Source organism: Coregonus clupeaformis, chromosome 13, assembly GCF_020615455.1.
Source record: "Coregonus clupeaformis isolate EN_2021a chromosome 13, ASM2061545v1, whole genome shotgun sequence".
In the NCBI taxonomy this organism is placed as follows: domain Eukaryota; kingdom Metazoa; phylum Chordata; class Actinopteri; order Salmoniformes; family Salmonidae; genus Coregonus; species Coregonus clupeaformis.
Window position 1 is genome coordinate 35,718,173 of NC_059204.1, and position 144,179 is coordinate 35,862,351.

The window sequence follows — 144,179 nt, forward strand, 5'->3', positions numbered from 1 at the left end:
CTTTTGGACCTAGACTCCCAGTCCTTGCTGCTGAAAAACATCCCCACAGCATGATGCTGCCACCACCATGCTTCACTGTAGGGATGGTGCCAGGTTTCCTCCAGATGTGATGTTTGGCATTCAGGCCAAATAGTTCAATCTTGGTTTCATCAGACCAGAGAATCTTGTTTCTCATCGTCTGAGAGTCTCTAGGCGCCTTTTGGCAAACTCCAAGCGGGCTGTCATGTGCCTTTTACTGAGAAGTGGCTTCCGTCTGGCCACTCTACCATAAAGGCCTGATTGGTGGAGTGCTGCAGAGATGGTTGTCCTTCTGGAAGGTTCTCCCATCTCCACAGAGGAACTCTAGAGCTCTGTCAGAGTGACCATCGGGTTCTTGGTCACCTCCCTGACCAAGGCTTTTCTCCCCCGATTGCTCAGTTTGGCCGTGCGGCCAGCTCTAGGAAGAGTATTGGTGGTTCCAAACTTCTTCCATTTAAGATTGATGGAGGCACTGTGTTCCTGGGGACCATCAATGCTGTCTCTGAGCTCTACAGACTATTCCTTCGTCCTCGTGTCTTGGTTTTTGCTCTGACATGCACTGTCAACTGTGGGATCTTATATAGACAGGTGTGTGCCTTTCCAAATCATGTCCAATCAATTGAATTTACCATAGGTGGACTCCAATCAAGTTTTAGAAACATCTCAAGGATGATCAATGGAAACAGGATGCACCTGAGCTCAATTTCGAGTCTCATAGCAAAGGTTCTGAATACTTACGTAAATAAGGTATTTCTGTTTTTCATTTTTAATAAATTTGAAAACATTTCAAAAAACTTGTTTTTGCCGTATCATTATGGGGTATTGTGTGTAGACTGCTGAGGATTTTTTAAAAATGTAATCCATTTTAGAATAAGGCTGTAATGTAACAAAATGTGGGAAAAGTCAAAGGGTCTGAATACTTTCCGAAGGCAATGTAACTGTGTGTTAGTGCGCGTTTTCAGTGAATTAATGTAAACCACAAAGCTCATCTGCATTTCTTGCAGCGCAGGAAAATTCTCAGAAACAACAGAGCGATCAAATTAAGATGCTACACCTGTATTTGATCTTTAAAAGTGTCATAGCTTGCTAATCGTAACAGGTGCTGGAGGGTTGAGTATGTGTTTCCTAGAGCCTCAGGCTCTCTGCAGGGGAAAACTCCCAAGAACAAGCTTTTTGAGGTTTGTTTTACTTCATGGAATAAGTGTGGGATATTTAGCTACTGTACATAATTCCTCCCAAACCAGTGAGAAGCCTTTTAATTGATACCAAATGTTAGTTTGTAGAGAGGAATTTATTGAAATTGTGAGGTTTATTGAGCAGCTTGGCTCTTTGGCCTGGGAATGTCAGAGGTCAAGTCTAATTGTCTGCAGATGTAGTCTTGATGCAGGGTTCATAACCAAAAACCAACTTAATGCCCTTGCTTTTTAGTTGCATTAAAATAATCTAACACTGCAGAGAAAGAGAGAGCAGAGAGAGAGAGAGAGAGAGAGAGAGAGAGAGAGAGAGAGAGAGAGAGAGAGAGAGAGAGAGAGAGAGAGAGAGAGAGAGAGAGAAACTGCGGTGTTAGTTGTTTATGTGTGAACCCTAGAGGGAAACATTTGTGGTTTATTTAGGGTCATTCAAGGTTTATTATCTTCTCAAACACTCACACATTCAGCATGTAGGACTGTATAATGTAAGACCACACCTTAGCTAAAGGCTTGAATAAACACTACTTGTATTTCTCATTGTCTGGTTGACTCACAGAAAAAGCATACTGTTAGGAGTAAATTGCCATTTGTTTAAATATTCTGAATAACATGACAGTCAGCACTCTTGGCAGCGTTGATTTGATTTCTCAGGATGTGTACTTTATTGTCAGGGGATTTATATTGTACCATAAACACTGCTGTTCCACTGTCGTCTGCAAAGGACCTCCCATCTGCAAGTATCTTTAACACTAGTATTTAAGTTATGAATACAGTACATGGAGATTACTCAGAGCAGAGATTAATGGGATGTGGGACAGCCTTGCTTTCTCTTTCCAACATGAATATTTACTTTATCTTCATTTTCAGACAGAGTGGAGATGATCCTGATGCTATCCTGACAGGGCTGCATATGGCTATTGTTGTTTTCAAGTTTCAAGTTTCAAACTGTATTAGTCGTATGTACGGGATACATGTGGTATAGATCGTCCAATGAAATGCTTACTTGCAGGTTCCTTCTTGACAATGCAGCAACAATAATATATAAAATAAGAATACGAACATAAAGTAAATGGCAGTAGAATAGAATAATACATTTTAGCATAAGTATAATACAGTATAGTCCAAAATTGTACATGTGTATTGGGGAAGGTGGGGATGGGGGGCAAGTGTATAAATTGAGCAGTATAATAAGAAACTGGTATTTTGGGTATTTTATTAGGATCCCCATTAGCTGTTGCAAAAGCAGCAGCTACTCTTCCTGGGGTCCACACAAAACATTAAACATGACATAATACAGAACATTAATAGACAAGAACAGCTCAAGGACACACGTAGCCTACATATCAATACATTCACACAAACTATCCAGGTCAAATAGGGGAGAGGTGTTGTGCAGTAAGTTGTTGCTTTATCTGCTTTTTGAAACTAGGTTTGTTGTTAATTTGAGCAATATGAGAGGGAATGGAGTTCCATGCAATAATGGCTCTATATATTACTGTATGCTTTCTTGAATTTGTTCTGGATTTGGGGACTGTGAAAAGACCCCTGGTGGCATGTCTGGTGGGGTAAGTGTGTGTCAACACATTAATGTTTTTTATAAAGAGAAGAAGTGATGCAGTCAGTCTCTCCTCAACTCTTAGCCAAGAGAGACTGGCATGTATAGAATTTAGAGCTCTGGAAAAAATTAAGAGACCACTCAAAATATAAGTTTATCTGGTTTTACTGTTTATAGGTATGTGTTTGGGTGAAATTAACATTTTTGTTTTATTCTATAAACTACTGACAACATTTCTCCCAAATTCCAAATAGAAATATTGTCATTTAGAGCATTTATTTGTAGAAAATGAAAACTGGTTAAAATAACAAAAAAGATGCAGTGTTGTCAGACCTCGAATAATGCAAAGAAAATAAGTTCATGTTCATTTTTAAACAACACAATACTAATGTTTTAACTTAGGAAGAGTTCAGAAATCAATATTTGGTGGAATAACCCTGATTTTCAATCACAGCTTTCATGCGTCTTGGCATGCTCTCCACCAGTCTTTCACATTGATGTTGGGTGACTTTATGCCACTCCTAGCGCAAAAATTAAAGCAGCTCGGCTTTGTTTGATGGCTTGTGACCATCCATCTTCCTCTTGATCACATTCCAGAAGTTTTCAATGGGTTTCAGGTCTGGAGATTGGGCTGGCCATGACAGGGTCTTGATCTGGTGGTCCTCCATCCACACCTTGATTGACCTGGCTGTGTGGCATGGCGCATTGTCCTGCTGGAAAAACCAATCCTCAGAGTTGGGGAACAATGTCAGAGCAAAAGGAAGCAAGTTTTCTTCCAGGACAACCTTGTACGTGGCTTGATTCATGCGTCCTTCACAAAGACAAATCTGCCCGATTCCAGCCTTGCTGAAGCACCCCCAGATCATCACCGATCCTCCACCAAATTTCACAGTAGGTGCGAGACACTGTGGCTTGTAGGCCTCTCCAGGTCTCCGTCTAACCATTAGACGACCAGGTGTTGGGCAAAGCTGAAAATTGGACTCATCAGAGAAGATGACCTTACTCCAGTCCTATACGGTCCAATCCTTATGGTCTTTTGCAAACCTCAGCCTGGCTTTTCTTTGCTTCTCATTGATGAAGGGCTTTTTTCTAGCTTTGCACGACTTCAGCCCTGCCCCTAGGAGCCTGTTTCGAACCGTCCTCGCCGTGCACTTCACCCCAACTGCCGTTTGCCAATCTTTTGTAGGTCACTTGATGTCATCCTACGGTTGTTGAGTGACATTCGAATGAGTTGGCGGTCATCCCGGTCAGTAGAGAGTTGTTTTCGCCCTCTGCCGGTCTGTAGCTTTGTTGTCCTCAATGTCCGCTGCTTGACCTTGTTCTTATGAACCGGAGTCTTTGAAATTTTAAGGATGGAAGCAACCTGACGCTCACTTTATCCCTCTGCCAGTAAAGCCAGAATTGAACCCTTCTTTTCCTCACTCAAAACTTTCCTTTTCAACTCTTTTGGCATGGTCAATAGTTCTTTTTTTATTAATATTACTTTTGAGGTACTATTAGCACTGTTTTTGCCATCCAGCTGGTCCTATTGCAAGAGGATAGTGATGACCACAGCAGTGGTTTTTATACTTTTCCTGGTTAAATAAGATTTGGTTCAGGTGATCACCTAATCAGTACCTAATTCAGTAGAATGAGGTGTGCCTGTGTTGGAATTCAACAGACACTGGAATGGAATGGCTGTCATACATGTAGAGATGCTGATTTAAGAAAAAATTGCAGTGGTCTCTTAATTTTTTCCAGAGCTGTATATCAGCCCTCTGATTACAATGAAGAGCAAGACGTGCCACTCTGTTCTTGGCCAGCTGCAGCTTAACTCTCTTCTTGCAGCACTCGACCACACGACTGGACAATAATCAAGAAAAATCTAGAGCCTGCAAGACTTGCTTTTTGGAGTGTGGTGTCAAAAAAGCAGAGCATCTCTTTATTACAGACAGACCTCTCCCCATCTTTACAACCATTTAATCTATATGTTTGACCATGACAGTTTACAATCCAAGGTAACGCCAAGTAATTTAGTCTCCTCAACTTGTTCAACAGCCACACCATTCATTACCAGATTCAGCTGAGGTCTAGAACATAGGGAATGATTTGTATCAACTACAATGCTCTTAGTTTTAGAGATGTTCAGGACCAGTTTATTACTGGCCACCCATTCCAAAACAGACTACAAATATTTGTTAAGGGTTTCAGTGACTTCATTAGCTGTGGTTGCTGATGCGTATATGGTTGAATCATCAGCATACATGGACACACATGCTTTGTTTAATGCCAGTGGTAGGTCATTGGTAAAAATAGAAAAGAGTAGAGGACCTAGAGAGCTGCCCTGTGGTACACCACAGTTTACATGTTTGACATTAGAGAAGCTTCCATTAAAGAAAACCCTTCTATTAGATAGATAGCTCTGAATCCACGATATGGCAGAGGTTAAAAAGCTATAACACATAAGGTTTTTCAACAACAGGTTATGGTCAATAATATCAAAGGCTGCACTGAAATCTAACAGTACAGCTCCCACAGTCTTCTTATTATCCATTTATTTCAACCAATCATCAATCATTTGTGTCAGTGCAGTACATGTTGAGTGCCCTTCTCTATAAGCATGCTGAAAGTCTGTTGTTAATTTGTTTACAGAGAAATAGCATTGTATTTGGTCAAACACCATTTTTTCCAACAGTTTGCTAAGAGCTGGCAGCAAGATGACAGGTCTGCTGTTAGAACTAGTAAAGGCTGCTTTACCACTTTTGGGTAGCGGAATTACTTTGGCTTCCCTCCAGGCTCAGATTAAAGATACAGTTGAAGTCGGAAATGTACATACACTTAGGTTGGAGTCATTAAAACTTGTTAGGACATCTACTTTGTGCATGACACAAGTCATCTTTCCAACAATTGTTTAAAGACAGATTATTTCACTTATAATTCACTGTATCACAATTCCAGTTGGTCAGAAGTTTACATACACTAAGTTGACTGTGCCTTTAAACAGCTTGGAACATTCCAGAAAATGATGTCATGGCTTTAGAAGCTTCGGATAGGCTAATTGACATCATTTGAGTCAATTGGAGGTGTACCTGTGGATGTATTTCAAGGCCTACCTTCAAACTCAGTGCCTCTTTGCTTGACATCATGAGAGAATCCAAAGAAATCAGCCAAGGCCTCAGAAAAAAAACAGTAGACCTCCACAAGTCTGGTTCATCCTTGGGAGCAATTTCCAAACGCCTGAAGGGACCACGTTCATCTGTACAAACAATAGTACGTAAGTATAAACACCATGGGACCACGCAGCCGTCATACCGCTCAGGAAGGAGACGCATTCTGTCTCCTAGAGATGAATGTACTTTGGTGCGAAAAGTGCAAATCAATCCCAGAACAACAGCAAAGGACTGTGTGAAGATGCTGGAGGAAACAGGTACAATAGTATCTATATCCACAGTAAAATGAGTCCTATATCGACATAACCTGAAAGGCCGCTCAGCAAGGAAGAAGCCACTGCTCCAAAACCGCCATAAAAAAGCCATACTACGGTTTGCAACTGCACATGGGGACAAAGATCGTACTTTTGGAGAAATGTCCTCTGGTCTGATGAAACAAAAATAGAACTGTTTGGCCATAATGACCATCGTTATGTTTGGAGGAAAAAGGGGGAAGCTTGCAAGCTGAATGAAGAACACCATCCCAACCTTGAAGCATGGGGGTGGCAGCATCATGCTGTGGGGGTGCTTTGCTGCAGGAGGGACTGGTGCACTTCACAAAATAGATGGCATCATGAGGAAGGAAAATTATCTGGATATATTGAAGCAACATCAGTCAGGAAGTTAAAGCTTGGTTACAAATGGGTCTTCCAAATGGACAATGACCCCAAGCATTTTTTTTTTTTTCACCTTTATTTAACCAGGTAAGCCAGTTGAGAACAGGTTCTCATTTACAACTGCGACCTGGCCAAGATAAAGCATAGTAGTGCAATAACAAACAAAAAAAACAACACAGAGTTACATATGGGGTAAAAAAACATAAAGTCAGAAATACAACAGAAAATATATATACAGTGTGTGCAAATGTAGCAAGTTATGGAGGTAAGGCAGTAAATAGGCTATAGTGCAGAATAATTACAATAGTATTAACACTGGAATGCTAGATGTGCAAGAGATTATGTGCAAATAGAGATACTGGGGTGCAAAATAGCAAAATAAATAACAATATAGGGATGAGGTAGTTGGGTGGGCTAATTTCAGATGGGCTGTGTACAGGTGCAGTGATCGGTAAGGTGCTCTGACAACTGATGCTTAAAGTTATTGAGGGAGATAAGAGTCTCCAGCTTCAGAGATTTTTGCAATTCGTTCCAGTCATTGGCAGCAGAGAACTGGAAGGAATGGCGGCCAAAGGAGGTGTTGGCTTTGGGAATGACCAGTGAGATATACCTGCTGGAGCGCAGACTACGGGTGGGTGCTGCTATGGTGACCAATGAGCTAAGATAAGGCGGGGATTTGCCTAGCAGTGATTTATAGATGGCCTGGAGCCAGTGGGTTTGACGACGAACATGTAGTGAGGACCAGCCAACAAGAGCGTACAGGTCACAGTGGTGGGTAGTGTATGGGGGGCTTTGGAGACAAAACGGATGGCACTGTGATAGACTACATCCAATTTGCTGAGTAGAGTGTTGGAGGCTATTTTGTAAATGACATCGCCGAAGTCAAGGATCGGTAGGATAGTCAGTTTTACGAGGGCATGTTTGGCAGCATGAGTGAAGGAGGCTTTGTTGCGAAATAGGAAGCCGATTCTAGATTTAACTTTGGATTGGAGATTCTTTATGTGAGTCTGGAAGTTGAGTTTACAGTCTAACCAGACACCTAGGTATTTGTAGTTGTCCACATACTCTAGGTCAGACCCGTCGAGAGTGGTGATTCTAGTCGGGTGGGCGGGTGCCAGCAGCGTTCGATTGAAAAGCATGCATTTAGTTTTACTAGTGTTTAAGAGCAGTTGGAGGCTACTGAAGGATTGTTGTATGGCATTGAAGCTCGTTTGGAGGTTTGTTAACACAGTGTCCAATGAAGGGCCAGATGTATACAAAATGGTGTCGTCTGCGTAGAGGTGGATCTGAGAGTCACCAGCAGCAAGAGCGACATCATTGATATATACGGAGAAAAGTGTCGGCCCAAGAATTGAACCCTGTGGCACCCCCATAGAGACTGCCATAGGTCCAGACAACAGGCCCTCCGATTTGACACACTGAACTCTATCTGAGAAGTAGTTGGTGAACCAGGCGAGGCAGTCATTTGAGAAACCAAGGCTATTTAGTCTGCCAATAAGAATGCGGTGGTTGACAGAGTCGAAAGCCTTGGCCAGGTCGATGAAGACGGCTGCACAATACTGTCTATTATCAATCACAGTACTGTCTATTTGTCACGCTCTGGCTCCGGGACTTTGTATGTTGAGCCAGGGTGTGTTCGTTTCGTGGTGTTCTGTTTGGTTGGGTTGTTCTATGTGGTTGTATTTCTTTGTTTGGATGAGTGACTCCCAATCAGAGGTAACGAGTGTCAGCTGTTGGCTCGTTGTCTCTGATTGGGAGCCATATTTAAACTGTCTGTTTTCACCTTGTGTTTGTGGGTTTTTGTTCCGTGTCGGTATGTTTTACCGTGGACTTCACGAGTCGTGTTTTGTTTTGGTTTTCGTGCTTTAATTAAATAAAGTCATGTTTATTTCACACGCTGCGCGACGATCGTGACAGAAAAACCCACCGTAAAAGGACCAAGCAGCGTGTCCAGGAGCAGGCAGACTGGACAAGAGAGGAGCAGCGGCGTCAGCAGTGCCATCGTCGGACGGACGAGAGGCACCCCCAAGAATTTTTTAGGGGGGGGCACACGGCATGGGCGACTGGGCAGCAGGAGGCTGCCACAGGGCGTATTGGGCGATTTGGAGAGGAGGCCACCAGGTTAAGGGGGCTACTGGCGAAGAGGGAGCAGGAGTTAATGTTGCAGAGGATGGAGCTATTAGAGGCGATTAGGGAAAGGGTGAGAAATGAGGCACGGCGAGAGGAACTCGGTAGGCAGCTGAGGGAGCGGAGGGTTATGATGAAACCCAGTCCCGCTCCTCACACCAAGCAAGTGGTGTGCGTCACCAGTCCGGTCCGGCCCGTTCCTGCTTCCCGCACTAAGTGTACGGTGCACGTCGCCAGCCCGGCCCGGCTCGTTCCTGCTTCCCGCACTAAGTGTACGGTGCGCATCGCCAGCCCAGCCCGGCCTGTTCCTGCCTCTCGCATCAAGTCTACGGTGTGCGTCGCCAGCCCAGCCCGGCCTGTTCCTGCTCCACGCACCAAGCCTACGGGGTGCGTCGCCAGCCCAGCCCGGCCTGTCCCTGCTCCACGCACCAAGCCTACGGGGTGCGTCGTCAGCCCAGCCCGGCCTGTCCCTGCTCCACGCACCAAACCTACGGTGTGCGTCGCCAGCCCAGCCCGGCCTGTTCCTGCTCCACGCATCAGGCCTACGGTGTGCGTCGTCAGCCCAGCCCGGCCTGTTCCTGCTCCACGCACCAAACCTACGGTGTGCGTCGCCAGCCCAGCCCGGCCTGTCCCTGCTCCACGCACCAAGCCTACGGGGTGCGTCGCCAGCCCGGCCTGTCCCTGCTCCACGCACCAAGCCTACGGGGTGCGTCGTCAGCCCAGCCCGGCCTGTCCCTGCTCCACGCACCAAACCTACGGTGTGCGTCACCAGCCCAGCCCGGCCTGTCCCTGCTCCACGCACCAAGCCTACGGGGTGCGTCGCCAGCCCAGCCCGGCCTGTCCCTGCTCCACGCACCAAACCTACAGTGTGCGTCGCCAGCCCAGCCCGGCCTGTCCCTGCTCCACGCACCAAACTTACGGTGTGCGTCGCCAGCCCAGCCCGGCCTGTCCCTGCTCCACGCACTAAGCCTACGGGGTGCGTCGCCAGCCCAGCCCGGCCTGTCCCTGCTCCACGCACCAAGCCAGGGGTGCGAGTCGTCAGCCTGGTCCAGCCCGTTCCTGCCACTCGCACCAAGCCAGGGGTGCGAGTCGTCAGCCTGGTTCAGCCCGTTCCTGCTACTCGCACCAAGCCCGGGGTGCGAGTCGTCAGCCTGGTAAGACCGGTCAGCTGCTCCACAACGGAGCGTAAGCAATCCGCTCCGTCAATGTCCAGTCCAGATCCAGCCAGCGGGGTCAGACCGGACCAGGGGCGCTACGGGGGTATTATGGAGGGGTGGTGGTCAAGGCCGGAGCCGGAGCCGCCTCCGAGGAGGAATGCCCACCCAGCCCTCCCCTGTTTGGGGTTTTGTTAAGACGCGGTCGCAGTCCGCGCCTTTAGGGGGGGGTACTGTCACACCCTGGCTCTGGGACTCTATATGTTGAGCCAGGGTGTGTGCATTCTATGTGTTCATTTTCTATGTTGGGTGTTCTAGGTTGTCTATGTCTATGTTTGCATGTGTGACTCCCAATCAGAGGCAACGAGTGTCAGCTGTCGGCTGGTTGTCTCTGATTGGGAGCCATATTTAAACTGTGTGTTTTCTCTTGGGTGTTGTGGGTTTTTGTTCCGTGTCGGTATGTTAACCGTTGGACTTCACGAGTCGTGTTTTGTTTGTATTTAGAAACTTTTATTAAATAAAGTCATGTTTCTTTCACACGCTGCGCCTTGGTCTACTTCGCTACAAGACGATCGTGACACTATTATCAATTATTTAGAAGCATACTTCTAAAGTTGTGGCAAAATGGCTTAAGGACAACAAAGTGAAGGTATTGGAGTGGCCATCATAAAGGCCTGACCTCAATCCCATAGAAAATGTGTGGGCAGAACTGAAAAAGCGTGTGCGAGCAAGGAGGCCTACAAACCTGACTCAGTTACACCAGCTGTGTCAGGAGGAATGGGCCAAAATTCACCCAATTTATTGTGGGAAGCTTGTGCAAGGCTACCCGAAACGTTTGACCCAAGTTAAACAATTTAAAGGCAATGCTACCAATTACTAATTGAGTGTATGTAAACTTCTGACCCATTGGGAATGTGATGAAAGAAATAAAAGCTGAAATAAATCATTCTCTCTACTATTATTCTGACATTTCACATTCTTAAAATAAAGTGGTGATCCTAACTGACCTAAAACAGGGAATTTTTACTAGGATTAAATGTCAGGAATTGTGAAAAACTGAGTTTAAATGTATTTGGCAAAGATGTACGTAAACTTACGACTTCAACTGTATGACAGATAGGAGTGGCTATAGTCAGCTACCATCCTCAGTAGCTTTCCAGCTAAGTTGTCAATGCCAGGAGGTTTGTCATTATTGATCGATAGCAATAATTGTTCCACCTCTCCCACACTAAGTTTACAAAATTCAGACTTACAATGTTTTTCTTTCATTATTAGTTTTTTGTGCATGAATACGATGGCTCACTGTTTGTTGTTGGCATTTTCTGCCTAAGTTTGCCCACTTTGCCAATTAAGTCATCATTAAAATATTTGGCAACATCAAATGGTTTTGTGATGAATAAGCCATCTGATTCGATGGAAGATGGAGTTGAATTTGTCTTTCTGCTCAAAATTTCATTTAAAGTACTCCAAAGTTTTTTTTTCTCCATCATTCTTTATATTATTGGTCTTGGATTCAAAATACAGTTTCTTATTCTTTTTGTGGAGTTTAGTCACATCATTTCTCAATTTGCAGTAAGTCAGCCAGTCAGATGTGCAGCCAGACTTATTAGCCACTCATTTTACCCCATCTCTTTCAACCATCCAGTTTTTTAATTCCTCATCAATACATGAAGCCTTGACAATTCTTAAAAGGTGCATGTTTATCAATAGTCATCAATAGTTATCAAAGTGCAACGTATGGATGCTCCTTATTTATCACATCAGACCAACAAATATTTTTAACATCATCCACATAAGAGTCACATATCACTATATTGTGATCACTGCATCCAATGGGTACGGATACAGCTTTAGAACAAAGTTCTACAGTATTAGTAAAGTTGATTAATAACCTGAACCAAATTACAGGCACTGGATACAGTGAGAGGCTTCCTCTTGAGCGGACAGCTTGATGAAAACCAGTCAATATTCAGGTCCCCAAGAAAGTAGACCTCACTGTTTACATCACATACACTATCAAGTATTTCACACATGCTATTTAGATACTGACTGTTAGCACTTGGTGGCATATAGCAACACCCTAAAAGAAAAGGCTTTAGATGTGCCAGGTGAACCTGCAACCACAACACTTCAATGACACTTGACAGGGATATTGCTCTGAATGTATACAGCAACACCATAAGCATTTATATCTCTTCTATAGATGTTATATCATTGTATTGCTACTGCTGTATCATCAAATGAATTATCTAAGTGAGTCTCAGAAATGGTTAATATATTAATCTTATCGGATGTTAGCAAGTTATTGATTTCATGAACCTTATTTCTAAGGCTACATATATTAATATGGGCTATTTTCAGCCCTTTCCTGGGTAGCTTATAAGAGATAGACATAATATGGAAAAGAGCAAACAAAGCAAGAGAAAAATTATATATACATACATTCAGCAGTCCAGTAATCAATTGGTGTGTGTGTGTGTGTGTGTGTGTGTGTGTGTGTGTGTGTGCTGCGGGGTTGAAGCTACGATCCCATAGGCTCTCTCATCCCTTCCAGGCTTCTGGGAGGGAGGGTGGACAATGAGCCTGTCATAGCGGATGTAAGCAATGTCCCCACGTGCTCTGGCAGCTTTCATGGCTGGGATAAGTTCTTTCCTCTTCTGGCGCACAGCTTCAGGATAGTCCTTGTTGAGGAAGATATACGTTCCTCTCAAGTCCTTGAGCCTCAGGAACTTGACCACTATCGGCCTGGGCCTGTCACCTGGGCCGGTGGTCGGATTTCCAGTCCTGTGGGCGCACTCCACCTCAATCTTCCTCTGGTCCAGCTTCAATTTCTCAGAGATCATTTCCCTCACTTTGTCCTCAGACTCCATCCAGGTCTCATGTGGAGATTCTGCAATTCCGTTCACAACCATGTTGTTCCGTCTTGATTGTCTATAGAGATAGTCTGATTTCTCCGTCATTGTTATCATGGATTCACACACAGAACTGATGTCCTCTCTCAATGACTTACAGATTGCTGTCATCTTGCCATTCTCCTGTTTCAACTCATCGAGCTGACCCTGGGAGAACTGCAAACTGTTCTTCAGGTCCTGGACCTCTCTGCACAGGTCGTCCATTCTTTTATTAGTTGAATCCACCAGTATTTGGACAAAACACTTGAAGCTGTTGTTGTAAGAACTTGTAGAACTATTTTTGTTCGTTTAAAAGATCCTTCACCTGTGATAGAGAGACACCACTGTGCTCAACGGTACTCCCGCCAGCTTTAGTCTTTGTCATGGTAGCTAGCAACGTAGGTTATGCTGTTTCTCCTCGCAGTTCTAGACAGGGCAGATCACAGGGAAGATTGAAAACAACAACAAACAGCAGGGATCTAGACAGCCACAAACCCAGGACAATCCGCGGTCCCAGCCACAATGGCTAACCGTATCGCGGGCTGTGTTCAAGCCCTCAAGAAACCCCCGCTAGCTTGATAGGCAGCTAGCTAACAGCTAGGCTAGCTTCTACGCCAAATATCTCCTCAGACCCGGCCTTGGTCGGCAGGATCATTAGACAGAGAGTAGCAGTCCCAGCAACTGATGCCAACTGCGTCGCGGGATCCAAACTCAAAAGTTAGCTAGCTACTAAGAAACTTTCCAATACACTTTCAAAACAACAAACTTTCCAAAACAGCAAACCGAGCTCTCCCCTCATAGCAGCAGTTGTGATGTGTGTGTAGCATGAATGTACTGTATATGTGTGTGTATATCTGTGTGGGTGTGTTTAAGAGTGAGTGTATGCGTGCAAGGAATCAGAGCAGGTGGTCAGTCCAGTTCAAGTGTTCAGCAGTCTGATGGCTTGTAGATAGAAACTGTCTCTGAGCCTGTTGGTATCAGACCTCATGCTCCGATACCATCTGCCCAACGATAAGGGAGAGAACAAATTGTGGCTGGGGTGTGTGGGGTCCTTGATGATGCTGCATGCTTTCTTCAGGCACCGTTTCGAGTAGATGTCCTGGATGGGTGGGAGCACGGTCCCAGTGATGTTCTGGGCCATCTTCACCACCCGTGAAGGGCCTTGCGGTCATGGACAGAGCAATTCCTGTACCAGACCGTGATGCAACCGGTCAGGACGCTCTCGATGGTGCAGCAGTAGTATTTGGAGAGGAGCCGTGGCGGCATGCTGAATTTCTTTAGCCACCTTAGGAAGTAGAGACGCTGTTGCGCCCTCTTGCCAAGAGTTGTGGTGTTGCTGGTCCATGACAAGTCCTTGGTGATGTGGACGCAGAGGAACTTAAAACTCATGACTCTCTCTACTGCAGTTCCGTTGATGTGGATAAGGGTTTGTTCCCTCCTCTGCTTCTTGAAGTCAGCAATCAACTCCTTTGTTTTGCTGACGTTGAGGGAGAAGTTGCTTGATAGGAAACAAATTGTTTCACAGAAAGTATTACAGTATATAAAGTCCATCTTTACTCCCTCCCTCAATGCCAAGCAAGACAATTACAAATATATATTTTTAACAACAATTTACTGTACACCTTGTTGTACAAAAAATACACTGTACTACTGATGGGGAACAGGTCACAAACACATGCTGTATGCTTTTCACATTGCTATGGTCTTTGATCAGACCGTGACATTTTGTGTATGACTAATACAGCTATATTAAGAGTCATAGAGGCCCCTTGCTCTGGCTCTGGGGTAGAGGCACCGTTGAATGGGCATCGGTCCAGGTCCTAAAGCCATGACTGTGCCTGATATTCAAATTACCAGTTCCCTCTGCTCTCTCTTAAGATTGTAGGATAGCATTGCTTGGCCTTAACCAAATCAACCCGCCTCCCTTCACAAAAAAGCACATGTACAAAATCCCTGACTAAATGAATCCATTCCTAGCGTAGAAAACATCCCAAAAGTAGATCCCAAATGTAGATAATAACATACTAAAGCCAGAGAATGGATTCTTTCTCTTTCTGCACAGAGACACTTACATCAGAAGCAATGATTCAAACCACAGGAAAATAAACCTCTAGAGTAAGATGGACATGTCTGTGGTTTCCACTCATTGTCCTCTTAGCTACGTATTTCTAAATGCAAAAGGTGTCACAATAGACTAAATAGTGTACCTTTTCCATTTAGACCTTCTGTGATGCCCGTCAGGGAATGTTGCCTTTGTGGCAGTGTGTGGGACTGCTGTAGGTTGGTAGTGTTTAGATGGTATTACAGTCTCCTTCACCCCCTCCGTCTGCATATGGCTCCTAGATTTAGGTCATGTCTCAGATGGAGGGGCTGCCGCTCTGCACTTTTCACATGACACAATTGATAGTGAATGAACTGAACTGTACACTATGTACGAGGGTGAGTGGATTTCGGGAACAGTTATGCACTGCTCAGTCTATGAAGCATAACAAGACCCCATCAATGGCTTTTTATGCATTTGGCAATGTTTTCCTTCAAACTTTACAACAGATAAAATATTGCAGTAGATATTGACATAGCATATAAACACATACATGTATATGCATTGCTTTTAAAAATGATGGGCATATTTTATATCGGACCACTGCACTTAAGTGTTACCCAATGATTGACTCACAATTACAAAAATAATGCAATAAATAGGCCTACAGTGAAATATGGAGAATCATGTAATCATTGGGATCATGAGACTAGCAGTTTAAATAATTTATGAAGTGCAATTTGAGATCATGGGACAGGGATTAGAGCACATGTTTGTCCTTGTTGTCCTCAAAATACATTAAATATGTATTTTTTTAGTTATATATCTTTAATCCTGCACCGTCATGAAGTAATCTAATGTGCAAAACTATTAAACCATCACAATTAAATGTTTTATTTTATTGGAGTATTCAGTATGTTTTATTTCAGTATCGGCTGTGTTTTGGCTTGTATTGGTATGCTGGTGGAATTCCAGACATCCCGTTATTAAGGTAATTGCGTAAAACAAACCACAACCTGTCTTCATCTCCACACTCATAAAAACAATTCTGTGGCTGTTCCAAACACATATTTCAGCCAGCCTGTCATGTACCCAGTTATCAGATAGCCAGAGGAGATACATGTAGCCAGCAAAGATTTGAAACTGGCAGAAAAATGTAATGTTCTCAGCCTTGCATCTGAGTAAATGCCTGATAATTTCCCAGGTTGTAGGAAAATTAGCTACCCCTGCTTTACATATTTAGCAGTTTAATCTGCACCACCATATGAATCTTTAACATGAGCATCTCCTGTGTTGGTTGGTGTTCAGCCCATGCAATGACATTGTGTGTTAGGATCTGGTCCAGTGCATTGCCCTAAATGTGGATTGGTCTGTTGAGGCTGTTTCCAGGGGAAATGAGCTCATCCAGAGCAGTGTAGCCTCAGATTTGCCTCCAATTGGTTATCTCACCTGTGATGTTACTGGATTCACATTACTCGTCAGTAAATTACAGTAACTACATTCATTACGGCATCCTGTCCTGTGTATCTTAGATATCTGTATATCACAAGTATCCAGCACATGAAAAGGTTATATCAACACTTGAAATGTATTGATGTATTAAATAATTGAAATGTTGGTTTAACTGGCATAAAATGGCAGTAATGCCAATATATAAGTGTTTATGAATCTCAAAGTACAATGTAATAGGGGTAAATGAGACTAATTTCCTAGTGGCATCTCCATCAGTAAATTAAATGTATTTATTAAACCAGAAATTATTCATCATGACTGCATCTCTTTATGTAAAGACTCCTCGGTTTGCTGTGTAGGAGCATGTGCTAAGATCACCCCTAGCATAGACATTGCTGAGTGATGTCATGAGAGGGTGAAGGTCGAGAGTCTGCCCTTTTCATGTCACAGAAAGTGGTTTATTTTTCGTTCCAGTTGCAGCACAAACATTCATGATATGCATGCGAATTCACAGTGATGGGGAGATCAAACACTCTGTCGTGCAGGAGAGAGGCGAACTACTTTTCCTCATGACAGTATGATGCACTGCAGAGTGTCTGCAACATAAACATGGCCCAGAAAAGTAATTTCACTCTGAATTTGAGCACCGGTCTGACAGCACAAGCCAGATAACCAGAATTTGTGGGCAGCGTGTTATCTCTGCAGGCAGTGTCAGGAAATTTACTGCTGAAAACGTTCAACGGTAATCCATTTGTTGCTTACGGTCATTCCTAAAAGAGTGTTTCTCCCACCTCACTGACCTCACTGACCAGATCTCTGTCTCTCCTCTTTGGCTTGATGCTCTCATCAAAGATGAAGAGAGAAATGTAATCTACGCTATATATTACAGACATGATACAAAATCATGAATGCATGGCTTGCAAGGTGAAAAGTTCAAGGTGAACTGTATATGAAAGTAATAATGTTTCGATTTCATTATTAAAGCTCTACTGTTAAAATAATCAATTACTTCTACCGTCTCCATGATGTTAGTTGGGTTGCTTATTGATTGTGCCATATAAACGTTTGTACTTTTTCCTCTACCATGTTCAGATTGGAACACCACGTTGGTATTCCTGTGATTTTTTTAAATAGTAAAATCAGACCTGTAATCTCGCAAATGCAAGATAATGCGTGGCCCTCCTGAGAGGGAACAGCCTTGGTGTTTTATGAACACATAGATCTCTGTATTCTAACTCTCACATGGAAGTGAGGGGTAAGGACAGGTGGAACCCTTTATCTAATGGGAAGCCTGCTGCCTTACTGGGTCACATGGCCCAGTACTGCTTTCTAGTTCTGCTGTTCTGTTCCAAGAGGAACAAATTAAAGTTGCAGGAAAGAGAGGAAAGTTTCCAAAGTTAGCAGCGTTAGCATTCACTTTTCTCTTGAAGGCGGTGCATGTAATTATTTTTTCCCTCTAGACAGTTTTCTTTCACTCCATGAAGCAAATATGGAAAAGTGTATTTTTTAATATTCATGATAAGATATTTGCTGACAGTGGCTCTTATGAAACTTTTTGGGAAGTCAAAGAAATATGTGCTGAATTTTCTTTCACAAACTGAGTGTCTGAAAAAGTTGAGGATGAAACATGTATTGGGGAGTGCCTGGAACATCTGTTTAAGAACCGATTCAATGCCTTTTACAAACATTTAGCAAACCGTGAGAGAGACAGGATACTTTCAATTAATACCATCAAAAACATGTTTGATTGGACTTCTGTTTGAAGTGAAGACACCTAAGAGCTTGCTGTGGTTGTGTTTGAGATTAAAATAATCAGCCATATCTAAATAAATTATCACTTTGGAGAGTTGAGTTTCTAGAAATGCTGGAGGACTTCAGGGAGCTAATAGGGATCACTGCAACAACACATGATTTGTTAATTTGGATCAATTGCCAGTTTGGATGTCAAAAAGCCAGGATGCCAAACGCCAGGATGACTCAGCAGCAGAGATATCCACAGTAAGAGATCAACATGCAAATACACATTTATTATAATACCTCCTGCACTAGCTCCAGCATGAGAGCAACATTTGCTCATTAGATGTGTACTGTGAGCTGAGGCTCAGGACAAATGTATAGCATCAACAAAAGTCAATGGAGAGGAAATGTACAATAAAACACCCAGGTTTCTCTCGCTCTCACTCTCTCTAAATTAGTGGATTCGACTATTTCAGCCACACCCATTGCTGACAGGTGTATAAAATCGAGCATAGACAAACATTGGCAGTAGAATGGCCTTACTGAAGAGCTCAGTGACTTTCAACGTGGCACCATCATAGGATGCCACCTTTCCAACAAGTCAGTTTGTCAAGGTTCTGCCGTGCTAGAGCTGCCCCGGTCAACTGTAAGTGCTGTTATTGTGTAGTGGAAACGTCTAGGAGCAACAACGGCTCAGCCGCGAAGTGGTAGGCCACACAAGCTCACTGAATGGGACCGGCCAAGTGCTGAAGCGCAAGTTCCAAACTGCCTCTGGAAGCAACATCAGCACAAGAACTGTTCGTCGGGAGCTTCATGAAATGGGTTTTCATGGCCGAGCAGTCGAACAATAGCCTAAGTTCACCATGGTTGATAATGGTTCGGGCTAGGCCCATTAGTTCCAGTGAAGGGAAATCTTAACGTTACAGCATACAATGACATTCTCGACGATTCTGTGCTTCCACCTTTGTGGCAACAGTTTGGGGAAGGCTCTTTCTTGTTTCAGCATGACAATGGCCCCGTGCACAAAGCGAGGTCCATACAGAAATGATTTGTCAAGATTGGTGTGGAAGAACTTGACTGGCCTGCACAGAGCCCTGACCTCAACCCCATCGAACACATTTGGGATGAATTGGAACGCCGACTGCGAACCAGGCCTAATCACCCAACATCAGTGCCTGACCTCATTAATGCTCTTGTGGCTGAATGGAAGCAAGTCCCCGCAGCAATGTTCCAACATCTATTGGAAAGCATTCCCAGAAGAGTAGAGGCTGTTACAGCAGCAAAGGGGGACCAACTCCATATTTATGCCCATAATTTTGGAATGAGATGTTCGACGAGCAGGTGTCCACATACTTTGGTCATGTAGTGTAGCTATACCACCACATTTATTTTGTTCAGCTAAGAAATGTGGCTGTCAAGATATACACTCTGAATTGCTTTTCAATAAAACCCATATCAGTGGTGCCTTGCGTAAGTCACATTCTACTATGCATGGTTCAATGCACCATCTGCTTGCTATACATTTGGAAATAAAAGACAACACCAGATAAATTCCATAGGAAAAATTTATTTATCAATATGCAATATCAGGATTTCAAACTTGGCTCATGGAACTTCTATTCCATAGTAACTGGTTATGTTGAACACGGGTTGAAGCTGCGTGTGAATGGAAGGCAAAATATGAACATGGAGTAGATACAAAAAGACAAATGCACTGGGATTGCATACATGTACATTGAAAATAATACTGTATCATGAACAGAAATAAAACAATGACAATAATGACTTACTGAGAGCAGGGAAAGTGAGCAACCAGTCAAACTGAACAAGCCAGTACTGTTTAAACTGTGTTGAGCAGGAAAACCAAACCACTATATTCCTCTTTACTCCAATAGCATGGAGTTTTTTAAGTTCATATACTGTACTTCCTCTATCATGTCGCTAAGCACTGCTGGAATATTTTTCCTTTGTGAGCGGCCTGGTCACCACACACAGCACAGCAGTCTGGCTGAACTTGGCTATGTGGCTGATAGCTGAAGAAATGTCTGGGGCTTGAGCTGCTTTATCATTAGAGCGAGCCAGAGATAATATTGTGATAATCTGCGGAGGTCAAGAGAGCGTCTCCATTTCACCTTGAGGGCTGACGAAGGAGTGCGATAGAGCCATGTACGCTGGCCTTATTTATTTCCTAAAGTCGCAAGCTCAGCAGAGCTCCGAGCACGCTGCTCCCCCTTGGACTCTCACGACTAGAGATGGAATGACTGTATCCCTGGTCTGTGAGAACATACAGAGTTTAGGTAAACTTGATCAGCATAATATACTGCCAAACAGATGCCCGGAATAATGTTCTGCCCATCTGACTATTTTAAATCAGCATGGGTTTATTATTTATCTATGGAGTATTTTATTATACTCAGACTCATCTTGATCAAAACATCAAGGCATCAGGTATTTAACTGGTTGCTCACCCTCCCCTGTTTTAAGTTCACTAACAGTTGCATTGATTTCAAGGGGTGACTGTCACAGAGAAAATCAATGACATGTACAGTGGGGAAAAAAAGTATTTAGTCAGCCACCAATTGTGCAAGTTCTCCCACTTAAAAAGATGAGAGAGGCCTGTAATTTTCATCATAGGTACACGTCAACTATGACAGACAAAATGAGATTTTTTTTCTCCAGAAAATCACATTGTAGGATTTTTTATGAATTTATTTGCAAATTATGGTGGAAAATAAGTATTTGGTCAATAACAAAAGTTTCTCAATACTTTGCTATATACCCTTTGTTGGCAATGACACAGGTCAGACGTTTTCTGTAAGTCTTCACAAGGTTTTCACACACTGTTGCTGGTATTTTGGCCCATTCCTCCATGCAGATCTCCTCTAGAGCAGTGATGTTTTGGGGCTGTCGCTGGGCAACACAGACTTTCAACTCCCTCCAAAGATTTTCTATGGGGTTGAGATCTGGAGACTGGCTAGGCCACTCCAGGACCTTGAAATGCTTCTTACAAAGCCACTCCTTCGTTGCCCGGGCGGTGTGTTTGGGATCATTGTCATGCTGAAAGACCCAGCCACGTTTCATCTTCAATGCCCTTGCTGATGGAAGGTTTTCACTCAAAATCTCATGATACATGGCCCCATTCATTCTTTCCTTTACACGGATCAGTCGTCCTGGTCCCTTTGCAGAAAAAACAGCCCCAAAGCATGATGTTTCCACCCCCATGCTTCACAGTAGGTATGGTGTTCTTTGGATGCAACTCAGCGTTCTTTGTCCTCCAAACACGACGAGTTGAGTTTTTACCAAAAAGTTCTATTTTGGTTTCATCTGACCATATGACATTCTCCCAATCCTCTTCTGGATCATCCAAATGCACTCTAGCAAACTTCAGACGGGCCTGGACATGTACTGGCTTAAGCAGGGGGGACACGTCTGGCACTGCAGGATTTGAGTCCCCTGGCGGCGTAGTGTGTTACTGATGGTAGGCTTTGTTACTTTGGTCCCAGCTCTCTGCAGGTCATTCACTAGGTCCCCCGTGTGGTTCTGGGATTTTTGCTCACCGATTCTTGTGATCATTTTGACCCCACAGGGTGAGATCTTGCGTGGAGCCCCAGATCGAGGGAGATTATCAGTGGTCTTGTATGTCTTCCATTTCCTAATAATTGCTCCCACAGTTGATTTCTTCAAACCAAGCTGCTTACCTATTGCAGATTCAGTCTTCCCAGCCTGGTGCAGGTCTACAATTTTGTTTCTGGTGTCCTTTGACAGCTCTTTGGTCTTGGCCATAGTGGAGTTTGGAGTGTGACTGTTTGAGGTTGTGGACAGGTGTCTTTTATACTGATAACAAGTTCAAACAGGTGCCATTAATACAGGTAACGAGTGGAGGACAGAGGAGCCTCTTAAAGAAGAAGTTACAGGTCTGTGAGAGCCAGAAATCTTGCTTGTTTGTAGGTGACCAAATACTTATTTTCCACCATAATTTGCAAATAAATTCATAAAAAATCCTACAATGTGATTTTCTGGAAAAAAAATTATCATTTTGTCTGTCATAGTTGACGTGTACCTATGATGAAAATTACAGGCCTCTCTCATCTTTTTAAGTGGGAGAACTTGCACAATTGGTGGCTGACTAAATACTTTTTTCCCCCACTGTATAGTAGTGTCTAGCTCTTCTCTAGGTTCCCAATCCAGCACCCACAAACAAACAGTCTGGGACAGCTAGAATGAAACTGAGGGGGGGGGAAATCTCTAATGCTGAATGTATGTAGTCAACCATGATACGATTTTCTACTCTCCTTGCAATGCCTGGTACTTAAACACCGGCTCTAAGAGATTTGTGTCATCTATTATTGTCTATAAAAAAAATCAAGATTTATACAAAATGTATTTCCAAAAAGACACCTATTTACAAAATTCTGCATTAAAAAAAAGAATTATACGTTCATAAATGGGGCTCTATTAAATGTAACTTTTAAATTGCATTTTTTTCACATATTTACATTATCTTAGGCCACTGAACTAACCAAACAATAATAAACAAGCAGTAAAGGGCTGTCACTTCTAGGACCACAGGGTGTTGTGCTAGTGTTAATTGAAGACCATACAGTGGTGGAGACATTATCCTTCAACATTGTGAAGATTATCTTTGTGTATTCAACAATACCTTTACCCAATGACAAACCACACACAACAATAACACAATGTTTGTTCAATATCTAAAGAATTTGTATTCTGTTTTTCACTGACTTCATTTGAGGTTTATTTTTTCAACACTTATTGAGTTGCGCCCTCGATAAAACGTAGCTACAGTATTGTACAAAATATTTATTTTTTAATGTAATGCCAAATCATGGTTACAGTCATTTTTGCATATGTTGTAGACATATATTTTTGCAATGTATGTGACAATGTACAAGACACTGGGAAGGCAATCGTACATTTTTTCTAGGCCCTTTTTAAGCCAAACAAATGTGAATGTATCAACATAAATTCAGACTGGGGAAAAAATATGTTTTTGTTATACAGCCCTCAAAGCAAACAAATATGTCTGTCTACAGCACAGGAGGTTGGTGGCACCTTAATTGGGGAGGACAGGCTCGTGGTAATGGCTGGAGCGGGATAGTGGAATGGTATCAAATACACATGGTTTCCATGTGTTTGATGCCATTCCATTTGCTCCCTTCCAGCCATTATTATGAGCTGTCCTCCCCTCAGCAGCCACCGCTGGTCTACAGTCACACCCGTCTAAATGACAGTGAATCTGCTCTCTCTTATATGAAACAATGCAAACAAACTGGTGGCACATGTCCTGCTCTTGCTGCTAAACTTCTTAATAATTTAAAATAATCTCAATGTTATCAACATGAAAAATATGCCAGAGTAACCTCTACTGTAAATACATGACAGTATCTATCTTCTTTCAAAATAAACACACACGACTAAACAATGGGACCAACTTCAGAACATGGAGATAAGATATTGAAACAGAAAATACTGTATGTGTAAAGATTCATGTTGAAAACTATTTGGTACTGGTGTAATCTTCCCTGTTCTTTGAGGTTGCCATGTGATAGGAATTGTAAGTCATTAGTCGTCCTCCTGAAGACACCAGAGATATTTAAGCGCTACCCCGTTGCGATGGTAACAATGGTAAAACTCTTAAGGAATTAAAAAAGCCTTTTCATGTATTCACTGTATTGCAATTACGTTTGTACAACAATTTGTAATGTCGAATCATCAGTTACTTTAAGTGTCTACTCTGTGCCTAAGTGATTTTGAAAGGTTTGGTTTTCCCATCATCACACAGCTGAGGAGAATAGGGACTGGAGCCAAACTCTTGCCATTATCATTTATTCTCCTGAAACTAGCTTTTATGGAGATGCACAACACACATGATTGACATTACCTGCACTCACTTCTCATTCTGAGCACATGACTGATCCAGGCACCATGTCTACAGTATGTGACTATGAATGAATTCAGACTCAAAAGTGAATGTGGCAAACATTAAAATGATCCTTAGCAACATCCCTATCCATTCCATTGTCTCCGGTGCAGAACTAACACTACAAATGTCAAACCATTCGGTGAACACAAATCATTCCCTCCGAAGCCATCCAATTCTTCTGAGAGCATGACCTTTAGGTGGGAGCGAAAGGTTTGATAACATCTTAATTGCGCCCACACTTTTTTCTGCTCATACAAATTTGATCTTGTTATTCTTTTTCACTGAAGGGAAAACTCAGGTCTAATTTAAGAAGAGTGAAAAGCCTCGAGGCTGTTCAGACACAGAAGTGACCTGTCAATTTGAAACAACCTTTATGTTTTCTTTAAATTGATTTCAGTCATGACGGCCTCTCACCATGATAGAGTATGAGCTATTTGTCTTTCATTAATTTATATCCAGGGTGAGGCAAGTTCGTTGCTCGTTCCCCCCACAGTTGCATACCTGACTTTGCCTGTTCAGACACGCTTAGAGAAGTAGAAGAGGAGATACTTATTTAACACAATTATGTCACCTAGATTGATAAATGTAAGTATTTTTTATATATATATATAAGAGAAAGAGTGGACAACCTCAAAATAGCCATGAACGACACAGATCCCCCTACATGTGGCAAAGTATCAGTAAAGGACATGAAAAATATTAATATTTACCATAATATAGTATCTAGACATTCAGTAGAAAAGAAACACAACGTTGAAGGAGCAGGCATTGGTGAAAAGGGAGCTGCTGTAGGTGACTCATAGAAAAGAATAGTGCAGGTAAAACATTTTGTGAAAGGGAAGTGTGTTATGCTATATCATCACACTGTGCCTTTTTCTGTCTCTGAGCAAACCATGGAGGCTTCATTACAGGAATGGAGCCCATGAGTGACAGCCCTATTGCAGGGTCCTTTGTTTGTGTAGTATACCCTGTTTGCAACTAGTCTCCATTGTCAATGCAAAGGCTTCTCTACTCCATAGGCTTGACCATCTTACAGTCCTCTCAGACACACAGTATAGCAAAATTCAAATGTCAAATTTCTAGCAAGAAGCAGGAAGAGAAGAAGACGACACAAACCTGGCCTATCCGGAAACATACAAAATTATTCAACTACCGTGTCCATGAACATCAAAAGTGTTTTTGAACATCAGATGGACAAGGTAGTAAAAGGTAGGCCAGAATTCTCCCCTACAAGCAAACATCCTAAAGATAGTCTTTGCCTTAGACCTTGTAGTAGATGTTGGCTGGGCTTTGCGGGGGCATCTCCTGGACTATATAAACTGGATGGCCGTAGTCCCCGCTCACCTTCTCGTAATGGGGGCAGTAGTTGTTTTCTGTAGTCCGTAGCGGGATGATGATGTCACTGGGTTCCGAGCCAGCGTTCCCAGAGCACTTGGGGCTGGCCAGCGTGCTGAGTGACAGAGCGGTGGTCCGCTGCTGGGTGTGCTTGCGGTTCCTCTTCCTCAGCTTGATCAGCAGGACGATGAGGATGATGATGATCAGCAAGAAGATGACGCATCCCGCCCCGATGGCAGCAAACAGCGCTGGCTTGGAGGCAAAAATACCCTCTGCTGAGTTGGACTTGTTGTCCTGGTTCATGGTGTCTGTGGATGGAAAAATAAAGGAATCAGTTAACAGCAGGGAATGAACGAGCGGTGGTCTGCTTGGCAGCCAAGTCAGATAAAGCTGTACTGTTGCTGATCAGGATAGAGGTGGAACCCTGCGAGGGTGCAAATGGGTTCTCAATTAGAAAAAGGCTCCTTCCATTATTCTTCTGAATTGACTGAGTAGCTAGGGGCTTCCTGACTGTGTGGCCTTTGTGAGCGTGTGGGGGTGTCAGTTTTCCACAGATGATAGCTAATTTCTTCTTGGCATGCATCCTGAGAGCGAGGGGCGGATTAAACTGTGTATGTTTAGCCATATGTTTAAACTCCACATGAGGGGGTAAAGGAAGAGAAACTGTTTAAACGTATATAACTGGCTGTGAGGGAAAAGAAAACAACACCAGTCCCTTATCAGACACAGAGGATGAGAACTGAGTCCAATTAGAGTGGCATGCCTATTTCCTGTGTGGTCCTGAAGCCTCCCTCCCTTCACTATGTATAATCCAATGCATCCCAGCGCTGCCTGCCTGGGAGCACAGCTTCCACCGCTATCTGACTGCCTGCCCATTGCTGCTGCTGCATTGTCAACCCAGAGGCTGCTAGCTGCGTTTACACTGGGGGTAGAGGAATGGATTCCACAGTGACCCCTAATATTACCAAATCACCACAGGAATTATTCTCAGCTCTTATTATTATTTTCTTTCATTTTGCAGGGTAAGATGACCCTGATGAAAGGGGAACAAAAACCCATTTCAAAGTTGACAAATGGAAAACAGTTGACTATTGATCTTACATGAGACCATAGAGCCCAATGTGTGTTGAAGGCAATGGAGCTGATCAGTGTCTGTCAGTCCCTTTTATTTTCCAGCTTGTCAAGAATACAGTGAGGGAAAAAAGTATTTGATCCCCTGCTGATTTTGTACGTTTGCCCACTGACAAAGAAATGATCAGTCTATAATTTTAATGGTAGGTTTATTTGAACAGTGAGAGACAGAATAACAACAACAAAATCCAACAAAATCCATGTCAAAAATGTTATACATTGATTTGCATTTTAATGAGGGAAATAAGTATTTGACGCCCTCTCAATCAGAAAGATTTCTGGCTCCCAGGTGTCTTTTATACAGGTAACGAGCTGAGATTAGGAGCACACTCTTAAAGGGAGTGCTCCTAATCTCAGATTGTTACCTGTATAAAAGACACCTGTCCACAGAAGCAATCAATCAATCAGATTCCAAACTCTCCACCATGGCCAAGACCAAAGAGCGCTTCAAGGATGTCAGGGACAAGATTGTAGACCTACACAAGGCTGGAATGGGCTACAAGACCATCGCCAAGCAGCTAGGTGAGAAGGTGACTATAGTTGGTGCGATTATTCGCAAATGGAAGAAACACAAAATAACTGTCAATCTTCCTCGGCCTAGGGCTCGTGGAGTTGCAATGATCATGAGAACGGTGAGGAATCAGCCCAGAACTACACGGGAGGATCTTGTCAATGATCTCAAGGCAGCTGGGACCATAGTCACCAAGAAAACAATTGGTAACACACTACGCCGTGAAGGACTGAAATCCTGCAGCGCCCGCAAGGTCCCCCTGCTCAAGAAAGCACATATACAGGGCCGTCTGAAGTTTGCCAATGAACATCGGAATGATTCAGAGGAGAACTGGGTGAAAGTGTTGTGGTCAGATGAGACCAAAATCGAGCTCTTTGGCATCAACTCAACTCGCCGTGTTTGGAGGAGGAGGAATGCTGCCTATGACCCCAAGAACACCATCCCCACCGTCAAGCATGGAGGTGGAAACATTATGTTTTGGGGGTGTTTTTCTACTAAGGGGATAGGACAAATTCACCGCATCAAAGGGACGATGGACGGGGCCATGTACCGTCAAATCTCTTCCCTCAGCCAGGGCATTGAAAATGGGTCGTGGATGGGTATTCCAGCATGACAATGACCCAAAACACACGGCCAAGGCAACAAAGGAGTGGCTCAAGAAGAAGCACAAGGTCCTGGAGTGGCCTAGCCAGTCTCCAGACCTTAATCCCATAGAAAATCTGTGGAGGGAGCTGAAGGTTCGAGTTGCCAAACGTCAGCCTCGAAATCTGCAAAGAGGAGTGGAACAAAATCCCTCCTGAGATGTGTGCAAACCTGGTGGCCAACTTCAAGAAACGTCTGACCTCTGTGATTGTCAACAAGGGTTTTGCCACCAAGTACTAAGTCATGTTTTGCAGAGGGGTCAAATACTTATTTCCCTCATTAAAATGCAAATCAATTTATAACATTTTTGACATGCGTTTTTCTGGATTGTTTTGTTGTTATTCTGTCTCTCACTGTTCAAATAAACCTACCATTAAAATTATAGACTGATCATGTCTTTGTCAGTGGGCAAACGTACAAAATCAGCAGGGGATCAAATACTTTTTTCCCCTCACTGTATGTGTGAAAAAAAACTAGTTTGTTCTCGCTCATATTAATGAAGTCAAGACTTCCTGTCGGTTAATGAGCGAGAGGACGTTATCGTGACACAGAACATTATCTTTCCTCAAGATCACCTGAACGATTCTGAAACACTAGAATTATTCAAATGACTTCTAGGTGAACTAATTTTCACATTTGCACCTAACTGTAGACCCATGCCAACACTTCAGAATGTTCTGAATAATTTATAGAAATCTATTCTGGCTATCTCTCTACCCAGTTTAATTTAGATGCTGAGCATGAATGACTGTACGTGTTATTATAATGTGCTTTCCTCACACCTTTTCTGCTTCCAAAGACCTCAGGAAAAAATGTGCATACAAATTAAAAAGAGGTATTACCTCTTTGTATTACAGAGGCAAAACAACATTGTATCTTTCCATCGATTGAATGATTGGCAGAAGAAGCAGCTTGATAAAAGCTCTCAAGAAAGATGACTGCCAAACCTTCACATTGAAAGAAAACCCTACTATGTGAGACCTGGCAGCTTTCCAGGACGAGAGGGAAGGCCATTTTATTTGTCCTGCAGCAGAGCCAGAACTCTAGGGCCCAAATCACTTTCTAAACCTATGTAAACTTCAGCATTTTCTGCCTCCCTGTGAAAAAATACTGTTCTGGTGACTGAAACCATAGCAAAACAAATACAAATGGATACAGTGCCTTGCAAAAGTATTCATCCCCCTTGGCGTTTTCCCTATTTTGTTGCATTACAACCTGTAATTTAAATGGATTTTTATTTGGATTTCATGTAATAGACATACACAAAATAGTCCAAATTGGTGAAGTGAAATGAAAAAAATTACTTGTAATTTTCTTTAATAAAAAATTAATGGAAAAGTGGTGCGTGCATATGTATTCACCCCCTTTGCTATGAAGACCCTAAATAAGATCTGGTGCAACCAATTCCCTTCAGAAGTGACATAATTAGTTAAATAAAGTCCACCTGTGTGCAATCTAAGTGTCACATGATCTGTCACATGATCTCAGTATATATACACCTGTTCTGAAAGGCCGCAGAGTCTGCAACACCACTAAGCAAGGGGCACCACCAAGCAAGTGGCACCGTGAAGACCATGGAGCTCTCCAAACAGGTCAGGGACAAAGTTGTGAAGAAGTACAGATCAGGGTTGGGTTGTAAAAAAATATACGAAACTTTGAACATCACACGGAGCACCATATGGCACCACAACAAACCTGCCAAGAGAGGGCCGCCCACCAAAACTCACGGACCAGGCAAGGAGGGCATTAATCAGAGAGGCAACAAAGAGACCAAAGATAACCCTAAAGGAGCTGCAAAGCTCCACAGCGGAGATTGGAGTATCTGTCCATAGGACCACTTTAAGCCGTACACTCCACAGAGCTAGGCTTTACGGAAGAGTGGCCAGAAAAAAGCCATTGCTTAAAGAAATAAATAAGCAAACACAGCTTTTTGTCCATCAAGGAAAACGCTATGTCTGGCGCAAACCAAACACCTCTCATCACCCCGAGAATACCATCCCCACAGTGAAGCATGGTGGTGGCAGCATCATGCTGTGGGGATGTTTTTCATCGGCAGGGACTGGGAAACTGGTCAGAATTGAAGGAATGATGGATGGCGCTAAATACAGGGAAATTCTTGAGGGAAACCTGTTTCAATCTTCCAGAGATTTGAGACTGGGACGGAGATTCACCTTCCAGCAGGACAATGTTTTGTTTGTCTTATTTCTTGTTTGTTTCACAAGAAAAAAAATGTATCTTCAAAGTGGTAGGCATGTTGTGTAAATCAAATGATACAAACCCCCAAAAAATCCATTTTAATTCCAGGTTGTAAGGCAAAAAAATAGGAAAAATGCCAAGGGGGTGAATACTTTCACAAGCCACTGTATATCTAATGTGCAGAAACCCTGCTGATGGATTTAATAGTCCCTGATAATCTTATCTGCGGCTAGATCTCAGCCGAGCAGATATGGTTTTAATTTTTCATTTCCACACTTGAACACTGTGTCTATCTATCCACAATACTACTCAGCATAATTAAAAAGTATCTCAAACCAAAATGGAAAAATGTAATACTTTTGTGTGTGTTTGTGCATGCGTGCGAAACTGAGGCTGGTGGGTGGAGCTATAGGAGGACAGGCTTATTGTAATGGCTTGAATGGAATAAATGGAGCGGTCAAATGTGGTTTCCATATGTTTGATGTGTTTGGTACTGTTCCATTTATTAGTTTCCTGTCTTTACAATACGTTTGTCCTCCTAACACCATAGTGCCCTCAAAGCTCATCACTAAGCTACGCACCCTGGGACTAAACACCTCCCTCTGCAACTGGATCCTGGACTTCCTGACGGGCCGCCCCCATGTGATAAGGGTAAGTAACAACACATCTGCCACGCTGATCCTCAACACGGGGGCCCCTCAGGGGTGCGTGCTCAGTCCCCTCCTGTACTCCCTGTTCACCCATGACTGCATGGCCAGGCACGAGTCCAACACCATCATTAAGTTTGCCGACAACACAATAGTGGTAGGCCTGATCACCGACAACGATGAGACAGCCTATAGGGAGGAGGTCAGAGACCTGGCCATGTGGTGCCAGGATAACAACCTCTCCCTCAACGTGATCAAGACAATGGAGATAATTGTGGACTACAGGAAAAGGAGGACCGTAGTGGAGCAGGTTGAGAGCTTCAAGTTCCTTGGTGTCCACATCACCAACAAACTATCATGGTCTAAACACACCAAGACAGTCGTGAAGAGGGCACGACAAAGCCTATTTCTCCTCAAGAGACTGAAAAGATTTGGCATGGGTCCTCAGATCCTCAAAAAGTTATTCAGCTGCACCATTGAGGGCATCCTGACTGGTTGCATCACTGCCTGTTATGGCAACTGCTCGGCCTCCGACTGCAATTTACTACAGAGGGTAGTGTGTACGGCCCAGTACATCACTGGGGCCAAGCTTCCTGCCATCCAGGACCTCTATACCAGGCGGTGTCAGAGGAAGGCCCTAATAATTGTCAAAGACTCCAGCCACCCTAGTCATAAACTGTTCTCTCTGCTACCGCACGCCAAGCGGTTCCGGAGCACCAAGTCTAGGTCCAAAAGGCTTCTTAAAAGCTTCTACCCCCAAGCCATAAGACTCCTGAACAGCTAATCAAATGGCTACCCGGACTATGCATTGCATTGCCTCTTTTACACTGCTGCTACTCTATGTTTATTATCTATGCATAGTCACTTTAACTCTACCTACATATTAACTCAATTACCTCGACTAACCTGTGCCCCCACATTGACTCTGTACCGGTACCCCCTGTATATAGCCTCGCTACTGTTATTTTACTGCTGCTCTTTAATAATTATTATGAAATAATTATTATTTATTTTTTACTGATCAATTTTTTACTTAACACTTATTTTTCTTAAAACTGCATTGTTGGTTAAGGGCTTGTAAGTAAGCATTTCACTGTAAGGTCTACACCTGTTGTATTCGGCGCATGTGACAAATAACATTTGGTTGGATTCGATTTGATTTATTACTCCTCCCACCAGCCTCCTCTGGACTGTGAGAGAGTGTGTGTGTGTGTGTGTGTGGCGGACGTGGGGAAGCATTGTACTTAGAAAATCCACTAACAAAGGTTTCAAGTGTGGGATACAGTATTAGAAGCAAAACCATGACCTTTTGGCATTGAAGGGTTACAGTCCAATCTTGAACACTCATAATGAGGACTAGAACACAAAACAGGGAAACAGGGGTCATACTGAGGCAAATATTCCTTTTCCCATAAGTCTGAGCATCCTCACCTTTGTTGCCTGGCTCCACGGCCCCACCACTGCCCCCCTTCTTCTTATTTGGGCTGGTGGTTGTCTCCTTCACAGTGTTGTCATGCTCTTGGCTTGGCTTGTCTGTTATCACTGGGTCCGGTACAACTGTGTTCGGGTCTGCAATTTGGATGAAGAAAGTCAACAGAGTTAGATTCCAACGTGTAAACCTTTTAGTATCATTTTCCAATAAAGATTTGAAATGGAGTTTGGAATGGGAGCCATAGTTATCAGTTCCTTTGACCCCAATTTCATCAAAGTAGTCGTTGGCACACTTTTCATATTAAATACGGACAAGTCATGATGTCATAATTAGAGCCAACGAATATAAATTTTGAGGCATACATGACAGTATATGCTATACCTTGCCAAATTAAGCTATAAGAAATAATGTAACTTGTCTCCTGCCAAAAATGTATTAGTCACTTTTTTCATGGTTCCCCTGAGTCCCATCAATGCCATGCAGAAGTGGATACACTGGCATTAAGGGAGATTTAATTGATTGGAATATCATTGAAGTGTGCATATGAGGTTTTACTGCCCCTCCTCCCAAGAGAACTTTGAGATCTTGGAATTATTTTACTTTAATAGTTTGTAGAAAATATTCTAAATGTCCAATTGTTCTATTGTTAGAATGGCATTTTTAAGAGCCCTAATGGAGGTCTATGACCGGAATGCTGTGTGTCTCTTTGGTTGTTAACACAGTATTTATAAAAGCATAGCTACTGATATTCATTATTTTAAACCAGCTCATATTGCTGCTACAGTGTGCTATGTATAACCTAAACTGCACCCTCAATTTGTCTGTTTGATTACAGTTAAGACAACTACTGTTCCAGACGTGTTGGTGGTGTGGTGTCTGCTACTGCTGAGTGCTGGTTTCTAATGTGCAGCACAACAAATGGGTCTGTAAACAACCACTAAAGAATCTCCATCCCAAAGACAATATCACACATTTTAACATGACAGCTTGTTTTCTAAAAGACATTTCACACCCCATATTAATATAAACGTGGTCAATTCAGCTGAGTTTCAAACATCCACAGGCCTTGCTCTTGCTCATTATACTAACATTGTAAAAGCTTTGGCTGCAGATAAGAGAGAGGCCATCAAAGCCATCAGCCTCCATTTAAACTAACCAGCATACGGTGCCACACCATCTCATTTCATGGGTGAATAGTCATCTTATAATTGCATAAAATTCAATGTTCATATACAAATCAATAAATTAAATATCAGTGTGTAGTAATACAAGAGTGACTCAGTATGAGGAAGTGCATCAGCAGATTGACACAGTCTGTTGTTACATATCCAGATATTGGTCATATGATCGTCTCCAATCATTGCCATTTTTGTTAACAAAGGCAGTTCTCTCCATGAAAAATATAGGAATGTTACATTTTTTAAAACAAAACAGTACATAGCTTACTGTATTATCCTCTTCTAATAATATAATGTTTGTTCATGTTACTTTGTGTGTTGTTTACAATCAGACTTTAGTGACCGTTGCCCTGGATGAGTCGGTGTAATAAAAACAAAGAGACGATACTGTTTCCTCCTTACTTTATTGTTTGTAAACCGTTTCTCGGTGTCTACAATATTTGTGGCAACAGAGTTGCTATGACTCAGTGGCTGAAAATAAGACCCAATCCTTCAGCAAACACGCAGATGAATGTACTATGACCTAGGGTCGGTAACGTCATTGCTCCAAATCCTAAAGAAATAAACTGTTGAATTCCAACCGTAACTACCTACACAAGACAGCAAAGTTAATGACATCTATAATCTTTTTACTGTTTCCTAGCTCCTAACATAGTGGGTATCCTGTGTATTAAACACAGCTTTACGCAAACAAGTCTTGAGAAAGACAAAAGGAATGTCAAGCCAACTATGATAATTATTATCTAAGGTCAGCTATACAAATAATCCCTAGCCTATGCGGTAACAGCCCCTATCTGTAGAATAAGACTCTTATCGGCAGACCCTCCCTTTGTGGTTTGTTTGTTTTGGATGTGTGGACTAGGGCAGTGATTAAGACTGACCCTGCCACTCCTAGCATGACGCCAGGCCAAGCAAAGGTCTCTTTAGAGACCTAGCTACACTCTTCGAAAAAAAGGTGCTATCTAGAACCTAAAAGGGTTATTTGGCTGTCCCCATAGCAGAACACTTTAAATAACCTATTTTGGTTCCAAGCAGAACTCGTTTGGGTTCCATGTAGAACCTTTTCCTAATTTGGATAACAATATCAACACTTATTTGAGTTTGTGACACTGTGAGAGACAAAGTTTACATTTAAGAGAGTGACAGTGAGAAACCTGGGCTCTTCAGGCAAAGCAATCTCATTCATGCTAGACCAACAGACAGTCTAAGTAACAGGACAACAGGTAGTCTGTAGCATGCTCTATGGAATGTCCTCAATGTTTTCCACAGCTTTTATTTTCTTATTGTGTGAGTGAGTTCTTTTGGTATGTGTGAGAAAGTGTTTCAGTGTGTCTCTGTCTGTATTTGCACAATAGCTTTTCTTTGTTTCATCTTTCCCTTCTCAAAAAAGAAAAGTAAAGAATGGAGTGAAATGTGATGTCTGAGGCCCTTATTTTATGAGCGATGAAGTCACTGGGCGACTCGCCACACACTGTGAGCAGCGGAGTGGAGTATCCCACTGTAAAAACCCACGCCCGGGGTGTCTGGCTTTATGAACAATAGCTCATGAAACGCTCCTCTTGCACTGCAGTCATGACAGTCCCCATACAAAGCTTTCATTATCAATCATCCATAGTTATATCCTGCCTGGCTCTATTGTGACTGCCTTTTACTGCTTTTCTGGCATTCCTGCCAGCCCGCATCGAGACGCTTACTTACCCTGGCCCACTTTCATGACGATCTTCATGGAGAGGGTGTTGCAGACACCTCCTTCCCTGTTCTCTAGACCCTCCAGGGTCCCATTGGACGTGGCTGTGATGAGACAGGAAACAGCGTTGGAACATAAATAATAATTACAGCCACTCAGAATTAATGTACGGCTTGATTGTTCATTCATGAGAAATATATATTTGCTTCATAAGATACCATCTAACCACTTGTGCTGAGAAAATACTTTTTTTAACTCCAAGCTGTATATATTGCTTACAACAGGTTCATTTTCTAAACCGCACACTGGTCAGGTCCGCTCAGGCTGTAGCTGGAGCACCACATAAAAACAAGGCTCTATTATTTTTGTGTGTGCTGCTTATATCTGTACACAGGGAAGGAAATGGATGATGAAAAGTGGTCTCTCCTCCTACTAAGACATGGCTGTGATAGTAATCTGATCCCAAGGGAATGTGGTGGCTTTCAAAACACTGCTGAAATCATACATGTGGAGAGAGGGAGGTGTGCACGGTGCATAGTCCAAAAATTGTATATGTGATAATCACTTTTAGCCACCTCCCCCTCCTCCCTCTCTCCCCCTCCTCCTTAAAGAGGTTTTTGTTCATTTCTTTTTGCTGAAGAAATGTACCAAACATTTGGCAAGGCATGTTATGCCAGAAGCAATTATGGCAAGCTGCAAATGCCAGGGGCTTAGCTTTCTCTTTCGGCATGCCCTGTAATTAGAGACTGGGTGGCACAATGGCCTGCAGCCCTTATCTCTGAGGGGCTTTCTTTCAAATCAATATCCACTGAGGGGAGCGGAGGAGGCCGGGGGACATGGGAGGCCAATAGGATCTCTGGCTCCCTGTGTTGCTCCTGTCAGCTCCGCTTCACAAGGACTTAAGTCACAGAAACGGGGCGCAATTGGCACTCTCTATTCTAAGTTGGGACAGAAAAGACCAAGGAGTGTGAATATGGATCAGGTTCTCGATAATTCTTTCAGCCCATATATACGAGGGGGCGGTTTCCATGCCAGTGAAAGCTGGTGCCCCGCCCTGCCCTGTTTGATTATTTTCAGATCTGCTCCGTGGGTATTTTCACCTCCAGAAAATCTGCTCCATTCTCCCCCTCACAAGGCACTAAAGGGACGGCCTCCTTATTAACTGGTCCAGATTCCCCTCTCATTAAGAGTCATGAATGAGCTGCCATGTAGGAGAGTGTTTGACTAATAAGGTCCCTCTCCAGGAGAATCAAAGCCCCTCTCAGTGGAGCCCAGGCACAATGGCGGTGGGCCGGTGAGAATGGGGCGTGTGGCGCTGCTCCAGCAGAGGTATCCCACCACACCACTGGCTCAAATCACCAACCGCTCAACAACACAGAATGGGAGGCCTGTGAACCTGATTTCCCTCTTTCTTTCCCACATTCTGTTTTTCATTCTTCAAGGATGCAATTAGACGACACACACAAAACTGGGCTCATGACAAACATTTTGGATTAGCAATTCATTCTTATGGAGTAGCCAGATAGAATAAAAGGAGAATTTGAGTTATTTTGTTTTACAGGCAAAGCGTAAAGGAGCTTATATTGATGGCAATGCACTAATGAGACCCTGAATATATTGGCAGCTGTACAGTATGGCCAATCAATAGACATTATAAAGGAAACAGATTCATTACGGTAAGGAGCTTGAGAAGTACAGTGAGAAGGCAATCTCATTGACTATTGGCTGATGCAGGGATTAAACGTGGAACCTAGCCTCGTCTACCTACAAGCCTTGACCTTAGCTGATTAGATTACATGCCTGTCTCATTCACATTTCATGCTCTATCATGCAGGGTACTTTCTGTAACTCTCTTTTACTACTACTACCAAATGAGACTTCTCCGTTAGTCGAGAAAGGCCCCAGCAAACTAATGTTGGCTTTAAAGAAAAGTGACAAGCTAATCTTGAATGGTTTGATAGAGCAAGAGAAGCAAAACCCTAGACACAATTCATTAGTATTTTCTGATTGCATTAACCACCAAATAGACTTACCATGTTTCTCAAAAACCAACTGTCTCAGACATCCTATACATGTCTTGTATTCCACAAATAGAACCCCTCATTTGATAGATGACGTTTTAAACATTCTGTCATTGAACATGTGGGCTTGTCTTATTAGGTTTAGAGCACCCATGAAATGAGAAAGGATGTGAGAAAAACATGAGCAATCAATAGCTTACAGCACTTAACCCCAAGAACAAATTGCGTTTAAAAATGTTCAGAACGGTACTTAACACTCTGTTAGTGGAAGGTTGAGGCAGTGGGTGGGAGAGAGCCCTGCTGCCCTGAATGATGTCACAACTATTAAGATGCATGGGCCTGGGAGAGGTGTCAGGCTCCGACTGAGTCGTCATGCACAATGTGAGCATGCCACCGTGCCTGGGAGGGCCAGGGCAGAGATACAGACAGACAGACAGACAACTCTATCCAACATGGACTCCAAATATAGCCCACTCTGTTGCCCATCAGAGAAACGCTTAGATAGATTCTAGGAAAGGAAATCATGGCATCACTGAGAAAGGATAAATGAATCATATAACATGCATTGCAGTTGTCTGCTATTGTTGTAAACACTGTATAATTGTTTGTCACTGCAATGAGGAAACTCTTAGTTGGTTCCAGGACTGTCAAGGCCAACCTTTGAACTGGGAAAACATCATTTAACACAGGATGTGAAGCAGGGTGTGGGGACAGGGTCATCAGCAGTCCCATCTCTTCCACAGCTGCTGAAACTGACTTCTGTTTTCAAGGGAACTGGGGGTCACGTTTCACAACTCAGGGGGCTCTGAGATGTTGGAAAGATATCTTTACCTTGCAACAACACTGGTCTCTATCATTCAACTTCAACAAAGCTACTGCACTCGTTTCATGAAACTGAGTCTGGAAAATAGGTATTCCAATGTAAAGGTCTGAAATAATAGTCATAGAAGAAAAATTCAAGGACAATACTCAAACTATTCCGTTTGAGGGGTACTGGGAAATGTTCCTTTTTTGGTCCCCAACTGTACTGTAGTGTACCAAAAAACATCTGGAGGACATCTTGAGATTTGAACACAGCAGATTAGTTTAGGGACTGGGGACACTTTTTTTATGACAGCCTGTATCGACAAAAAGTTCCCTTCTTACCCAATAGATCAATGATTTAAGTTGATAAAAACACCTTTTGTCAGTTATATGTAAGAATACTAAACTATTGGTATTTTACCGCCTCAAATTATCAGGACAAATGTTTGTTTCTTTCTAAAGAATGTGGATCAAATAGTGCATAGTCCAGGTCTGAGAATTATAATTTGTTCAATTCTAGGTATGTTTATATGACTGAGATGGGACCCTTTGTTATTATACGGTGCTCAAAATATAAATAGCTAACAATTATAAAAATCCCCTTGAGAAAGTGGAGCCTTTCTGTTTGAATCATAGCATGGTTGTTTGGAGCCTTACCACTGGGGGTAGGGAGCCAACAGGCATTAGCACATAATTCATTTGCCAAGAATAAGCTCTATATGCTTTAGTGTGAGGCTCTGAGGGAGGCTTCTGTCATGACTGTAAAATAAATCTTGTGCCATTCTAGGTTTCTTCCTTTAGCACCTCTAATTAACTCCAACATGTTTCCTCTTGATTATGGTTTCTTTCTTTGCTCCGAGGACAAAAAGCATGGTTTACAGGCAATCATACTTGTATGCAACTGCAACAGCACGGATACTCTGAAGGGAGTCGTATTTACTCATTGTAAGACATTGTGGGTGAGGATATGAGCAAAACAGTTTGTTTTACAGTTTACATTCTCTGTGGTTTGTCCTCATTTAGCTGACAAACTAAATGCAGACAGTATTTCCAAATGTAACTGTCATTTCAGTTTGTAGGACGTTATGGATGTTCCTCTGAGTACAGCCAATACCACATCGTCACATACACACCAAGTTTAGAAGCAAACACGATTTGTCCAAAAATTACTATTCTCTGTACTTAGATCAAATTACAAAGACATTCTCCAAAAACAAAAAACCATGCGCATTCATTTTGAATTAATGTACTCTGTAGCATGCTTCTGTAGAATGCGTAGACAGCCCTTTGTACACAGTCCAGTACATGTGTTCACTGAGCAATAGCATGTACCTATGCATGCATGAATCAACATGTGACATACAAGGACCCTCTGTACTGTAATTATACATTAGCAAAATCTAGACAGTATACTCATTGTTCATAAATCAATTATCTTTTATTACATATTGATTTACCAGTATTACAGAACTCTCCAGTGTACAGTGCATCAGGCCCATAATGTTAATGCCACAGCTTCTGTATTCTTTCCTGTAACTTAGTGTAACGACTAGTGGCATCTTTGCCCAAAACACCATCTGACATGTCTGAGCTTTGCCCCGTCTGACAGAAACACACGTAATCTGTTTCAGTGGTGACAGAACTTTCGCTGACCCACCGCTTTAAAACCTTGGGACAAATGGTACGAAAAAGGCAAAGAGAAAACAAAGCAAAGCAAACAGTGAAAAGCACGTTTAAAAAGGCCTTGATGAGTGATAGACTTAGGGGGATAGAAAGGGTTGTTGTAAACTCAACTCACAGATGAGCACTGACAACAGTGTTCCAAGGACTGTGCCAGGCAGCCACCCTGACAGAAACTGGAGTGGGATTCAGCATTCTGAGACAAGAACATAGCTACTCTCTGACCCACATCATATAGACACAGGGGACACTGGAAACATTGACAGCTAGCTACTCTGTCCATAATAGAAGAAAATATAAAAGTATTGAAAAGTAAATGTTATGTTATGCAGATTTGAATTATAATTTGACAAAGTCAAGCGCTTGTGAAATATTGAGAACATTTTGGACTCAATATCTTTAGCGAGAAGCTGGGTTTGGGCTGTGTTTACGGTCAGTAAGATAATAAGATGCAAAATATTTGGGTTAGGAATGGAATTTAGGGATTCAAGGGAGAGTGGCTAAGTCCCAAGGCTGCCCCATCAGATCAGGCACAGTTGACCTACCTGCTGCCAAATTAAGCTGAAGGTCTGGAGTGGAGATTTCAGCGCTGCTGCGAGATTACAGCACACTCAGCTCCGCCAATGATATTAAGAGCGACCTTTAAATCCTGGGGGCCAGCTGCACCATGGGAGCTGAGAGTCCCAGACCAGGAGGGAGGGGGAGCTCAGCCCAGCCGCCACCACTGTCTCCTGCCTACCCGCCTCACATCAGAATGAGACCACAGGCTCACTACTCGACATCAGAACCAAAGCAGGGCTTTGACAAAAATGAAGGGAGACGCGTGAGGGTCCCCGTGGTTGCTAGGGTGGATGTACACTCACTGGACAGTCTATTAGGTACACCATCCCGTCTACAGACAGTGAGTCACGTGTCGACAGTGTCTAAGGTTTACCGAGAATGGTGTGACAAACAAAAAACATCCAGTCAGTGGCAGTCCTGTGGGTGAAAACAGCTCGTTGATGAGAGGTCGAAGGAGAATGGCAAGAATTGTGCAAGCTAACAGGAGGGCCATAAACAGACAAATAATGGAGCTGTACAACAGCGGTGTGCAGTACGGCATCTCGGAACGCACAACTCCTCGATCCTTGTCACGGATGGGCTATTGCAGCAGACGGTTCCACTCCTATCAGCTCGCAATCACCAACACTGGACAATTGAGGAGTGGAAAAACATAACAGTGAGTTCAGTTTACTTGAGTGGCCTCCACAGTCCCCAGAGCTCAACCCAATCGAGCATCTTTGGGATGAGATGGAACAGGCTGTTCGCAGTATGAATGTACCACCGTCTAATCTGCAGCAAATGCGTGACGCCATTGCGTCAGCATGGACTAAAATCCCTGTGGAACATTTCCGACACCTTGTAGAATGCTCCGAAGAATTCAGGCAGTTCTGGAGGCAAGGGGGGGGGGGTCCGACCCGGTACTAGATGGGTGTACCTAATAAACTGGCCGGTGAGTGTAGGCGCGTAGGGGGCACCTGAGAGGGTGCCTGTGGTTGAACAGACAATGAAATGTGGGTTATGAGTGGAGACACATGTGCTCAATATTTCCACAACAGGGTTCTGTAAACACTCCAGCGTGGTAGCAATAATGAAAAGCCCTCAGATGTGTGTTTTTACATTCTGACAGCAGTCAGATGTAAATTGAAAAGTCAACATTTAATTCAGTTCCATGTGACTTCATTCATGTATTGGGTTGGTTGCCTAAGCTTTACAGGGACCAGTGAATGACTAGTTTGACCCAAATCCCCAGTTTAATGGGCATAGCTGTAATTACACACAGAGCACAGATCAAAGCTGTAACCCATGTTTAAAGATGATGCACAGGCGCGGTAATTGTTTGTCTTTGGGGAGGCAGCGTTTCTGACAGAAATAGTGAGTTGGAGAGACCCCAGTCGACTCGTTCTGGGTCACTCTCTACCACCGTTCACTGAAACCGAAAACTCTGGTGCCGCAGAATGACAGAGGAGACGGTGTCTGGAAGGCTCTGCCGTGATCTTCCTGCAAGCTGGGAGGATCTGATTTCACTCGAAGGAAACTAGAGATAATATACAATCTTTCAAGAGACACCAGAAGGGTTTCATTGGAAAACTACTGAACTCAGGAAACAAACATTTGATACTGCTGAATACCGCTTTCAAAGATTCTTTATTCTCAAGGTCATACTAAAAGAGGGATTAACGAGGAATACAATGGTTGAGAGGGGATGTCATTTTTCATTCTTATTCAAACTAATTCACGTAGAGTGGGATCAAATAGAATAGGATCAAAAGAGTTTCAGAAAGCAATTCAAACAGAAAGCTTGACTTGAAGAGAAGGATGTAATGTTGACATGTTTATTTAACCTATTATTTTCTGTGCACATATTTATCTTTATGTTGCATACTTGCAATGAAATCCCTCAAATTAAAAATAAAACAACAGATTTTCAGATTTTTTTAAGTGGGCAGAATTTAGGTACTGTATGCACAAGAACCTCTACACAGTAAAATCATAAGAGTTAATGTAACACTATTTTGGGTTTTATAAGGTCCCACCCCCATTTTGTGTTAAAACCACACTAGTAATGGTGTTGATCTTTTTTGTTGTTGTTAAAACGACACTAAATGGAGTAAATATCCAACTCTCAGAGAGTTGCTTAAATTGAACTTCAATTACCATTATACTCTTCTCAGTATAATTTTTTATCAACTCCCTTGCCATTTTACACTTTTCTGTGTTAACAATCAACTACAGCATAGTACATTTTTCTTTCAGTTTACCTCTTTTGAGATATAAGGGTGTAAAGCCTTATTTGAATATTTCTTAATGTGTCACATTATGGTGGTTTGCAGGAAGATATCCAGCACTTTTACATCACTCACAATTTGCATTTAAAATGCCTGTCAGAGTAGGGAAGAAAATACAGTACATGAAGACTACGTACACCCTTCAATCTCAACTCTGGACCTCGAAGCCAGTTCCATCTGATTTTTTATTGTTCCCCTCTAATCAGGGACTTATTTAGACCTCGGACATCAGGTGTGTGCAATTCATTATCAGGTAGAACAGAAAACCAGCAGGCTCCGGACCTTGTAGTGTAAGAGTTGAATACCCCTGACCTACACCATGTAAACTGGAACAACTATCTCACTAACTAACGGTTGCTATAAATCCAACCACTTACAGATTGGATTAGTTTAGAAAAATGAACGTTTCTTATCTTTGTGTAGCATAAGATAAAAAAAAACGATACATGTAAATGTGAAAACACAGATATTGAAACAAACAATTAGAAAAATCTACATGCAACAGAGCATGCTGGGAAATATGACAATAAGGCCCCTCCCATATATGTGGATAACTTAATAGATTTAACTCCCCGTCTCTGTTTACTCTTAATGGAGTTAAATGTACTCCATCCCAATTAACCATAGTTATCAACACTAGGGAGCGTATCACTCTCTTAAGGGTTAAGATTACTCCCAGTAGAGTCCCATTTTTTAAGACTGTGATTTCAACTATCCTTGATTTACTGTGTAGGAACAAAGTTAGATAATTTTTCATTTTATTTTCCTGTAGAAATCTTGGCACAATGTAAGGATGGAAATTGCACATTACGAGAATGGTGTAGCCTCACATATCGCTTTTCTTCCAGAAGAGAGAAGCTTGCCAGCATTCCAACACTGGAGCTGAAGTGCTTTAGTGTCCATTCAGTCCCCCTACCATAGGCAGATGTGATATTTAGTATACTGCCAGCTGGATTTTATACTCTCTGAACTCTTTTTCCATGAGGACAACTGACATTTTTCACCCCCACATCCTATATACAGCATGATGGTAGCGCCATGCCTCACCACATCACATCCTGTGAACATACAGCAGTTCATCTTTAGTATACATAAGGGGTGATACAAACATAAAAAGGATCCAGATTTGTTTAGCTTTATCATATACCTATATTGCTTGGTACTAACTCAAACCCCTACAGTACTTCATCACACACACACACATTATCCACCGATATATGGGTTCTTCAAACATTTGAGTCCTTTCTCCTTATCGCCAGCTACTGTGCTGCAGAGTGTTTGTAATTTGATATTTGAACTTGAGCAAATTGTTTCTGATGGGAAACACAAAAAAGTGTAATGCGGTCCCCCACCCGGCAGGAGGTTCATTGAACCAATAGACTCCACTAATTTCTATAGACAGTAGGCGGAGGCGGAGACAGTACAGGTGCATCAAAGCTGGGACCGAGAGCCTGAAAAACAGCTTCTATCTCCAGGCCATCAGACTGTTAAATAGCCCCCACTAGCCGGCCTCCACCCAGTACCCTGCCCTGAAATTTTGTCACTGTCACTAGCCGCCTACCACCCTGTACTCAACCCTGCACCTTAGAGACTGCTGCCCTATGTACATAGTCATTGAACACTGGTCACTTTAATAATGTTTACATACTGTTTTACACAATTCATATGTATATACTGTATTCTAGACAAGACTCACCCTATATAACTACTGCTGTACATACCTTTTCTATTCATATACTGTCCATAATGTCTATACACACCATCATATACATACAATGAGTGTCTTTTCATGACAGACTGACCAGGTGAATCCAGGTGAAAGCTATTATCCCTTATTGATGTCACTTGTTAAATCCACTTCAAATCAGTGTAGATGAAGGATTTTTAAGCCTTGAGACAATGGAGACATTGATTGTGTATGTGTGCCATTCAGAGGGTGAATGGGCAAGACAAAATATTTAAGTGCCTTTGAACGGGGTATGGTAGTAGGTGCCAGGTGCACGGGTTTGAGTGCGTCAACAACTGCAACGCTGCTGGGTTTTTCACACTCAACAGTTTCCCGTGTGTATCAAGAATGGTCCACCACCCAAAGGACATCCAGCCAACTTGACACAACTGTTGGAAGCATTGGAGACAACATGGGCCAGCATCCCTGTGGAATGCTTTCGACACCTTGCAGACTCCCAGATGAATTGAGGCTGTTCTGAGGGTAAAAGGGGGTGCAACTCAATATTAGGAAGGTGATCCTAATGTTTTGTACATTCAGTGTATATATTTACAGTGGGGGGAAAAAGTATTTAGTCAGCCACCAATTGTGCAGGTTCTCCCACTTAAAAAGATAAGAGAGGCCTGTAATTTTCATCATAGGTACACGTCAACTATGACAGACAAAATGAGAATTTTTTTTCTCCAGAAAATCACATTGTAGGATTTTTAATGAATTTATTTGCAAATTATGGTGGAAAATAAGTATCTGGTCAATAACAAAAATGTCTCAATACTTTGTTATATACCCTGTTGGCAATGACACAGGTCAAACGTTTTCTGTAAGTCTTCACAAGGTTTTCACACACTGTTGCTGGTATTTTGGCCCATTCCTCCATGCAGATCTCCTCTAGAGCAGTGATGTTTTGGGGCTGTCGCTGGGCAACATGGACTTTCAACTCCCTCCAAAAATGTTCTATGGGGTTGAGATCTGGAGACTGGCTAGGCCACTCCAGGACCTTGAAATGCTTCTTACGAAGCCACTCCTTCGTTGCCCGGGCGGTGTGTTTGGGATCATTGTCATGCTGAAAGACCCAGCCATGTTTCATCTTCAATGCCCTTGCTGATGGAAGGAGGTTTTCACTCAAAATCTCACGATACATGGCCCCATTCATTCTTTCCTTTACACGGATCAGTCGTCCTGGTCCCTTTGCAGAAAAACAGCCCCAAAGCATGATGTTTCCACCCCCATGCTTGAGTTTTTACCAAAAAGTTATATTTTGGTTTCATCTGACCATATGACATTCTCCCGAATCATCCAAATGCACTCTAGCAAACTTCAGACGGGCCTGGACATGTACTGGCTTAAGCAGGGGGACACGTCTGGCACTGCAGGATTTGAGTCCCTGGCGGCGTAGTGTGTTACTGATGGTAGGCTTTGTTACTTTGGTCCCAGCTCTCTGCAGGTCATTCACTAGGTCCCCCCGTGTGGTTCTGGGATTTTTGCTCACCGTTCTTGTGATCATTTTGACCCCACGGGGTGAGATCTTGCGTGGAGCTGCTTACCTATTGCAGATTCAGTCTTCCCAGCTTGGTGCAGATCTACAATTTTGTTTCTGGTGTCCTTTGACAGCTCTTTGGTCTTGGCCATAGTGGAGTTTGGAGTGTGACTGTTTGAGGTTGTGGACAGGTGTATTTTATACTGATAACAAGTTCAAACAGGTGCCATTAATACAGGTAACGAGTGGAGGACAGAGGAGCCTCTTAAAGAAGAAGTTACAGGTCTGTGAGAGCCAGAAATCTTGCTTGTTTGTAGGTGACCAAATACTTATTTTCCACCATAATTTGCAAATAAATTCATAAAATATCCTAATGTGATTTTCTGGATTTTTTTTTCTCAATTTGTCTGTCATAGTTGCCGTGTACCTATGATGAAAATTACAGGCCTCTCTCATCTTTTTAAGTGGGAGAACTTGCACAATTGGTGGCTGACTAAATACTTTTTTTCCCCACTGTATATTCCGAACTCTGACATTGCTCGTTCTACTATTTCTTAATTTTTTTCTTTAAATGTTTTGGCTTTGCGTGTATTGTTTTGTCAGGTATTACTGCACTGTTGGAGGTAGGAACATAAGCATTTCGCTACACCCGCGATAACATCTACAAAATATGTGTACGCGACCAATACCATTTCACAGCCTCCCAGCACAGTGGTCCTGACTATCTCCTTATCTTTTATTTATGTTAAAGTGATGGATGTTTAAAGGAGAAAAACGGCATCTTAACTTGCTCCCTGTAAAGTCTCACCATCCATTCTGTACAGGATTGACAGCCCTGGGACTAAACAGCCTCCTAAAATCCAATAGATGCCAGGATAATTTATGGATCGGTGCAAACGGTGCAATGAGATAGCAGTGGGACACAGAGGCAGAGATTACAAACCTTATCAGGCCCTTATACACTGGACAAGATGGAGCTGCTCCCAAACTGGAATAGGAAATAAATACATGGTGTATATAACCTACATTACATTACTTGGTTGTGCGTATTGGGTGCATTTGTTGCATTTGTTGCATTTGTTACTTCTAGGTTAGACTACTGCAATGCTCTATTTTCCGGCTACCCGGATAAAGCACTAAATAAACTTCAGTTAGTGCTAAATACGGCTGCTAGAATCCTGACTAGAACCAAGAAATTTGATCATATTACTCCAGTGCTAGCTTCCCTACACTGGCTTCCTGTTAAGGCAAGGGCTGATTTCAAGGTTTTACTGTTAACCTATAAAGCGTTACATGGGCTTGCTCCTACCTATCTTTCCGAGTTGGTCCTGCCGTACATACCAATACGTACGCTACGGTCACAAGACGCAGGCCTCCTAATTGTCCCTAGAATTTCTAAGCAAACAGCGGGAGGCAGGGCTTTCTCCTATAGATCTCAATTTTTATGGAACAGTCTGCCTACCCATGTGAGAGACGCAGACTCGGTCTCAACCTTTAAGTCTTTACTGAAGACTTATCTCTTCAGTAGGTCATATGATTGAGTGTAGTCTGGCCCAGGAGTGTGAAGGTGAACGGAAAGGCTGGAGCAACGAACAGCCCTTGCTGTCTCTGCCGGGCCGGTTCCCCTCTCCACTGGGGTTCTCTGCCTCTAACCCTGTTGCAGGGGCTGAGTCACTGGCTTGCTGGTGCTCTTTCATGCCGTCCCTGGGAGGGGTGCGTCACTTGAGTGGGTTGAGTTACTGACGTGATCTTCCTGTCTGGGTTGGCGCCCCCCCTTGGTTTGTGCTGTGGTGGAGACCTCTGTGGGCTATACTCGGCCTTGTCTCAGGATTGTAAGTTGGTGGTTGGGGATATCCCTCTAGTGGTGCGGGGGCTGTGCTTTGGCGGAGTGGGTGGGGTTATATCCTTCCTGTTTGGCCCTGTCCGGGGTTTCTTCGGATGGGGCCAAAGTGTCTCCGGACCGCTCCTGTCTCAGCCTCCAGTATTTATGCTGCAGTAGTTTATGTGTCGGGGGCTGGGGTTAGTTGGTTATACCTGGAGTACTTCTCCTGTCTTATCCAGTGTCCTGTGTGAATTTAAGTATGCTCTCTCTAATTCTCTCGTTCTCTCTTTCTCTCTGAGAACCTGAGCCCTAGGACCATACGTCAGGACTACCGGGCATGATGACACCTTGCTGTCCCCAGTCCGCCTGGCCTTGCTGCTATTCCAGTTTCAACTGTTCTGCCTGCGGCTACGAAACCCCTACCTGTCCCAGACCTGCTGTTTTCAACTCTTTAATGATCGGCTATGAAAAGCCAACTGAGAGACCTGAGCCCTAGGACCATACGTCGGGACTACCGGCCGTGGTGACTCCTTGCTGTCCCCAGACCGCCTGGCCTTGCTGCTATTCCAGTTTCAACTGTTCTGCCTGCGGTTATGGAACCCCTACCTGTCCCAGACCTGCTGTTTTCAACTCTTAATGATCGGCTATGAAAAGCCAACTGAGATTTATTCCTGATTATTATTTGACCATGCTTGTCACTTATGAACATTTTTGAACATCTTGGCATGGTTCTGTTATAATCTCCACCCGGCACAGCCAGAAGAGGACTGGCCACCCCTCATAGCCTGGTTCCTCTCTAGGTTTCTTCCTAGGCTTTCGCCTTTCTAGGGAGTTTTTCCTAGCCACCGTGCTTCTACACCTGCATTACTAGCTGTTTGGGGTTTTAGGCTGGGTTTCTGTACAGCACTTCGAGATATTAGCTGATGTAAGAAGGGCTATATAAAATAAAATTGATTGATTGATTGATTGATTGGGTGGGCGTGATAGATATGATTTGTTTCTCTCATTCGTTTTTTCTAATTTAATCCATGTTTTCTATTTCTAATAAAACTAAGTGTCTTTTAAAGGACAAAGTAGCTGCTAGGGCTGACCCCATTTAGTAGACTGGTTGATTGTTTGGGCGATAGGCTGTTGGTCGACCGAGATTTCTTCAGTCGAGCAGTAGCAAAAAATATATATATCATGGTGTACAAGACACCTGTCTGATTCGCGCCTGTCTGAGTGAACTAATCCATTGTGGAGGCCGTGGGGATGGCAAAGTCCATCACTCTAATACATGAGCTACTAAAATTGTATATGGTTATATTACATAAAAACAATGGTGCAACACTAATACAAATAATATTATTTTTTAACAAATGCGCTTTCTCCCGCGTTGGATAGTGGTCGCTGTCTGCGGTTCTGAAACACATCAGTGCGCTGTTGAATTGGCACCTTTTCCTAGAACATGTTGCTATGTGCATAATAGCAAAGTTAACCAGCATATTGGTGTTGAGAACAATGCGGCGGAGGCAGCAGCAGAGTTAGGAGATGAGAAAACAGCCCTTGCCTTATTGTCTAAGAAAAGTGAGGAAACCTCAACTTAATTAGGTATATTATCAATAGCCTAACTGTTAAATGTGCCTGGCTTTATAAATCATCCATATACAGTGGGGGGGAAAAGTATTTAGTCAGCCACCAATTGTGCAAGTTCTCCCACTTAAAAAGATGAGAGAGGCCTGCAATTTTCATCATAGGTACACGTCAACTTTTGTTCCCACGGGGGGCCAGTATGAAAAAAATATATTTAAAAAATAATGAATGCACTCTCTAACTGTAAGTCGCTCTGGATAAGAGCGTCTGCTAAATGACTAAAATGTAAATATAAAATGTAACTATGACAGACAAATTGAGAAAAAATAATCCAGAAAATCACATTGTAGGATTTTTAATGAATTTATTTGCAAATTATGGTGGAAAATTAGTATTTGGTCACCTACAAACAAGCAAGATTTCTGGCTCTCACAGACCTGTAACTTCTTCTTTAAGAGGCTCCTCTGTCCTCCACTCGTTACCTGTATTAATGGCACCTGTTTGAACTTGTTATCAGTATAAAAGACACCTGTCCACAACCTCAAACAGTCACACTCCAAACTCCACTATGGCCAAGACCAAAGAGCTGTCAAAGGACACCAGAAACAAAATTGTAGACCTGCACCAGGCTGGGAAGACTGAATCTGCAATAGGTAAGCAGCTTGGTTTGAAGAAATCAACTGTGAGAGCAATTATTAGGAAATGGAAGACATACAAGACCACTGATAATCTCCCTCGATCTGGGGCTCCACGCAAGATCTCACCCCGTGGGGTCAAAATGATCACAAGAACGGTGAGCAAAAATCCCAGAACCACACGGGGGGACCTAGTGAATGACCTGCAGAGAGCTGGGACCAAAGTAACAAAGCCTACCATCAGTAACACACTACGCCGCCAGGGACTCAAATCCTGCAGTGCCAGACGTGTCCCCCTGCTTATGTCCAGGCCCGTCTGAAGTTTGCTAGAGTGCATTTGGATGATCCATAAGAGGATTGGGAGAATGTCATATGGTCAGATGAAACCAAAATAGAACTTTTTGGTAAAAACTCTACTCGTCGTGTTTTGAGGACAAAGAATGCTGCGTTGCATCCAAAGAACACCATACCTACTGTGAAGTATGGGGGTGGAAACATCATGCTTTGGGGCTGTTTTTCTGCAAAGGGACCAGGACGACTGATCCGTGTAAAGGAAAGAATGAATGGGGCCATGTATCGTGAGATTTTGAGTGAAAACCTCCTTCCATCACCAAGGGCATTGAAGATGAAACGTAGCTGGGTCTTTCAGCATGACAATGATCCCAAACAAACCGCCCGGGCAACGAAGGAGTGGCTTCGTAAGAAGCATTTCAAGGTCCTGGAGTGGCCTAGCCAGTCTCCAGATCTCAACCCCATAGAAAATCTTTGGAGGGAGTTGAAAGTCCGTGTTGCCCAGCGACAGCCCCAAAACATCACTGCTCTAGAGGAGATCTGAATGGAGGAATGGGCCAAAATGTGTGAAACCTTGTGAAGACTTACAGAAAACGTTTGATCTGTGTCATTGCCAACAAAGGGTATTTAACAAAGTATTGAGAAACTTTTGTTATTGACCAAATACTTATTTTCCACCATAATTTGCAAATAAATTCATAAAAAATCCTACAATGTGATTTTCTGGATTTTTTTTCCCTCATTTTGTCTGTCATAGTTGACGTGTACCTATGATGAAAATTACAGGCCTCTCTCATCTTTTTAAGTGGGAGAACTTGCACAATTGGTGGCTGACTAAATAATTTTTTTCCCCACTGTATATCTACAGAAATAAGACAGATCATGTTTCTGTTGCCTGTTTGAGTGTTTGTTTAATAGCCTACTGATTCAGTGAGAAGACATGTCAAGTAAACAATTTCATAAATTTGGCTGTTTTTAATCTTTGCTTTGCTGTAATAAAGGCTTTACACTTTTCTTTTCGTTAGAACAGCCTCTCTGGTAATAATTATAATTTATTTAGTGTTGTTTACACTGTTCAAAATTGTCAGAAAAATTATATTTATAATAATAATAATAATAATGCTCCTTTTTCGTGATCTCCTTCTTATTGTTATTATTACTATTATGATCATCATTATAATAATAAGTAATGTCATTATCATTAGTAGGCTTAGTATAGCAGCCTTGTTTTACCACCATTGAGCTGTTGGCCTAAGAGCGCATCCTCTTTAGTCTTAATACCGTAACTTACTTAGGCCTATATTTAAATACTTCTATAGGCTACTGTATCAATCAATCATTCATTCGTTCATGTCATCACACAGCATACGAGTCATTCATGAGTTGAAATGCAATCAAGCATTTTAGTTTTTAAATAAAATAAAGTGAGCCTTGAATAATTAGCTTAAACAATAAATAAACCGTTCCATTTCGTAAATTGCATTCACAACTGAATGTGACTGTTTTTAGTCTTTGCTGTAATAAAGGCTTGACAAAAAAACGTTACAACAGACTCTTCTGGTACACTTATAATGTATTTAGTGTTGTTTGCATTGTTCCAAACGGTCAGAAAATTATATTGTAATCTAAAAGCACCTGTTTGGCACACATAATATGTACGCATCACCTTACCTTAGTTTTCTTGATCTCCAGTATTCCACACATCTGACTTCCCCTTTACCTCATGAGCAACCAGTAGCCTAAACATTCCCCCCTTTTGAGTTTATTTGTCACGTCCTCTGCATCCATTTTGCTGTTACGGTGTTTTGAGTTTGTTATATAACCAATTTATTGATGTGATTATGATATGCTATAGGTCAGGCCCTACTGGTCACATGCATGCGATGTATACATGTGTCACGTAAAGAGAGCAAGGGTTGAGGAAATAGGCAATGGTTTTCCTAAACAAATTAGGGATTTCGGTAACACAACTTTTCAGTCAGAAATGGCTGTAATTATGTTGCAGCTTCAGCAACACGGACAACACGATGGAGGTCGCTGCAGCAGGGAGGAGAGAGAGAAAACGGGTGCTAGTCACACAGTCTCTCGCTGTCTTTGTAAAATATATACAGCGCAGCAAGTATACAATCAAATCAATTGATGGTCGGACTCCCTCTAGTCATTTGTGTGTCTTAATTATTTAATCAAACAGTGTGCTTAAAGCATCAGATAAGCTCAGTGAATATAGTTGATTTGATTAAAACACATAGGATGTGTCTACATATGGAAAAATACACTTAGAAAATGTAGACCAATTGCTTGCTCGAAAGAACAGACGACTCTTAGACGACCAACATTTTTTAAAGTCAGGGACAGCCCTAGTAGCTGCCACACAAGCGAGACTGTAAAAGCAGCTCAACGTGTATTCCCACAGCAGTCAGTACTAGGTCTCTGAGGGCTTCAGAAGTACCACTTAATATTGATTGTCTAACTGTGTGGGTTGTACACAATTCACTCCATATCATACAGCCTGAGCAGCCAGGAAACATGACATGGCGGGTTTTCTAACACACAGAACACAGAAGGAAATGCATGATGAGGCGTATTTTAACAATTATATCTAAGTTATTCTTGTCTGAGTGACTCTAAGGTCTAAGTAAACATATCTCAACTCTCTTCTCCAAGGACATGCTATCATCTACTCTACAGGGATATTAAACACTTTGAATTACTGTTCCAAAAGGGACTCCAGTATATTATGATAACATCAACAGAAACTCGACCTTAACACGTTTTTTTACTCATATCATTGACTTAGAAAACAAATCATGGCTCCTAGAAGCATGTCGTTTGTCATATTTCAGCAACATTTAAAAAATCTAAACAACTCAGAGAAACAGCTTAATAGGATGAAAGGCAAAATGGCCACTGTGTTTGCTTACAGATTTATCTCAGATGTAAGGAGAAAGGAAGACAACAGGAATATTTGTAAGGGCCTGTGGAGAGGCGTTGGACGTTTAAAATTCAGAGCGACTAGCAATATCTATATTAGCACATTTATTTGTTATAGAGCAACAATAGAGAGTTTGTTTATGAGCAACAAAAGTGTGGAGGAAAAACATCCTCCCAACGAACCTTCATCCCAGTCTCTGATGTCTCAGCAAAGACAAATGAGAGTAGATTGAGGTGTGCCCTGTTTTCCTCCCTTTACTCCCTGTCTATGACGGATCTGACAGTACCAACACTGACCTTTTCATAGTGCCCTTCTGATTTCATCAATTGAGGCATGGTTAAAGTCAACAGTGACTTATGAAACCCTACCACAACAACCGATCCTTTGGCCAGGACTGAGATGGATGGTTTACAAAGAGGGCTTTCACATCCAGCTAGAAATCCCATTAGCAGGAACACTTTTCTCTGATCTGATTATGATTGCTCTCATTTATCTTAATGATATACACTGAGTGTACAAAACATTAAAAACACCTTCCTAATATTGAGTTGCACCCCACCCTTTGCCATCAGAACAGCATCAATTCATTGTGGCATGGACTCTACAAGGTGTCAAAAGTGTTCCACAGGGATGCTGGCCCATGTTGACTCGAATTCACAGTTGTGTGAAGTTGGCTGGATGTCCTTTGGGTGGTGGACCACTCTTGACACACGTTAAACTTGAGCGTGAAAAACCCAGCAGCGTTGCAGTTCTTGACACAAACCGGTGCACCTGGTACCTACTACCATACCCCGTTCAAAGGCACTTAAATCTTTTGTCTTGCCCATTCACCCTCTGAATGGCACACATACTGTACACAATCCATGTCTCCATTGTCTCAAGGCTTAAAAATCATTATTTAACCTGTCTCCTCCCCTTCCTCTACACTTATTGAAGTGAATTTAACAAGTGACATAAATAAAGGATCATAGCTTCACCTGGATTCACCTGGTCAATTTGTCATGGAAAGAGCAGGTGTCCTTAATGTTTTGTACACTCAGTGTATAAGTGAACACAACTTCTACAGTCATTTTAAAATTTCTGATTAAAGTAGACTATTGTTCAAAATTAGATTATTCCAAAATAGTGCAGTGTAACCTACTATTTACAATGGTGGAGCGTGTTCTAAGACTAGTCCAAGCCATTTTATTTAAATGTAAAGAATCATGATACAGGATTGTAGAACAGTCCATTGGAACTGCAAGCTTGATCTTACACTGCAAGCTTTCTGAAAGAGAATCAACTTAACTACAATCTCTCCTCAGGGATGTGAGAAAGCCCCCTGAAAGCAGTAATTGGTGTTAAATTAGTCTTAGTTTCAGCTGTACGCACAGGGAGCGTACTCATTACCCTACATAACACACATCATCACTACGTCCCATCATGCCTCACTCTATGGCCCCCAAAGGTCAAGGTGACTACCTAAGAGATATTGCTATGGCAACAGGTGGAGGATCTGATCCATGTGGGGGCTCAGAGGGTTCAGTGTTTTGAATAAGCAGAGACTGACCAATGACTGAAAAAACAGCTACACTGAAGAGGCAATGGTCAACTTTAATCATCTCCACAACTCCCCACAGGACTCTCATAAAAAAGCTAAACAAACTAGTTCATTCTCATCTTCACCCCTACAGAAGAGAAAGGTGAGAAGTGATTCAAAGTATTTATCTAAAACAGTATTTAATCCTCTGAGAACTGATATACAGACTAGTAAGTCATATTGAAAGTAGTTTGTTGATTGAGCCTTTTGTAAGAAGTTAATAAAAAATGTAAATAAAATCATCTAAGATTGGATATTTACCATGAAACAAAATGTAATCTTGGCTTACGATCTCGACAGCACCAAAGTCATTTAAAAAAAAATCTAAAGCATATGCTTTGTCGGAACTCCAAAGCCTGCGATTAAATGTGTTGTCTGCAGAGCGAACAATAAATATGCTTCTTGTAACCTAAGCGCTCATTATGTTCACATCAAGGGAGTAAACAAGTCTACAAAAAACAGAAAATGCAGATACAGTAGCTATACAGTACATTGCTATTTAACACACTTTTAAAGTTTTCACACCATCTTTTATGGGACAACTAACTCCTTTACATTAAGGCGTTTCATGTGACTGACTCCTCTACGACTGATTTATATTTTCAGTTAAAGTTTCAAAAATACTTATTCACCACACACTGCATCTGTCAATAACTCAAGCCTTTGACACATTACATTTACGTCATTTAGCAGACGCTCTTATCCAGAGCGACTTACAGTTAGTGAGTGCATACATTATTTTATTTTTTATCCTGTCCCCCCGTGGGAAAGCACTGTGACACTGTGGGCAACACAGAGATTTAGGAGTTTAGTCACCACCTCACATCATTTGAATAAACCTCTGAATAGGATGTTCTTAACACTATACTAGCGACCACTGTGGAAAGCCCCTTGGTCCCCACCTCAGGGAAACGTGAACTCTCTGACATGGCAGCCACTATGAAACAAAAAATGAACCTGGTAATTCTCTTTTTTTTATCAGTGGCATATGAAAAATGTTGGCTCAGGCCGGCTCCAAAAGCTGTGGCTGCACTGCGGTACATCAAAGCCAGGGATATGTCCTCAAAATCCGAATCATATGTTCTTTATTCCAAAGTGACCGGCTATTCAACTTCCTTATGCATCCCAGTCAGCTCTGGAAGGGCTCCGATCTCACCCTCAAGGTGCAGTCTAGCGACGACTATCAATAAATAATCAGAGGCTCTTTTAGAATAAACCAGGCCCTAAATTAGCGTTTCCCAAACTACACAGCTGATGTGCAACACAATACACTTGATAGGCCTTACATTTTTCATTATGCCTTGTCAATTGAAAATGTGGATCTATTCCTGATTAAACAAACCATTAGGCATATCCAGGGACCAGTTGAACTAGTGATAAAAAGATAACCTTTCAACTGTACATTTCCTGATCTTCATTTTTCAGTATTTTCCAGATTTGTAATACTTCTCTAGAGAGGATGACATTAAAGTTTCCAGGATCATGCTTTTCACATCATCTTCTCTCTTAGACAACAGCATACCCTTTTTTTCTTTTTTCTTCATGCTCATGCACGTTTCTTTCCACATTTACGCTTTGAGAAATTCAAGGCAAAGCCAATTAATTTGACGCCAGATTCATTATGAGCCAAATCACGGTTATTACACTGTATGTGACCTGATACACAATCACAAGTTTCACAAAGAGACATGCATATTCTTCCATGGCCTTCAGTCTGCACTGTATGCATATGAAGAATACTGGCCCAGTTGTTTCTCTCTCGGTGCATCTCGACCCGTGTGCAATGAGAGACTGTAATTGGAAGGTCTTAAACCGACTCGTAGACGGTGGAGATGTCACAGTGTGTCAAAAGGTAAGATGGAGAGCGGCAGATGACATCATTCCTGGGGCTGTGCTGAAGATTAGAGAGTCAGCTGTCCGAGGGAGCCTCCATGACAAATCTTCCCATTCCCCTCCTGCATCCACTGTGCTCAGGGGGGAATGGTGCTATATCTGGCCCAATTACACTGCGATTCCATCCTCCTCAGTGACAAGGCTCCTGCAGCTCTCTGCCTGCTTCCTGATTAACCTGATATGAAGGAGACCTCCAGAGGGGGTTAACGCCGGGCATGGAAGGTAGCAGAGAAAAACCAAGAGGAATCAGGACAATAGAAGACAGGCAACATGGGGAATATACGATCGGACAGATCGGTGCAGTCTGTCATAAAGATGGAGTAATGCCTGAGCAGCTGTTTGGCTGTGTTTGTGTTTTACATCCGTTTGAATTTCTAGAGGAAGGCTTTTGAGTCAAGCTCAGTTAGCGAGCTCGACCAGTAACAGAGACCAGTTAACTGGATACACAAGTAACATGGCCTGGTGATAGAAACCAGTTCGCCAAGCAGCAAGCCACTGAGTCCAATTAACATGAGACTAGTCAGCGTGTTGAACCAATGACTATGCATCAGTGATGTTCCGCTTGAATAATGTAATTTTTGTGTAATGCATTCCAATGTTGCGAGTCCTATAATCAAGGTTCCCACTGTAACATTTTAGAGAAGTTATGTCAGTGACAGATGATGCTAGCGGAACACGATGAAAGAGTTTAATTGTTATCGGGCCCAGGATTGAAGATCTTCAAAGCGACAGTGAATTCTGCAGACACAGTGCTTTATGAGCTGAATCGAGCAGAGGGAGATTATGGGAAAAGCAAATGCACTACACATGGTGTGGGAGAGCCATGGAAGCAACAGCTCCTGAAAGACACTGCCTGCGAAGGCTTTGTTGTGTTTTGCTGTAACAGCAGGGGCCATATCAAATGACTCGGGAGACATAATGGGATAACTAGTCACATTTGAATGCTGATAAACATTAAAAACAGTTTGTTTGCTTGAAATGGTACTCATTATTTTATGTAATTTGTTCAAATCTACCGTTCTCTGAAAATCACGCTTATCTTTTCTTACCAGCACTGACTTTGTTGATAGCTACTTTGAGAATAAATGTACTTACTATGACTGTGATGTGTGGTTCTCATCTAGCCATTTTAAGATTTAAGATGAATGCACTTTAAATCGCTCTGGATTAGAGTGTCTGCTAAATGACTCAAATGTAATTTAAAATGTATGTATACTACACTGCCCTACAAAGGAAAATATTTGATCTGTTGTAATGGCCAGGTATATTATCGGATTAATGTGGTATTTAGTTTCCTGAGACAAGAACAAGCCAGTTGATCAGAATATATCAGAAATTACTGTCTGTCTAGACAGAAAAATACTTTGAAGTCAGATTTTGCAGTAACAATAATTACATAGTTACTGCGTTTTGCCTTTGTAGGACAGTACAGTTCAAAAAGGTATTGTTTCTATTATCTTGTAACATCTCCCTACTCAGCTTTTCTTGCACACATGTCCTCGTCTGCAATACACTGGATTATGGCCATTTCCAGCCAACAGCCCACCAGCCCACCCAACACACACACATACACACGTATGAACACACACATGCACACATACGCATGCAGACTCACATACAGTATGAAAATGTAAATGTGATCAAGCCCTCCAACCCCCACCCCCACACAAAGACAAACAACACCCCCCACACTCCAACTTCTCTTTCTCAAACACACTCATGGGCCCCCAATCCCTCGCCCCGCCCCACCTGGAGTGGAAGCTGTCACACAGCGTCACCATCAGGCATGGTGGGTTACAGGGAATCAGTGTGCAGCTGACAACCCAGCCAGACTCGTTTAGTGCAGGCTGCCTATATTAGAAAAAAGATTCCCAACAAATAACTTACTGTACATAGACATACACATCGTTCATAGCAGGGGATGTGTTGTCTTCTGAAAAGAGAACAAGATGATTAGCATGGAAGAACTCCATGCTAAGATGGATTTTCGTTTGGAGGATTGTTTTCTTCTCTGGAAGTATAATCACTCCAGTATGTCTGTTTCTTTCTCCTGCAGCTCTGTGGTCTGGCCCTGCTGCCAAATTGTGGTCAGGTTGGAGTTGACATCAGTGGGTTATTACTGACACCCCTCCTGCTGAGAATCGCTGACCCTCTTCACAGGCGCACATGGGAAAAGACCCACACCACAGGGGGGGACAGGGGGAGGGCGTAGGTGACCACCACAGGCCACCACAGTCACTCTGTTTACTGTGGGGCTGAACTATGCAGTGCAGCCAGCGCGAGAACTGACTCCCAACACACAACATGTGCACAAACTATACCAGTGTGCATACAGTCAACAAAGATAATCCTCTCCATGTCGGTGTAAACAACATGAGGGAACTATGCCAACAGGGCCGGCGGCAGAACGAATCAGTTGGATGGGCATTTGATTTCCATAGGCGGGCATGTTTTTTTTCACGGGACGTCCTACGTGTGCACGCGCTTGAACGTGTAAAGACCATAGACGGCGCGTAAGTTACAAGTTTGGGGAAGCTTATAATTGATCAATTTCTACTGATCTGCATGCCAGTTAGGAGTTTCATGTGTGCATTTTCGTGGAACAGTTTCATTTCATGAATAAAGTTTTTTTGGTTCTCAAAATCATGTCATGTGGTTAATCATAAAAATATGAATTAAAAATGATAAAAATTAAAAAAGGTAAAATTCAACTAATGGAGAGCACCAGCCTCTGCCATATGAACCCATTGATAAACCGTATCCATTGGCGGCTAAATAAATGAGCGCATGGAACTCAGAGATAGCCTACAGGCCAATAACTTCCATAGTCAAGTAAGTACAATACGTACAGTGCATTCAGAAAGTATTCAGACCCCTTGACTTATTCCACATTTTGTTACGTCACAGCCTTATTCTAAAATGGATTAAAACAAAAAAATCCTTATCAATCTACACACAATAACCCATAATTTATTACAAATAAAAAACGGAAATATCACGTTTACATAAGTATTCAGACCCTTTACTCAGTACTTTCTTGAAGCACCTTTGGCAGCGATTACAGCCTCGAGTCTTCCTAGGTATGACGCTACAAGCTTGGCACACTTGTATTTGGGGAGTTTCTCCCATTCTTCTCTGCAGATCCTCTCAAGCTCTGTCTGGTTGGAAAGGGAGCTTCGCTGCACAGCTATTTACAGGTCTCTCCAGAGATGTTCAATCAGGTTCAAGTCCGGGCTCTGGCTGGGCCACTCAAGGACCTTCAGAGACTTGTCCCGAAGCCACCCCCGCATTGTCTTGGCTGTGTGCTTAGGGTCGCTGTCCTGTTTGAAGGTGAACATTCGCCCCACTCTGAGGTCCTGAGCGCTCTGGAGCAGGTTTTCAACAAAGATCTCTCTGTACTTTGCTCCATTCATCTTTCCCTCGATCCTGACTAGTCTCCCAGTCCCTGCCGCTGAAAAACAAGATGGTTGTCCTTCTGGAAGGTTCTCCCATCTCCACAGAGGAACTCTGGAGCTTTGTCAGAGTGACCATCGGGTTCTTGGTAACCTTCCTGACCAAGGCCCTTCTCCCCCGATTGCTCAGTTTGGCTGGGCGGCTAGCTCTAGGAAGAGTCTTGGTGGTTCCAAACTTCTTCCATTTAAGAATGATGGAGGCCACTGTGTTGTTTGCTGAAGCACCTTTGGCAGTGATTACAGCCTCGAGTCTTCTTGGGACCTTCAATGCTGCAGAAATATTTTGGTAACCTTCCCCATATCTGTGCCTCGACACCATCCTGTCTCGGAGCTCTATGGACAATTCCAATCAAGTTGAAGAAACATCTCAAGGATGATTAACCTGAGCTCAATTTTGAGTCTCATAGCAAAGGGTTTGAATATTTATATAAATAAGGTATTTCAGTTTTTTCATACATTTGCAAACATTTCTAAAAACCTGTTTTTGCTTTGTCATTATGGGGTATTGTGTGTAGATTGATGAGGATTTTTATTTATTTAATCCATTTTAGAATAAGGCTAACGTAACAAAATGTGGAAAAAGGGAAAGGGTCTGAATACTTTCCGAATGCACTGTAGGCCTAAAGCCAACAAATAAAAACAGTAGAAAATATCCTGATGAAAATGCAGGTTCTTTCAATCGCATTCATCTCTCTACTCTGCCTGTCTGCCTCCCTTTTTATCTGTCTAAACTTGAGCTATCACTAGTAAAGTGCAACATTGTATCAAATCAACCAACTGGGTGTGGTTCGAAGCTGTAACATTGTATCAACTAGCCTATTCCGGGCCCTCAAGAGTTTCCAGCACCAGTGAGCTCGGGACAGAGAGCTATTTTTGCGCAAGGGAAAAAAAGTCAGGTACTTTATTTTATGGGCTTTCCAATAGATATATGGGATCATCAGATCATGATACTTTGCTCTTTCAAGCCGAGGCTTGGTGATTATCGAGGCCGGGAGAGTGTTGGAAAGATTTTCAAGTACTGTGAGGAACTATTATCATTCGCAACGGATGTTAAAAAACAGACTCCATTGACTTAGGCTACTGTGTGAGGTGAAGACAAAATGACTGAGAAGCTCAGCTTATTAGTGGTGGACGTGATGAGTTAAGACAATCAGAAGTCAGACATCCCCAAATTGTCATTTTCCTACATTTGTGAGCAGCAGGTCAGGTACTTCTATGCGTGCTCAGACGCGCACGCTCCCTCAACATTATCAGGACAGAGACACCAGACACATGCTCATTGCTCACATGGAGCATTCCAAACAAAAGACAATTAAAACATTTACTAAACTCGTAAATGATCATTATGAAATAAACCAAAACTTAATTCTCACAAGTGTAGCAGTTCATCCACCTCTGGCCTGCTGGCTCCCCTTCCTCTGCGGAAGCATAGCTCCCGCTCAGCCCAGTCAAAACTGTTCGCTGCTCTGGCACCCCAATGGTGGAACAAGCTCCCTCACGACGCCAGGACAGCGGAGTCACTCACCACCTTCCGGAGACATTTGAAACCCCACCTCTTTAAGGAATACCTGGGATAGGATAAAGTATTCCTTCTAACCCCCCCAAATTGTAAAGTGGTTATCCCACTGGCTATAGGGTGAACGCACCAATTTGTGAGTCGCTCTGGCTAAGAGCGTCTGCTAAATGACGTTAATGTGCCCTTGAGCAAGGCACTTAACCCTAATTGCTCCTGTAAGTCGCTCTGGATAAGAGCGTCTGCTAAATGACTAAAATGTAATGTAAATGTAGCAGGTTGTGAACTCTGTAAACAACATTTACAAAAGCCAAAGCCCCCGGATGGGTGAGCATAATATACAATAATTTTCTCAAAGCTGCTAATGAGAACCTTGACGACCTCTTACCTAGCTGATGGGAATTCCAGTGGAGTACCCCCACCCAGGTAGTGGCAGTGCTGGCAACACTGGCTGCAGGAACCCATGGGACGGGAGTCACACTCGGACAATCAGAGAGGGGGCATATTATCGTGGTCCTGGCGGCACAGAATAATCAGAGGTGCTTGGGAAGATGGGTGACCAGCATGTGTGGGTGTTGGGGGGAAGAGGGTATCTGAGCTCCATAAGCTAGGGCTAGATATTGGTCAATTTGGCATGCCTTCTTAAACAGCCAAACTGTGTACGCATTCACACATCAAGTCTTCTCTTAAATTGGGGATGAAACAACTGTTGAACATTTGAGCTTGTGGTTGTGTGTGCGTGTGTGTGTGTGTGCGTGTGTGTGTGTGTGTGTTTGGGAGGGGTGGGGTGAGTGAGTGAGTGAGAGTATGCATCCCATATCTGTTGACAAAAATGTAGAATTCCTACTGCCAACCCTTGTTATAGCTAACAATCCTTTGTAGAAGTGCCTATATTATTGCGCATAATATTAGTCAATTGTGGGAATAAATTAAGATTTTTTTTTTTATACCTAGATGCAGTACAACTGAGGCGAAGGAGTTCGAAATGATGTGCTCACGCTCTCCGTAGCCGATGTGAGCAAGAACTTTAAACAGGTCAACATTCACAAGGCCGCGGGCCAGACGGATTACCAGGACGTGTACTCAGAGCATGCGCGGACCAACTGGCAAGTGTCATAACTGACATTTTCAACCTCTCCCTGACCGAGTCTGTAATACCTACATGTTTCAAGCACCATAGTCCCTGTGCCCAAGAAAGTGAAGGTAACCTGCCTAAATGACTACTGCCTCGTAGCGCTCACTTCGGTAGCCATGAAGTGCTTTGAAAGGTTGGTCATGGCTCACATCAACACCATCATCCCGGAAACCCTAGACACACTCCAATTCGCATACCGTCCCAACAGAGCCACAGATGACGCACCTGGACAAAAGGAACACCTATGTGAGAATGCTGTTCATTGACTACAGCTCAGCGTTCAACACCATTGTGCCCACAAAGCTCATAAATAAGCTAAGGACCTTGGTATTAAACACCTGCCTCTGCAACTGGAACCTGGACTTCCTGACGGGCCGTCCCCAGGTGGTAAGGGTAGGCAACAACACATCTGCCATGCTGATCCGCAACACGGGGGCCCCTCAGGGGTGCGTGCGTAGTCCCCTCCTGTACTCCCTGTTCACCCACAACTGCGTGGCCAAGCACGACTCCAAAACCATAATTAAGTTTGCTGATAGCACAACAGTGGTAGGCCGGATCACCAACAACGATGAGACAGCCTATAGGGAGAAGGTCACAGACCTGGCGTGTCGAGAGTTTCAAGTTCCTTGGTGTCCACGTCACCAACAAACTATCATGGTCCAAACACACCAAGACAGTCGTAAAGAGGGCACGACAACCGACTACCTTTTCCTCCTCAGGAGACTGAAAAGATTTGGCATGGGTCCTCAGATCCTCAAAAAGTTCTGCAGCTGCACCATCGAGAGCATCCTGACCGGTTGCATCACCACCTGGTATGGCAACTGCTCGGCATCCCACTGTAAAGCGCTACAGAGGGTAGTGCGTATGGCCCAGTAAATCACTGGGGTCAAGCTTCATGCCATCCAGGACCTACAGTTGAAGTCGGAAGTTTACATACACTTAGGTTGGAGTCATTAAAACTCATTTTTCAACCACTCCACAAATTTCTTATTAACAAACTATAGTTTTGGCAAGTCGGTTAGGACATCTACTTTGTGCATGACACAAGTAATTTTTCCAACAATTGTTTACAGACAGATTATTTCACTTATAATTCACTGTATCACAATTCCAGTGGGTCAGAAGTTTCCATACACTAAGTTGACTGTGCCTTTAAACAGCTTGGAAAATTCCAGAAAATGATGTCATGGCTTTAGAAAATTCTGATAGGCTAATTGACATAATTTGAGTCAATTGGAGCTGTACCTGTGGATGTATTTCAAGGCCTACCTTCAAACTCAGTGCCTCTTTGCTTGACATCATGGGAAAATCAAAATAAAATCAGCCAAGACCTCAGACAAATAATTGTAGACCTCCACAAGTCTGGTTCATCCTTGGGAGCAATTTCCAAATGCCTGAAGCTACCACATTCATCTGTACAAACAATAGTATGCAAATATAAACACCATGGGACCACGCAGCCGTCATACCACTCAGGAAGGAGACGCTTTCTGTCTCCTAGAGATGAACGTACTTTGGTGTGAAAAGTGCAAATCAATCCCAGAACAACAGCAAAGGACCTTGTGAAGATGCTGGAGGAAACAGGTGCAAAGGTATTATATCCACAGTAAAACGAGTCCTATATCGACATAACCTGAAAGGCCGCTCAGCAAGGAAGAAGCCACTGCTCCAAAACCGCCATAAAAAAGCCAGACTACGGTTTGCAACTGCACATGAGGACAAAGATCGTACTTTTTGGAGAAATGTGCTCTGGTCTGATGAAACAAAAATAGAACTGTTTGGCCATAATGACCATCGTTATGTTTGGAGGAAAAAGGGTAGGCTTGCAAGCCGAAGTACACCATCCCAACCGTGAAGCACGGGGGTGGCAGCATTATGCTGTGGGGGTGCTTTGCTGCAGGAGGGACTGGTGCACTTCACAAAATAGATGGCATCATGAGGAAGGAAACGTATGTGGATATATTGAAGCAACATCTCAAAACATCAGTCAGGAAGTTAAAGCTTAATCGCAAATGGGTCTTCCAAATGGACAATGACCCCAAGCATACTTCCAAAGTTTTGGCAAAATGGCTTTAGGACAACAAAGTCAAGGTATTGGAGTGGCCATCACAAAACCCTGACCTCAATCCTATAGAACATTTGTGGGCAGAACTGAAAAAATGTGTGCGAGCAAGGAGGCCTACAAACCTGACTCAGTTACAAACAAACAAATAATTAAAGAGCAGCAGTAAAATAACAGTAGCAAGGCTATATATAGGGGGTACCGGTACAGAGTCAATGTGCAGTGGCACAGGTTATTCGAGGTAATTGAGGCAATATGTACATGTCGGTAGAGTTAAAGTGACTATGCATAGATAATAAACAGAGAGTAGCAGCAGCGGGGGAAACAATGCAAATAGTCCGGATAGCCATTTGATTAGCTGTTCAGGAGTCTTATGGCTTGGGGGTAGAAGCTGTTTAGAAGCCTTTTGGACCTAGACTTGGCGCTCTGGTAGCGCTTGCCAAGCAGTAGCAGAGAGATCAGTCTATGACTAGGGTGGCTGTAGTCTTTGACAATTATTAGGGCCTTCCTCTGACACCGCCTGGTATAGAGGTCCTGGATGGCAAGAAGCTTGGACCCAGTGATGTACTGGGCCGTACGCACTACCCTCTGTAGTGCCTTGCGGTCGGAGGCCAAGCAGTTGCCATACCAGGCAGTGATGCAACCAGTCAGGATGCTATCGATGGTGCAGCTGTATAACTTTTTGAGAATCTGAGGACCCATGCCAAATCTTTTCAGTCTCTTGAGGGGGAATAGGCTTTGTCGTGCACTCTTCACAACTGTCTTGGTGTGTTTGGACCATGATATTTTGTTGGTGATGTGGACATCAAGGAACTTGAAGCTCTCAACCTGCTCCACTACAGCCCCGTTGATGAGAATGGGGGCGTGCTCGGTTCTCTTTTTCCTGTAGTCCACAATCATCTCCTTTGTCTTGATCAACATTTCTAAAAACCTGTTTTTGCTTAGTCATTATGGGGTATTGTGTGTAGATTGATGAGGGGAAAAAAAAACAATTTAATCCAATTTAGAATAAGGCTGTAACGTAACAAAATGGGGAAACGGTCAAGGGGCCTGAATACTTTCCGAATGCACTGTACAGGCTCAATCAAGCTAGTCGTCTTGACTACTTTCTTATGTCATTTTCACTGGCACCAAAAGTTGAGAGTATTGATACGGGACAGAATAAGGTCGGACAATCAAATAATTGGTATACACATTACTCCACGAGGGCGAGGATATTAGAAATGTTATCAAAGCCTACTGGATGACAACTTGTTTTTAACCAAGACAGAAGAATTGATAACTGACTTTTTCCTACATAATATATGTACAGCAGATCCCCTTATTGTATGGGACACTTTTAAATGTGCCTTTAGAGAACATGCAATTAGGTCAAAAGAGTTCATCTTAAAAAAGGAAATAGAGGAACTAACAGTACAGATAGATTGCAATAAAAATGAACAGAGGCACAGAATAAGTTAGAGGAAAAACAAAAAGAAATTGAGGAACCTAATCAAGAAAGGTCAAGTGTAATATATTATAAAAAATTAAAAAATAAAGCGAACTGGATGAAATACATGGATGATACATTGGAGATAATATAAGACAAGCACTGAAAACAATAGAACACTATGAAAAATCTAGGAAACCAGGCATGGTATTCATAGCCGACTTTAAAAAGGCCTTTAATAAAGTATGAGTGGAATTTATATATAAATGCCTGGACTATTTTAATTTAGGAGAATCTCTTATAAAATGGGTTAAAGTTATGTATAGAAACCCCAGATGTATAGTAAATAATGGCTATTTCTCAGAAAGTATAAAATTGTCAAGAGGAGTAAAACAAGGTTGTCCACTATCAGCATACAGTGGGGGGAAAAGTATTTAGTCAGCCACCAATTGTGCAAGTTCTCCCACTTAAAAAGATGAGGCCTGTAATTTTCATCATAGGTACACGTCAACTATGACAGACAAATTGAGAAAAAAAAAATCCTGAAAATCACATTGTAGGATTTTTAATGAATTTATTTGCAAATTATGGTGGAAAATAAGTATTTGGTCACCTACAAACAAGCAAGATTTCTGGCTCTCACAGACCTGTAACTTCTTCTTTAAGAGGCTCCTCTGTCCTCCACTCGTTACCTGTATTAATGGCACCTGTTTGAACTTGTTATCAGTATAAAAGACACCTGTCCACAACCTCAAACAGTCACACTCCAAACTCCACTATGGCCAAGACCAAAGAGCTGTCAAAGGACACCAGAAACAAAATTGTAGACCTGCACCAGGCTGGGAAGACTGAATCTGCAATAGGTAAGCAGCTTGGTTTGAAGAAATCAACTGTGGGAGCAATTATTAGGAAATGGAAGACATACAAGACCACTGATAATCTCCCTCGATCTGGGGCTCCACGCAAGATCTCACCCCGTGGGGTCAAAATGATCACAAGAACGGTGAGCAAAAATCCCAGAACCACACGGGGGGACCTAGTGAATGACCTGCAGAGAGCTGGGACCAAAGTAACAAAGCCTACCATCAGTAACACACTACGCCGCCAGGGACTCAAATCCTGCAGTGCCAGACGTGTCCCCCTGCTTAAGCCAGTACATGTCCAGGCCCGTCTGAAGTTTGCTAGAGTGCATTTGGATGATCCAGAAGAGGATTGGGAGAATGTCATATGGTCAGATGAAACCAAAATAGAACTTTTTGGTAAAAACTCAACTCGTCGTGTTTGGAGGACAAAGAACGCTGAGTTGCATCCAAAGAACACCATACCTACTGTGAAGCATGGGGGTGGAAACATCATGCTTTGGGGCTGTTTTTCTGCAAAGGGACCAGGACGACTGATCCGTGTAAAGGAAAGAATGAATGGGGCCATGTATCATGAGATTTTGAGTGAAAACCTTCCATCAGCAAGGGCATTGAAGATGAAACGTGGCTGGGTCTTTCAGCATGACAATGATCCCAAACACACCGCCCGGGCAACGAAGGAGTGGCTTCGTAAGAAGCATTTCAAGGTCCTGGAGTGGCCTAGCCAGTCTCCAGATCTCAACCCTATAGAAAATCTTTGGAGGGAGTTGAAAGTCTGTGTTGCCCAGCGACAGCCCCAAAACATCACTGCTCTAGAGGAGATCTGCATGGAGGAATGGGCCAAAATACCAGCAACAGTGTGTGAAAACCTTGGGAAGACTTACAGAAAACGTCTGACCTGTGTCATTGCCAACAAAGGGTATATAACAAAGTATTGAGAAACTTTTGTTATTGACCAAATACTTATTTTCCACCATAATTTGAAAATAAAATCATTAAAAATTCTACAATGTGATTTTATGGAGAAAAAAAATCTAATTTTGTCTGTCATAGTTGACGTGTACCTATGATGAAAATTACAGGCCTCTCTCATCTTTTTAAGTGGGAGAACTTGCACAATTGGTGGCTGACTAAATACTTTTTTTCCCCACTGTATCCTTCAAACACCGGCTTCTAAGTCATTATCACTTAAATATGAATTCGGTGGGATGAAATTACTAAATATTAAAGCGTTGGACCTCTCACTAAAGGCTACAGTCATACATAAACTACATTTAAATCTGAACTGGATCTCTAGCAGATTAGTAAGAATGGCTCACCTCGTGTTTAAGAATGGCCTTTTTCCCTTCATTCAGATCACAACCTCTCACTTTAGAAAGCTGGTTGCAATTTCAGTTTAATCCACCAGAAATGACAGAACAAATATTAGAATAAATATTATGGTTAAACTCAAATATACTAATTGATAGAATAATTTTTTTATATATATAAAAAAAAAAATATATATATATAAAAAAAATATATATATATATATATATATAAATAATATCTTTGTAATTTATATCATAAATAGGGCTGGTAGAGATACAGCGCCTTCGGAAAGTATTCAGACCCCTTGACTTTTTCCACATTTTGTTACGTTACAGCCTTATTCTAAAATTGATTAAATAAAAAAAGATTCCAATCTACACACAATATCCCATAATGAGAAAGCGAAAACAGGTTTTTAGAAATTCTTGCAGATTTATTAAAAATAAAAAACAGAAATACCTTATTTACTTAAGTATTCAGCCCCATTGTTATGCGACTCGAAATTGACCTCAGGTGCATCCTGTTTCCATTGATCATCCTTGAGATGTTTCTACAACTTGATTCAATTGATGGTCACTCTGACTGAGCTCTAGAGTTCCTCTGCGGTGATGGGAGAACCTTCCAGAAGGACAACCATCTCTGCAGCACTCCACCAATCAGGCCTTTATGGTGGCCAGATGGAAGCCACTTCTCAGTAAAAGGCACATGACAGCCCGCTTGGATTTGCCAAAAGGCACCTAAAGACTCTCAGACCATGAGAAACAAGATTCTCTGGTCTGATGAAACCAAGATTGAACTCTTTGGCCTGAAAGCCAAGCATCACGTCTGGAGGAAACCTGGCACCATCCCTACGGGGAAGCACAGCATCATGCTGTGGGGATGTTTTTCAGTGGCAGGGACTGGGAGATTAGTCAGGATTGAGGCATAGACGAGCGGAGCAAAGTACAGAGAGATCCTTGATGAAAACCTGCTCCAGAGCGCTCAGGACTGGTCTGGGGCGAAGGTTCATCTTCCAACAGGACAACGACCCTAAGCACACAGCCAAGACAACGCAGGAGTGGCTTCGGAACAAGTCTCTGAATGTCCTTGAGTGGCCAAGCCAGAGCCCGGACTTCAACCCGATCGAGCATCACTGGAGACCTGAAAATAGCTGTGCAGCAACGCTCCCCATCCAACCAGACAGAGCTTCAGAGGATCTGCAGAGAAAAATGGGAGAAACTCCCCAAATACAGGTGTGCCAAGCTTTTCGCTTCATACCCAAGAAGACTCGATGCTGTAATCGCTGCCAAAGGTGCTTCAACAAAATACTGAGTAAAGGGTCTGAAAACGTATGCAAATGTATATTTCTGTTTTTTATTTTGAATAAATTAGCTACAATTGCTAAAAACCTGTGTGTTCTTTGTCATTATGTGGTATTATCTGTAGATTGATGAGGGGAAAAACAATTAAATCAATTTTAGAATAACGCTGTAACGTAACACAATGTGGAAAAAGTCAAGGGGTCTGAATACTTTCCGAAGGCACTGTATGGCACACATGCAATTAACAAAAATATATAGAAATGTCTGCTCTGTGGTCTAAGGCACTGCATCGCAGTGCTAGCTGTGCCACTAGAGATGCTGGTTCGAGTCCAGGCTCTGTCGCTGCCGGCCGCGACCGGGAGACGTATGGGGCGGCGCACAATTGGCCCAGCGTCGTCCTGGGTAGGGAGGGTTTGGCTGGCAGGGATGTCCTTGTCCCATCGCGCACTAGCGACCCCTGTGGCAGGCCGGGCGTAGTGCACGCTGACTCGGTCGCCAGGTGTACGGTGTTTCCTCCGACACATTGGTGCGGCTGGCTTCCGGGTTAAGTGGGCACTGTGTCAAGAAGCAGTGCGGCTCGGTTGGGTTGTGTTTCGGAGGATGCACGACTCTCGACCTTCGCCTCTCCCGTGTCCGTACGGGAGCTGCTGCGATGGGACAAAGACTGTAACTACCAATTGGATACCACGAAATTGGGGAGAAAAAGAGGGGTAAAATACCACCAAAAAAAGAGATTAAAAAATATAATAAAAATGTCTGCTCTATCCAAAATTATAACCAACTGATTGCAGAAAGGGGAGAAGGTAAGAACCAAAATATTGATAGCTGCACCATACAGGTTGCAAAATAATTGGGAGGAGATTTTCGAGGTACCATTTTAATGGCACATGGTTTATGAACTGATACACAAAATGACGCCAGATTTTATTTAGGAGTAATGATATAATTTTCAAAACATAATTTTCCTTTAGGGGAAGCCAGCATCCGAACTGTGCATCCGCCAACTTTCCTTTCCAAGGCTGCTTGAAACCAGAGATCTGTATATAATGACGAGATGCTCATGTCTCCGCCCTAACAATGGGAGTCGCTGTCCCAAAGGCGGGAATGCAGGCGACAAGCTTAGGTCTGCATATTAAGCCTATTGAAACGCAGTTGGATTATTATGGACAGATTTTGGCAAGAGTGAGCCCCTCTCACTTTGCCTCTTCCTCTCTGCTTAAACTATCTCACTGGAGAAAGTATCCGAGCGAGCGAAACAGCGCCACTCTGTCTTACTATATGTAGCCCATGTATCTGATGCTGTCTGGTCAGAAAGAATATGACATGCCATACTCTTTTTGACCAGACAGCATCAGATACATGGGCTACACATTCAGAGACAGAGGGGCACAGTTTCGCTCGCATTATCTGAGATTGATGCGTCTGTCCGTCGGCATGCGTCTCGGTCAAATAACTTATCAATATTTCTATATTTTATTTGTATGGCTCGCCCATAATGCCGGCCCTGTATGCCAGAGCATAAATTTTTATTCTTAGAAGAGAGAGGGAGATAAAGTGTACTGTGAACTGTATTCTCCGCCCATCACTGGAGCTAATTAGAGGTATTATCTCTGCTCTGATGATGTTCACAGAGCAGTATACAACTCTTTGATAAAGCATCATTGCTACTCTGCCACAGATCAGTAAAACAAGTACAGTATGTCATAGAGCAACAGTTATTCTGAGAGAGAGAGTTAAAGTGCACACAAAGCTGGACCAGCCAGGTTCCATTGCCTCGAGACAATATTAAAGTGCCAGGGAAGTTGAATCTTATCAGTCGAGTGATACCTAATATATATTTTTTTCATCCCAGAGTTAGACTGAAACAATTTGACATACCAATTGAATATAGTGTATGATGAATCTGTACTGTCTGAGGAATTGTCATGGTCAGCTGTTTTGAGTCAAAGGAAACAAAGATCTGACCTCAACAGGTAAACTCTTCGAGGAACTTTATTTTCCCTAACGTCATAAGAACTACTTGGACCCATAAGACAGCTTCATACGCCCTTGGTACAGTCTAAATGTAACCCCTAGGATCTCTCCCAATTTTCTGAAAATTAGGTTTCAATACACTGACAAGTAAACAAATTACATATGTTCTAATATGGAAATATTGTATAACAGATTATATTCTCAATGGCTTACGAACATACTGTATATATTTTATTTTCTGTCTTGTGTCTGACATACACTGAGTTATCAAAACATTAAGGACACCTGCTCTTTCCATGATATAGACTGACCAGGTGAATCCAGGTGAAAGCTATGATTCCTTATTGATATCAATTGTTAAATCCACTTCAATCAGTGTACATTAAGGGGAGGAGACGTGTTTAAAAAGGATTGTTTAGACTTGAGACAATTGAGACATGGATTGTCTGTGTGCGCCATTCAGAGGGTTAGTGGGCAAAACTAAATATTTAAGGCCTTTGAACGTGGTACGGTAGTAGGTACCAGGCACACCAGTTTGTGTCAAGAACTGCAACGCTGCTGGGATTTTCATGCTCAACAGTTTCCCTTGTATATCAAGAAGGGTCCACCACCCAAAGGACATCCAGCCAACGACACAACTGTGGAAAGCATTGGAGACAACATGGGCCAGCATCCCTGTGGAACGCTTTCGAAACCTTGTAGAGTCCATGCCCTGACAAATTGAAGCTGTTCTGTGGGCAAACATGGGTGGGGGGAGGGGGGGTGCAACTCAATATTAGGAAGGTGTTCTTAATGTTTTATACACTCAGTGTATACACTCAGCAGGAAACGTAGAGGTTGACCACTATTGATTAGATCATCAAAGACACAAAGTCAGTCAGATCTCTGAGAAAGAATCTCACTGACAGCAGCACTCTTGGCAATAGACGTCCTGCATTTTATTAAACCATACTTTGATTTACAAGGAAACAATTGAATCAGCAGTGTAGAGTGCACTCTGCCTCGCCTCTCATCTTCATCACTAATCCATCACTACTCAGAGAGCGACAGAGTTCAGTAATTAAACAAGCACTTGAGCTCATTTCCCCTTTATCAAGGGTGTTCCAACAAAGAAATAAGCACTGTTTATAAAATGGATGTCAAAAGGATACTGGATACCTGATCCAACATACTGTAAATGTGTGGCTGTGACACCTCTTACACATTCAGTGTGCACACGTTTTGATAAATGTGGCCCATTTACTCCTGAAACCACATCATAAATCGTTATTTTGGAACAGGACTAAAGAACATGAGGAAAATATACAGACTACTTTCCAGGATAATCGAAAATGTAATTGGTTTGTGGCAAATATGCAATGTTTGCTTTCCTCACAGGGAAGCATCAAAACTGGAAACCTTTTTTTTTTCATGCTTCACCAGTCATTCAGTGTTTTGATGAGCTATTCACATTGGGTGGGAAGACATTTATTAGTGAGACTGGACATTATGGTGTCATTGATGTTCTAATGCTAGATCTCTGCAAGGATAGGACAATAGCAGAGCTCCTTCCCCAGCCAGCCACCAGTGCTTATCTAAAGACATACCATGTGGATTAGAGGGTTAAAGAAAAGCAGCCTTGGGCCTGTGGAGTCGGTTGAAGTCGATTATGTGCTGGTGTTAGGATGTCATAGCCAATGGGCTCGGCTCAGCGATGTGTAACAGAACAAATCAGGCCTGCTTGACTGGAGCTGACCCCTCTGCCATTGAGTTTTAGTGTTATTGCAACTGACCGGATCTGACAAAAAAGATTTTGCCTCCGAAAATTCAGAGACGCCACTGCGCTTAGAGTCGCGCTGAGCAGGGAGAGCTAGGCTAGTACTGGCTGCACTTAAACACAAGAGGGTCAAAAGATACTCAAGGCCGCTGAGGCATTCCTGACCAAGGACTACCTGACGAGGTTTTCATTCAATATACCTTATATTCAGAAGACCTTAAGAAAATGTTTATGGGGGGCCGAGGGAGGTTAATGTGAGCTGTAATAATTTCAGGCTCAGCAGAAGGATAATCAATTCAATGGTACTAGACAGGTCTCTTTCAGAATATCACATGCTCCACGGCAAATATTTTATAAGCTTTGTATTCCAAGTAAAAGAGCCAGCCTTTATAATGCCTAAGTAAGTACAGTAGCTCTTCTATATGTTGCATACTATGGAACGTTAAGCCCATGGAAAATACAATTGTTTGATCTTATCGCATCACTGCAATACCCATTTATAAATTGTAGATTAAGGAAAAGCCTCATTGCATTTGAGTGCCTTGTGAATTGTTTGTATTCCATGTCAGGACTGTAGTAAAGGGATACTTCGGGATTTTGGCAATGATTACCTTAACCTAGTTTTTTTTATGTGTCTAGTATGAAGGAAGTTAGAGGTAGTTTCGCAAGCCAATGTTAACTAGCGTTAGCGCAATGACTGGAAGTCTATGGGTATCTGCTAGCATGGATACCCATAGACTTCCAGTCATTGTGCTAACTCTAGTTAGCAATTGCATTAGCACTAGTTAGCAACTTCCTTCCAACTGCACGCAGAGTCATAAAAATGGTATCCACAAGTTCATCTGACTCTGGGGAAGTAGACAAAGGTCCTCATTTCCAAAATTCCGAAGTATCCCTTTAAGCTATGAACAATCCATGAACAATTGTGTTGTAATTTATAAGCATAAATACAAAGTTTATAGATGGTGTAAAATAAGATACATCAGTAAGGTAAAATGCCAGATACTCACATGTGATGAAGTAGTTGATGTTCTTTTTGAACTCCAGGCCCATGTAGTTTGGACTGAACTCCTGAAACTTGATGGTGAATTTGATGTCCTTCTCAGGTTTGTTGCAGTTGACCAACACATTGGGGTCCATGATTGTGCTACACTGGTCTGCCTGGTCCTTCTTCACCAGGTACAGTTTGTAAAACTCATATGGCCGCCCCATGTCTGCCTTTGGGCAGATAATGTCCAACTTGTCCCCTATCTCTGGGTAGATCACCAAGCCCTTCCCATACTGAAATCTGAAACAGACAAAGTATGATAGAGAAAGGTTAGAATATTTCAAATATTCTGTAGTGTCGAGTCAATATTGCTAATTATTGCTGTTAAACAAAGGAGTCCGCTTATACTGAACTTTGATCATAAGTTTTATTCATATCACAAGATTTCAGCATAAGTTTACGGATGTCATGATCACCCGGAGAGCAGTGTCCTCCAAATTACAATGTCTGCTCTGCTCTTCTTCGTTTAAACCCAGTACTTATAATTTTCCCAAGATATGGGTGGCTCCCTCTACTGTCCAATCCCCTGTCTACAACACACTCCCTCTGTTCTATGTGGCGTCACACTAAAACAATTCCCTCTGACACTAAATAAACATCCTCTCAGGTTCCACTTAAAAACATTAACAAAGTCATAATCTTAATACACTACAATTCTAATAATAGCAATAAATGCAATGTTTGGGCATACATCACATTAATTGCGTAACAGTGTGTAATAACACTCTGTAAAATGCCATTCTTCTCTTCCAAATACACAAGTGTTTTCTGTGTCTGGCAGAACAGCGACTAAGGGGGCTTTCACACCAAACTGGTTTGGTGTGTTTATCCCCTTAGTTCGGTTCGTTTGGACTGGTCTAAACACTCTATCCGCATTTGGGAGGGCACTAAACAATGCACCGTGGTTCGCTTAAAAATGGTGGTCTCGGTCCGATTCAATTCATACAGTGGTGGTGTGGTTCTTTGCAGGTGAGAACGCAGTCCAGACCAAACACAGGAAAAAATAACCAGAGTCGCGCAGTATTATTAGTATAACTTTATATCTTTGAAACATTCTGTGAATAGCAGCGCATTTATGAGCACATCCAATGCAGATTATGGGAGACGGGGGCTATACCGGGAATATAGGCTACTAACTATAGCCTATTCACTTCGCAGTTAAAGCGGCTACATCCTCCTGCATGTTGTTGGAAAACCAAAGCGAAAGTAATATGAAGATTGGGACACACAAGTGATGCTTTATAATAATCATCGATGGATTTAACATGAGCATTTTTGTCCAAAAAACAAATGACTTGCATGGACACATGGTTTTATGTAGGAATTTTTTTAGAAATGTGAAACCAACCGGACCAAAAATAAAACTGATTTGAACTATAGCGCAAAACTATGTGTGAAAACGCCCTAATATAGTCAATTGCTTGTTATTTCACTTCACTTAAAGCCGGTGCAAAACAAATCATGAGTGAATTCATTGTAAGGAACAGGTTAAGGGAAGCAGGGGCGAGTGTTTACAACTCCATATTAACATGGCCGACCTTTGAGGACAGCTATGGGACACGCTAGTTTTCATCTGGAGTGGATAACATCAAACACACAGATAACAACCGAGAGCCCAAGCAGTTATATGGTAAACACGTGCATTGATTTACATAAATTCCCTTTTAAAATGTAAAACACTGTAAACAAAGCAGACATCCCCTATCTTTACCTCAGCAAACATACAGCACAATACCAGGGTAGATGTCAATAGGAAATCAGTATGACAGAGGGCTGCCCGGGTCCTGATTGAACTTAATCTGCGCCCGGCGAGGGAGAGTACAGATAAACACATAGCACTGTGATGGGCAGATGGCATGCATGCCTTAACGAGATGCTCCACGCCTTTCACAATTTTTGATATCTTCCCTCTAACTCAAAGCAACAGACCCTGCTGAATTCTATTTGAGGATTTAGACCCGCTGATTGCCTTTGGTGTGTCATACTTCTCGAGTGGTTTATTTTTCCTTGATAAGAACCCTTAGGTCTGCCGACATGCTCAATCCATTATGAGAGAAGAGCTGATGTAGGCAATATTTGATCTGGTACTGTAGAAGTCAAACAAATTTGTGTTGTGTTGAATGTATTTTTGTTCAGCTTAAAAGTCTAAACAACCTAGTTACCAGAGTGATGTTGCTCAAAGTTTGATGATAATGATGTGTTTGGTTACGGTGGAGACGGAGAGGGACAATCTGATCCTTATTTACATTTGATTTGCATACACACTGTTCCAGACCAATTTCAACATGGTTTAATAGACAAGAAAACTGTTTTCATGACTCATCTTAAGGCCCTGGCGGATAGAAGGAGGCTAATACTCACCACACATAAAATGAATCAACAGTAAGCATTGTCTGTCTGTCTGTTTGCCTTTATCTGTATATGAGAAACCTTAGTTATGGTTTGCTATGGTATCTTAGACAAAAGTATGTGCCCTGGTTGCACTATGTCAATCCGCCATGGCTCGTTTAGTATCCAGTCTGCACCGACCCTGTTTCTCTACATGCTGTAATTAGGATCTCTCCCTCTCTCAATCTCTAATTTCTTCGTTCTCTCGTTCTACGTGGGATTACAGCTCTTTGCCATGCATGATGGGACTCATGATTTGTGAAATAAAAAGGGCCCCTTGTGCTCGCTAACAGCTTAGGAGAGATGATGATGCATTATTATTCCCCATATACTGAAGCAGAACTGTACTATGGCATACTATTACTATACTGTACATAAAGACAAAGCAGAGTGCACAGTCTGGAGTCAGCACAGTTTGCCTGGCCCTGCGGTTAGCTTGGTGTTGTCTTTGTTTCTCAAACAGTGGGTCCTCTGTTTGGCTTCTCAAACCCGTTTGATTTGCCCTTATCCTCAGGCTTCTTCAGAGACTGATCAGATGTCTGGCTTTAGTTTCCGTATCATCTACAATGTGTTTCTGAGCCAATGGAAATGCATTCTTCAAAGTGTGTAGGCTACATAATGCAGCTCTGTTCGCAAACTTTCTCTCAACTAAAGCCTTTCGCATGCTTTGGTTCGGTTGGCGCCTAGCCGAGAACCGAACGAGTGTGCTTGCATACTCCTTTAAAAGACCTTCGCTTGAACAACAAGAACAAAGTTCAATAGTACTGTTTGTCCATCTTGAGATGCCGTAGCCAGTATATACTTCCTCAAACGTCAGAACTAATCTAAGATAAAATTACTGACAGATTTCTTGAGTTGATGTTTTTGTCAAGGAGATCTTAGTCGTGCAATTTTACACCTAACTAAGATGTTTGGTGCAGTATTTCTCAAGTGATTTTTTTTCTTCATGAAGACGATTCATCTATAATAAGAATATAATATGCCATTTAGCAGACGCTTTTATCCAAAGCGACTTACAGTCATGCGTGCATATATATATATATATTTTTTTGTGTGTGTATGGGTGGTCCCGGGGATCGAACCCACTACCTTGGCGTTACAAGCGCCGTGCTCTACCAGATGAGCTACAGAGGACCACACAATGATTGCCATCTCTCATTGAATGACAACAAACACTTCATTAAAGAATCCCTACTTTTGACCAATCACCGAAGGGGCGTACACTTCGGCTACCAACCTCAGCTTGCCCTGAGAAAAATAATTGTGTGCACGAACAGCCGAAAAAACCCTTGCCGAAGACCAAAACGAACAAAAAAACATCACAATATATGCACAAACTGTTTCGGATGGGAAGCATGCGGATGCCTTAACATTCAAACCTCCACAAAGCAGCAATGCTCTCTCTGCTATAATCCTCTGTATTTACGATCATGGGACCCTGGGAGGATAAGGTAAATGGCCACGGGCCAGCACAAAGTCATGCGGCAAACCAAGGGTTCACTGCATTTGCGGTAGCCGCCGACTAGCAGCATCCAGTATAAAATAAGACACCAAAACCAACTATATTTCCAACTAAAGTGACCAACACATAATTCATGGCGGTCTACAAACCCGACACTGACTGTCTCATTCTGTAGTCTCTCAGCAGTAGTCCCCTCTTCAGTTTACTTTTATGGCTTGACACAAGCACCTCAAAATGGAGTACATCAATAGAAAAATATGACAAGCCATGTTCGATATTTCTCTATACACTGGCAGAGCAACTTTTGTTGATGGTTGGCCGATGCTGCGTGGGCCAACAAAAATTGAGAATAGTACAAAAACACCAACAATAAATGCCCCAAACCTGACTAAATGAACAACATTAATAGAGTATAGATGGCAGAGAAGGAAATAACTCAAGGATAACTTTAAAACAACACAATACCCTGTCTGCTGCTGCTCTGTGCTGATAGGATGTCTCAGATTTTGTGAAGCTTCTTTGACTGCCTCTTATTACTCCATCTACCAATTTTACAAGTAGATGTCCAAACAGAATCTCCATTCAATTTGTGCTGATTCAACAGGACTGCTGCTCAGAAGAGCTAAAAGGCAGAGCAAAGACAGTGTTCAGATTCAAGACTGAACACTGGAAATTACAGGTCATCTTCACGATTAGGGCTTTGAGCTCTGAATATCCTCCCACCACTTTAGTTTCCATAGGAAATGCAGTTTAAAGAGTGACAATTTAACATGGCAGGCAGGAGTTTAGATTTTTATTCATCACTATTATTTTCAGGGACAGATATAAGCAGAGACAGTGGGGTATTATGTGTGTTTTAAAGTGGAATGAATATGAATGAGATTGATTAGCATATTCATCAGGGGTGCTCAATGATTGCCATTTCATTCAGTTTGCCATCATAGAAATCCTTTCATGTCTTTTCAATGGTCATTTTTCATCAGAGGAAGAATGGTATTATTACAGCTTTCTCCACAGTCAGTGGGGTTTTAAAGTGCTGTTATCTGCACATGCAGCTAGCACACCAGGATCTTTTTCAGTTCAGGATGCATGGTGATCCTCAAATAAAATGCATTATATAGCATACGGGTACAAGCATGTTCTAATCACCATAACTCATTGTTACAACATAGAGATGTTTTACTCATGGTCTTAAAAAAAGGTTGAATCAAACAAGTAACTTACATTTACATAATAAACAAATCACAGACAATAGTGGGGAAAAACAATGGTTAGTCTCATACTGGATAGTGATACAATGACAATAAGCAAAATAGCTATCAGCATAATAACATCTGCAACTATTGACTTGAAATGCAATTGTCAGGGTCTTCCAGGGCAGGGAAAAATAGCAATATTGCACTGAGTGCATTTGTGAAAACAGATTAAAAAAAGAAGATTGGATCTTATTTCAATATTGAGTTAATCCTCCATGACCAGGTTGCCTCTCATCTCCTGCTGTACGTTGCCACCCTGGGCCTGACGGGCCTGATGCTGCTTCCACTCCGAGGCCTCTGGGATCCTGTTTAACATAATTAGGTACCAGGTCAACCCCTTATCTCAGCCTCACATGCAAAAGAAAATTAACTGGGGTCCAGCAGAGACACAGTCCCAAAGACATATGGTGACTGCTGCTCTCAATCTCAAGACACAGCCCCTCAAAGTCAATCATCTAGTAAACATTAGAAAAACACCCAGTTTAAACCGTGGGGGAATTATTGCTTATAGATAAGGGGCTGCCAGATTAACCCAGTTTCTGGTATCATTTTACAGCATTGTTATCTTAATGTTTGATCATTATAAAAACATTGAGTGAGTGACAAGCTAAATTAACACTCCTTTAAAACAAACTTTGGTTGTTCTCCTTGCTATGAAATCAAAGCATAAAATTGAAGTCAATATTTTGTTTGAATGTTAAATTGATGTTTTAGGAGTCAACATATTTGCATTAAAATCAACTTCCTAAGGTTACAACCTCAGGCGGACGTTTGGCTCCATTATGGTCAAACACTGAATCACAGACATTCATTCAGCCTGTCAATGAAGATGTCAACTTCTGTGAACCATCAATGATGCATGCCTCTGCTTGAACAAACCAAGCAGACGTCTAATCAAATAAAATGCAAATGTCCCAGTATCTTTCCCACTGCTAGGAAAACTACTTAATCAAATATGTGTCAAATATACCAGGTGCAAGGGGACAAACTCAAGCAATACGGGCAAAGTTGAAGAAGCAAACTTATCTCCATTGTCTGTGCTGCTCATTATCAAACTGTGGAAAGACTGAAAAAATAGACCTCCTTTGTTCTTCACTCATTTGGGCCTCCTACACACTTAGAGCCTTGGCAGTTCCATTCAGGCTTTGGAGGAGACAAGGCCTCATTCTCTCGCCAATCGGATTTACAAGATGCACCAGTCGGGCATAAACAAGTTGCCATGGAAACATTATGATTTCTGCACAATCTGTCCCTTTCCCTGCCTTCCCTCCATAATCTGATTGAAAATGATTAAATAGTCTACAGCTGTAGGGAGGGAAAACATGTTATAATCTTATTCGAAATGAAGGTAAAGACTGACATATAGTTTCGTCAAAAACGTGAAGTCAATTTATTCTAAGCCTGGAAAATAATATAAAATGTAGGTTTACATTGTGTGCGACACAACCCCACCCACAGAGTGAGCTCAGAATCCCCTCTCCCCAAAACGAATGACAAACTTCACAGAGTCTCTCTCTCCCTCTCACACACACACACACACACACACACACACACACACACACACACACACACACACACACACACACACACACACACCAATTAAAGAGCTGCAATTCGTAGTCCATGCAAATTAAGTTTATTCATTCACAGCCAAGGGGGAAAAGGAGCTCTCATGAGTGGCATCGCCACACTCTCCCCACCCACCCTTCACACATTCCAAGGGGGAATTCAAGCACATGACTTGGCAGACCCCTCCATCCCACAATGCCTCTCTGCTGGAGGATTTAGGCTATCTAATGGAATATCAGACAGCGGTGCAACTAGTCTGGGACTAGTAGCAGTCACCATTCATACTCAATAGGCCTCAGGCTAGCTAGAAGGCAGGACACACTCTACAATCAAACGTGCACTTTGCATACATAGTTACTTAATACATAGATATAATTATCAGTACATTTGAGTTGAAGAAAAAATTGACAATGCAAACTTGCTATTGACTACTTTTTTTGCAGTTGAAGGATGTTGGGCTCTCTGAAAGAAACGTTGTTCTTTATTTCACCACAAGTAGTTTTCCCCTGGTCCTATTTTCAATGTTGGCAAAAAATGCAGATTGGCAGGTATCGTTTTCCTTCATGCCTGCAAATCATTAAATAACAGAAAAACATCTTCTTGCTCTGACAGTAATTTGAGGGTAAGGGAACCACAACCCAAACGAGCTGTTATGCAGAGAGGGAAGAAAAACAAATGCCTCAACAACAAAAAAAATCAACATACATCAAATCTTAAATTCTTTTCCTGAAAGTCGGTGATTGTGTTAAAATACTATACTGAACAAAAATATAAAATGCAACATGTAAAGTGTTGGTCCCATGTTTCATGAAATATTTTCCAAAAAGCTTATTTCTCTCAAATTCTGTGCACAAATTTGTTTACATCCCTGTTAGTGAGCATTTCTCCTTTGCCAAGATAATCCATCCACCTGACAGGTGTGGCATATCAAGAAGCTGATTAAACAGCATGATCATTACACAAGGTGCACCTTGTGCTGAGGACAATAAAAGGCCACTCTAAAATGTGCAGTTTTGTCACAAAACACAATGCCACAGATGTCTAGTTTTGAGGGAGCGTGCAAATGGCATGCTGACTGCAGGAATGTCCACCAAAGCGTTTGCCAGATAATTGAAATGTTCATTTCTCTACCATAAGCCGCCTCCAACGTCGTTTTAGAGAATTTGGCAGTACGTCCAACCGGCCTCACAACCGCTGACCACGTGTAACCAGGCCAGCCCAGGACCTCCACATCCAGCTTCTTCACCTGCGGGATGGTCTGAGACCAACCACCCGCATAGCTGATGAAACTGAGGAATATTTATGTCTGTAATAAAGCCCTTTTGTAGGGAAAAACTAATTCTGATTGGATGGGCCTGGCTCCCAAGTGGGTGGGCCTGGCTCCCAAGTGGGTGGGCCTAACGTGAGGGAAAAAAGTATTTGATCCCCTGCTGATTTTGTAAGTTTGCCCACTGACAAAGAAATGATCAGTCTATAATTTTAATGGTAGGTTTATTTGAACAGTGAGAGACAGAATAACAACAAAAAAATCCAGAAAAACGCATGTCAAAAATGTTATGAATTGATTTGCATTTTAATGAGGGAAATAAGTATTTGACCCCCTCTCAATCAGAAAGATTTCTGGCTCCCAGGAGTCATTTATACAGGTAACGAGCTGAGATTAGGAGCACACTCTTAAAGGGAAGAGTTGCTTCTGTCCACAGAAGCAATCAATCAATCAGATTCCAACTCTCCACTATGACCAAGACCAAAGAGCTCTCCAATGATGTCAGGGATAAGATTGTAGACCTACAAAAGGCTGGAATGGGCTACAAGACCATCGCCAAGCAGCTTGGTGAGAAGGTGACAACAGTTGGTGCGATTATTCGCAAATGGAAGAAACACAAAATAACTGTCAATCTCTCGGCCTGGGGCTCCATGCAAGATCTCACCTCGTGGAGTTGCAGTGATCATGAGAACGGTGAGGAATCAGCCCAGAACTACACGGGAGGATCTCGTCAATGATCTCAAGGCAGCTGGGACCATAGTCACCAAGAAAACAATTAGTAACACACTACGCCGTGAAGGACTGAAATCCTGCAGCGCCCGCAAGGTCCCCCTGCTCAAGAAAGCACATATACAGGGCCGTCTGAAGTTTGCCAATGAACATCTGAATGATTCAGAGGAGAACTGGGTGAAAGTGTTGTGGTCAGATGAGACCAAAATCGAGCTCTTTGGCATCAACTCAACTCGCCGTGTTTGGAGGAGGAGGAACGCTGCCTATGACCCCAAGAACACCATCCCCACCGTCAAACATGGAGGTGGAAACATTATGCTTTGGGGGTGTTTTTCTGCTAAGGGGACAGGACAACTTCACCGCATCAAAGGGACGATGGACAGGGCCATGTACCGTCAAATCTTGGGTGGGAACCTCCTTCCCTCAGCCAGGGCATTGAAAATGGGTCGTGGATGGGTATTCCAGCATGACAAATGACCCAAAACACACGGCCAAGGCAACAAACGAGTGGCTCAAGAAGAAGCACATTAAGGTCCTGGAGTGGCCTAGCCAGTCTCCAGACCTTAATCCCATAGAAAATCTGTGAAAGGAGCTGAATGTTCGAGTTGCCAAACGTCAGCCTCGAAACCTTAATGACTTGTAGAAGATCTGCAAAGAGGAGTGGGACAAAAAAATCCCTCCTGAGATGTGTGCAAACCTGGTGGCCAACTACAAGAAATGTCTGACCTCTGTGATTGCCAACAAGGGTTTTGCCACCAAGTACTAAGTCATGTTTTGCAGAGGGGTCAAATACTTATTTCCCTCGTTAAAATGCAAATCAATTTATAACATTTTTGTCATGCGTATTTCTGGATTTTTTTGTTGTTATTGTCTCTCACTGTTCAAATAAACCTACCATTAAAATGATAGACTGATCATGTCTTTGTCAGTGGGCAAATGTATAAAATCAGCACGGGATCAAATACTTTTTTCCCTCACTGTATACCCTCCCAGGCCAACCCATGGCTGCGCCCCTGCCCAGTCATGTGAAATCCATAGATTAGGGCCTAATGAATTTATTTAAATTGACTGATTTCCTTATATGAACTGTACCTCAGTAAAATCGTTGAAATTGTTGCATGTTGCGTTTATATTTTTGTTCAGTATATATATTTCAGATATGGATGTTGCTTCCCTGTCCAAAAGACTGCTGCTGAAACAGTTAGTACCGGTCAATAAATAATTACTGTAGAGTTATAAAACGATTGCCATATTGTACAAATGTTCTGTTTGTTTTAGGTTGATTGTGTTTGTACTTCATATAATTGCCAAGCAGAACATAACAGGTAAACAGAAATGTACGGCCATTCATGGTGTACAGTATAAAAAGGCCTGTGATACCATTCACCCCTAAACCAATTCCTTGGTTTAGGTTGCTGAAATACAGACTGGTCATTGTTTAGTGAGTTCAGTGTGGAATAATGGCTTTTGTGTCAACGGGCTACACTGTGGTTTACAGAGGCCCTCATGCCACGTGCATCACAGTGCTCTGCCTTAAGTATCACAGCAATTCCAACAAACCAAGACATTTTGCCCTCAACACAGATTTGTAAAGCAGTAAAAGTACCCTATTGTCATACTTGAGTAAAGGTAAAAGGTACCTGAATAGAAAATGACTGAAGCAAAAGTGAAAGTCACCCAGTAAAATACTACTTGAGTAAAAGTCTAAAAGTATCTGGTTTTAAAATGTACATAAGTACAGTGGTGGAAAAAGTACTAAATGTCATACTTGAGTAAAAGTAAAAAGTAAAAAAGCTATACATCAAATTCCTTATATTAAGCAAACCAGATGGCACAATTTTTATTATTTATTTACAGACAGCCAGGGGCACACTCCAACACTCATTTACAAACCCAATATTTGTGTTTAGTGAGTCTGCCAGATCAGAGGTATTAGGAATGACAATGCGTTATATTAATTGGTGCGTGAATTGGACCATATTGCTGTCCTGCCTGAGCATTTGAAATGTAACGAGTACTTTTGGGTGTCAGAGAAAATGTATGGGAGTAAAAAGTACTTATTTTCTTTAGGAATGTCGTGGAGTAAAAATAAAAGTTGTCAGAAATATAAATAGTAAAGTACAGATACCCCCAAAAAACGACTTAAGTACTACCTCAAAGTATTTTGACTTAGTTACAGAGGATCAGGCACAGAGGCATCATGCCCATAGGGGGCACAGGGGCACATGCCCTCTCAGATTTGTCATGTAAAAAATACATTCATAATAATTGCCACTTAGCAATTTTATGCAGTTGGCTTTAGCTAGCCCAGATTGGGAACCTATCTACCAACCTCATAACTAGCTATCAAGAAGCCATTTCAGGCTATCAATCAAGTTAGAGTAGCTAACTATCTTAGCTGGCATGCCTGCTGGCAAGGTTGGTAGACTAAATGTACTACATGTAAGCAAGCAATAACTAAATGTACTGAATAAGACTCACATTGCAATATTTTACACAGATTTTAGCAGAGATGCAGAGAAGCATATTTAGTTTCTTTAAACAAGAACCACCAGTCAGGAGGATACAGACAGCTCAAGGGGTATGCTTAGATATACAGAAAGATATATATATATATATATATATATATTGTGATGTCACGAGAGGCTACACAGCTTTCAGCGGGATTGCTCACGTAGTGCAAGGAGACAAGGTTCAAACAAAACAAGGATTTTATTAAAGGTCTTGGGAAACTAACGAAAGTATAACACAATTCTGTTCTCTGGTGGCTCTTTAAGGGTTAACAGTTCAGGGATGTCTCTTCCACATCCAAAATCATAACTCTCCCTCGCTCAAATAACTTTTCCCCAGTCTTACTGTATTCCACGTTGCAGCTAGTGGCCAACCCAGCAAAACGTCCTTCCAAATGTCCCACACGTATTTCCACAGGTGCATATATCCAAAGGTGAGTATTTCCCAAAGGTAAGTATCTCCAAATCCTTATATTCCTCATGGAAGTGGACGTGCAGCACTCTTGTCCTCCAGAGAGCCCAGCTTGGAGACTGTGTCTCTTCCCTTCAACAAACCTTCAGCTCATCAGCTCCTCATTTGTTTCAGCTGCGTGGGAAGATTGGCCATAGAGGGGTGGAGTTCCCGACCATACCAGCAGATGGAGCCATAGCTGTCTGGGTTTGCAGCCACCTCAGGGGGATGTAACGTCCCTCCAGGACACAGCCTCTCGTGACATCACACATCCCCCTCCTCGGGACCGACGTCCTCGTCGGGGTAAAGGCAGCGAAGAAGGCATCACGCCGGGAGAGGGCGTCCGCATTGCCGTGGTGCTTGCCAGCCTGCTCTCTCTTCAACTCCTCCACCTCTAGGACCAGGGACTCAGCCTCCTGTTGTCTCTCCTTGAGTTTCTTACTGAACGCATCAGCCTTGGTTTTAGCAGAGTTTAGCTTCTGTTGAGCAGCTTTCAGTTCCTTCTCTCTCTCTGCCTCCGCATTCTTCATCTTGTTCTCCAACACCTTGTACTTCTCCTCTGCCTTCTTCTGGACCTCCTTACTACTGCGCAGGGTCTCCTCACACTCCTCGATGGTCCTGCGCAGCCTCTCCAGCTCCTCCTGTTGCTTATGGAAGGAGCTCTGTTGGAGTTTAGCCTGGAGGATATCTAACTCTTCTGTCTTCATGTCTAACTGTTGCTTTAACAAACGATACCTCTCAGCGGTCCCCTTCAGACCAGACAGTTCTTTGTCCAGATTCTGTAGCTCCGTCTCTGTGTCGGTCTGGGCACCTGCCATCCCTATCAGAGCCCGGGCGGGAGTGAGTAACTCGGAGGGTTGCACCGGAGCCTTCCCAGGATGAGTCTTGCCTCTCCGTTTCCGAGGTACTCGGGTTATCCTCTCCTGAGACTCTCTCCAGAGTGGGTAAAAGGCTGGGCAGTCTCGTCCAATTAGGACAGGGACGGGGAGGGAATCAACCACCCCCGCCCGTCGTGTGTATGGTTCCCCGTGTGCTGGTCATTGTAAGTTCAGTAATGGGGTATTCTCTGGTGTCCCCATGGACACAGGAAACTGGGAGGACTTTCCCCGGGGGTCAGACACGTTGGGCCCACCAAATCCTTACGCACCAGGGTGGCCCGGCTACCAGAATCCAGTAAGGCCTCCACATCATGGTGATTCACAGTTACCGGGCAGGTGGGGGGGTCGATCTGGGCCGCCATCTACGACTCCCAAGAGCGAGGCAAAACGATGTGTGGGTGCTGAGCTGGAGGACTCCGCAGTGGGCATAGGTTCATCGGCTGGTTTCCCACACTGCCAGGAGATATGTCCCATCTCCCCACACCGGTAACACTGTCGAGGTTCCCCATCCTGGTGTACTCTTCTTGGACCCGCCTGGTTTCTGGCTCCCCCTGGAGCCGGGATAAGTCCTGACGCGGCGGGGTTCGAGACCTTGGGGTCCTTTGGACGGGTTTTCCCCATTTGTGGTGGGGCCGCACTCCTGGGGTCTTTTCGGGAAGCATTCAGCATCTCCGCTGTGGCCTGGTACTTTTCCACAGCTTCCACGGTCAGATCAGCCGTGGTCAAGGCCTGTTGACTGATGAACCGTTTTGCCTCATAAGGCAGGGCGCGTAGGTAACGATCCACCACAACGGCCTCCACCACCGCCGCTGCTGTATTCCTCTGCGGATCCAGCCATTTCCTTGCGATTCGGACAAGTTCATGCATCTGCGCCCGAGGAGGTTGGTCCGGTTGGAAGGTCCAACTGTGAAAGCGCTGGGCCATACCAAACTTTGTGAGTCCATATCTGCTGAGGATCTCAGACTTCAGGGCATCATAGTCAGTAACCTGGTCAGGGCCCAGGTCCCGGACAGCATTCAGCGCTTCCCCGGTTAGAAAGGGGGCTAACAGACCAACCCACTGTTGCTTGGGCCAGGCTTCCCTAGTGGCCGTGGCCTCAAATGCATGCAGGTATGCCTCAATGTCATCGGTAGCTCCCATCTTAGATATAAAGTCACTTGCCTTTATTGGGCGGGTATTTTGGACCACCCTCTGTCTCTGCAACTGCAATTCCTCTGCCTTCAGAAGGTTGGCTTTCTTTTGCTCCTCCAAGAGAGCCACGTTTGCTTGCATCTGGGCTTGCTGGCCAGCAACAAGGGCTTTCAATATGTCCTCCATTTCAGTCGGCGGGGAGCCTACGGCCAACTTGGAAAACTGGGTGATCAAACCTTCGGTATCCTCCTCTGACATGCACTATTAACGCTGAGCGTGCCCGTATTCTCCACCATCTGTGATGTCACGAGAGGCTACACAGCTTTCAGCGGGATTGCTCACGTAGTGCAAGGAGACAAGGTTCAAACAAAACAAGGATTTTATTAAAGGTCTTGGGAAACTAACGAAAGTATAACACAATTCTGTTCTCTGGTGGCTCTTTAAGGGTTAACAGTTCAGGGATGTCTCTTCCACATCCAAAATCATAACTCTCCCTCGCTCAAATAACTTTTCCCCAGTCTTACTGTATTCCACGTTGCAGCTAGTGGCCAACCCAGCAAAACGTCCTTCCAAATGTCCCACACGTATTTCCACAGGTGCATATATCCAAAGGTGAGTATTTCCCAAAGGTAAGTATCTCCAAATCCTTATATTCCTCATGGAAGTGGACGTGCAGCACTCTTGTCCTCCAGAGAGCCCAGCTTGGAGACTGTGTCTCTTCCCTTCAACAAACCTTCAGCTCATCAGCTCCTCATTTGTTTCAGCTGCGTGGGAAGATTGGCCATAGAGGGGTGGAGTTCCCGACCATACCAGCAGATGGAGCCATAGCTGTCTGGGTTTGCAGCCACCTCAGGGGGATGTAACGTCCCTCCAGGACACAGCCTCTCGTGACATCACAATATATTTTACATAGAATTAAGCAAAATTATTATGGCTCTAGATTGCAGGAAAAAGCTGTTTCAGGTGTTTAAAACAAACATTCAAAATTCTCCAATTTATAGCCCCCCTCCAGACCACACCCCAGCCATCCTCACGTACTTTGTGCCGCCTCAGATTTTTGGGGTGCACGACGCCCCTGAGCAGACACACTTAAACAGCTAGAGGCCTGGTAATGTGTTATCATAAAGTTGCTATACCCTCACTGAAATGTTCAAACACATATCGAAGAAGGAAGGGTAAGAGCGTCTGCTAAATTACTAAAATGTAAATGTAAACACTGAGGCAACAGATGCCCCCTACAGGCGGAGAGAGATAACCACCCTCCTTACTAAACCCATTACATCTGATTTGCTTTGACATCTATTCTGGTCTCCAGTGCATGGAGCTGCCTGAGATTACCAGCGATACAGTAATTGGCAACATGGCTGTGACTCCTCCAGATCAAGAGCCCAGTTTGGAGTATATCAGTTCTCAGTTCTTGTGGGCTGGAGACTGAAGCCCAAGGCTGGCTGTGTGAATTATCGAATGATCCCAATTACCTTCAAACAGGTTGAGGATTCTGCAAAAGGCCAGTGGCAGCAAGATGAGTTGTTTCAGTGTGACAGGTATCAGTCAGTGTATCAACATTCACCTACATATCGAACAGTGACCAATGGCTAAACCTAATATTTCAGTGGATAATTATCAGTCACATCATAGAAGTGCACAGCAGACAAGTTGAATGCAGAGAAATCATATCATAGTCTACTACACAGGGCTTAAGCACAAAATTGTATAAACATGCATGCATACCCACGATAAAAACACTTGATATAGGGCATCAGCCACAGAAGCAGAAAAGTGCCTGCAGCATGACTAATTTAGACATTCCCTTTTCAACTGAAAACATCCTTCCTGCCATATGAGTAAATATGTCTCAGCTTATGCTGTAAAATACAAACAAGATTTCTAAATGATAAATTCCACCTAGGAATGAGAGTGGGATTCACCACAGATAACAATCACCACCATAAAAATACAACTCAGCAACTGAGGCAAGCATGAACATGGACTGTTAGGGCCTACATCTGAGGGGTGGCAACTCTTTTAAATAACCATGCCACTGACCACAAAGGCCTCGTACCAAAAACTTTGTTTAAATATTTTTTTTTCTGAGATGTGGAAATACTGACTTATCTAAACTCTTAAATCTAGATACAAAAATGAGTACAGTAAATAAATAAAATCTAGGTCCATTCTAAGCAGGCTGGAGACAGAGGCAGTCCAGGGTCACTGTGGTCCTGAGAGACACGTTTTCAGTCCTGGAGGAAGCACAACCCTGGTGAGGAAACCGACTACAGGCTGTGGAACCAGGGGGCCTAGTGGCAGCCCTGCCCAGCCAGCAAAGGCCAGCCCAGCCGACCAGGCCTGATCTGAACGGTGGCCAAAACACACAGTGATAGAAGAGCGCTCCATACCACAAGGTCCTCGGGGGAGGATGCTCCTTAAATGGCTTTCCTTTAGGCGTCTGCCTCTGACTGTGTTATGTGCTTCTAATGAGGATATATCAGCGTGGCCTCATGGAGTCGGGGATGACATGATGAGACATGCTGTGTAATAAGGTGCAGGGGAAAGCCGGCTATTACCTGGGATTGGAGAGGAAGGTGCGGATGGGGTTGTAAATGAAGACTAGTGCTACATTTATCTGACATTCATACCCTGCTACTCGATAAGAGGGGGAGATTTTCTGTTCAGTACCAAAAGGGCTTTTACAACATTTCTCTGTGATGTTATCCAGGGCATATGCCTCAGAAACACGTACCAGGAATATATTTGGCTGCATGGCACCTGGAAATAAATGTATCACAAATTTACCACAGGAGACTACTAGCTAGCACTAGCTATGGACATACATTTGAATCAAAGGTGTTTCCAGTATAAGAAATGGTCAACCACGCAGTGTTTTTATTGTTTGAGTTTATGTATCTTTCTGTGATAGCAAAGTCAAAACAAAGACAACCTAATTTCAATATCCTCCAACACAGACGAATGCAAACCAAAAAACACCATAAAGATGTTCTGATAGTGCCTCTTCTGCTGTTGCATTCCTTCAAGGGTACTATGAAAAGTGTATAGAAAGAAAAGTATACAAATCAATGTTGCATATAAAAGAGTCACAACTTTTTAAACTAGACTTCTTTTTAAAAGTTGCCTCAACACTGCATACACAACTCATGTGTTCTCTGCTTCTTTCCCAGTTTTTCCTTGGTTTGGGGAAGGTAATTAGCTACTTCGAGTCCAGCAAGGCAGCATAATTTGTCTTGCTCATGCCCGGCAGCACTGAAGCAAGTCCTTGCTAGTCATAAGTCACATATGACCTTACGACTGTTCCCATATGCAAAAGCATGGCATCAGTAGCTCAGGACAAAACCCGACTGGCAGACAAGATTTATAATGCAACTGAACAAACTATGAGAGGTATAATGGTTTTTATTTATTCTCTACCCCCTTGTAACAGTGTTCAATATTTATCTTTCTTTGTTAGGAAATGGACCATCACAACTATTGTTCAAGCCTCAATTGGACAAGCAAAGCATTCCTGGGGCAGGTTCCCCAGATACGTCCATGACTTCTGCCCACATTCCCATCGCTTTGGTTAGGAGAGAATGCCACAGGTCAGAGGAATGAGACGATGAGGCTGGATCCTTTCTTCCCCCTTTGGCTTTGACATGGAATGTGTGATTGGCAACTCTTTATGTTTCTGATTGGGGGAAAGTATCTCAACAATACAATCTGACTCTGACCAGTCCAATGGCAACAAGTTACTGTACATACAATTATAAATAAGAACATTCTCCAAATTATTTTGAGGTAATACATTATTTGTCAACAAATAATATGATTCATAGTATTTCCAAATGTTACACTCTCTACATCTCCCATCTGAGAGACTGCAGTCTTGGCTTGAGGCGAAAACAAACCTTTCAGTGGATGTAGAATATTGCTCACTGACATTCCCAGGCAGCATTTGATGTGAGTGAGCATGATCTGAATTCAGCGAGAATTCTCATAGACTGTAATATTACAGGAAGGACTTAAATCAGTAGTTTTCAGTAGTACTACTTAAGTATACTGAACAAAAATATAAATGCAACATGTAAAGTGTTGGTCCCATGTTCCATGAGCTGAAATAAAAGATCCCAGAAATGTTTCATATGCACAAAATGCTTATTTCTAAAAAATGTTGTGCACAAATTTGTTTATATCCCTGTTAGTGAGCATTTCTCCTTCGCCAAGATAATCCATCCACCTGACAGGTTAGGCATATCAAGAAGCTGATTAAACAGCATGATCATTACACAGGTGCACCTTGAGCTGGGGACAATAAAATGCCACTCTAAAATGTGCAGTTTTGTCACACAACACAATGCCACAGATGTCTCAAGTTGAGGGAGTGTGCAATTGGCATGCTGACTGCAGGAATGTCAACCAGAGCTGTTGCCAGATAATTGAATGTTAATTTCTCTACCGTAAGCCGCCTCCAACGTTGATTTCGAGAATTTGGCAGAATGTCCAACCGCCCTCACAACCAGGCATTTTATTGATGACAATTTCAATGCACAGAGATACCGTGATGAGATACTGAAGCCCATTGTCATGCCATTCATCAGCCACCATCACCTCATGTTTCAGCATGATAATGCACGGCCCCATGTCGCAAGGATCTGTACACAATTCCTGGAAGGTGAAAATGTCCCCAGTTCTTCCATGGCTTGCATACTCACCAGACATGTCACTCATTGAGCATGTTTGGGATGCTCTGGATCGACGTGTATGACAGCGTGTTCAAATTCCCGCCAATATCCAGCAACTTTGCACAGCCATTGAAGAGGAGTGGGACAACATTCCACAGGCCACAATCAACAGCCTGATCAACTCTATGCGAAGGAGATATCGCGCTACGTAAGGCAAATGGTGGTCACACCAGATATTGACTGGTTTTCTGATCCACGCCCCTACTTTTTTTTAAAGGTATCTGTGACCAACAGATGCATATCTGTATTCCCAGTCATGTGAAATCCATAGATTAGGGCCTAGTTAATTTATTTCAATGTACTGATTTCCTTATATGAACTGTAACTTTATTTTACTATTTATATTTTTGACAACTTTTACTTTTCCTCCACTACATTCCTAAAGAAAATATTTGTACTTTTTACTCACATACATTTTCCCTGACACCCAAAAGTATATTTCGAATGCTTAGCAAGACAGGAAAACGGTCCAATTCACGCACTTATCAAGAGAACATCCCTTGTCATCCATACTGCCTCTGATCTGGCAGACTCACTAAACACAAATGATTTGTTTGTAAATGATGTCAGAGTGTTGGACTGCGCCCCTGGCTATCCGTAAAAAATGAATTAATAAATATCAAATCGTGCCGTCTGGTTTGCTTAATATAAGGAATGTGAAATTATTTATACATTTACTTTTGGTATTTAAGTATATATTTTAGCAATTATATTTACTTTTGGTACTTAAGTACAGTTGAAGTCGGAAGTTTAAATACACTTAGGTTGGAGTCATTAAAACTCGTTTTTCAACCACACCACAAATTTCTTGTTAACAAACTATAGTTTGGCAAGTCGGTTAGGACATCTACTTTGTGCATGACACAAGTAATTTTTCCAACAATTGTTTACAGACAGATTATTTCACTTATAATTCACTGTATCACAATTCCAGTGGGTCAGAAGTTTCCATACACTAAGTTGACTGTGCCTTTAAACAGCTTGGAAAATTCCAGAAAATGATGTCATGGCTTTAGAAGCTTCTGATAGGCTAATTGACATCATTTGAGTCAATTGGAGGTGTACCTGTGGATGTATTTCAAGGCCTACCTTCAAACTCAGCGCCTCTTTTCTTGACATCATGGGAAAATCAAAATAAATCAGCCAAGACCTCAGAAAAAAATGGTAGACCTCCACAAGTCTGGTTCATCCTTGGGAGCAATTTCCAAACGCCTGAAGGTACCACATTCATCTGTACAAACAATACTACGCAAGTATAAACACCATGGGACCACGCAGCCGTCATACCGCTCAGGAAGGAGACGCATTCTATCTCCTAGAGATTAACGTACTTTGGTGCGAAAAGTGCAAATCAATCCCAGAACAACAGCAAAGGACCTTGTGAAGATGCTGGAGGAAACAGGTACAAAAGTATCTATGTCCACAGTAAAACGAGTCCTATATCGACATAACCTGAAAGGCCGCTCAGCAAGGAAGAAGCCACTGCTTGCAAGCCGAAGAACACCATCCCAACCGTGAAGCACGGGGATGGCAGCATCATGCTGTGGGGGTGCTTTGCTGCAGGAGGGACTGGTGCACTTCACACAATATATGGCATCATGAGGAAGGAAAATGATGTGGATATATTGAAGCAACATCTCAAGACATCAGTCAGGAAGTTAAAACTTGGTCGCAAATGGGTCTTCCAAATGGACAATGACCCCAAGCATACTTCCAAAGTTGTGGCAAAATGGCTTAAGGACAACAAAGTCAAGGTATTGGTGTGGCCATCACTAAGCCCTGACCTCAATCCTATATAAAATGTGTGAGCAGAACTGAAAAAAAGTGTTTGCGAGCAAGGAGGCCTACAAACCTGACTCAGTTACACAAGCTCTGTCAGGAGGAATGGGCCAAAATTCACCCAACTTATTGTGGGAAGCTTGTGGAAGGCTACCCGAAACGTTTGACCCAAGTTAAACAATTTAAAGGCAATGCTACCAAATACTAATTGAGTGTATGTAAACTTCTGACCCACTGGGAATGTGATGAAAGAAATAAAAGCTGAAATAAAATCACTCTCTACTATTATTCTGACATTTCACATTCCTATAATAAAGTGGTGATCCTAACTGACCTAAGACAGGGAAGTTTTACTAGGATTAAATGTCAGGAATTATGAAAAACTGAGTTTAAATGTATTTGGCTAAGGTGTATGTAAATTTCAGACTTCAACCGTATATTTCAAACCAAATACTTTTAGATTTTTACTCAAGTAGTATTTTACTGGGTGACTTTCACTTCAGTAATTTTCTAGTAAGGCATCTTTACTTTTACTCAAGTATGAAAATTGGGTACTTTTTCCACCACTGGACTTAATGAGGATCTGGCACCGTGTTGGTGTTGCTGATCAGGTTACACACAGAACTGATTACCCTCTGCCCAAAAACCAGCATAAGAATGCATAACCTGAGTAGCCTGAGAGACCCATGTCAATGATTATCATATAAATTCCGTTAAGGTGAATAAAAAAATTCCCTAGCCTTGGATTTAAGACGGACGGGTAATGTGATCAGTTGATTTGCTCAATGGGCTGCATTGGCATGAATGGTGTCTTCTATCCTATAAGAGGAATCCGTAGCACTAATTCACCATTAGAGAAGACAGATCTAAATAATCTGGCAGTAATAGCTGATATTGAAGCTGCCGACTGTGACTAGTCTGCCAAGCTAACACCTCTGCCAGGAAAAAAATTACTTGTTGGCTAACAAAATACCTGGTTCAGAGCAAGTTGAAACATCTATGACACAACAGCCATTTGATTGTCAAGGCTTGTCTCAGAAACATGGAAAGACTGCATTAAAACCATATAAAACACGGATAATTTTCTAGAGGAGCATTACACCACTTTACATGTTGAGCCCTGCACAACCGAAAAGTAATTTCTAATGTGTTTAACCAAAACCCACCAAATGCACACATAAAATCAAAGTAAGTGCATGCCTTGGCCTGGCCAGATTTGCATCTGACGGCCCTCTCCTACCCGTATTAACTACCAAACCAAAGTGACTCCTTTCAGAGTCGAGCCGGGGATGAGAAAAAAACATGGGGTAATTGTACACGAGGGAACAAAAAGGACCCCAGCCTGTCATTGGGAAAGACAACTCAATCTCATATTGGTTACTTGAGAGTAACACAATGTAACAATTCCACTGCTGGGGATCACAGTCAACTTACGTATGTATTTCTGATTAGAGGGCATAGCCTGTGATCATATCAACATCTAAAATGGAACCTATTTGTATCACACTGCTGGTCTGTCTTGTAAAACCAGGTGACATCTATATAAATGCAAATAGAATCTCCACCCAACACATGGGAACATTCTGTTTACTGTCAAGAGGAAACAAGAATAAAACAACTTATTGACCTTTTCAGAACTTTGTGTGATTCTTTGTCACAGTGGTTGTGAACTAGTTAGGCCCCATACAATGAAATACACTTGCTGTCTATTTGCCTATTAGCAATGATACATAGGAGGGACTTTACAGAAATAGCCGACCACAGAACACTTTTAATAAGGGGGGATAGTTGTATGTTATTTGACACAATGTAATCTCAATCTCCTCAACACACTCAATGGAAAGGTCAACCAGTAAACTAAGATATAGGTTAAGCGTAAACTAGACAGATGTGTATGGAACATACAACAATTGCTACTGCATCATTTCGAATAGCTAATAACAAAAAGACAATTCTCTCTCTTGTGAAACTAGAGTTTCAACATTAGTTGACAGGAGCCAGAAGAAACAGGAGCAGTCCAAACAAAGCTGTTGTGATAGGGTTGGAACAGGTCTGCTTTAGTGCCTGGGGTGTGTATTACAGCTCTGGTCTAAGACAGAAAGTTGACAGTCCTGTTCTTTCGTTGTTGTTTCAGTACGGTTGTTCCCTTTTTAATTATAGTCTTCTCAAGACAATTTGTTTTTGTTTTTGAGGAACAGCTGGCTAATAGCTTAAGACAGCAGGGGGAAAGACATGCTATTAGGGAAGCTATATTATCACCATTAGTACCATCTGCAACAGATACTGGGCCTTAATCTCACTGAGATCGGCCACAATGACACCGGAGCCTCCCTCTACCCAACAAGTCTTCCCTTTTGTGGAGACAGCTGCAACCTTGCCTTGCAATGTGACTGTGGACACGCACTGTTCCTCTAGCACTTGACCAGAACATGGATACAAAGTGATAACTGTGCAGACACAATGCCAAATGCAGAAGACCACCACAGTCATAATGTCCAATCTCAAAGCAAGTTTCCTCTTTGGCAACTTTTTCTTCCCAGGAAAAGTCTTAGTGGAATATTGCATAAGACTAGTTCATCCTCTTTATTAGGATTTAGAAATTAAACTATATTCTAACCATATGTGATGTTTACTACATTTTAGATTCTTGGAGATTTGATTATTCCCTGGTTCTGCTTTCAACACACAGAGAATAAGAAATGTATTAAAAATCCTGAAAATACGTTTTGGGTGCTAAGCCAGGCTATTTTTCAAACCTCGCTCTGAGTGGATAAATGCTGACACTATAATAGCACTTGTCACGCAGCTGGCAATGTTAATGCCAACAGAATGTATCAGAGGACTGCTGTTTTCTGAGCTTCCTCCTACCTCTTCTTTCAGCAGATTATTCAGTCGGACTAAATTTGGGAACATTGTAATCATTGCACAGCAGCTCCCCTAATATGGCAGAGAGAATTCTGATGCTTGGATATTGTTCCCTGTATCAAATAACTATTAGGATTTGGGCGTTGCGTGTTAGGTGCTTTGGTATGGCAGATGTTGAGCTGACGGAGCTGTTTGAAGTGTCAACTGCTCCAACTCTCCCCTCTCTTCAAAAACACAGCAGTCAACCGTGAAAAATATTGTTACTTTGTGTAAGGAGTCCATCGAGTTACTTGCCTTTTCCTTAGATTTACAATAAATCTGTTAGTTTATATAATAAAGTTGAATTTCCCCTACAGCTACGCATGTGCACCAGCCTGCACTCATAACAAATGCACCAAGACTAATTGCTCTAAGTTTTAGTGTGGAGAAAATTCTAACTCAAACAGTAGCTTAAATCAGTCACTGGAGCACACATTTCATTACACAGAATCTAAACTCAGTAAATCAGTTTCCCACCATTACTATCACATTTGATGGCCCTCCTAACAATGGTTGTCAAGCAATCAAGTTCCAGCCAATACAGTCAGAGGATAACCATGACCACCCTATTGAAAAAACTTGCTTGAAAACACAGAATTGAAATGTTTTGTGCTCTTATTACTGTTTACGTTACAAGCATTACTGAGGCTTGATATAATAATAATAATATGCCATTTAGCAGACGCTTTTATCCAAAGCGACTTACAGTCATGCGTGCATACATTTTTTTTTTTTGTGTATGGGTGGTCCCGGGGATCGAACCCACTACCTTGGCGTTACAAGCGCCGTGCTCTACCAGCTGAGCTACAGAGGACCACAACATGTGCATACCCTTTGCTGCTATTATGCAAAACAGGCTTCAGAGATGCATAGCCTGGGGTTTCCCAGTCATATTTTACTTCAGAGTGCCTTTAAAGTTTTTAATCTGCCAGATCCATAAAGGCCATTCCATTGGGAGGAAGCGGTGGCTTGTGTCACAGCCTCATCAGTCAGAGCTTTGGCGCGGTGACTTGCAGCCACACTGTAACCTCACTGCAGGCAGACAATGACCCATTCCCCCAGAGGAGTACCTGGTCTCCAGACAATGTCCTTCATTTTAATGTGAAAGGCCACACTGGGAGGAATTTCAATATGGCTTTGTGTGGACTTCATTGTCCTCTTTTCTCTCTGAAACGTTAACCTGACAGCTCACCACCTCCTCTCAAAACAAATGCTTTTGTTTGCAGGATTAATCCTCTATTGGTATGCCTGCATTGTCTTCAATATTTACCAATGTCCCTGACTGTCAGGCAGTGTTGGGGAGTAGTGAACTACATGTAGCTCAACTAGTAATTTCATGAAATTTTGCAGTAGCTTGGTGGTAGTTTAACTAAATTCAAAATCTCTATTGTTTTCAGTAGTTTATTTATTTATTTATTAATATTTTTTGCAATGTAGTGGTGTAGCTAACTACTGAAACTACACACAACATTTTTTTGCTAAAATAAAATAGGGAAGAATTTCCTTTCTTTTTCGGCATCGATCAGACCTGCCTAATTCTCACTTGAAACATTGTTTTTGTGTTTAATAGGCCAAATTACACATTCTGTTAACATCGGACTCCAGAGTGATCTGTTTTTGCAATTTGTAGTCTATGACATTTCAGATTTAGTTATGATAATTTTTCACAAAGTAGTTTGGATGTAGTGAACTACTTTTTCTAAGTAACTTTAGTTAAGTAAACTACACTATATGGCCAAAAGTATGCTCGTCGAACATCTCATTCTAAAAGCATGGGCATTAATATGGATTTGGTCCCCCTTTGCTGCTATAACAGCCCCCACTCTTCTGGGAAGGCTTTCCACTAGATGTTGGAACATTGCCGTGGGGACTTGCTTCCATTAATCCACAACAGCATTAGTGAGGTTGGGCACTGATTTGGGGCGATTAGGCCTGGCTCGCAGTCGGCGTTCCAATTCATCCCAAAGGTGTTCGATGGGGTTGAGGTCAGGGCTCTGTGCAGGCCAGTCAAGTTCTTCCACACAACAAACCATTTCTCTATGACCCTCAATGTTGCCACAAAGTTGGAAGCACAGAATCTTCTAGAATGTCATTGTATGCTGTAGCGTTAAGATTTCCCTTCACTGGAACTAAGGGGCCTAGCCCGAACCATGAAAAACAACGCCAGACCATTATTCCTCCTCCACCTAACTTTACAGTTGGCACTATGCAGTCGGGCAGGCAGCGTTCTCCTGGCATCCGCCAAACCCATATTTGTCCGTCGGACTGCCAGATGGTGAAGCGTGATTCATCACTCCAGAGAACGCGTTTCCATTGCTCCAGAGTCCAATGGCGGCGAGCTTTACACCACTCCAGCTGACGCGTCACATTGCGCATTGTGATCTTAGGCTTGTGTGAGGCTGCTTGGCCATGGAAACCCATTTTATGAAGTTCCTGACGTTCTTGTGCTGACGTTGCTTCCAAAGGCAGTTTGGATCTCGGTAGTGAGTGTTACATATTTTTTTACGCGCTACGTACTTCAGCACTCGGCGGTCCCGTACTGTGAGCTTGTGTGGCCTACCACTTCGCGGTTGAGCTATTGTTGCTCCTAGACGTTTCCACTTCACAATAACAGCACTTACAGTTGACAGGGGCAGCTCTAGCAGGGCAGAAATCTGACGAACTGACTTGTTGGAAAGGTGGTATCCTATAACGGTGCCACGTTGAAAGTCACTGAGCTCTTCAGTATGGGCCATTCTACTGCCAATGTTTGTCTATGGAGAGTGCATGGCGGTATGCTCGATTCTATACACCTGTCAGCAATGGGTGTGGCTGAAATAGCCAAATCCACTAATTTGAAAGGGTGTCCACATAATTTTGACCATGTAGTGTATATGTTTCCTAAGGGTAACTTTAGCGTAGCTTAACTTCTTTCAGTGTGAAGTCATTGGTAGCTTGGTGAACTATATTTTCAGAGTAGATTCCATAACATTTTACATTTACATTTTAGTCATTTAGCAGACGCTCTTATCCAGAGCGACTTACAGTTAGTGAATACATATATATATTTTTGTAATTATTATTATTTTTTTTTCATACTGGTCCCCCGTGGGAATCGAACCCACAACCCTGGCGTTGCAAACACCATGCTCTATCAACTGAGCTACATCCCTGCCAGCCATTCCCTCCCCTACCCTGGACAACGCTGGGCCAATTGTGCGCCGCCCATGAGTCTCCCGGTCGCGGCCGGCTGCGACAGAGCCTGGATTCGAACCAGGATCTCTAGTGGCACAGCTAGTACTGCGATGCAGTGCCTTAGACCACTGCGCCACTCAGGAGACCATAACACTGCTGTCAGGTAAAATAATTACATCAGGGTCATAAAAAGAGAACTTTCAGAAAGTCAGACTTTATCCATCAAAGCAACAATCAAAAAAATTAATTAATGGACCTTAAATCCCACTTGATTTTAAACCAATGAGGATTTAACTTCAGTCTAACAGAATGTGTATAAATCTCAAAACCACTATCCTCAGAATCCCTAAAAAGAAAAGAAGAAAAACAATGCATTTTTATATACAGCACCGGTCAAATGTTTGGACACACCTACTCATTCAAGGGGTTTCCTTTATTTTTTTTACTATTTTCTACATTGTACAATAATAGTGAAGACATCAAAACTATGAAATAACACATATGGAATCATGTAGTAACCAAAGAAGTGTTAAACAAATCAAAATATATTTTGAGATTCTTCAAAGTAGCCACCCTTTGCCTTGACAGCTTTGCACACTCCTGGCATTCTCTCAACCAGCTTCATGACGAATGCTTTTCCAGCAGTCTTGAAGGAGTTCCCACATATGCTGAGCACTTGTTGACTACTTTTCCTTCACTTTGTGGACCAACTCATCCCAAACCATCTCAATTGGGTTGAGGTCGGGTGATTGTGGAGGCCAGGTCATCTGATGCAGCACTCCATCACTCTCCTTAGTCAAATAACCCTTACACAGCCTGGAGGTGTGTTTTGGGTCATTGTCCTGTTGAAAAACAAATGATAGTCCCACTAAGTGCAAACCAGATGGGATGGCGCATCGCTGCAGAATGCTGTGGAAGCCATGCTGGTTAAGTGTGCCTTGAATTCTAAATAAATCACAGACAGTGTCACCAGCAAAGCACCCCCACACCATCACACCTCCTCCTCCATGCTTCACGGTGGGAACCACACGAGGAGATCATCTGTTCACCTACTCTGCGTCTCACAAAGACACGGCGGTTGGAACCAAAAATCTCAAATTTGGACTCATCAGACCAAAGGACAGATTTCCACCGGTCTAATGTCCATTGCTCGTGTTTCTTGGCCCAAGCAAGTCTCTTCTTATTATTGTGTCCTTTAATAGTGGTTTCTTTACAGCAATTCAACCATGAAGGCCTGATTCACGCAGTCTCCTCTGAACAATTGATATTGAGATGTGTCTGTTACTTGAACTCTGTGAAGCATTTATTTGGGCTGCAATCTGAGGTGCAGTTAATTGCCGATTTCTGAGGTTGGTAATTCTAATGAACTTATCCTCTGGTAACTCTGGGTCTTCCTTTCCTGTGACAGTCCTCATGAGAGCCAGTTTCATCATAGCGCTTGATGGTTTTTGCGACTGCACTTAAAATAAACCTTCAAAGTTCTTGACATTTTCCAGATTGACTGACCTTCATGTCTTAAAGTAATGATGGACTGTCATTTCTCTTTGCTTATTTGAGCTGTTATTGCCATAATATGGACTTGGTTTTTTATCAAATAGGGCTATCTTCTGTATACCACCACTACCTTGTCAGAACACAACTGAATGGCTCAAACGCATTAAGGAAAGAAATTTACTTTTTTACAAATGTACTTTTAACAAGGCACACCTGTTAATTGAAATGCATTCCAGGTGACTACCTCATGAAGCTGGTTGAGAGAATGCCAAGAGTGTGCAAAGCTGTCATCAAGGCAAAGGGTGGCTACTTTGAAGAATCTCAAATATAAAATATATTTTGATTTGTTTAATCCTCTTTTGGTTACTATATGACTCCATATGTGTTATTTCATAGTGTTGATGTCTTCACTATTATTCTACAATGTAGAAAATAGTAAAAATAAAGAAAAACCCTAGAATGAGTAGGTGTGTCCAAACTTTTGACTGGTACTATATATATTATATATATATATATATATATATATATATATATATATATATATATATATATATATATATATATATATATATATATATCACACATATATATATATATATATACACACACACACACACACACACACACACATATATATATATAAATAAATAAATACATACACACATCCAAGTTATTTGCACTACAAATCATCTGCTATGGGCTGTCTATAGTTTGCCTAAAATTTGTGAAAAATGGGAGAAAAGGTTCTTGTTTTTTCTCTCTGTGTATACGCAGATTCCTTAGCAGCCTCCTATAAAGAGCAGGAGAGAATGCTTCCCGGCGTGGGGCTATTGAGCTGGCATCTCCAGCTGCCAGGGCACTCGGCGGTTTGAGGGTCCGCCAATCCTAGGGAGCTGTGGCATTAACAGTGTGACTTTTAATCCAGAAATCCCCCCCCCCCCCAACTCTGTGCAGTGGACTAGGGAATCCTTTCATTCTGGTCATTCACATAGCAACGCTTCGAGAAGGCCTTTGAGGAGCCCCAGTAGAATGGGTTAAAGGTGGCATGGAGAAAGCCCTGGCTTACAGACACATTGGATCACTAGCCTTTGTAGAGCTGGACGGACAAAGGAGAGAGGAAAACCTCAGCGTAACTCAAGATGGATCCCATCTGATGTGTACGCTCAGAGCGGGAGAAAAATCTGGTTTATGAAATGTGAACAATGTGGCTATTTGTCACTGTCAGTGCCTATGGTTATAATCACCAAGTCTGTATAAAGCAATTTCTGTAGTGTAATTTCTCTCATTACACACGGTGCAAATTAAAGGGTCTGTTTCATAATTAATAATAAAATATATTCTAGCAAAAAGTAAATCTGGTGTAGTGACACACTTACGGAGGACTAGGCCGAGCAGGCCCATGGCATCAGCCATTTAGTTAAATCTGCTTTGAAACGCCAGTTCTAATGGGCTTTGAACTGGCTGTCACACCCATCCGTTCCAGAGCCAGGGACTAGATCTGGAATGCAGCGAGACACAAGGGTTTCCCTACTGTTGTCTTCTCCATGAAGGAGATCAAACCACTGGTTGGGATCCTGCTCAATACATAAGTGTAACTAATGGAGTCAGATCCGATCAGAGTCTGTGTGTGTGTGTGTTCTCAGAAGTATTGAGGATATAACAACATTGATCCTAAGATAAAAGATAACACAAGAAGAGACATTTACATTACATTTTCGCATTTAGCAGACGCTCTTATCCAGAGCGACATACACATTGGTGCATTCACCTTATGATAGCCAGTGGGACAACCACTTTACAATTTTTTTTAAGACATAGCATGTCTAGACATTACCATACCTTTAGCCGTCCTTACAACAAAACGATTCAAAGCATGTTTTAAGAAAACCTCTGTATTCTATTAACACAGACCACCTGTCGCAAACTGTGTTCCTGCTGCAAACTGTGAATGCAAAAACGATTATATTGTTGAAGCCCTCAGAGACAGAGAGCACATTGTTAGGGGAGCCATATGCATTTGTGTAAAGCAATATCTGCATCCAAATCTCACAGTTGGTTGGGGCAATGTGTGTGCTGAGTTCCAAGGAGAGAGTGTCTGGTGGAATACCCATTTGTGTGACCTATGCCTCTGATATCTAACATCTGTTCCTCTCTCCTTGTGCTACACAATCCTCATTCTGTACAGAAACCTCTCCGCCATGTTGGTGCAAGCATGAGCTAGGCATGTAGAGCTGACCCCCACTAACCCAAGCCCTTGATTGTTTAGTAGAGTCCCATGAATGTTGTAGTTGACTTAGGAATGGTCATGGATAGAGTGTGCCAAACAATGGTGTTCTTGTGGCGTTCAACAATGACTCAGCCTACTCTGCCAATAAATATGAACTCAATGGCTTTGAGTCAACTGTATGTAACGGCTGTGTCAAGAGATGGAAAAACACATTTTCTCATGCAAAAAAAATGTCAGTAATGGAAAATAACCTTTCTGAACCACACACCACTGGCTATTTTCTTTCATTTTATATGGCTACCACTAATGTACTACGCTTCTGAATTTGCCTTTCAAATTATGTCCAGATACTTTAAATAACAAAATTCTGTTTCTCAGCTTCCTTTATCTACATATGAGCACCTATGTAATGGTAAATGCTTTGGGGTCCAATCTAATGACGCATGTGCAACAACAGGACATTAAAAGACAACATTAATTATTAGTTGTCCCTTAAGCATTTGGGTATCTTTCGTTGCATTGGAGAGCTCAGTATTTCATTAAGAGGGCTGTGTATGCATGAGTCAGTGCTAAGGAACTTTACAGCCAGACTGTCGACAGATTCCTAAAAGGATTCTGCACATACTAGTCGTCACATGAAAAAAAGTATTGTAACAGCTAGAAAATACATATTTTACTGCATAAGATTTGGGTTGTCCATTAACAGTTCATTTGGCTGGAAAGCTCACTCCCCGGTGTAGCCCTGAGAAAACATGCTGTAAAACATTCCCCTGAATATTCCCTTTTCATGTATTGATTTAAATAAGTAACGAGAAGAGAAAAGGCCACTTAGAGCGACCTGATCGGTCAGCTAGACTAGAGCACTCAGATATGAGAATGTGGCACACATGAGAATGAAGAAACATTAATGTTCTCATAGACATAATATGTAGTAACAGTTTATGGATTTGTACTGCTTGCATCAGTTACCGGATGTGGAATAGAGTTCTATGTAGCCATGGCTCTATGTAGTACTGTGCGCCTCCCATAGTCTGTTCTTGACTTGGGGATTGTGAAGAGACCTTTGGTGGCATGTCTTGTGGGGTATGCATGGGTGTCTGAGCTGTGTGCTAGTAGCTTAAAAACAGACACCTTGGTGCATTCAGCATGTCAACACTACAAGTAGTGATGAAGTCAATCTCTCCTCCACTTTGAGCCATGAGAGATTTACATGCATATTATTAATGTTAGCTCTCCGTGTACATTTAAGGACCAGCCGTGCTGCCCTGTTCTGAGCCAATTATAATTTTCCGAAGTCCCTCTTTGTGGCACCTGACCACAACACTGAACAGTAGTCCAGGTGAGACAAAACTAGAGCCTGTAGGACCTGCCTTGTTGATAGTGTTGTTAAAAAGGCAGAGCAGCTTTATTATGGACAGACTTCTCCCCATCCTAGCTACCGTTGTATCAACATGTTTTGACCATAACAGTTCACAATCCAGGGTTACTCCGAGCAGTTTAGTCACCTCAACTTGCTCAATTTCCACAATATTTATTACAATATTTAGTTGATGTTTAGTGAATGATTTGTCCCAAATACAATGCTTTTAGTTTTTTAAATATGTAGGACTAACTTATTCCTTGCCATCCATTCTGAAACTGCAGCTCTTTGTTAAGTGTTGCAGTGATTTCACTCGCTGTAGTAGCTGACGTGTATAGTGTTGAGTCATCCGCATACATAGACACACTGGCTTTACTCAAGGCCAGTGGCATGTCATTAGTAAAGATTGAAAAAAGTAAAAGTGGCCTAGACAGCTGCCCTGGGGAATTCCTGATTCTACCTGGATTATGTTGGAGAGGCTTCCATTAAAGAACACCCTCTGTGTTCTGTTAGACAGGTAACTCTTTATCCACAATATAGCAGGGGGTGTTAAGCCATAACATGCGTTTTGTCAGCAGCAGACTATGATCGATAAAAGTCAAAAGCCACACTAAAGTCTAAAAAAATCATCAATTTCTCTCAGCCAATCAGTCATTTGGCTGAGAGAAATTGCCGTGCTTGTTGAATGTCCTTCCCTATAAGTGTGCTGAAAGTCTGTTGTCAATTTGTTTACAGTAAAATAGCATTGTATCTGGTCAAACAAAATGTTTTCCAAAAGTTTACTAAGGGTTGGTAACAGGCTAATTGGTCGGCTATTTGAGCCAGTAAAGGGGGCTTTACTATTCTTGGGTAGCGGAATTACTTTTGCTTCCCTCCTGAAGGCACATACACTTCCTAGTAGGCTTAGATTAAAGATATGGCAAATAAGAGTGGCAATATCGTCCGCTATTATCCTCAGTAATTTTCCATCCAAGTTGTCAGACCCCGGTGGCTTGTCATTGCTGATAGACAATTTTTTCACCTCTTCCACACTCACTTTACGGAATTCAAAATCACAATGCTTGTCTTTCATAATTTGATCAGTTATACTTGGATGTGTAGTGTCAGCATTTGTTGCTGTCATGTCATGCCTAAGTTTGCTAATCTTGCCAATGAAAAATCAAGTAATTGGCAATATCAGTGGGTTTTGTGATGAATGCAATCTGATTCAATGAATGATGGAGCTGAGTTTGCCTTTTTACCCAACATTTCATGTAAGGTGCTCCAAAGCTTTTTACTATCATTCTTTTATCATTTCTTTGTTTAAGTGTAGTTTCTTCTTCTTTTTATTCAGTTTAGTCACATGATTTCTCAATTTGCCAATCGGTTGTGCAGCCATACAATTTTTTTAATTCCTCATCAATCTATGGACATTTCACAGTTTTTACAGTCATTTTCTTAATGGGTGCATGCTTATTAGTAACTGGAATAAGCAACTTCATAAATGTGTCAAGTGCAGCGTCTGGTTGCTCCTCATTACACACCAACAAATATTCTTTACATCAACAACATAGGAATCACGACAAAACGTATTGTATGACCTCTTATACACTATATTAGGCCCAGCCTTTGGAAGTTTGGTTTTCCTAGATATGGCTACTATATTGTGATCACTACATCCGATAGATTTGGATACTGCTTTAATCTTTTCACGTGTGAGTTCCAAATATCTCTAACGGTCGCTCCAGTGTGAGCTGTTTTATGCACGTGATGTCAGAATGCACTCACTGTTCCAAAATGTGATTGTTACGCAACAGGACAGTTAACACACGCTGCCTGCTAATTATCTATAGGCTTTGTTTCAACTTGTCAATTTCAACTTATTTTCTAACAAGTTTTATTTTCTAACAACAGTTTGAATTGAGGTGTGTTCCGCCTCCTCATTAATTCACATAGAAGTAGCCTATTTCACTGTTGCAGACCATTTATGTTTGAGGCTTTACTGAGCCGGACAAACTTCTCTCTTCGAGGAGAGCCCAGTGTTTCCGCAGATCAAGTATGCAGACATTTACGCAGTCTTGCACGAACTGGCACATTTTCTGGCTGGCGCTCGCATTGCCTTAATTGTTGTTTTCCTTACAAATAATAACTTTGGACATGTGTGCGTTGCTATCAAAGTAAGTGCCTTATATCGTGTTGTTGTTTCTACTGTAGCATACACAATGTATGTATGGTGCGTAATGCATTTACAGTTTTATTCACGTTTTCAAGTACTGGTGACAAATAATGCACTCCGATTATTGCATAGATTGTAATGGACAACTATGATGTGTGTAAAATACTTTTTTGAAGGTTGTACTGATTATGATGAGCTAATACTTTAGCTATTTTCCAGCTATGTGTGGCACCATGTTTGTTGACATTATACAATGCATTCTGGGTGTCACGTAAACATCTGTCAGACCAAAGATGTTATAATGAGGTGAAGGAATGGTTCACTCATCTTTCGAGTAAACTTCCTGAAGTGAATGAAGGGAAATGAATGATCGTCGACGACACACCCACTTTAACATGCATACTGCAAAAAGACCAAACTCATCTTGTCTCCTCTTCTTATCTTTGGTTGACGCGAAAAAGCAAACATGGTGGCGCGCACTACCCAGCATCGGATTACTTTCGATTTCTTGAAAGTGTTTAACTCAATTATTTCGATCAATGGTGAGCTCACCCATGATGTGATGAATTATAAATAGTAATTGCTATTAGCTAATTCATATTGTGGTTTCTGTCAGCCGAGAGTTAACTAAATATGACCGCTTGTGTTACGTCAATCTTTCCTCAGTTTGCGCTAGACTAATGTAGCCTACATTTTCCAGTTTGGATGATTGTGTTATGCTGTCGCTACTTCTGTGAATGTCTGAACATTACATCCAAAAATAAACTGGTCACATTCAGGACTGTGTTTGTACAAAATGTTTCTGTGAAAAAACTGTGTGGCCAGCTCAAACGCTGACTGTTGCATCAATCGAAACTGGACGTTCTAAATAAGCGTTCTAATCCCACCGGTTTGACCATCCTTGAGATTATGTTTCTGGAACTTGATTGGAGACCACCTGTGGTAAATTCAATTGATTGGACATGATTTGGAAAGGCACACACCTGTCTATATAAGGTCCCACAGTTGACACTGGATGTCAGAGCACAAACCAAGCCATGAGGTCGAAGGAATTGTCCGTAGAGCTCCGAGACAGGATTGTGTCAAGGCACAGATCTGGGGAAGGGTATCAAAACATTTCTGCAGCATTGAAGGTCCCCGAGAACACAGTGGCCTCCATCATTCTTAAATGGAAGAAGTTTGGAACCACCAAGACTCTTCCTAGAGCTGGCCGCATGGCCAAACTGAGCAGTCGGGGGAGAAGGGCTTTGGTCAGGGAGGTGACCAAGAACCCGATGGTCACTGAATACTTTTCGAATGCACTGTATGTTAACGTGGACAATTTTTAGCACTTTTCTGGGATGCTTGATTCTTTTCATTGCTTTACTGGGATGTTTGGCAGAAGTAGATATGCTCATGTTATTTATGGGTGAGCTGCAAATAGTGGTATTTGGTATTTTATTAGGATCCCAATTAGCTGTTGCAAAAGCAGCAGCTACTCTTCCTGGGGTCCACACACAACATGAAATAATACAGAACATTAATAGACAAGAACAGCTCAAGGACAGAACTATATGCAGTGGACTTCCTACTAGGGCACACCGCCTCAGTGCTAACAGTATAACTCTGATTCATAGGCACAAGATTACTGCATACAATCATGTAGGATCAGCAGAGGCATTCAGGGGAGTTAGAGGGACATAAATTAGGTTACTTACATTGTCTTCCAACGCCCCTGGAATAATGTACATTTGCTGAAACATTATGACAACTCAGCGACACAATGGTAGGGATTAACTGAACTGGGCTTGTGTCATTGATAAGTCAGTCTCAACGCAGCCTTATAATGCTGTGAAAGTATCCAGGAACCCAAATGATTTGGGTGGAACCCATCCTCCTTATAAAACAAGCTTTGTTTCCAGAAGGTATCAAAATTGTCAATAAATGCTACACCCACAGAGCTGCAATAGTCACATAGCCAGTTATGGAGAGCTAAAAGTCTGCTGAAATGTTCAATGCCACGATTTAAGGAGGGCACAGGGCCAAATATTATGGGCTGTTTGTTGGTGTCAAGCAGAGACCCAATCAGTTCTTTAAAATCCATCTTCAGGTGTTCTGAGCTGCCCTTCATAATGTAATTGAATCCCACATGAACTATGATAGACTCAATTTCCTGATGCAGGTTTAAAATGTTTGGGAGCAGCTTATCGATGTCCTGTACTCATGCTCTTGGATAGCACAAAGGTTTTGCTCCAAGGACTGAGACATTTCTCACCATTGAACTGCCCAGAGAAGGGGATGGAGAAATCCGCCCATTCCCATCCCTCACACAATTCGTGTAACCTTTCACGGGCCCACGAGAAGCAGGATAGCATATGGCCGCAGCTCCCAGTGATAGGTCCAGACCTCCCACAGTAGGCAGTGCCCCGTCACATCCAGAGAGAGGGAAAGGAGCCGAACTCGACGACGAAGCCTAGTTGGAGTCAGCGATGAAGGCGCAGGTAGATCAGGCACCAGGGCGGCGAAGCTATTCCTCATGTCAATCTGCTCCGGACCTCTCGCAGGCACTCCAGTCCGCTTATCAGCATGCCGCTGCCTTCGGTTTCCACGACTTGTGACATGGGACCAGCGCTGATGGGAACAATCCTCTTGATGTTCTCCGTCTACTCCACTACAAGATGGAGGAGGAGAAGCAGATGGAGATGACTTTCTTGGCAGGCAAGTTCCAGGTAGCACAGGCCATTCGGATAGGGACAGATGACAAGGCGGGTATACATCCATCCAGCCCGAGCAGCGTCCAGCCACATGAGTTGAGAAAGTTCCAATTTGCGTTTTCCCCATAAGTTTGGGCAGAATTGAAATGTGCTTGCTAAGGATAGCCACCTCATTCCTGTAATCCTGTGCAAGCAAACAATTGCCGCATCGGAACTCCGGTTTGTGGCCTCCCGAGTGGCGCAGTGGTCTAAGGCACTGCATCGCAGTGCTAGCTGTGCCACTAGATCCTGGTTCGAGTCCAGGCTCTGTCGCAGCCGGACGCGACTGGGAGACCGATGGGGCGGCGCACAATTGGCCTAGCGTCATCCAGGGTAGGGGAGGGTTTGGCCTGCAGGGATGTTCTTGTCCCATCGTGCACTAGCGACTCCTGTGGTGGGCTGGGCGCAGTGCACGCTGACTCGGTCGCCAGGTGTACAGTGTTTCCTCTGACACATTGGTGCAGCTGGCTTCCGGGGTAAGCGGGCACTGTGTCAAGAAGCAGTGTGGCTCGGCTGGGTTGTGTTTCGGAGGATGCACGACTCTCGACCGTCGCCTCTCCTGTGTCCGTACGGGAGTTGCAGCGATGGGACAAGACTACCAATTGGATACCACGAAATTGGGGAGAAAAAGGGGGTAAAATACCAACAAAACAAAAAAAGGAACTCTAGTTTGTCAATATAGTCCCGGACAAGAGTGTAATAAACACAGCTTCTACAGCGCTGGAGATGTTCGTTGGCAAAGTGGGCTAGTTGGTAGCAGGTGTTAGAAGGTTGGGGTTGTTATCCCCCAAAAAGTCAAATATTATCTATTACTCATTACTTCTTTCAACAGTAACAAATTACTTTACTTATTGCTTCCTGGGAAAAGTAATTAGTTACACCCCAAAATGTTGCATGTCCTCGCTCAATGTCAACTTTACAGAGGTACAATCTTAATTTGCTACAGCAGGAAAATAATCCTGCAGTAGGCCTCCTGTAGCTCAGTTGGTAGAGCATGGCGCTTGCAACGTCAGGGTTGTGGGTTTGATTCCCACGGGGGGCCAGTATGAAAAATGTATGCACTCACTAATAGTAAGTCACTCTGTTAGCGTGTGCTAAACGACTAAAATGTACAAATGTAACAGGAAATGAGAATTATTATGTGGATTATAATTTATGGACATTTTTGTAGGGGTTGATAGATTTTTTTGTTAGGGCAAATCAAATCAAGCCTTGATTGTTTGGATGAGGTAGGCCTACAGTCATCTTCAGCAGCAGTGAGTCATCTTCTCTTTCGCGATGAGTTTTGTCTTGCTTTTGCAGGTGCTTCAAAAGATTTGGAAGTTGTGTTTCTAGCAGTGTAGAGGTGTTTCTCACCAGGGCACAGTTTATATTTTACAGTTATATGCTTGTCATTTTATCCTCCTACCAAATCAAAAATAATGGGAGTACTTCCACACTGAGAAACTCAATGCTTCTGCCATGTTTAATCTCCCTCACTAAAGCAGTTAGTGGTAGTAGTAGTGTGTGCGTGCGTGCGTAAACAAGAACTTGGTGAGAGGACGTCAGACTCAGGATGAAAACAATTAGAATCTTGGGTGGGGGGTATTTTTTTATATTGCGCCAACAGAAAGGGAATAATAATCTTCAAAAATATTTATTTGCATCAATAACTGTAATAGGAAGGGAATGATAACAAAAGTAACGATGACCCATCTTTGATCAGTAACCATAATATTATTACTCAAATTGGAACAGTACTACATTATTTACTTGTTACCACAAAAAGCTATATTATTTCTGTAACGGTTTACTTTGTAACGCGGTAACCCCAACACTTTTAATTACAATGACTACTTTTACTTTCCTTTCATTCTTGAACTAAGCCGTCCTGAGGTGGCTCTAAGTCTCTCCTCTTTGTGATGGGGTCTGGGTTTCTGTGAAACGTTATCAGAACCAGCATGAAGGGATGAGACCAGGAGGAGAACAAAACCACTCCTGTGACACTTCTCAAAGGAATCCCTTTCTTGTGTAAACTACGGCTGAAACCTAGGGAGCAGGGGCATGGGTGGGTTTATTAAAGGCTGGAGGGTTGGCACAGCCTATTTAAACAGTGACAAAGTTAATCTCTAGACTGTCACTTTTAATCACAGGAGCATTGATCATGATGGCACAGTCAGGCAAAGCACGAGCTACTCCACTTGGCTCTAATGCATTAAACACACAGGCCGCTCGATATCTGCTAAATTTATCATACGCTCCCGACCAAGCTAGATCTGTAAATGTCTATACGGAAGGACATGTGACTTTGTAGGAATAATTAAAACACAAATCAATAGCAATTTTCTCTCCCGTTTTATAATGTGATGTCAAACTGTTGACATAACCATAGACCAGTCACTGCAGACCGTTAGTTCCTCGTGTCGGTCTTCACGGAGTGAGAATTCCGAGGTTTCACCCGTCTAATAGATAACTTCTATAACACATTAACTGAATGGTTAAAACATTAACCTTTGGTTTCTCCCGTCTCTTTTTTTGTCTCCACTTGTTTTTCCTTGAGGAATTAAAATCAGGGATTTGTTGAATTACCTAAAGCTAGAGGGTTTGATTTCAAGATTGCACAGACAAAAACAATACTCCCTGGCTTTAACAGGCAAAGACAATTTCTGAATCATTGACAACAGTATAATTATGGTATGAAGTGTACCATCAAATGGAATGATACTGCTTTCAAACTTATTTTTTTCTTAACAGCCAGTTTTGTGTTGTTCTATCATAACCTCTGTGAGAAGACCTTTCAGAAAATGCCCTCATAAAAATATTATAAAACTATTACTGTTAGCGTGCAAGTGCAAGTTGACTAAACCTACATGTACTACCTCAATTACCTCGACTAACCGGTGCCCCCGCACATTGACTCTGTACCGGTACCCCCTGTATATAGCCTCCCTACTGTTATTTTACTGCTTTTATTTTTTACTTATCTATTGTTTACTTAACACATATTTTTCTGAAAAATACATTGTTGGTTAAGGGCTTGTAAGTAAGTGTTTCACTGTAAGGTCTACACCTGCTGTATTCAGCACGTGACAAATAAAATTTGATTTGAAAAGCTTACCATTGCCTGTATTTCACGTGCCAATGGTTAAAAACAACAAATCTAGTCTCTTGACTACATACAGTAGGCCTAACTGGCCACCACCTGCTTGGGTCTGTGACACATAACTCATCATCTTGGGAAATACTAGGCCAGAATTACATTGCTAATGTTCTCACAAGGGAGAGATGGCAGGGTGAATTTATGAGATTTAGCAGTGATTGGTCTCAAAAGCAGATAGAGCATCCTACACGTAGTAAATCTAGGTGACAAACGACTATATTCTTTCTCAATGTTTTTGTGAGATACCAGCCCCAGCCCATCATGGGAATTGCTATACCACACTATATTATAAGATGACATCAATGATATTTTCTAAGGCTATAACAACATGCTCACATAACAAGAAATCTGCGTAAGTTTGTCATAATCTATTTGATTGTGCTTTGAAAAAATTATTCGCTCATTTTTAATGGTAGATCTGTAGTAAATGCAGGTAATTCTATATTGAGTTGCTAGTGAGCTCACTTCTGAGATTTTCAATTACCTCCTAATTTTATTCCCTCCTGAGAAATTAGAGAAACAGGTTTGTTCAATATCAATAAATCCAATTACAGCTATTTCCCCCTTGCAAACACTCCATTTAGCTGCTGTCTCTTAGAGAAAAAAAAAGGTGAAATTAGATATACGGTTAACTATCCATCTTGTAGAAGAAGAAAATCACTCCTACAGCAATATCACAACAAAATAAAAAAAGAACAATCTACTGGTTGTAACAGTTATATCTGTAAATATATACTTGAAATACAATTTGTGATACCTTTGCCTATGATGGATTTGAACTAGGGCTGTGAAACGTTTAAAATAATTAAATTGACTTAATCGCAATTTATGAATATTCTACAATTTGTCCCAAAATAAAGATTTTTCCATTTAAAAAGCAGTGCATTGAGTTACAAGAATACTATGCTTTGATTGTAAGGTACGGAAATACATTTCCACCATAAACAACACAAAATTGACTAACATAAAGCTTTTAATGCTCCCAATGTCTTATCAATGTTCTTGAAGTTTAACACTTGCGCACAGTACACACTCACACAGCTTTAAGTACTGTTAAAGCTTCAGGCATTCTAAATGAGTGTGACTATAGGAAAAAAGTACTGGCTCTATGGATACAAAGAACAAAGAGCTTTTAAACTTGTCCAACAATGTTATGAAAACACTGTAACCATCTGTACTGTTCAGATAACTTTACACACTCTCCCTCCCTCAAACACCTTCTCTCTCTCACTTCCTCCCACAAACCCCACTATTGCATATGCAGCCTACCTTTAAAGCATCTCTTTGAGTAGCCTATTCATTTTCAGCTCTTCCTGTGCCATCCAAATTTGTGCATAGCCCAGACAGTGGTCAAGTTATCAGGTTGCTAGCTAGATAGGTAACATGACTAGCTAGCTAAACAATGTTTGTTATCAAACCAGAAAATAGCGGCTCACGAGTAGTTTAAAACGGCCTGTGACATGCGCACAAATCCACAGCAGAAACAAAAAACATAACTCTGGTAATATTGGGCATAACTTTCATTTGATTTTGGCTAGAGGCACACGGTCTTCAGCTATGTAAAGGAGCAAGCAGCAAGCATTGACTAGCTGTGTTCCGTGTTGTGTTCTGCGCTTAAAAGGGTCAGTGTGGAAACGTGCGCTTAAACGGTTCTGTGCGTTGAAGAAATTGAGATGCGATTAACGGCGGCCAAAAAATTACCGCGGTAAACATGTCACCCGTTAACGCGTTAACTTTGACAGCCCTAATTTGAACGTTTAAATTAGAAGTCTGCAAGAAACAACTTTTCCAAACTGTTAACAGTATCTTTAAATGTTGGCTTGTGACCACAGAACAACAGCTTTTATGTGCATTAATCCTTGTATTGTGTTTACACTCTTAAGCATTCTGTCAATTTCCTTGGTCTACCACAAGCTGTTCCTCATGTGCCGCCCAATCACCATCTCTGCTTTTTATGCTGTACAAGTTTGGTCTCTGCATCTCAGAGGGCTATCTAAGTGTTTCAGTGTGATTAATGATTCATGTAATTAAATGAATTGAGTGCTCTTCTTAAGTTTATAGCTGTAACAGTAGTGTGGGCTACCAAGCCAGAGGTATGGTACTGGTGAGAAATCAGCAGACAGTGTGGCTGAAGTGTGTAAGACTCAATGTGGTAGACCGGCTACATAACTTTAATAAGGGAAAATAATAAAGAGCGGAGGGGGAATGGTGGCAACCCAAAAGCTTTTCTCACTTGAGGAGTCTGTTAATCTGAACAAGCAACAGAAATACTGAGTGCCAAAATAAAAGTCTCAAAATATGTCTCCGCTAAGTTTAGTGTTGATCCATTGATATTGGCTATGGGTCATATTTGATACAGTATGCCATCTATATGCATAGGCAGACCATTTGAGTGAACATTGACAGAGAAGTGAAGTATCCCATTGAGAAGAATGTGGAAATCATAAAATCATACAATATTTAATGTAATAAGAAGTGCTTTTGAAACATGCACAACTAACAGCCAATATTATATACCAGGGGCATTTGCGTGAATGTTATTATTTTTTGCCTGGAATTACTGTGGAAAGTTCTGTAAGATGCTTTAAAGAGTGATTTACCAATGCTAGCACGGGGGTAGTGTTATTCCATATGTCTGTTTCCGAGTTAGACATCTATAAGACTCTTGCTGGGCCATCACCTCAAGTCATAAAATCGTTACAGCCAACAAGAACTCAAAAAAAATAAAAAATAAAACACTTGAGACAATGTCTTCAACATACATTACTTATGTTGACATTTTGTGTGGGCTCTGATCATCTGAGAAATGAAGTTTGAGTTTACATCCACAATGAACACACAATGAAACTAATCCCAACTACTGACAACTTTGACATACAATATCTTGATACAAAATGGCTGCTGCATTCCAGTTCAAAAACTACAGCTGCAGTTGGAACAAACTTAGTCTGCACCAATTCAGCAAAATAAACGTTGTGGCTCTAAATAATTAACAATTTTAGTTCATACATTGGGAAAAAAATCTATATTTTATGTTTTGAGGTACGCTTCTCTGGAGGTGCAATCCTGCATTTATATGCATTGTGTGAATTCAATTTATAACCTACAACAAATCAATTATGTTTTTTTTTATGCCTTTATGAACATGATCTGCATGTTCTCATGTCCCAATAGATCTGTAATCAGCTTTTAAGTGCCTGTCTGCACTCTGGATGACCTAACTACCAGCATTGTAGAGGTAGGAAGAGCAAAGCAATACCCATTGGTGGGATAAGTAAACAAACATGAACTTACTTGAGAAAACAGCCACCAACTGTTTTAAAACAACAAAGCCTTTATTTTAACAACTGGTCAACGGCAATTCAAGACTTGTCTCTGTCAGGACTTTTACGTTGTTCATTGTCGTGACTTCTTTTAAACTGTGTACTGATGAGTGAACAAGGCCAGGACTAGGCCACTTCACTTGTCTACATCCACAGCTGGTGTTTAAATCCTGAATATTGAGCCCCTTGGTAACTGCTTTCAAGAATAATAGATGTGTTCTCAACATCTCACATTTTGAAGAGTTGATTATAAAATGTGTGATTCACCTTATCAGACCATATATATTTAAAATGCAAGAGACATAACTCTGCTACCTTGTGGTACCACAACTTTTCCCCCTTATATTAATTACATTTTTAATTGAAGGGATTTTGCCCAAGGGTTTTATATATATATATATATTTGTTATTTTATACACTGTAGCATTATTAAAGACAGACAGAGACCACAACAGCGAGAAACTATTCATAGAATCTATTGAAGACTAGGTATTATAAATAATTCCAGGGCTAACTCGGATTGAAATATATATGAAACATATAGAAGTTTGATATATCTTAATCTAGATCAAATAACAAAATAACATATAAAATAAAAACCTACATATTCTAAAAGCAAAGTCCCTGTTACTCTCTGAGGACTTAAGTGTGTTGAGTAGGGATGTTATCTTAGGCAATGTGTCTACCCTCAAAGCCAGAAAGAGATGGATTAAACTTGGAAAACACACTTATAAATGTGTCAATTGAGCCAGAGGAGAGCACCTGAAAACACATGAGAACACATACACACACACAAACAAACAGAAGTTGCTGCCTCTCACTTGATTGTAGAGACCACTGCATCAGAAATGCAGGATACCCGTAAATGATGGGGCCTGGTTGATTCTACGTGAAATTGGCACCTCATAAATGTTGGTTGGAAGTTGATTAATCACAAACAGGAGTTAATTAATCCTATCAAAATAACCTATATAGCTTAAATGTAAGACATTTACCTCAACATGTAGAAATCTATGAATGACTCACTAGGCAGAACAGAATGCTTATTTTTTTTATAGTTTAAAATATGGCCTCTCTTTATAATACATGCTATCAATGTCTGTCTTTTTCCATATTGTTTTACAGCATGCTGTTCCATTCAACACTGTGTGAGTCTTCAGAGCCAGCACATCACAGAGTCCTGAATGTCATTCAGCGCAAACAGTAGTTGGAAACATGTCCAGGCGCCAATGCATATTTATTTACAATAGCTTGCTTTACGCATGCTAATAGAATAGCATAAGTATTCAGTGTTTTATTCAATGCATGGTAATACAGATATAGGTCTTCTATAGCCTAGATTACCACATTTAACACTTACTTGGGGTTTTGAGAGTTCCAAATCACCGATTCCAACGATTTGGCAAAGGGCAACAGCGACCTGCACAAGACTGTCAAAATCCAAAGGTAGTACTTCCAATTGGAACCGGAGCCTGCCATTTCCACGCTTATTCAGTCAGGCAAATTAATCAACGGCACGATGAAATCATTCGAAAATGTGGATATAGTGTAAATCTCGCACAATTCTAGATCCCATTCAATAGTGTCGCATGTAGCCTAGCCTAGATGATGCGTAAAACCTCGTTGACGACGGCAAATGATATCTTAACCATCAATTTATTTTCCCCTGTTTCGTGTAGGCTATGCAAGCAGAACAAGTATATCTTGCTGGTGAGACAATGTTCTGGATTCTTTATCTCATCACCTTACCGGTGTCTAATATATTTGTAAGGTATGATATGCGCACGTTTAAACACATTGACAGAACAAGTTTCAAAATTGTTACTGGTCATAAAATAATGTTGAGTCCAGTAACAAGTAGTCTTCACCCGCGAACCTGTGTTCTGGAGTGCGTTTTGCGGTTGTTGATGCACATTTAATTAGCAGGCTACAGTAAATGTGACCCTTTTGTTCTTGCTTCTTCAGTAAACATCTGTTTTGTCCAGTTGGCGCAACTGTATTATCATACTCTTCTTTGTATGGCGAAGCCGTTGTCTATAGATACATCCATTTCATTTTATCGACTACAAAAAAAAACGCTCTGACAGAAAAGATTGTGCGTATCACCAAAGTAGCCTACTCCATCCGTGTAGTAGCAGACTCAAAAACAGTCGTGATAAAATGCACAAAATCCTTATTTCAGGTGGACGTTAGGCTCCGGTGAATTGAATTTACAATCCACTTGAAATGTTACACTCTGCCTGTATATTGTGGACACCAACTCATGTTCGAAGTCCGCGCTGAACTGCTTCTTCCAAAGGGCATGAATAGTCTCTTAAACATCACGTCATTGATACGAGTGAGTAATCCAATTGAGAGTCTATTAAAAAAAGAAAACAGTTGGTAAATAAAGTTAAATCTTGTGCCTATTTAACTTGAACTCGCAATGAGTTTTTCCAGTGAAGGTTCCAGCGTACAGTGCACACCAAACTGGCATTCGATACTCCTTTTTCGCACACACTGCTGCGTACGTAATGCAAAGCTTAGATAGCCCTGGCCTCCTAACCAATCAAGGCAGCTTGGCGAAGTCCTCTCATTATTCAGTTGGTCAACATTCTCTTGACTGAAGAGATTCAGTCGTAGTGCAGTCTGGGCCTTTACAGTGAATACATTGTAATTAAGAGATAATTATCCTTCTCAACATATGCGCGGACTATGTTGTATAAATATGAATTGATTAGACATGGTGAATATGGTGGCCTACACTTGTCTCCACAATCAACAGGTAATATAGTATGCATACATAAGGTTTAACATAGCAGTGCATGGTACATTTATTCTCAGATGTTGCTCACTACATGGGCTACTTATAAGATGTTTTGATAGAATCCAAAACGTATATTTTTTAAGTTTCGACGAGTCTCACATTACAGTCTGTTCTATGTGACTCTTGTAGGTATAATATGGCTTTCAATACTCATTTGACAATGTTGCCCTCTATCGGAATGGGTGGAAACGTTGTGGGAAAACAGAAAGCATTATCACGAGTGGATCTTGCTGGATCTATTCTTATTGTATTATAGGCCTATTATATTATATCCTAAAATGTTTCCCTGCTTGTAATATATGTGATGCATTTGAAGTCAAATGATGTCTAATATCAACGTTATGGCAGCCTATTGCAAAGTCATTACTTGGTTTTAGTCAGGCTTGCTCTTTCAAAACAGATGAACCAACTTTGTTGCCAGTTATAATGTATATTCAAAATTCGTTATTGATTAATAAATATCTCGATATGGTTCCAATGTAAACTATTTCTTCTTATATCACATTTCAACACAAGCCTGAACACTCGGGGGGAACTATAATACTGGATGTCTTTAAATGGAGATAAACATAAAATAACATTGCACTGATAATTTGCAGCTTTTAAATCAAATCACAGATTAAACTCTCTGCCTCAGGCCCTTGGGATCGCTTTATGAATGCTTGAATAACAGTAAAGCGCCTAAATATTCCTGTATATAGCCTAGCATAATATATAAATAAGATATATAAAATGTAACTTCTGCCTCTTAACCAAAGCTACCTAGTAAGATTGTGCGTATACACCAAAAAATGAACTAATACTAAACAATTTAAGTTGGAGCACAACTGTTTTCATAGTTGTGTTTCATGCCATGGTTAGCATTAGATGCATCTCTGCGAAGTCAGGAACATGTGACCTTTTCATATTGCTGTAACTTCATCCAAGGCAGGTCTCTAAAAATAACTAATTGCTCTAAACTAGATGTTTGATTGGTGACCTACTTAGGATATACACATATAGCAACTTTACATTGCAGTTTGCTTATTTGATATAACCTGATATCATGGCATGAGAGTAGACTATGTAGAATTTTCTCCGACCTCCTTAACAAGGCATGTATTTCAACATTTGGAATAAGGGAGGAAAAGACAAAAAGGTCTTCATTTGAATATGACACTCATTGAAAATACCATTCAGGCATATAGTGAAATGCTCCAGGAATCTAGCGGTATGATGGAGTAGAGGATTGGCATGTGGCCAGGGGGTGTTCAGGTTTAATTCCCAGGTGTGGACACTGCTGTTTTGCCCTTGAGAAAGGCACAGCTTCACTGAATATAATCAGCTGTATAATTCTGTGTCAAGTGTTATATGCGGAGTTACTCTCAGATTGTAATTGCCATCACATCAACCAGACACATATCATAAGTTATTGTTTGTATGCATATCAATTCAAGCCATGTTTCATTATATATTTAAAATGTATAAGCAAAATTAGTTTGCTGCTAAAGGATGGTGTCACGGTTTCGGCCGAGGCTGCCTCTCTCCCTTGTTCGGGCAGGCTTCGGCGTTCGTTGTCTCCGGAATACTAGCTGCCACCGTTGTATGTTTCAGGTTCGTTTGCTTTTGTCTGTTTTGTTGTGACACCTGTTATCGTTTAGCCTGATTAGTGTCCTATAAGTTTCTCGTTGTGTTTGTCTAGTGTTGTGTGTTATTGATTTTGGTCTGTCGTGTGTTGGGCTTATTTTCGCCCTTTCGCTCGTTTGAGCTTTCCTCCACTGCGTTGGAGTGTTACGCACCTGTTAGTGCGCTTTTTGCTTATTCGCCTTCGTGCGTATTTTTGCCTTCGGGCAAGTGTTGTCATATTTTCCTGTTTGGAGATTGACTAAAGTTGTTTGGACTATCCTTCGGTGTTCTGCGTTTGATTCCACCACTACACCCACCTACAGCACGCGTGACAGAATAACACACCAATAATGGAATCAGCAGGAGCCGCAGCAGCCCAGACGACGCTGGAGGACCAGGTCCGGGAACAACGGGACCAGATCCTGCAGATGGGGACCGCCCTGCAGGAGGTGATCACTACCATCCGAGGCTGGGGAACGCCTCCACCGCCACCCGCACTGCCAGCACCATCGGCCAGTCCGCCCATTCCCGCACCGGAACCCCGAGGAGTCCGACTCTCGCTCCCGAGGGCCTACGATGGAACCGCGGCCGGGTGTCAGGGATTCCTTCTCCAGGTGGAGCTGTACCTGGCCACCGTGCACCCGGCGCCCTCGGGACATGAAAGCGTGTCCGCCCTGATCTCCTGCCTTTCCGGGAAGGCATTGGAATGGGCCAACGCGGAGTGGAGGAGGATCGACGCGGACACCATCACGTACGACGAGTTCTCCCGCCGCTTCAGGGCGGTGTTTGACCATCCCCGGAGGCGAAAGCGGCGGGGAGCGTCTGGTCTTCCTCCGGCAGGGGAGGAGGAGTGCCCAAGAGTTCGCCCTCGAATTCCGTACTCTAGCGGCAGATGCAGGGTGGAATGATCGGGCTCTCGTCGATCACTACAGATGTAGTCTACGAGAGGACGTCCGTCGGGAGCTGGCTTGTAGGGACACCAGCCTCTCGTTCGACCAGTTGGTCGACATGTCCATCAGGCTGGATAACCTACTAGCTACCCGCGGGCGTCCCGAGGGGGTCCGTCCATTTCACCCTCCAGCGCCTCCGAGCCGTGCCCCATGGAGCTCGGGCGCTGGCGCTAGAGAGAGGAGGGGTCGGCTTACTGGGGGTCCATCCCCTGCACCAACTGTGGTCGGGGAGGACACACCGCGGCTAGGTGCTGGGGATGGCCTCCTAGGGAGAGGACGACAGGTCCCGCACTGGGGATTCCTTCCAGGTGAGTAGGCGCCCCACTCACCCAGAGCTCTCTGTTGCACATTTCTGTATACCTGTGAGTTTTCCACAGGTAGCACCTCATTCCCAGCATAAGGCGCTGGTAGATTCAGGCGCGGCTGGGAATTTTGTTGATAAGAAGTTTTGTTTAGCCTTAGGGATTCCCCTTCTTCCTGTTGATGTCCCTTTCCCCGTTCATGCCCTAGATAGCCGTCCGTTGGGTGCGGGCTTGATCAGGGAGGTCACGGCGCCACTTAGGATGTGTGCGCAGGGGGGTCATCAGGAGATGATTCAGCTATTTCTGATTGACTCTCCTGCGTATCCGGTGGTGCTGGGCATGCCCTGGTTGAGTACCCATAACCCATTTATTTCGTGGCAGGAGAGGGCTCTGATGGAGTGGTCTGCCCAGTGTGTGGGTCGATGTTTGGCCGTTTCCGTAGGGGCTACCTCGGTGGAGAGTCCAAACCAGGTGCCCGCATTGCACGTTCCCCCTGAGTATGGGGATTTGGCCATCGCGTTTAGTAAGTCGAGGGCGACGCGGTTGCCGCCCCATAGGCAGGGAGATTGTGCGATAGACCTCCAGGCAGGAGCTGCGCTCCCACGGAGCCATGTGTATCCTCTGTCTCAGGAGGAGAAGAAAGCTATGGAGACTTACATAGACGAATCTCTGAGACAAGGATACATACGGCCTTCCACTTCCCCTGCGTCCTCGAGTTTCTTTTTTGTGAAGAAGAAGGATGGGGGTTTACGCCCGTGCATCGATTACCGTGGTCTCAATCAGATCACGGTGAAGTACAGTTATCCACTCCCGCTGATTGCGACCATGACTGAGTCCTTGCATGGGGCGCGTTTCTTCACTAAATTAGATCTCAGGAGCGCGTACAACTTGGTGCGCATCAGGGAGGGCGATGAATGGAAGACAGCCTTTAGTACCACCTCGGGCCATTACGAGTATCTTGTCATGCCATATGGGTTGATGAACGTTCCGTCAGTTTTCCAATCATTCGTGGATGAGATCTTCAGGGACATGCAGGGGCAGGGGGTCGTTGTGTACATAGATGACATTCTCGTGTACTCGCCTACCCGTGTCGAGCATGTGGCCCTGGTGCGCAGAGTGTTGCGGAGGCTGGTGGAGCACGACCTGTATGTTAAGGCAGAGAAGTGTCTGTTTTTCCAGGAGTCGGCCTCCTTTTTGGGGTATCAGTTGTCTGCGTCAGGGGTGAAGATGGAGGTAGACCGGGTGTCAGCCGTGCGTAATTGGCAAACACCAACCACTGTGAAGGAGGTGCAGCAGTTTTTGGGGTTTGCGAATTACTACCGGAGGTTTATCCGGGGTTTTGGACAGGTGGCAGCTCCCATCACGTCTCTCTTGAAGGGGGGTCCGGTGCGTCTGCAGTGGTCTGCCGAGGCGGACAGGGCGTTTGGGAGGCTGAAGGACCTGTTTACCTCGGCTCCAGTGCTGGCACATCCGGATCCCTCTTTACCATTTCAGGTAGAGGTGGACGCGTCTGAGGCCGGTATAGGAGCCGTGCTTTCACAACGGTCAGGCGCGCCACCTAAACTCCGCCCCTGTGCTTTTTATTCCAAGAAGCTCAGTCCGGCGGAGCGAAACTATGACGTAGGGGACAGGGAGCTGTTAGCCGTGGTACAGGCCCTAAAGGTGTGGAGGCACTGGCTTGAGGGGGGCTCAACACCCTTTCCTCATTTTGACGGACCACCGTAACCTGGAGTACATCCGGGCAGCGAGGAGGCTAAACCCTCGGCAGGCTAGATGGAATATGTTTTTGACCCGGTTTACATTTAAGATCACGTACATCCCTGGGTCACAGAACGGTAAGGCAGATGCGCTGTCTCGGCGGTATGACACGGAGGAGAGGTCCGTGGAGCCCACTCCCATACTGCCGGAGTCGTGTCTGGTGGCACCGGTAGTGTGGGAGGTCGATGCTGAGCTCGAGCGGGCGTTACGCACCGACCCTAGTCCACCACAGTGCCCGGAGGGTCGGAAGTGCGTTCCGCTCGAGGTTCGGGATCGATTGATCTATTGGGCTCACACGTCACCCTCCTCTGGACACCCGGGTATCGGCCGGACAGTGCACTGTCTTAGTGCCAAGTACTGGTGGCCCACGTTGGCAAGGGATGTGAGGGTTTATGTTTCCTCCTGCTCGGTGTGCGCCCAGTGTAAGGCGCCTAGACATCTACCTAGGGGTAAGTTACTACCCCTGCCCGTTCCTAACGACCATGGTCCCACCTCTCGGTGGATTTCCTTACTGACCTTCCTCCTTCACAGGGGAATACCACTATACTGGTCGTTGTGGACCGGTTTTCTAAGGCCTGTCGTTTGCTCCCCATGCCGGGCCTTCCTACCGCCCTGCAAACTGCCGAAGCCCTATTCACCCATGTGTTCCGGCACTACGGGTACCCGAGGATATTGTGTCTGATCGAGGTCCCCAATTTACCTCCAGAGTCTGGAGGGCCTTTATGGAGCGGTTGGGGGTCTCGGTGAGCCTCACCTCGGGTTACCACCCGGAGAGTAATGGGCAGGTGGAACGTGTGAACCAGGATGTGGGTAGGTTTCTTAGAACATACTGCCAGGACCGGCCGGAGGAGTGGGCAGGTGCGTTCCTGGGCCGAAATGGCCCAGAATTCCCTACGCCATTCCTCCACTAACCTAACCCCTTTCCAATGTGTGTTGGGTTACCAGCCGGTTCTGGCACCTTGGCAGCAGAGCCAGATCGAGGCTCCTGCGGTGGATGAGTGGGCGAGGCGCTCGGAGGAGACATGGAACGCTGCACACGTCCACCTGCAGCGGGCCCTCCGACGTCATAAGGCGAGCGCCGATCTCCACCGCAGTGAGGGACCGATGTACGCACCTGGTGATCGAGTCTGGCTCTCTACCAGAAACCTGCCCCTCCGCCTGCCCTGTCGGAAACTGGGTCGGCGGTTTGTAGGGCCATTTAAAGTCCTGGGAAGGTTGAACGAGGTGTGTTACAAATTACAGCTACCTGTTGAATATAAAAGTATTAACCCCTCGTTCCATGTGTCCCTTCTCAGGCCGGTGGTAGCTGGCCCACTCCAAGAAAGTGAGATCAGGGAGACTCCTCCGCCCCCATTGGACATCGAGGGGGCACCGGCGTACTCCGTGAAGTCCATCTTGGATTCGAGACGTCGGATGGGGGGTCTCCAATATCTAGTGGAGTGGGAGGGGTACGGTCCGGAGGAGCGGTGCTGGGTGCCGAGGAGAGACATTTTGGACCCGTCTCTCCTGACGGAATTCCATCGTGGGCACCCGACGCACCCTGCTCCGCGTCCTCCCGGGTCGCCCCGAGGCCGGAGTCGGCGCACGTCTGGAGCCGCGTCAAGGGGGGTACTGTCACGGTTTCGGCCGAGGCTGCCTCTCTCCCTTGTTCGGGCAGGCTTCGGCGTTCGTTGTCTCCGGAATACTAGCTGCCACCGTTGTATGTTTCAGGTTCATTTGCTTTTGTCTGTTTTGTTGTGACACCTGTTATCGTTTAGCCTGATTAGTGTCCTATAAGTTTCTCGTTGTGTTTGTCTAGTGTTGTGTGTTATTGATTTTGGTCTGTCGTGTGTTGGGCTTATTTTCGCCCTTTCGCTCGTTTGAGCTTTCCTCCACTGCGTTGGAGTGTTACGCACCTGTTAGTGCGCTTTTTGCTTATTCGCCTTCGTGCGTATTTTTGCCTTCGGGCAAGTGTTGTCATATTTTCCTGTTTGGAGATTGACTAAAGTTGTTTGGACTATCCTTCAGTGTTCTGCGTTTGATTCCACCACTACACCCACCTACAGCACGCGTGACAGATGGACTATTTCTTAGTACTAAGAGGTGTGTTTAGACAGTTCTATGTTACAGCTGACTGTTTAGACTGACGTTCTAAATACACTGCTCAAAAAAATAAAGGGAACACTTAAACAACACAATGTAACTCCAAGTCAATCACACTTCTGTGAAATCAAACTGTCCACGTAGGAAGCAACACTGATTGACAATAATATGTTGTGCAAATGGAATAGACAACAGGTGGAAATTATAGGCAATTAGCAAGACACCCCCAATAAAGGACTGGTTTTGCAGGTGGTGACCACAGACCACTTCTCAGTTCCTATGCTTCCTGGCTGATGTTTTGGTCACTTTTGAATGCTGGCGGTGCTTTCACTCTAGCGGTAGCATGAGACGGAGTCTACAACCCACACAAGTGGCTCAGGTAGTGCAGCTCATCCAGGATGGCACATCAATGCGAGCTGTGGCAAGAAGGTTTGCTGTGTCTGTCAGCGTAGTGTCCAGAGCATGGAGGCGCTACCAGGAGACAGGCCAGTACATCAGGAGATGTGGAGGAGGCCGTAGGAGGGCAACATCCCAGCAGCAGGACTGTTACCTCCGCTTTTGTGCAAGGAGGAGCAGGAGGAGCACTGCCAGAGCCCTGCAAAATGACCTCCAGCAGGCCACAAATGTGCATGTGTCTGCTCAAACGGTCAGAAACAGACTCCATGAGGGTGGTATGAGGGCCCGACGTCCACAGGTGGGGGTTGTGCTTACAGCCCAATACCGTGCAGGACGTTTGGCATTTGCCAGAGAACACCAAGATTGGCAAATTTGCCACTGGCACCCTGTGCTCTTCACAGATGAAAGCAGGTTCACACTGAGCACATGTGACAGACTTGGCAGAGTCTGGAGACGCCGTGGAGAACGTTCTGCTGCCTGCAACATCCTCCAGCATGACCGGTTTGGCGGTGGGTCAGTCATGGTGTGGGGTGGCATTTCTTTGGGGGGCTGCACAGCCCTCCATGTGCTCGTCAGAGGTAGCCTGACTGCCATTAGGTACCGAGATGAGATCCTCAGACCCCTTGTGAGACCATATGCTGGTGCGGTTGGCCCTGGGTTCCTCCTAATGCAAGACAATGCTAGACCTCATGTGGCTGGAGTGTGTCAGCAGTTCCTGCAAGAGGAAGGCATTGATGCTATGGACTGGCCCGCCCGTTCCCCAGACCTGAATCCAATTGAGCACATCTGGGACATCATGTCTCGCTCCATCCACCAATGCCACGTTGCACCACAGACTGTCCAGGAGTTGGCGGATGCTTTAGTCCAGGTCTGGGAGGAGATCCCTCAGGAGACCATCCGCCACCTCATCAGGAGCATGCCCAGGCGTTGTAGGGAGGTCATACAGGCACATGGAGGCCACACACACTACTGAGCCTCATTTTGACTTGTTTTAAGGACATTACATCAAAGTTGGATCAGCCTGTAGTGTGGTTTTCCACTTTAATTTTGAGGGTGACTCCAAATCCAGACCTCCATGGGTTGATACATTTGATTTCTATTGACAATTTTTGTGTGATTTTGTTGTCAGCACATTCAACTATGTAAAGAAAAAAGTATTTAATAAGATTATTTCATTCATTCAGATCTAGGATGTGTTATTTTAGTGTTCCCTTTATTTTTTGAGCAGTGTACACATCCAATGAAAGGCAGCCACTGTGACTAGATATTTTCATTTGATCATTCTTGGCTGTGGATTTCCCCTTGTTTTTTTTACTGGTTATGGACTAACAGCCAGATGACCTCAACAACTGGCTGACATAGTAGATCAATACCATAATACACGGTCTAATAGAAAACATTGTTTTTGAACATATTAACATTTGTCTGGCCATCTTGTACCTGCTGATGTCATACTGTACCCTTACTGTAAAGGTACAGTACGCATCACATTCTTACATTCCCCTTACATTGCTGCATTGCTGTACCAATTTAGACTATGAGAAAGAAGTGTTGTTGGTGTTAGAAATTATGTGTGTGAATTAGCTCTAAAAGCGGTTCTCTATCTATAGTTAATAATCTATCTACTGTATAGTTGATGTGGGAAGGAATTGAAAAATGCTGTTTTCTCTCACCATGTCAGCAGATGGTGCATTGATTATGAAACTGAATGACTCTTACTCGATTTTAGAATGTGGTGGTGAGACTACTGAAAAGATACAGTATCACAAGTTAATTTTTTTCCTCCGAATGTGAGCCAGTGAGTTTGGGCAAAACACAACCCGTCCAAAAATGAGCATTGACTTAAGGTTACTTGCATAACCCCGGTTCTCTGATAATATAAGTGAGGTATCTCACTATGGGGAATGCCCTTCGAGGCGATGACCACAAGGAAACTCCAATCACCCAACGTAGACAGGAAGCATGGTGAATAGTGGGGAACCCCACTCCTTATAAGGCGCCATGATCCACCCTCTAGTCATTATCAAGAATATGTTTTCTTTCTTATTGATAGCATGAAGGGAAATGTGGTGATATACCTCACTCATATTATTAGAGAACCGGGGTTACGCAAGTTACCGTAAGTTCTCTTTCAAATACTTATTTCGGTATTTCACTATGGAGATATAGCCAACTCCCGTAGCGCTCATTTACTCTCCGAAGCTAAGTAGTCTCAAGAGCATCACCCCTCAGAGGCCCCGACACTGAGCACCGTATGCACCAACGAGGGCGCAGTGACGTCCAGTCGGTAGAACCGCATTACAGATCTAACTGAGATGCCTTTGAACAATGCCCATGACACAGCCCTACCTCTGGTGGAGTGAGCTCTCAAGCCCTCCGGAGGTGGTAACCCCTCGCTATTATAAGCCACTATAATAGCCTCCACTATCCAGTAGGATAGGCACTGACGAGAAATGGGCCTGTCCGTATAGAGAGGTGCCCAAGAGACAAAGAGCTGGTCGCTCTTTCGTAGGGCTCTAGTCCTGTCCATGTAGATGCGCAGGGAGTGCACAGGACACAAGTGAGGAAAAGGGCGGTGGGTGAAAGCTCTAACGTGAGGCAATTGTAAGCACTGCTGACTTCACAAAATCAGGGTTAGGCTGTAAAGTAACCTTGGATAACCCCAGGGCAAATTGCAGGCAAGAGTGGTGGACTGACAGTGCGTGCAGCTCACTCACCCGCTTTGCGGACGTAATGGCTATATGTAAAGCTGTTTAAAATAAGAGAAATCTCATTCCCACGCTTTCCAGCGGCTGGAATGGCTGCTGTGAAATGGCCTCAAGCGCAATAGATACAGCTGAAGTCGGAAGTTTACATACACCTTAGCCAAATACATTTAAACTCAGTTTTTCACAATTCCTGACATTTAATCCTAGTAAAAATTCCCTGTTTTAGGTCAGTTAGGATCACCACTTTATTTTAAGAATGTGAAATGTCAGAATAATAGTAGAGAGAATAATTTATTTCAGCTTTTATTTATTTCATCACATTCCCAGTGGGTCAGAAGTTTACATACACTCAATTAGTATTTGGTAGCATTGCCTTTAAATTGTTTAACTTGGGTCAAACGTTTCGGGTAGCCTTCCACAAGCTTCCCAAAATAAGTTGGGTGAATTTTGGCCCATTCCTCCTGACAGAGTTGGTGTAATTAATTCAGGTTTGTAGGCCTCCTTGCTCGCACACGCCTTTTCAGTTCTGCCCACAAATGTTCTATAGGATCGAGGTCAGGGCTTTATGATGGCCACTCCAATACCTTGACTTTGTTGTCCTTAAGCCATTTTGCCACAACTTTGGAAGTATGCTTGGGGTCATTGTCCATTTAGAAGACCCATTTGCGACCAAGCTTTAACTTCCTGACTGATGTCTTGAGATGTTGCTTCAATATATCCACATAATTTTCCTTCCTCATGATGCCATCTATTTTGTGAAGTGCACCAGTCCCTCCTGCAGCAAAGCACCCCCACAGCATGATGCTGCCACCCCTGTGCTTCACGGTTGGGATGGTGTTCTTCGGCTTGCAAGCAACCCCCTTTTTCCTCCAAACATAACGATGGTCATTATGGCCAAACAGTTCTATTTTTGTTTTATCAGACCAGAGGACATTTCTCAAAAAAGTACGATCTTTGTCCCCATGTGCAGTTGCAAACCGTAGTCTGGCTTTCTTATGGCGGTTTTGGAGCAGTGGCTTCTTCCTTGCTGAGCGGCCTTTCAGGTTATGTTGATATAGGACTCGTTTTACTGTGGATATAGATACTTTTGTACCGGTTTCCTCCAGCATCTTCACAAGGTCCTTTGCTGTTGTTCTGGGAATGATTTGCATTTTTCGCACCAAAGTACGTTCTTCTCTAGGAGACAGAACGTGTCTCCTTCCTGAGCGGTATGACGGCTGCGTGGACCCATGGTGTTTATACTTGCGTACTATTGTTTGTACAGATGAACGTGGTACCTTCAGGCGTTTGGAAATTGCTCCCAAGGATGAACCAGACTTGTGGAGGTCTACAATGTTTTTTCTGAGGTCTTGGCTGATTTCTTTTGATTTTCCCATGATGTCAAGCAAAGAGGCACTGAGTTTGAAGGTAGGCCTTGAAATACATCCACAGGTACACCTCCAATTGACTCAAATTATGTCAATTAGCCTATCAGAAGCTTCTAAAGCCATGACAATCATGAATCCCGCTTCCTGAGTCTGTTTCTGCCTGAGTTGCCTGTTTTCTGTCTTGGAGTCTGTTTCCTGAAGGTTCCTGAACGCACCCTGTCTGGTTGCCGGGCGACGAAGCTAGGCGGGAGATCTCTCGATTACCCGCACCTGCATCTCATCAGCTATCTGCACACCTGGTCCTGATCATCACCTCTTCATAAGCTCTGACCTGACATCCATTCCCTGCCGGATCGTTAGCCATGAACAGTATGTTGTGTCAGCGTATCAGCATCAAAGTTACTAGAGTTAGTTTTGTTGTTTTGTACTTTTTGCTTGCCGTGTACTTACCTTCGTTTACTCTGTCTACAGTCATTCTCCCGGAACATTCACCCCACCGCTGCCTGGTCGTCGGTGGCTTCTGTGCCATCATTGGATCTGCCTATTCACTCCCACCAACTCACCTCCGCTGCCCGCTCCGTCTCCTGGATTATTCTGCTTCCACATTTTAATCTGTAAATAAATACTCACCTTCATTCTACTCACCTTGTCCTGGTCTGCTTCTGGGTTCTGCTTTAGAGAAGCGTGACAATGACATCATTTTCTGGAATTTTCCAAGCTGTTTAAAGGCACAGTCAACTTAGTGTATGTAAACTTCTGACCCACTGGAATTGTGATACAGTGAATTATAAGTGAAATAATCTGTCTGTAAACAATTGTTAAAAATTACTGAATTATGAATCCTCATGGGCCAGGCCCAAAGAGCCAGAATATCCAGATGAGGATGGAAAATCTCTCCGTCTGCTTGGGTCAACAGATCCCTGCCCAACGCCAGCTGACAGGGCTGGTGATAAAGGAGTGAAATTATCTCCACTAGCCACAGCTGTCCTGGTCATCGAGGTGCTATAAGAATGAGGAATAAGCTCTGGTCCGTCACTCCCTTGGCCACGGGTGTGCTAGCGTGTCCACCCCTAGTGGCGCGTCACGACTTGCTAGTGCAAAGAACAGTGGACAGTGTGTGTCTTTGCGCAATGTGAAGAGATCTACGGACGCTTGTCCGTATTTCTCCCACACTTTGGCCACCACTTGGGGATGGAGTCTCCGGTCCCCATATAGGGGATTCCATTCTGTATTCATTACACCTGGGACATGAGTCAAACGTAAAGAGAGAAGATGTGCGCTGCTCCACAGAATAAGCTTGTGGGCTAGTCTGCACAGTTGAAGAGATCAGGTGCAGTGTTGGGGAAGCTACTCTGAAGATATACAGTGGGGGGGGGAAGTATTTAGTCAGCCACAAATTGTGCTAGTTCTCCCACTTAAAAAGATGAGAGAGGCCTGTAATTTTCATCATAGGTACACGTCAACTAGGACAGACTAATTGAGGAAAGAAAATCCAGAAAATCACATTGTAGGATTTTAAATAAATTTATTTGCAAATTATGGTGGAAAATAAGTATTTGGTCACCTACAAACAAGCAAGATTTCTGGCTCTCACAGACCTGTAACTTCTTCTTTAAGAGGCTCCTCTGTCCTCCACTCGTTACCTGTATTAATGGCACCTGTTTGAACTTGTTATCAGTATAAAAGACACCTGTCTACAACCTCAAACAGTCACACTCCAAACTCCACTATGGCCAAGACCATAGAGCTGTCAAAGGACACCAGAAACAAAATTGTAGACCTGCACCAGGCTGGGAAGACTGAATCTGCAATAGGTAAGCAGCTTGGTTTGAAGAAATCAACTGTGGGAGCAATTATTAGGAAATGGAAGACATACAAGACCACTGATAATCTCCCTCGATCTGGGGCTCCACGCAAGATCTCACCCCGTGGGGTCAAAATGATCACAAGAACGGTGAGCAAAAATCCCAGAACCACACGGGGGGACCTAGTGAATGACTTGCAGAGAGCTGGGACCAAAGTAACAAAGCCTACCATCAGTAACACACTACGCCGCCAGGGACTCAAATCCTGCAGTGCCAGATGTGTCCTCCTGCTTAAGCCAGTACATGTCCAGGCCCGTCTGAAGTTTGCTAGAGTGTATTTGGATGATCCAGAAGAGGATTGGGAGAATGTCATATGGTCAGATGAAACCAAAATATAACTTTTTGGTAAAAACTCAACTCGTCGTGTTTGGAGGACAAAGAATGCTGAGTTGCATCCAAAGAACACCATACCTACTGTGAAGCATGGGGGTGGAAACATCATGCTTTGATTCTGTTTTTCTGCAAAGGGACCAGGACGACTGATCCGTGTAAAGGAAAGAATGAATGGGGCCATGTATCGTGAGATTTTGAGTGAAAACCTCCTTCCATCAGCAAGGGCATTGAAGATGAAACGTGGCTGGGTCTTTCAGCATGACAATGATCCCAAACACACCGCCCGGGCAACGAAGGAGTGGCTTCGTAAGAAGCATTTCAAGGTCCTGGAGTGGCCTAGCCAGTCTCCAGATCTCAACCCCATAGAAAATCTTTGGAGGGAGTTGAAAGTCTGTATTGCCCAGCGACAGCCCCAAAACATCACTGCTCTAGAGGAGATCTGCATGGAGGAATGGGCCAAAATACCAGCAACAGTGTGTGAAAACCTTGTGAAGACTTACAGAAAACGTTTGACCTGTGTCATTGCCAACAAAGGGTATATAACAAAGTATTGAGAAACTTTTGTTATTGACCAAATACTTATTTTCCACCATAATTTGCAAATAAATTCATTAAAAATCCTACAATGTGATTTTCCGGAAAAAAAATTCTCATTTTGTCTGTCATAGTTGACGTGTACCTATGATGAAAATTACAGGCCTCTCTCATCTTTTTAAGTGGGAGAACTTGCACAATTGGTGGCTGACTAAATACTTTTTTCCCCACTGTAGTTTACCAAGCTACCAATTACGTCACACTGAAAGAAGTTAAGCTACACTAAAGCTAACCTTAAGAAAAATGTTGTTTACTTAACAAAAATTACTTAGAAAAAGTAGTTCACTCCATCCAAACTACTTCGTGGAAAATTATCACATGTAAATCTGAAATTCCATAGACTACAAATTGCAAGAACAGATCACTTTGCGGTCATATGTTAACAGAATTTGTAATTTAGCCTATTAAATACAAAACTGTTTCAAGTGAGAATTGGGCAGGTCTGATGTGGAAAAATAAAATAAATTCTTGCCTACTTCACTCATATATATATTTTTTAAATTGCTAAAAAAGTATTGTGTAGTTCCAGTAGTTAGCTACATGGCAAAAAAGTAATTAACTACTGAAAACACTACCTACATTTTAATTTAGTTCAACTACCACCAAGCTACTGTAAAATGTAGTTAAATTACTAGTTGAACTAAATGTAGTTCACTACTCCCCAATACTGATCAGGTGCCACCCTGGTGGTTGATGTATGCCACCACAGTTGTATTGTCAGAACTGACCAGGATGTGACAATTCTGAAGAAAAGGTAGAAAATGCTTATGGCCAGAAGCACTGTAAGAAACTCAAGGTAATTTACAGCTGTATGTGGGCATGACGGAGTTGTGGGGACCACTATCTGTTCACTGCTCTGCCCTCATGGTGTAACATAGACGCTGGGAGTCAGGAAGCAGGTGCAGTTGGAGAGTTTAATAGAACACGAACAATAAACAATACAAAAACAGGAGTAGTGTCAAGGTGACGTGTATGCGGGAAACGAAGTCAAGCGCAGGACACCGAACTACTGGCAGAACGTACTTTACTTAACACAGTAAAGAAAGTACAAAACAAACCTCCAAACAGGGAGGAACAAATAACGCATACAACCAGCACTGCCGACCTAACGGAAAACAATCACACACAATAACCAATGAGAGACAGGGGTTTATAAAGGGAATACAATATAACATAATGGGAAACAGGTGCAAACAATCAGGACAAACTAGACAAACACCGAAACATAGATCGGTGGCAGCTAGTACTCCGGGGACGACGAACGCCGAAGCCTGCCCGAACAAGGAGGTGGGGCAGCCTCGGCTGATTCCGTGACAGTACCCCCCCCCCTTGACGCGCGGCCCCAGCCGTGCGCCGACCCCGGCCTCGGGGACGGCCAGGAGGACGCGGAGCAGGGCGAGTCGGATGACTCCGGTGGAAGTCCCTCAACATGGAGGGATCTAGGATGTCCCTCCTAGGGACCCAGCACCGTTCCTCCAGACCGTACCCCTCCCACTCCACAAGGTACTGCAGGCCCCCCATCCTACGCCTCGAATCCAAGATGGAATGGACTGAGTAAGCCGGAGCCCCCTCGATGTCCAACGGGGGCGGAGGAGCCTCTCGTATCTCATTCTCCTGGAGTGGACCAGCCACCACCGGCCTGAGGAGAGACACATGGAACGAGGGGTTAATGCGGTAATTAATGGGCAGTTGTAACCTATAGCATACCTCGTTCAATCTCCTCAGGACTTTAAATGGCCCCACAAACCGCCGACCCAGCTTCCGGCAGGGCAGGCGAAGGGGCAGGTTTCGGTGCATACACCGGAGCCTCACTGCGGTGGCGATCGGCGCTCGCCTTTTGCCGCCTGATAGCCCACTGCAGGTTCCAGGTTTCTTCCGAGCGCCGAAACCACCCGTCCACCGCAGGGGCTTCGATCTGGCTCTGATACCAAGGTGCCAGAACCGGCTGATAACCTAGCACACACTGGAAAGGCGTAAGGTTAGTGGAGGAGTGGCAGAGTGAGTTTTGGGCTATCTCTGCCCAGGGAATATATCCTGACCACTCCTCCTGCCGGTCCTGGCAATAGGACCTCAGAAACCTACCCACATCCTGGTTCACTCTCTCCACCTGCCCGTTACTCTCGGGGTGAAAACCTGAGGTAAGGCTAATCGAGACCCCCAGACGTTCCATAAACGCCCTCCAGACTCTAGAGGTGAACTGGGGACCCCGATCAGACACTATATCCTCAGGCACCCCGTAGTGCCGGAAAACGTGTGTAAACAGGGCGTCAGCAGTTTGTAGGGCTACTCCCGAGTGGCGCAGTGGTCTAAGGCACTGCATCGCAGTGCTAGCTGTGCCACTAGAGATCCTGGTTCGAATCCAGGCTCTGTTGTAGCCGGCCGCGACCGGGAGACCCATGGGGCGGCGCACAATTGGCCCAGCATCGTCCAGGGTAGGGGAGGGAATGGCCGGCAGGGGATGTAGCTCAGTTGGTAGAGCATGGCGTTTGCAACGCCAGGGTTGTGGGTTCGATAAAAATAATGTATGCGCTAACTGTAAGTCGCTCTGGATAAGAGCGTCTGCTAAATTACTAAAATGTAAATGTAGGGCAGTAGGGAGACCTGGCATAGGAATGATACGGCAGGCCTTCGAAAACCGATCCACAACGACCAAGATCTTCGTGTTCCCCTGGGAGGGGGGAAGGTCCGTGACAAAATCCACCGATAGGTGAGACCACGGCCGTTGTGGAACGGGTAGGGGTTGTAACTTCCCTCTGGGCAGGTGTCTAGGCGCCTTACACTGGGCGCACACCGAGCAGGAGGAAACATAAACCCTCACGTCCTTAGCTAAAGTGGGCCACCAGTACTTCCCACTAAGGCAGTGCACTGTCCGACCAATACCAGGATGACCAGAGGAGGGTGACATGTGAGCCCAATATATCAATCGATCTCGAACCTCGAGCGGCACGTACCTCCGACCCTCTGGACACTCTGGGGGAGTAGGATCGGTATTTAACGCCCGCTCGATGTCCGCATCAACCTCCCACACCACCGGTGACACCAGACAAGACTCCAGGAGTATGGGAGTGGGCTCAATGGACCTCTCCTCTGTGTCATATAGTCGGGACAGGGCGTCTGCCTTAGCGTTCTGTGACCCTGGTCTATAGGTGAGCTTAAATACAAATCGGGAGAGAAACATAGACCACCTTGCCTGGCGAGGGTTCAGCCTCCTCGCTGCCCAGATGTACTCCAGGTTACGATGGTCAGTCAGAATGAGAAAAGGGTGTTTAGCCCCCTCAAGCCAATGCCTCCACACCTTCAGGGCCTGAACCACAGCCAACAGCTCCCTGTCCCCCACGTCATAATTGCGCTCCGCCGGACTGAGCTTCTTAGAATAGAAAGCACAGGGGCGGAGTTTTGGTGGCGTACCCGAGCGCTGAGACAGCACAGCGCCGATCCCAGCCTCGGGGACGCATCCACCTCAACTTGGAATGCGAAAGAGGGATCCGGATGTGCCAGCACCGGAGCCGAGGTAAACAGGTCCTTCAGATGTCTAAACGCCCTGTCCGCCTCAGCCGACCACTGCAGACGCACCGGACCCCCCTTTAGCAGGGAGGTAATGGGAGCTGCTACCTGTCCAAAGCCCCGGATAAACCTCCAGTAGTAATTGGCAAAACCCAAGAACCGCTGCACTTCCTTCACCGTGGTGGGAGTCTGCCAATTACGCACGGCAGAAACGCGGTCAATCTCCATCTCCACCCCTGACGTGGACAACCGATGTCCCAGGAAGGAGATGGACTCCTGGAAGAATAGACATTTCTCCGCCTTCGCATACAGGTCATGCTCTAACAGTCTACCAAGCACTCGACGCACCAGGGACACATGCTCGGCTCGTGTAGCGGAGTATATTAGAATGTCATCAATATACACCACTACACCCTGTCGATGCAAGTCCCGGAAAATCTTGTCCACAAATGATTGGAAGACTGAAGGAGCATTCATTAAACCGTATGGCATGACGAGGTACTGAATGCTGTCTTCCACTCATATCCCTCCCTAATGCGCACCAGGTTGTACGCGCTCCTGAGATCCAATTTTGTGAAGAATCGTGCCCCGTGTAATGACTCCGTCATACTAGCAATCAGAGGGAGAGGATAGCTGTACTTGATTGTGATCTGATTGAGACCACGGTAATCAATACACAGGAAATGGGAAACAGGTGCAAACAATCAGGACAAACTAGACAAACACCGAAACATAGATTGGTGGCAGCTAGTACTCCGGGGACGACGAACGCCGAAGCCTGCCCGAACAAGGAGGAGGGGCAGCCTCGGCTGATTCCGTGACAAGTAGCGTGGGGACATGAAAACAGAGTCAATAACGCCTGATGGGAAATAACAACAGAGTGCTATATATATGGGGAGTAATCAGGAAGGTGATAGAGTCCAGGTGTGCCTAATGATGAGGCGCAGGTGTGCGTAATGAGGGTTGCCAGGTGTGCGTAATGATGGGTTGCCAGCACCGGTGGTTAGTAGACCGGCGACGTCAAGCGGCAGAGAGGGGGAGCTCCGGTAGTTAGTGGGAAGTTGTAACCTGTAAGTCACCTTGTTGGCCCTCCGGAGGACCTTGAACGGCCCCACAAACCGGAACCATTTGTCCACCGCAGGGGCTTCGGTCTGGCTCGGAGTCCACAGAGCCAGGGCTGGCTGATAACCCAGGACACACTGGAAGGGAGTAAGCCCAGTGGAGGAGTGACGTAATGAATTCTGACCGTATTCTGCCCAGGGAAGGAATCGGGCCCACTCCCCCTGCCGGTCCTGGCAGTGACTCCTCAGGAACCTCCCCAGCTCCTGGTTCATCCTCTCCACCTGCCCGTTGGACTGAGGCCGGTACCAGGAAGTGAGGCTGACCGTGACCCCCAGTTTCTCCATGAAAGTCCTCCATACCCGTGAAGTGAATTGGGGGCAACGGTCGGCGACAATGTCCTCCGGAAGGCCATAGTGCCGGAAGACCTGCTGGAACAGTGCCTCAGCGACCTGGAGAGAGGTAGGGAGACCAGAGAGAGGAATAAACCGGCATGATTTTGAGAATCTGTCCACAACCACCAGAATGGTGGTGAAACCGTCACAGGGGGGAGATCGGTGACAAAATCGATGGACAGATGTGACCAGGGACGCTGAGGCACGGGAAGGGGAAGGAGTCTCCCTGTTGGAGCGTGCCGGGGGATTTAGTTTGGGCACATACTGAATATGAGTTGACATAGTGAGCCACATCCTGCACCAAGGTGGGCCACCAGTATTTATTGGAAATGGAGAGGAGAGCGGGTATGAGGGGATGTTCAGGGAGGAGGCAAGGACCTGGTCAATACATTTCCCCGCGGCACCAGAGTCCACTAGAGCAGTAGATACCACAGATGAGGGACAGCCTGTTAGTGAAATGGGTACTAGAAAGGGTTGGCGGAAAGTGATGGTGGTATACTCACGCCAAACCCAGGAGACGGAGAATCACAGAACCGTCCCTCTGGTCAGGCGTAGTGCAGACACCCAGTGCTGAAAATCTCTCTTCCTCAATGGTTCTAACTGAACTACTGAGATGGTGGAGGCCATCAACCCCAACATACGGAGACACGTCTTGTGTGTGACTATATGACCCATTGGAATATGGAGAGGCACTGGCGAAACGACATGATTTGCCTGTCCGATAGTGAGGCCCAGAAAGAAATAGAATTCAGTCTGACGCCCAGGTATTCTCTGTGTGGGCACTAAACAGCGTTTTTCAGATTTATCCTGAAACCTAACCTACTGTGAAAATAAGTGTCCTGCAGATAGACTGTAGTGAACCAATCACCTTGACAAATGGAGCAAGACAGCACATTGTGCGTAAGCATATGGAATGTTTTCAGATAGCCGTTGAGGACCTGTAGGTCTAAGACATTGAGGAGAAAGCAAAAACATGTTACTCATGTCAGAAGGTTCGTAACGTACCTCAACATGCACCTCTTCATCAATGGGATTGGCCGGATGAGGCGTGGCAACGCATACATCGACTTTGCAGGTCCACAGAATGTTTCTCGTGGTCGTGGATTCTCATAGCAAGTGGCCAGAGGTTGCCATCATGAGGTCTACTACTACAGAGAAGACCACCGAGAAGCTTGGAGAAGTGTTCAGTCGGTTCGGCTCGCCACTCCAAGTCATTAGCAACAAGGGACCGCAGCTAGTGTCCCAAGAAATGTATACGTTCCTACAGGTGAATGGCGTACAGCACATCAGGTCCGCATTGTGTCATCCATATACCAACGGGCTGCCGGAGAGGTTCGTACAGAGCATGAAACATGCCTTGAAAGCCTCTCAGGGTCAAGGGACACTGCACTGTTGTATCGTGAGCCCACGAGGGGAGTCACTCAGTGTGTGGAACGGAGGACAGATGGTCACAAGATCCGTAGACAGGACACAGGGATGGACTGCGCATGCGCGCCAGTTCTCCGCTTTGTGGCAAGTTGCCCACAGGCCTGATGACTCTCGCCTACCAGTGGTGCCATAGTGCCCTTTGGTGGCGTTATGGGGAGTCGCCCTTTGGTTATACTCTTGTTCTGTGCCCTTGGTGAGACACCTGGGTGCAACAGAGGTACAGTGGGGAAAAAAAGTATTTAGTCAGCCACCAATTGTGCAAGTTCTCCCACTTAAAAAGATGAGAGAGGCCTGTAATTTTCATCATAGGTACATGTCAACTATGACAGACAAAATGAGAAAAAAAAATCCAGAAAATCACATTGTAGGATTTTTTATGAATTTATTTGCAAATAATGGTGGAAAATAAGTATTTGGTCAATAACAAAAGTTTCTCAATACTTTGTTATATACCCCTTGTTGGCAATGACACAGGTCAAACATTTTCTGTAAGTCTTCACAAGGTTTTCACACACTGTTGCTGGTATTTTGGCCCATTCCTCCATGCAGATCTCCTCTAGAGCAGTGATGTTTTGGGGCTGTCGCTGGGCAACACGGACTTTCAACTCCCTCCAAAGATTTTCTATGGGGTTGAGATCTGGAGACTGGCTAGGCCACTCCAGGACCTTGAAATGCTTCTTACGAAGCCACTCCTTTGTTGCCCGGGCGGTGTGTTTGGGATCATTGTCATGCTGAAAGACCCAGCCACGTTTCATCTTCAATGCCCTTGCTGATGGAAGGAGGTTTTCACTCAAAATCTCACGATACATGGCCCCATTCATTCTTTCCTTTACACGGATCAGTCGTCCTGGTCCCTTTGCAGAAAAACAGCCCCAAAGCATGAAGTTTCCACCGCCATGCTTCACAGTAGGTATGGTGTTCTTTGGATGCAACTCAGCATTCTTTGTCCTCCAAACACGATGAGTTGAGTTTTTACCAAAAAGTTATATTTTGGTTTCATCTGACCATATGACATTCTCCCAATCCTCTTCTGGATCATCCAAATGCACTCTAGCAAACTTCAGACGGGCCTGGACATGTACTGGCTTAAGCAGGGGGACACGTCTGGCAATGCAGGATTTGAGTCCCTGGCGGAGTAGTGTGTTACTGATGGTAGGCTTTGTTACTTTGGTCCCAGCTCTCTGCAGGTCATTCACTAGGTCCCCCCGTGTGGTTCTGGGATTTTTGCTCACCGTTCTTGTGATCATTTTGACCCCACGGGGTGAGATCTTGCGTGGAGCCCCAGATGGAGGGGAGATTATCAGTGGTCTTGTATGTCTTCCATTTCCTAATAATTGCTCCCACAGTTGATTTCTTCAAACCAAGCTGCTTACCTATTGCAGATTCAGTCTTCCCAGCCTGGTGCAGGTCTACAATTTTGTTTCTGGTGTCCTTTGACAGCTCTTTGGTCTTGACCATAGTGGAGTTTGGAGTGTGACTGTTTGAGGTTGTGGACAGGTGTCTTTTATACTGATAACAAGTTCAAACAGGTGCCATTAATACAGGTAACAAGTGGAGGACAGAGGAGCCTCTTAAAGAAGAAGTTACAGGTCTGTGAGAGCCAGAAATCTTGCTTGTTTGTAGGTGACCAAATACTTATTTTCCACCATAATTTGCAAATAAATTCATTAAAAATCCTACAATGTGATTTTCTGGATTTTTTTTTCTCAATTTGTCTGTCATAGTTGACGTGTACCTATGATGAAAATGACAGGCCTCTCTCATCTTTTTAAGTGGGAGAACTTGCACAATTGGTGGCTGACTAAATACTTTTTTCCCCCACTGTATATTTATTTGAAAAAGGCAGTGATTGCACATGGAACGGGAGCAGTGCTTTGTGGCAACTGATGCTGTGTCTTCCGGCCTCTGGCACAACCAACAAGGATGCCAAGCAATGTTCCCTCTAAGCTGCACGTGGGCGCGCAGTAGCCCCAAGACTGCCATGCAGCTCTGTGGGACTGCCGCGCAGAAGAAATATCAGGCCACAGAGACAAGCACAAGAACTTCACTCAACTTTCTAGAGCAGTGGTCACCAACTGGTAGATTGCATTCCTAGTCGATTGCCAAACATTTATTTAAAAACCACAACGATAAAGCCTTTTGTTCCTATTTTTTTTATTCATCTTGGGCTGTTGGCGGTAGGTGCACCCGATTCTGCGGCCCTGCTCCCCGGGTAGGCAAACTGTTGCCATTTTGAACTATTTCATGTGTCTGAAGGTACAAACTCTGCCTTCCTGGTGGGCCCAGAGAGCAAATCAAGTGGACTATAGGTCTACCGCTGGCCAATCGGATGGCTCAGATTACCGTGTCTGCAGTAACGTAGCAGGCATAAAAGAAAGCTACAGCAAAATTGATACTGTGAGATTTCAAAACGTTTAAAACCATGACTAGAGAGAGACTGTCAACGAATACAGCAAAGAGCTGCTGTTTTTATGAGTTCATGTTTAAGTTCTTAATCAGCACTGTCAAAACTTTGTATTCAATACTTTTTAAAGCCATAAAATGTGCGTTCTTCCTATTTCCACTCAGCGCTACAACAAGCATGCATCAGTACTGAATGAGTAGGAAAGTGTATCTATAGGCTTGCGTTGTTGTTATTATTAGCGGCTTTGTTCTTTTTTAATGTCAAGGAATATTTCACTTTCTCGATTCATGAGGCAGAAATAATGCCGTGCGACTCGAGTTTCGCCATCAGCTGGGAGACTGTGTCCCTTTTTGGTCAGTGTCAGTGGAGGAAAGGGAGAGCAGAGGGATGTTGAGAGGTGGACCCTCAGTCTCCTGCTCTCTCCCTCCGCTGAGACTGACCATCAGATTTGTATTTTGTATTTGTATTTATTATGGATCCCCATTTGCTGCTGCCAAGGCAGCAATTACTCTTCCTGGGGTCCAGCAAAGTTAAGGAAGTTCATACAATTTAAAAAACATTACAATACATTCACAGATTTCACAACACACTGTGTACGCGTGTGTATAGTGCGTATGTTATCGTGTGAGTGTGCATGTGTCTGCGCCTATGTTTGTGTTGCTTCACAGTCCCAGCTGTTCCATAAGGTGTTTTCTTATCTGTTTTTTAAATCTAATTTTACTACTTGCATCAGTTACTTGATGTGGAATAGAGTTCCATGTAGTCATGGCTCTATGTAGTACTGTGCGCCTCCCATAGTCTGTTCTGGACTTGGGGACTGTGAAGAGACCTCTGATGCAGGCTCCATCAGCCCAGTCAAATAAAAAGCGAATTAAATGTATGCTCACTCAGCTGTGCCTCACAAGTAATACAACAACGGATCTATTACCGGTGTGATCATATAGCCTACTTCAAATGTTGAAATATAATTTTTAAAAATGTCCTGAACAACAATGTATTGACAGGGCAATTTAAGCAAAGCCAATATGCGGTGATAATGTATTGGGCCTATAGTTTACTGCACAAACCTCATTGCTACAGTATTGTTTTTAATTGGTTAATGTTGCATAGTCTTACATATTTTAAGTCATGTTAAAAACATATATATATGAGCGGTAGATCTCGGATTGCATTTTGACTCAGAAAGTGATCTTGACTCAGAAAAGGTTGGTGACCACTGTTCTAGTTTTCCCTGTTAACACTATCAACGTTTCCCTTTACTGTGGCAACTGTGATTGAATCAACACAATATTAGCCCCTTCCAATGCAACATACCAAAACAAAACAAACTATGCAAGAGATTTTGTTGTAGGGAGAACGCATCGGAGTAGGATTCTATTGCATTGACACGCCCGTACTCTACACAGACGGGTGCGGCACAAACAATAAGAGCTGCAGTAGGCCTATATGCAAATAGACCATTGCCATTTGTGGATCTGTGCCATTTACTTTGAACTGGACTGTGTTCACAGCATGAGTGGTCGTGAGTAGATGCACTTGTTTTGAGATCAAAGCGAGAGCTGCATGTAGCCACGTGTGCACATTTTGTTCATATCCTTTGCTAGTTAGTGAGTTATTAGCCCAATTATAGATCATTTGTAGTCAGCAATAGGCAAGTGATTGCTTCCTACAAGAGCACAAAACCTGTACATTTCTAGACATCTTTGAAAAGCCAGTCAGGTAAAGAGCTTTTTCTTTGTCTTAAAGGGGCAGTGTTATATTGTAAGACAAGCTTGAATAAGCTAAGTAGCCAATAGGCAGAGGGTAGCATAATTTGTATGATTCTCTGTAATAATGGTATGGGAATAATAATGCATTTTATTTCGTAAAGTGGTTTCTTGCATCAAACAACACAACAACATTTTCAGTCACCTCCTTGTCTGAAGGACAAGTCGATGAACAGGTTAATGTCAAGCCATGCATGTTTTTTTCAAAAGTCTCATGGAATGTAGGCCTACATTGAACACCTGTCACGATCGTCGTAATGAGTGGACCAAGGCGCAGCGTGAAATGCGTACATCTTTTATTGAGTACTATTAACACTACAACAAAACAACAAAACGAAACGTGAAGTCCTCGGTCATAAACACAAACCTACACGGAACAAGATCCACAAAAGACAAGTGCACAACAGGCTGCCTAAGTATGG

The 144,179-nt window shown here is 43.3% G+C and overlaps 1 protein-coding gene across 1 annotated transcript; it reads right to left on the reverse strand.

Moving 5' to 3' along the window:
• Nucleotides 1–24,403: 24,403 nt before the first annotated feature.
• On the reverse strand, nucleotides 24,404–118,922 carry LOC121579930 (ephrin-B1-like). Its single transcript, XM_041894935.2, has 5 exons — nucleotides 117,796–118,922; nucleotides 73,737–74,014; nucleotides 34,685–34,777; nucleotides 31,808–31,945; nucleotides 24,404–25,557 (listed from the first exon to the last, which is right to left on the reverse strand). Exons 1-5 carry the CDS (start codon nucleotides 117,912–117,914, stop codon nucleotides 25,175–25,177), a joined length of 1,011 nt encoding a protein of 336 aa, XP_041750869.1. The 5' UTR covers nucleotides 117,915–118,922; the 3' UTR covers nucleotides 24,404–25,174.
• Between the last annotated feature and the right edge of the window lie 25,257 nt (nucleotides 118,923–144,179).

Excerpts from the sequence above, each read along its gene's own strand:
- LOC121579930 (XM_041894935.2), bottom strand. The coding sequence starts at position 117,914 with ATGGCAGGCTCCGGTTCCAATTGGAAGTACTACCTTTGGATTTTGACA. Across the intron at positions 34,778-73,736 it reads CATCAACTACTTCATCACAT|CCACGTCCAATGGGACCCTG; the intron begins GTGAGTATCTGG and ends GTCTCATCACAG. Across the intron at positions 25,558-31,807 it reads CGTGGAGCCAGGCAACAAAG|ACACCATGAACCAGGACAAC; the intron begins GTGAGGATGCTC and ends TTCCATCCACAG.